The 144,179-nt window shown below is 41.0% G+C and overlaps 2 protein-coding genes and 1 long non-coding RNA gene across 4 annotated transcripts; 2 read left to right on the top strand and 1 right to left on the bottom strand.

Annotated features, from left to right (window-relative positions):
• Positions 1-10,843: 10,843 nt before the first annotated feature.
• LOC132382479 (arrestin domain-containing protein 4-like) lies at positions 10,844-22,051 on the bottom strand. Its single transcript, XM_059952701.1, has 8 exons — positions 21,552-22,051; positions 19,603-19,672; positions 19,368-19,515; positions 17,673-17,775; positions 17,337-17,593; positions 16,963-17,125; positions 13,152-13,306; positions 10,844-13,009 (listed from the first exon to the last, which is right to left on the bottom strand). Exons 1-8 carry the CDS (start codon positions 21,811-21,813, stop codon positions 12,950-12,952), a joined length of 1,218 nt encoding a protein of 405 aa, XP_059808684.1. The 5' UTR covers positions 21,814-22,051; the 3' UTR covers positions 10,844-12,949.
• Positions 22,052-22,402: 351 nt separating this feature from the next.
• On the top strand, positions 22,403-29,873 carry LOC132382480 (uncharacterized). The gene is made up of 2 exons (XM_059952702.1): positions 22,403-22,552; positions 28,121-29,873. The coding sequence occupies exons 1-2, from the start codon at positions 22,502-22,504 to the stop codon at positions 28,679-28,681; spliced, it is 612 nt and encodes a 203-aa protein (XP_059808685.1). The 5' UTR covers positions 22,403-22,501; the 3' UTR covers positions 28,682-29,873.
• A 10,521-nt stretch (positions 29,874-40,394) lies between these two features.
• On the top strand, positions 40,395-106,330 carry LOC132382481 (uncharacterized). Of its 2 annotated transcripts, none has more exons than XR_009508347.1 (3): positions 40,395-40,676; positions 86,337-86,402; positions 105,296-106,330. It is a non-coding gene; the product is annotated as an uncharacterized LOC132382481 (long non-coding RNA). The 2 variants fall into 2 exon arrangements; XR_009508348.1 differs by lacking the exon at positions 40,395-40,676 and adding an exon at positions 66,535-66,577.
• Positions 106,331-144,179: the final 37,849 nt, after the last annotated feature.

Here is a 144,179-nt window from a genome sequence, read left to right as displayed (position 1 = left end):
CCACATCCGATACCGAGAACAACAAGCTGCCCTCACACTCATACTTCCCCCTTTCCTCAAAAAACAGGAAAAACTGAAACCTAAAACTATCTTGCCTCGCCCGCTTCTGCCTAAGCCCGTTGAGTCAAAGCCCTTAAGCCTACACTCTGCTCACTCCACTGCACGCTCTTTAAGGCTGTGTCCTTTTTAAATCTTCCCCGCTTCACTGCCTGATGTCACATGCCTGCGCAGTCCCGACTCTCTTAACTCTGATGAGAATAAGAAAAAATCAAAATGTCTCCCACCGCACTCCCGTTCTGATCCTCCTACTTCCTTCTCATATTTCTAGTGTTTTATACTAGAAAATTTCTAGTATTTTAATCTGTTTATGTTTCTTAATGTAAGTACTCTATATTATTGTATTTTCCAAATAACTAATAAGGAACAAGCTTATTGTACAGATATTTCCAATTATCTCATTAATATTTATTTTAAAAATGAAGCTAATGATTTATCAATATAGCTCCTTTAAAAAAATCAAGTTTTCATATACCAGGAGAAATAGTCAAGCAAATTTCAAATGTTGGAGCTGACAATAATAATTTGGTTTGTTTGGCTAATTGAAATGTTATACCTGATCCATTACTTCTAAAATTTTTATCTTCAAAAGTAAGCACCATTCACTATTTCTGTATCTTCTTCCTGCCAACTCTCTAAAAAAACCTCTTTTCCAGGCCTTTGTGCTTTACCAATTCCCTTTGCTCCCCATTAGAGCAATGTTTTCGCCCATCCTTGGGACTCCCCATCGTAAGTTTTTATTCTCTCCTAATGATTTCCCACTGAGATTAAAAAATTAGTCATTTAATATTATCCCTAGTTTGGCTTGAAGCTAAACATTTTCTTTGACAGATTGTGCTTTTGTAAAATGTCCTGGATTTTTTTTTTTGCCTTACAAGTCTTATATAAATGGAAGCTAGTGATAATCATTTGCAACAATATGAAGAAAACATATATTTTCCTGAAATTGCTCTACATAGAGAGGTAATTAGTTTCTAAATATAATGATGCTAATTAGTTTAGGATATTAAAATAAATATTCTTTCCACTTTCTGTATAGGTGTGTAGAACAGCTTTCTGCATGCTGTCACGACTTATTTATCAAGCACCATTAACTCCACTATAACTGTAAGCCCAGTAAAAGAGAGTATGAAAGGCATTTGAATATGTAGTCACGCACAGGAGTCATTGTGCAGTGCTGAAGGTAATACTAGTTGGGAGCTGACACTTTACCACTGCACCTTAAGTGCTCATCAATTTTACTTCAGTGTTTGCAATAGTTTTTTTTCAGTTAAACGGAGATACTGAATAAATTTATGTTATTCTGCAGTAAACAGAGAAGGTTAAAATAAAAATTATGAGCATTTTTAACAGAGTATATAAAAAGAAAATTTCCACTAATAAACAAACCAGCATTCCAAAGAGATATATTTAAGATAATCGCTAGATAAAATTATATGAGATAACATGAAATTGTTTACACAGCCTGTTGTCCATTGTGGAATGGAATATGCAAAAGAGTGTTGCTAAAGGTATTCACTATAAGAAAATTGGACATATTCTTGAAAAGGGAACAGTTACAGGAAGAAACAAAGGAATCAGACTATATGAGTAGGCTTTAAAAAATCCCTAATCACAAGTACAATGGCTGCTTCATTCTTTCTCGGTAGTAAAATTCTGACCATGGAAAACTGAAGAATACCAGTGACAAAATGAAAATAAATGACGCAAATAAATTATGGTGGCTCTGCAAATGCTAGCTGCATTTCCAAATTGATGTAGAAACATAGTAACATAGAAAACCTACAGCACAATACAGACCCTTCGGCCCACAAAGTTGTGCCGAATATGTCCCTAATTTAGAAATTACTAAGCTTACCTATAACCCTCTATTTTACTAAGCTCCATGTACCTATCTAAAAGTCTTTTAAAAGATCCTATCATATCTGCCTCCACCACCGTTGCTGGCAGCCCATTCCACACACTCACCACTCTCTGAGTAAAAAACTTACTCCTGACATCTCCACGGTACCTACTCCCCAGCAGCTTAAAACTGCGTCCTCTAGTGGCAACCATTTCAGCCCTGAGAAAAAGCCTCTGACTATTGGTACATACCCCGTGGGTATTTTGTGACTGTCTTATGACCATGATATAATTGAGCATCTTGTGAGCATGATGTAATTGTCTTGTGATGGTGGGGTGATGTAATTATCCTGCTAGTGTGAAGTCACATGATGTAATTTTCCCATCGGTGTGAGGTCATGTGATGGAATGTTCCAACAGGTATATAAGCGGAAACCCCTGTTATGACACAGTTAATTCGTGAGTTAGTTTGTTAGTTAGTTTTGCTGCATATTTGTCTCATGACCAAGTTCTGTTTTAAAAAGTGGAGTTTTTACTTTATATTGTAAGGCGCAAAACTGTTGTGCCGGCAGTTTTTTTGAATCTTCGTTCAGGAATAGTGACCTGCATCTGAGATAACTCCTGCAAGATCAGGAAGGTTTGTTCAGTGTTCACCCTCCAGCAGAAAAAAGGCCAGTTCCTTTAAGCCATGTTATTTCCTTCGTCATAAATCCTTTGGACAAGGCGTCTTGGCTGGGATCAGTAGTAACATCACATATTCAAAGAAATCAGTTTTCAGGGAAATATCTCCTTACTGACTGTATAAATCACTTGGACTTTCAATTTTACCACTTTAAGACTATGTTCGAATTTACCACTTTAAGAACTATTCCAGAGTTTAGCTGTTTGTTAAATTGCTGTATAGCAGTTAACTTCCGGTTAAGTTAGTCATTTGTTTACTTTTCACTTTTATTGAACAGAGTGTAATAAATGTTTATGTTTGTTTATAAAACGTGACTCGATTCTATATTCATTTTTGTCGACCACGTAACATTATCCACATGATCAACGCCTCTCATCATCTTGTACACCTCTATCAGGTCACCTCTCATCCTCCATCGCTCCAAGGAGAAAAGGCCAAGTTCACTCAACCTGTTTTCATAAGAGATGCTCCCCAATCCAGGCTACATCCTTGTAAATCTCCTCTGCACCTTTTCTATGGCCTCAGGTCTTCACAATTTCATGTACTCGAAGCATTTTATTGCAAGAATTCAGATATCTGATAATTCTGTGCGGGTTCCACCTTTTAGTTTGCAATGAGGACATTAGACAATGTGGTTCCTTTGCTGTGGGTTCCTGATCTCTGGAACTTCCGAATGTCGGTCAATGTAAAGCTGAACAGGATGATTATTATCTGAAGCACTCTTGAATTAGATAAAAGAATAAGCAATACCTTTTGGATTAGTTCAATAGCATCACTTGGAACACTTTAAGATAAATTACAATGTTAAAGGTGCCTTGTAAATAAAAGGTTTTACAGTTGTGATTTTTTTTTTGATGAAACTGAAGTGGTAAACAGTCTATTATCGTAAACCATACATTTGTTATTTAGTATTATTATTGACACTTGTATTTTCAAGCATCTACAAACTACTGTACTGAAAAGGGGAAGAACTAAGTGTTTTAAATTATTGGAAATTATATATAGAATATATCAATGTCTGTTTGAAGCAAGATGGATAACATCGTTGATATGAAAGCTTTTGAAAACTTTACACCCTAACATACTTGCATTGCACTCCCGTTGTGAAATTAACCCTGACATTATTTTTTAGAATATTTCTTTGGATAAGATTTTCTCACAATGGAAAATGATAGGTGGTGTCTAATAAGTGTTGTTAAATTTATAAATCTTATATAAAATAGTGAGTTTTAATTTTCTTGATGAAGGTACAATACTATGTAAAGAAATTTAGGCACGTATACATAGCTAGGGTGCCTAAGACTTTTGCACAGTACAGTAGTAATTTTATGTATTGCACTGTACTACTGCCTCAAAACAAAATGAATTTCATGACATATGTGAGTGATGATAAACCTGATTCTGATATGGGTCTCTATTGTGGACTGAGAGTGGGAAGGGGGAAGGGAGAGGGGAATCATGGTTGGGAAAAGGAGAAAGGAAAAGAGAGGGAGCAGGAAGCATCAGAGAGACATTCTGTAATGATCAGTAAACCCAATGTTTGGAATTAATGATCTTGCTTAGTGTCTCATGGTTGAGTGTGTCTGCACCCACACCATACCTCCTGCCTAAGATTTTTGCACAGAACTGTACATCAAAATTAGACACTATAGAAACATTAAAAAGTGTTTTGGAAAAGGTTTTTATTGGAAACATTGACTATCAATGTTTTGTTAACCGGTATTAAATGCAAGGTTAATGCTTCTTTGAAAAATTGCACTTTACCTAGTATGAATCAGAATGCATGGGGGCAGCACAGTAAGTATAACAGTTAGTATAATGCTTTACATCATCAGTGATCAGGGTTCAATTCCCACTGTTGTCTGTGAGGAGTTTGTACATTCACTCAACGTCCTCGTGTGTTTGCTCTGGCTGTTTTAGTTTCTCCCCATATTCTGAAGATGTACAGATCAGTAAGGGTTAGTAAACTGTGTACATGCTATGTGACACTTGCACATATTTTGACTGTGTTGGTCGTTGATACAAAAATGGTGCATTTCACTGTTTGTTTCAATATTTCAATGCACATGACAAATAAAAATAAATCTTATTATATTATTTAGCCTCTTGTTTCTCAGTCTATGTAATAACAGAGCAATCATTTCAACAGCGTCTTTGATCCTTAAGCTCCTTCCCTACACCAAGGGGTAATTTACAGTAGCCAATTAACCTCCATCATGCTTTTGGGATGGGGTAGGGAACAGTCAGACTCTGTCTAGACAGCACTCAGGACTAGGATAGAACCTAGACTCCAGGAATTGAGAGATGTTTATGCTGTGTCCACCCTTCCCCAACAACAATGGACATTGGCCCCTGTTTGCATTAGTCTATTATATAGGATGAAAAGTATTTATTTCTCAGTCATTGAGATGCATGCATTCTATTTTTCAATGTACTGATTCGGCCACCTTCAGTCCTATATTTCCTCCTGCAGGGAATACAAAGCCAGAATGACAATACTAATAGAAGTATGATTGTTATTATGAGTCAGTAATTGTGTTTAAACAAGAAAGGTCAAATTACAATGCAAGGCATGACCTTTCAACTACTCCACACTTCTGCCATTTAGAGCTACACATCGTGACCACTTTATTAGATCCATCTGTACATCTGCTCGTAAATGCACGTATCTAATCAGGCAGTCACGTAGCAGCAACACAATGCGAACAAGCATGCAGACATGATCAAAAGGCTTATTTATTGTTCAGACAAAACTGTGAAATGAGGAAAAAATGGGACCTAAGTGACACTGTCTGTGGAATGATTATTGGTGCCAGACAGAGTGGTTTGAGTATCTCAGAAAATGCTGATCTTCTGAGATTTTCATGCGCTATAGAATGGTATGATAAACAAACTAAAAAACATCCAGCGAATGGCAGTTATGTGGGCAAAAATGCTTTGTTAAAGTGAGAGGGGTCAGAGGAGAATGGACAGACTGGTTCGTGCTGACAGGAGGTGATACTAATTGAAGTAACCACACATTACAATAGTGATGTGCAGAAGAGATTCTCTGAATGTACAATATGTTGAACCTTGAAGTGGATGGGCTACAGCAGCAGAAGACCATGAACATACACTCAGTGGCCACTTTATTAGGTACAGGAAATCCATGTATATTCTGAGCCAGAAACGGTCTTTGCAACCAATATTTTTAATAAAAAAATATTTAGAGATAGGCCCTTCCTGCTTTTTGAGCTGTATCACCCAGCAACCCACCAATTTAACCCTAGCCTAATCACGGGCCAATTTACAATGACCAAATAATCTACTAACTGGTATGTCTTTGGACTGTGGGTGAAAGTGAGAGCACCTGGAGAAAACCCATGCACCATGGGAGGAAAAGTACAAATTTGCTTACAGAACAAGCCAGAAATGAACTCCAAACTCAGATGCCCTGAGCTGTAACAGTATTGCACTGGCCACCATGCTACCGTGATGCCTCTGTCTACTGGTTTCTTAATCGTGATGGATTTTGGCAAAAGCTTCTGCCGAAATAATAAACAACTAGAAACATTGTGAAAGGTATCCCAAGTGATTGCAAAGGGGATCTGACTCAGAGTAGTGCCGTCTTATTTGCTACAACATCAGTTCAAAGGACAGGACGTAAAATTACTAGTTCATTGTGATAGCTTGCTTTGGAAACACTGAGTAATGAAAGCTAGTATAAAGTAATTTTCAGGTATTTGATGATACATCTATTGGCCAAATTCTTCCTCAAAAAGAATGAAGAGTACATTAATAACAATGTTGCAGTACAAACAACATAAATTATAACTTTTTTTTACAAAGACTACATCTCACGATGCTCTGAACACATCATCAATGATGTAATATGTAGTGTAGGCTTCCGTTAGTCTCGATAGCCCATGGATTTGCGCCTTGGAAAGTTTCTAGTGTGCAAGCCTGGGCAGGGTTTTTCCTTTATGAAGACCGACAGTTGCCTAAGCTGCAAGTCTCCCCTCTCCATGCCACCGATGTTGTCCAAGGGAAGGACATTAGAACCCATACAGCTTGGCACAGGTGTGATCGCAGAGCAATGTGTGGTTAAGTACCTTGCTCAAGGACACCCACGCAGCCTGAACCAAGGATCGAACTAGCGACCTTCATATCACTAGACAAATGCATTAACCACCTGGCCACGCACCAACATCTATGATGCATCAACGTCAGAAAGACCCGAAACACCCAGCGACCCAGCCATGGTTGATCAGGTAGCATGTGCTGCTGATCCCCATGCACGTGCTGTCTTCATCCAGAGGAATCTCGGGACTTCCTCCGCGATTTTGCTGATGACTCTCTGCGGCCTTGTGCCAGTGGAGCCCAATGCACTGAGGGCTCTTCTGTGAAGAGACTCTCCAGCAAAGCCCCGACAGCCCACTTCAGCAGGCCTGCATTTTGCCTTCCATCCCCGCCTCCGACAGTCGCTGACCAGTCCCTCGTATCGGACAAGCTTCCTCGCGTGGGCTTCTCCAGATGCTCCTCCTACGGCATTGTCAGCTCCGACAGGATGGAGCATTTTGCTGACTTAGACCAGGAGGATGTCTGGTCTCAAGCTGGTCTTGACAATGCGCCGGAGGAATTTTAATTCTTTCTCAAGGTCAGACATGAGCTGTCAGTCATGAGCAGGTGCCAGAAACCCTATGGGTGGCTTTACTCATGCTTCTGATTTCTCTCCAGCTCTCACAAAGGTGATAGTGCATGAAATTACAAATTATAGGAATTGAAATAGTGCAAACTGTATGAACTCAGCATGTGGAGACTTCAAATATTAACTTTAACATACAATTTCATATACATCTCTCCCTGCTTAAACAATTGATCAACGGTGTCCACATTTCCCTTGCAAGCTGTCAAAGTTTGTCCTGCAACAATCACACATGTGAAAATTGATTAGCATAATCTTCCCTTTTGCTTGTATAAATTTGTCCTCTTTGCCTGCCACAGGAATATGAACTGTCCGCTTTAAGAATGATTTCAACCTTCAACACAACAAAGATATTTTGTGGGAATAAAGTTTGAGCTTTTCAGCATTGTGAAAAGTTTGGCGAGTGCTTCTGTTTTCTGATCTTCACTGTCTTCAAAAGCTTGCTGGGGATCAGAACAGGCACCGAATCTGGTTAGCTATGTGACGACTTGTAACTTTCGACATCACCATTTAGCAGAAGTTGAGAAGAAAACCTTGCAGTTTTTAGAAGCAGATACTCAGGACTTAATTTCATCTTAATCTCAGCACTGACACATTGAGTTCAGTACAGCAGGTTGGGAGGTGAACTTTGTTTTGCCATAAGTTAAACATTATTTTTGCTGAATATTTTGCCAACAGTCAGCAGTTCCCTTTGACTATTTCCTCCCAGGCTGTGTTTTGTAGCATTTGCTGTGTTCTACAGCAAATCTGCTCCTTGACTTGGCATGTTGAATGGAAAATAATCACTATTTTAGAGGCTAGACAGTAGTTACAAATAAAGGACACAGTAATATAGAACTAGACTGTTAAAACATCTCTACAAGGTGGAAGCAGCATTGAACTGTCGAGTTTCTTTTATTTTTATTCTACCTGTATGTTGAAAACCTGTTATAACATTTTATTGTTGTCTTTATAAGGTAACTGGTTAGGTCATATAAATGTTAGGAACAGGGCTTAATTCTTTGATGGATTATAAACATTGCAGTTAGACCTGGAAAGTGAGAGGGAAGATAATGCCTCAACTTGAACCAGTTTGTTGTTTATTGGTATAGTGTAATGGTGCATGGAAAAGGAGTGTGGAGAGCTTCATGTGCAGGACAGCAGTGGGATAAGTTTGACATAAAGGTTGGATTCCGTACAGAGATGGGTGATGACAAGATTCTTCCTCTGTAAAGAAATCTCTATTATGGGTAGAGGTTACCTTTCTCTCATGTTGAGCCAGGGAACCCAGAGAAACCAACATGCCAGAGTCGTTCTGCTTGTTCTGTTCAAACTGGTTATCTTATAGACAAAAGTCCTCAGGCTCCTCGTTGGCTTCCTCACACAAGTTGTTTCCACCCATTAGCCAGGTTCCAGATGGCTAAAGAGACAACTATGAAGTCTCCGGCCCATACAGATATGTACATTAGTGCACCTTGGGGCTAACAGAATCTCATATTCAGCATGGCACTGCTGCCGTGGTTACACTATGTATTGACATTGTGGTGACACTCAGCTGGTCTGCCAGGAGTAAACAGCCCGTGTGTGAGGAAGGCCAACAAAGAGAATGAGGACTACTTATGATATATCACCAAGCTAGTACAGGATAAGGAGGATGAGGACAACTGTGGCAGAGAAGTTTCTCTGCAAGCACAAGGCCTGGATATTCTTGCTCAGGCAACCTCTGGCCACATGACTAGCAATTCCCTCCCACAAGTCACCCAAGGGATCATTGAAATCAGGGACCAGTGATAAGAGTCCATACTGGTGTCAGAAACCAGTGAGTAGTTCTCCAGGATTTCCTGTGACAGTGTTTTATGTCTGATGGACTGCCTAAGAATGAGGGAACCATACAAACACCCAGGAAACAGAACATTGATCATGGGAAAATTCTTACCACAATCATTACCAACAAAAATAGAGGGAGGAGAATCCTTTCAAGTATTTATGATTTTGAGCACAAGTACAGTCAATGCCAAGACATCAGATCAGCTAATTCATTATATATTGTATAAACTTCTATTCAATAGGAGCTGCCGGTGTTACGATCACCAAGAACTCTGTTAGATGATTTGCTCAATGTTGAATTCTATTAAATGTTACTTGCCAGCTTGGTTAGATTCCAGGAGCTTTTAGAAGTGCCTGAAAAGACTGCAGTCATTCTTTGAGCTGCCTTGTAACTTGCTCTGTTGTCACTCAACTAGTATCCAACGGAAGAATGCAAGAAAATAAAATGCCAGGCTGTAACAAACAATGTTCTGTCATCTGTTTTTTTTTTAAAATATTCAGCTGTATTGCCATTACCACCTAATGTCAGCTTGGAGGTTGCCACAGAGTGAAGCTTGGTGTGGCTTTTCTGTCAGAGACTGGGAACCAGGGCCAGGGGGTGTAGTACGGTAACTATTAATAGAAGCAAGAACCAGCTTTCATATCACTTGTACATATAACTTACAAAATGGAAATTGACTTTGAAATTACAAGGAAAAGGCTTAATTCAACACTGTAGTTTATAACAAAAACTAGCTATCAGCTTATAGTGGAAGGCCAATTAAACACTTTAGAAACTAATTAAAAAATACTGCTGTATTAAAAAAGTGATCCATTCTTGTATACATTGGTCACTAGCACAGGCAACAGGACTATATTAATTGGACTGTAAAACCCCAGCTTTGATTCTTCTGAAAAGGAAGCATGACATTCATTAGTAAGACTTAAGAAACAGTGGATGAAGTTCAAGACATTTGAAGCGAGATATTCTGAACTGTGCACCACTGGAATTATAATAAAGGGGAGATAATAGATATATGGAGCCCAGCATTTCCAGTTCAGCATTACATCATGGGAACTAACTTGCCACCGAGCAACTCAATCACAGCGATCATCTTTATTCTGATCGTGTACATGCAGAGAGCCACTCCTCTTACTATGGTAACAAGAGGAGGATATTTCAGCTGTTGGTTCTTTCTGTCTTTAGATGCTCTTGGAATACTGACGTGAACCAACTCATTACAATAAAGGTTCTTGGTCTTAACACTTAAGTTGTACTCCCATTGAAAATGCTCAACAGCGTTTCTTTACAAAGTTTCACATCACAGTCAGCAAGATGGGGCTTGACCTATTAAGTGGTAAGGCGGTTCAGCAGTCTCAGCAGTTTTGTTTTTAAACCACTCATTATTAGAGCAGTTTGTACCAACAACCACTGTTTGTCATGTATCAATAGGAACAGTGTAGAGACTTTGAAAGGCATATGTAAAGTAGAATTGTGTATGTACAGGATATCTACAATTTATTTATTTATTTAGAAATAGAGCATGGAATAGGTCCTTCGAGCTGTGCTGCCAACAACCCTACATTTAAAATTAGCCTAATCACAGGACAACTTACAATGACCAATTAACCTACTAACCAGTAGGTTCAGCATTTAAAATCAGCTGAAATGATGAAAGATTAAATAAATGTTATCGATAGCTTTTCACAGAAAATACAGAAGGCGAGGCTTCCATTCCCTGTAATCAGATTTCATAGAATGAAGTTCATAAATTTAATTAGTGGTGACAAGCTCTAGTTTTCCAAAAAAATTTATTAAAGTGTTGCATTTGATTTAAATAGTACAAAATACACTTCTTTGCATCTTGTTGCAAGAAGACAATGGAAAAAGTCACAGTTATAACGGCAAAGGATAAAGCACATTTAGCTTATTGAGTAATTTCACATTCAAAGTAACACCTCTGTGCTTATTTCTCATTCCATTTAAAATGATTCCTTAATGATAAACCAAGACTTAACATAAACAAGGCCACTTCAGGGATACAAATAATTGCCGAACTCCCCACCACAGTTAATGAAAAGGTATGAAAATAAAAAGTTACACAGGGCATGTATAATGCTTAAAATTATAGTGTTTTTACTTTTGTAAGTAGTTTCAAATCAAATTTTGACATTTTCCAAAAGCCAAGTGCATTGTTTATACTGGATTTAAGACATTAGATTCCATACTTATCACAGTCAAAATTCTTGTAGTTTCACTTTAGATCCAGAATTTTCACACAAGGTTCAAAAATTTAAAGATACCTTGCCAAGTGTTAGTTGTCAAACACAATCCATAATGAACTCAAATAAAACTCATTTCGCTAATAAAATACAATTGAAGATAACCAAGTTCTCACTTCTTGATTGGCTAGAATGGTTCATAATTTAACAAAAAGATCCAGTTTTCTTTGCTATTAAATGACAGCACTGAACAACTGAGAAGTAACGCCAGGAATAAGCATCAAGATTCTTCAGCAAGTAGAACAAAAGTCATCCCAAGCTCACAAACACAAGAAATAAAAAAAAAGAGTGCATAAGTCAAAACCCTGAGAAACAATATTGCACCATTAAATTTCCGAATTAGAAATCAAATTGGGAATTCTACATAGTAGTGAACAGTATGCTGGAGAAAAAGGGAGTAATAATTACTAGCATCAAACTCCCACATGAAATACTGTAATGTATTTCATAAATAAATTAAATGCAGGATTGCTACTCAAATAAGTGCTTTTCTTTTTAAAGTAACTTGTGTACATTCCAAAATCTCAACCAAACTTGTGGTCCTTTACTCTGAGAAATGACAGCAAAGCTTTTCAGACATGCAGAAGTCATATCTCTTTGCTCAAGATTCAGCTTGTCTTTCTCTTTTAAAAAAAATGATGGCTTACAAATACATGCAATTAATTTAGGGATCCAGTTTACATGCAAATTCAACATACTGTCTTGGAAAGCAACCAATCCCTATTTAAGTACTTTGTCAACAACTGGCAAGTATCAGTCAAAACAAAACAAATATCCTGCAAATACCTTCACACAAAAAGAAAATCATGGCATTACAGCCAGTATTCCAACATTAATAGTGTTGAACAATTGATCAGCATATACAATTGTCCAAGTATCTCTTTTAATATTATTGACAGCACCACCACTTCGTCCCCATGTTCTCCACGTATTCAGATGGTACTTGGAACTGGGAAATTATTTATTCAGCTGGCCTGCATTTGTGAAGGCAACAAGTGGATTATGCACCCCAAGTATATCAACTGAATGTAAATTTGTAACTGAAACAGTTTAAAAAAATTTCTTTGGTAACTACAAACACAGAAATGGCAATTATTTACTGAAGCTATTCATTTGCTCATCAATTAAAGTAACATTGGCAGTAATCTTAATAATTAAAGAATACGCTCTCAGAAAATACAGTAGGTGCTTTAAGGGCCACAGATATGCAAACGTAAACATTAGTTGTTGATTCTCCCGAGGATAAGCAGACCCCAATTGTTCAGTCTTTTCTCCTTCGAAAAACAAATATAGTAATTGGTTAGTGACTGCATCATCACCAACTGTTAGCCGCTATTGTAATAGCAAGTCTGAAATTGAATGTATTTGGGTGTTTAGAACTCAAAAATTAAGTTTCCATTATTCTGTCGTGTTTAGAGTGTTTAAAATTTCACTTTTCCAGCTCCCAAGTGCAGGATTAATATCTGTCATTCTTCCTCATTCCTCTGCCACCCAATTTTTCTGCACCTTCTCATAACTCAGTTCATAATTCACTTCCTTTCAGATGTTCCTCCTGCAGCTCCACAGTGATCCATTCTTCCACTCATAACTAACCATGTGATCTCATGTTACATCCTTTAAATTTCAAACAATACTTCATACTGTACTTCTTCTGAAAAGGTAGGATTAGGATCAACCTAAAAGTAGAACAAATAATTATTTTGAAATAGTAAACCTCTGCAATGTAATTTGGAAACAATTAAGTGATTATAACTAATTTGTCACAAAAGAATTTAGTCACTGACCCAAAACATGATCAAAAAAAAGTTTTATTCAAACCTCTGAATAAATTGGCGGTGGCTGAAATCTGAACTCTTGAATGTAAGCAAATGTGGAGCTTCCAAATTCATGCTCCAAACCATCAGCTTGTGGAAGAGATGGAAAATGTCTGGCAAGGTCTTCCTCCGATACAACATCAGCATAGTTGGGTGGAGCTTTCGGGTAAAGAAAAGAAAGGGAGAGCTTTATAAATCAGCCTCTGTCAACAATAGACGAAAAGGCTTTTTGCTTACATTCAGCAATTATTAATTTTAATTCAAAAATTAAATCTTGAATGTAGGATTACATAACATCTGGCATCTGCATTTATAGATCAAAACAACTTCCAATCTGGATACATGCAGAGTTAAGTCTAGCAATCCAAAATGGTTGGGTATCAAGCTGTGATTTCACAGCTTTGGCCAATATCAAATTCACAAACCAATGAACTAAAAGGAACCTTTGGTGAAAAGGTGAAAGCAGAAAACGTCCGAAACACTCAGGTCAGGTAACATTGGTGAAAAATGAAACTGGAAATAACGTTTGCAGCAATTCATTTGCAATTCTTCCGATGTCGTACACAGAAACAACCCATGTTATGAACACCGAAATGCTGCACATGTAGAAATCTAACAGATTGGGTCACTCCTTGTAAAGCACCTGCTTAGTTAGCAGATCAAATGAGTTTGCTATTGCTTTTCATTTCAAACTTTCACTCCCATCGGACCCATTATTGGTGGTGTCCCGCGCTTTATAATACGAGGCCCAAATGCGAGATTGAGCATATCTCATCTTCCATCTGGACACAGGACAGCATTCTGGACACTAAATTCTAAATTCAGTAGCTCACTTTCTAGATTAGATCTGGCCTTTTCTGCTGTTAGCTATGTGATAATGGCTCACTGTTTACTCTCTGCAGTCACATCCTACAACCCTGCTGAACAACTTTTCACATTCTTTTGACTGCATTCTCACTAATTGCTTCCCTTAACACAATGGCAATGATCTCTACAACTCACTTGAGCTCAACTTCATACAAAATATGGAAAATAGTAGGTTGTCCTACACAAGAGAAAAGCTGCAGATGCTGGAAATCCAAGCAACATACACAAAATGCTGGAGGAACTCAACAGGCCAGGCAGCATCTAAGGAAAAGAGTACAGTCGACTTTTTTTTAAACCGAGATCTTTCAGCAGGACTGGAGAAAAAAAAAGATGAGTAGATTTAGAAGGTGGGGTGAGAGGAGTTGAAACTAGGAGGGGGAACAGTGAAGTTAAGAGCTGGAAGTTGATTGGTGAGATACAGGGCTGGAGAAGGAGGAATCTAATTCCAGAGGACAGAAGGCCATGGAAAAAAAAAAGGGGGGAGAAGCAGCAGAGGGAGGCAAGGAGTTAAGGTGAAAGGACAAAGGGGATGGGGAATAGCCAAGGGGGCGAGCATTAACAAAGTTTGAGAAATTGATATTCATGTCAGATGGAATACAAGGTGTTATTCCTCTAAGCTGAGTGTGGCCTCGACAGCTGAAACGTCTCCACCCAAGCAAGGCTGTAGGCCCGGATGGTGTCAGCCCCAGGGTGCTCAAAGCCTGTGCCCCCCAGCTATGTGGAATACTTCACCATGTCTTCAATCTGAGCATGAGTCTCCCGAGGGCTCCTGTGCTGTGGAAGACGTCCTGCCTCGTTCCTGTACCAAAGACGCCGTGCCCCAATGGCTCCAATAACTACAGACTGGTGGCATTGACCTCCCACATCATGAATACCCTGCAGAGACTTGTTCTAGAGCAGCTTCACCCTATGGTTAGGCCACACTTAGACCCCCTCTAGTTCACCTATCAGTCCCGACTAGGAGTTGAGGATGCCATTGTCTACCTGCTGAACCGTGTCTACGCCCACCTGGACAAGTCGGTGAGCACTGTGAGGGTCATGTCTTTTTTTTACTTCTCCAGTGCGTTCAACACCCTCTGCCCTGCTCTGCTGGGTGAGAAGTTGACAGTGATGCAGATGGATGCTTCCCTGCTGTCATGGATTATTGATTACCTGACTGGCAGACTACAGTACGTGTGCTTGCAACACTGTGTGTCAGACAGAGTGGTCAGCAGCACTGGGGCTCCACAGGAGACTGTCCTGTCTCCCTTTCTCTTCACCAACCACACCTCGGACTTCAACTACTGCACAGAGTCTTGCCATCTTCAGAAGTTTTCTGATGATTCTGTCATAGTTGGATGCATCAGCAAGGAAGATGAGGCTGAGTACAGGGCTACGGTGGGAAACTTTGTCACATGGTGCGTGCAGAATCATCTGCAGCTTAATGTGAAAAAGACTAAGGAGCTGGTGGTGGACTTGAGGAGGGCCAAGGCACCAGTGACCCCTGTTTCCATCCAACGGGTCAGTGTGGACATGGAGGATTACAAATACCTGGGGATACGAATGGACAATAAACTGGACTGGTCAAAGAACACCGAGGCGGTCTTCAAGAAGGGTCAGAGCCGTCTCTATTTCCTGAGGAGACTGTGGTCCTTTAACATCTGCCGGACGATGCTGAGGATGCTCTACGAGTCTGGGGTGGCCAGTGCTATCATGTTTGCTGTTGTGTGCTGGGGCAGCAGGCTGAGGGTAGCAGACACCAACATAATCAACAAACTCATTTGTAAGGCCTGTGATGTTGTTGGGGTGGAACTGGACTCTCTGACAGTGGTGTCTGAAAAGAGGATGCTGTCCAAGTTGCATGCCATCTTGGACAATGACTCCCATCCACTCCATAATGTATTGGTTAGGCACAGGAGTACATTCAGCCAGAGACTCATTCCACCAAGATGTAACACTGAGCATCATAGGAAGTCATTCCTGCCTGTGGCCATCAAACTTTACAACTCCTCCCTCGGAGTGTCAGACACCCTGAGCCAATAATCTGGTCCTGGATTTGGCAGATTAACTCATCATTATTTAATTATTTATAGTTTTATATTGCTGTATTTCTTCACTATTCTTGGTTGGTGTGGCTGTAACAAAACCCAGTTTCCCTCAGAATCAATAAAGTATGCCTGTCTGGCCTCATCACGCCAGCAGAGGAGGCCACTGATTGACATATCGCAATGGGAAGCGGAATTAAAATGGATGGCCACTTGGAGATCCGGCATCTTCTGGTGGAATTATTCTAATGTTGCTGTATCTTTTCGAAAACTTAAACAGTTTTCTTTTTCTTGAAGTCTTCAACTTGAAATGTTAACGCAGTTTCTCTTTCCACAGATGCCACCTGACCCGATGAACTTAACCCACCTATTTTTATATCAAATGTCCAGCATGTGCAGTTTTTCTGGATTATCAATAATATTAAGTCTTCAAGTTATTTGCTATTGGAAAATAACCTACTTGGTGTTATTCCCAACTTCAAGAGATACAAAATAGTTTTTTTTTTAAAAATGGTGCAAAACCCTTAATTTACAGAACTCAAAGCAAAATTAATTTGATATGTATTCCTTCAAATGATTTATGTTTTTATTAAAGGCAGAGATATTCAACGTGCTACCTTAATTTGCATGCATCTATAAATGCTTAACTAGATAAAAGTCAGTGCAGATTTGTTTTTGTGAGTGTTATCTGTGAGAATTCTTCATTACTGCTCTGCCTCATTGACTACAACACTCTGCAGGATGCCAAAGAATCCTTAATGAACACCCAACAGCAACTTACAGCATATCAGAAAATACAAAACCAATGAGATTTCCAATTCTGTGGGTTGCTTTGTGGTCATCTGAAACTATAATTCTTCACCGTAGTTCAAATAATTAGTTTGTTTCACTGAATGTGCAACAGAATTGAAGAAGAATATTTACCTTCAGGTTGTTCAGGTAGGGCGAGTTGAAGCCAACTCATATCCATACTGAAATAGCCACAAACACTAGGCGTTCTACTTCCAAAGCTATTATATGGAATTGTTCCTATTACTATAGGAAGCTCTAGCATCAACTTTTTAGAACCTGGAATGTGTACATAGACCTATATATATATAAAAAAATATCAAAAAGTGAGGATACATTTGCAAAGTCTATTGTTATAACTTAAAATTCAAGGAGGTTAAATTATTTTCTGTTTTAGTCTTATGTATCAATTACTTGTGTTCATAACTGTCAATAATATTAATAACAAATTTCCCACAAGTCTATCGTCAGAAACAACTGAAGTATTAATATGTAATAAACATACTTACAGCTAAAGAGTATTCCACTCTGATGATGCTGCAGTCTAAGATAGATGGGTTCACTGGTGGAATTTTGAGGGTCTTTCCATTCCACGATTCAGTGCTACCAGATGCAATATGGTTTCCACGGACATTTGCAATCATTTGTCTGAAGGTCTTAGTTTTCTCATTTGCAAGATAAGTTTGGGTTTGAAAAATAGCAGCTTTTGGCATTATAAGGCGTGAAGAGCAATTTTCAAATTCTGCATATATTGGGATTGCTTCACCTGTGGCAAAGTTTCAGAGTTAGCACTGAAAAAGAAACTTAACAAAATCTCCAAGTTCTTCTTTGGAAACTTAACTTACCATTACAAAATCCACTTCGCTCAATTTTGGCACTTAGTGAAATTGGTCCAGAAGTAAAAAACCAACAACCAATTGTCTTCTCTTTACTCTTTGACACTGAAGACTAAAAACATTAGTACAAACTGGTTAGAAATAATCAAATAGTAATTCTGTAAAATCAGACAATTTCTAGGTTACGTCATTCATTTCTGGTGACCTGAAGCATTGCTGTAATACTTAATTGCTAAACTAATGAACCAAGCTCTTAATGGGACAACTCAGGTACATAGAATCAGTTCAAATCACCCGTCATTAACTGCAGTGAATGAAAGAAGTGTGCAAATTGAAGCTTTTTCTTAAACACCAATTCCAAATTTTTCTATAAATGATGCTCAACAGAAGCATTGATTTGAGTGCTTTATCTTTTTGCTTCCTTAACTTCATGGCTTATGATGGCACTGATGAAGATCAGAGACAATTTGCCGATGATAAACAGAACAAAGAAAACTACTAACTACTTTGTTAATCACACTATTTCTGGTAAACAATCACTGCAATCAATAGCCTGTAACTTCCATTTTGGAGTTGATCTTTTGAACTACTTGTACAACCGGCATTATTATAGTGTGAACTGAAATCTTGAAGGTGCAAAATGGTTACTGCGTGGCATGTATGGGACAAATCAAGGTGGCTTGGCCCGGATACAAGAGCGGGGAATGAGCTAATGCTTGGCTATTGCTGGAGAAGACTTGAAGATAATACGATGTGGAACTGAGACGAGGCAGAGCCCAAGCCCGAGAGGAAGGAAGACCTGAGATTTGATTGATTTAAGAACCAGGCCGAATTTGAAAAGGTCGAGCATGTGCCAAATTATGGTGGCAGGGCCTGGGCTAACAGCGTATTGAAGAAGCAGGGCCTGGGTCTGAGAGCATGGCAATACTTCAAGTTTGGACAACTTAAGCGCCAGGCCAGATTGAAAAGTTCAGGGTGTTGGTGCCGGAAGCAAAGAATGGGCTGGTTCAGCTCACTGCTCTGCAGGGTTTACTCATCTCTGTGCTCAACTGAGGCTGCGGCCTGCAACTTAACAGTCTCTTGAATCGGCTGCTGGCTTTGTGTCTGTGGTCTTTCTTAAGTGAACTTCAGTTCTGAATGTTATTTGCTTACTTTTATTATTTGCATGATTTGTTATTTTTTTTCTACATACTGGGTGTTTGACTGCCATTTTCTTTTCAATGGGTTCTATTGGGTTTCTGTGTTTAGTGGCTGCTTGTATAGAGACAAATCACAAGGTTGTATATAGTATACATACTTTGATATTAAATGTACTTTGGATTTTGTACCTAGCAGAATTTCCTGCAAATCTGGCTATTTATAGTCGGAGTTTCTGCAAATTTTTTTTTAACCAATGACACTTATTACGTGCATCAATATTACAATATTTACAATACTTCACAGCCATCTTGTTATACTGTGCACCAAAGAACTGTAACATTTGCTAAATAGTTACATTAAATCTTAACCTGAATACACAACCATTAAGCCAAATATTTAGAATGTGATGAGTAATTAACTGCAAAAAAGTTATTCATTCTGTTGCATTATTTAGAAATTATGGTTAACTAACTTGCAAGATAAATAATGCAGGAGTACCAAGTTCCCTTGACAATTCTTTAAATAATGTTTTCTAAGATACAATAAGAAAACAAATCTACTTACCAAGAAATATGGTGCATTCACATCAATTTGACTTGTCACAGAGAACTCTCTCTTCACAACTTGATCTGAGACACAAGGCCGCTCCAGTATTGCTGTTACCCAATACTGAACGCTGCCATATTTTCCATTGAAGGATGTGACCAATGGCCTGTTTCACAGAATTAAAAAGGCAACTTAGAATCTTTGCCATTTGTTTTTGAAATCATAATATAGTATTTTTAAATGGATCACTTACCCCTGTGGAAGATGAAACGTAAATGGAAATTCATGTTTCCCAGGTTGTAAAATGAAGTATCCCTGATCATCTATAGAGAAAGATCATAGTTATACAACATATCAATAAAAAAAATGCATTTGCAAAAACCCAAAAGAAATGTTATACTAATAGACATGCAAACATGAGGAAATCTGCAGATGCTGGAAATTCAAGCAACACACACAAAATGCCGTTGGAATGCAGCAGGCCAGGCAGCCTGAAATGTCGACTGTACTTCTTCCTATAGATGCTGCATGGCCTGCTGTGTTTCACCAGCATTTTGTGTGTGATACTAATAGATATACTGAGATATTAAGCTGAAATGCCAGATTGATGCATCAAGTAGAACTTGTCTTGACTGAAGCACATGTTACATGTTACATGTGAGATGAAATTCTTTGTGAACATTTAGTAGATGCAATTCCTTGGTCTTATTTATAGTTTTCATTTTTTTTTTGTCACAGTAAAAGGCAAATTGTTGTCATTGGACCTGATTACACCTCCCCATCTTCCAGGAGATAGCAAGATATGAAGCAAATGGTATAAACATTAGAAATGGGCAAAGTAGTAGAATAGAATTCAGTCATGAAGTTCCAATCATGGCGTGGGTTGGCTCAAAGATTTCTTCAATTCACTTGTTTGTAATCTTTCTTTTAAAAGTCAATTGTTTTAAACAATTATTTTATTTACCTTCCCATCAACTAATCCTCTCATTTCTGGATACCCTATTGATTTTGACTATTCCAACTTGGTGTACTGCACTTTGCTGTGATAATGGTGTCCCCTTTACAGTGGAGAAACCAGCCCAATGTAAAGGGGACACCATCAAATTATCATTGCTTTTCAGAGTAACTCAATAGAATGGATGTGAATTTCAAAATACATTCTTCCAGCTTTTCAATGACATTTAGTTGAATTCTTTAAAAATCAAGTTCACATTAGACGACCTATCGAGAAGGTTAATCTCAAATGTCCCCATTTTTATCTGTTCTCTGCCTTGGCTTCTTGAACTTCCACATTCACCGAGAAGTTTGAGGAAAACCCTTCCCAGAGTCTAAAGTGGCATGCTACTACCTTCAAGACTCAATAAATTTAACATCTTCAGATAACTGGCTTTCCAGCTTATTCAGAACTAGTCAATTCTGATGAAAACATCTTGTTTTGAAACATAAACTGTTCCTTTCATTACTGACACTGCCTGACCTGCTGAATATTTCCTGCTTTTATATCAAATTTCAAGTACCTACATTTAGTTTTCCCAATCACGTTTGTCTTTGTAGCAAGTTTTTCTGCTGCTTCTAAAAATTTTACAGGTACCTTAGGAATTGCATTACTGATCTCCTGAACTTGTACATTGAAAGCTAAAGACCAAGTCAAATGACACAATGTGCCATTGGCATTCATAACAACAGATCAACTCACTCCAGTTGAACTTAACAGGAAAATACTGTATCAACGTTAAGACACTTTGAGCACCCTTTGTGCAGAACAAACGACTGCAGTGGTTGCTGGGAAATGGGAAATTTAGTACAATTAGTACTTTAGCGCAGTGATCTCGAAATGAATGCTTCTATTAGTGAAGTTATACAGGTTTATCAGATGCAACAACTGGGGAAGAGAATAGTCACAAAAATCTCGCCAGCTAATCTACGTTCTCCGAAGTATTGATTCACCAGGAATGGTTTAACATAGTAAAGGTTTCACCAGGTGACACAGAGGCTTACAGTGGTGGTTAGGGAAGGAGTTTTAGAATCCCAAGATAATTACTGCCTTGTACTTTTATAGCACCAATGTTACTTGCCAAGTAACTGCCTTCAAGACTCAATAAATCGTCAAGATTCCTAGGCTACACTGGTCCCATGGGAGCGTCAATCTGGAAGGACGGAAAGAGCTACCACCCCCTTCCCCACTAGAGACACCTGCTTTACCTGGGGCCTGGCGCAGGATCTGCTGCTGGTGCAGGTACACCACCTCGTCCCGGTAGCGGGGCACCGCGGGGGCGCTCGGCGCTGCCGGGTTATCGCTCCAGTGGACCCGAGCGCAGCCCTTCGCCTCCAGCCGCAGGGCAGACACGGCGAGCTCCTCGCTCGCCTCTAGCAGCACTTGGCCCGCTACCTGGTCGCCGCTCGAGTAGCTGCTCAGCTCCTCGCTGTCGAAGACGATACCGAAGGTTCTCACCTTCACCCCCATCGCGCTTAGGGGGCTTCCAGCGGCCAGGCGACGTCAAGTTAAAGCCCCTTGTTTATGCAAAGACGGCGCCACAAATTTCCACCAGCTCGCCCTAACATAAATCATCGAAATCGGCTTCTCCTTTTGCGCCGCGGCCCTTCGGAAGAAAGTAAAGCCCCGCAGCTGGAAAATGCCGAGGGAATTCCAGTATGAGCAAGCGTTCAGCACCATGCCACTGCACACCCTACCCTGATACTTCACCGCCCCTTCAACACCATTGGATGCACTGGTCAATCACCCGCCCCTACAGGAGGGGCTGAAGATTATTCTTCTTCCAATTGGATCTAATAGCTGCCAGTCAATTGGTGGACGTCTTACGGGTTAGATTGAACGGAGGGGCCACTCGCTTTTCGGCGCTGTCCAGCTGATCGGAGCATGATCACCAATCAGCGACGGGGACTTGCACGTGTACAGCATTTCTATTGGCCATCAAGAAACACGTCGGTAGAGCTCCCGGCCAATAGGAAAAGAAGATCGGCTGTGCACGGGGCTCTTCTTGTCCTCGGCATAAACAGCGTCAGCGGGCTCATTGTTGCCATGGCAACCGGGATGGGGCGGTGCAGCTATCTCGCTTGTTTCCATATTTGCGAAGCTGCAGCTGCTGCTCCTGCGTGTCTGATCCAACTTGGAGGTACAACCAGATGAGTCAATGAATTTTACCTTGGATTGTGTTTATCTGCATCTGCCGGATCATATTCGGGTGAGCCCATTGTAGAAAGTCCATTCCTCAGAGTTGCAGAGCTTGGAGGGGAATTTTTCCTTAGTGTTTTCGTACTTCCACTTCGCTTAGGATAATTCTGCAGTCAAAGCCAAAACATGTTCCATAGAAAGCATCCTATCCGGATTCATCACGACTTGATTTGTTCAAAGTAATTTGAAATACGTATAATGAAATTATATACGTTACCATATTCGACCTTTAAATTAATTGACATTTCAGAAGATCTCTCCTGGAGGCAGCACACAAGTGTCATTACAAAGAAGGTCCATCAGCAACTCTGTTTTTGTTGGATGTTTGTGTAGATTCGGCATGTCGCTGAAAACTCTTGACAGACTTCTATAGATGCAAAGTGCATCACAGCCTAGAACGGACAAGGCTGCCAAAAGTGTTGGACACAACGCAGTCCATCACAAGCAAAGCTCTCCCTGCGATTTACATGGAGAGTTGCCATGAGAAAGCAGCTTCCGTCATCTCAAATTCAGGCAATACCATCTTCTTGCTAATACCATCAGGCAGGAAGTAAAGAAGCCTTGGTCTCACACCAGTTGAAATTCATTCACCACAACTCTGAATTGATTCTGCAAGCGACAGATTAATTTTCAAGGACTCATTCCAACTCATGTTCTGAGCATTTCAGAATTGGGTTTAATATGGCAGCATGTTGTGAAATTTGTTTTGCAGTGGCCATACATGGCAATATATAATGATATGAAGCTATAAATTAGAATGAGTATATATTTAAAATTGAATAAGTAGTGCAACTTGGGAGAAAATAATAGTGAGGTGGTTCATGGGTTCATTATCCATTCAGAAATCTGATGGCAGATCGGAAGAAGCTGTTGCTGAATCATTGAGTATGTAGCTTCTGATTCCTGTACCTCTTGATGGTAGCAATGAGAAAGTGGCATGACCTGTGTGATGGGGATCCATAATGATGGGTGCTGCCTTTTTGATGCATCACCTTATAGCTGGAGAGGCTAGTGTCCAGAATGGAGGTGGCTGAGTTTACACCTTCCTGCAGCTTTTTCCAATCCTTTGCAGTGGTCCCTCCATTTCAGACAATAAGAATGCTCCATTTCAGACAATAAGACAGTTAGAATGTTCTCCGTGGTACAGCCATAGAAATTTGTGAGTGTGTTTCGTGACATACAAGTTCTCCTGAAACTCCTAAAGAAATGTAGCTGCTTTTGTGCCTTCTTTGTAATTGCATCATTATATTGGACCAAGGATAGACCATCAGAGATGTTAACACCCAGGAACTTGCAACTGCTCATCCTTTTCACTGCTTGCTGAGAACTGGCGTGTATTCTCTGAATTTTCCCTTCCTAAAGTCCACAATCGATTCCATTGTCTTACTGACGTTGTGTGCAAGGTTGTTGTTGTGACACCACTCAAACAGCTGAACTATCTCATGCCTGTATGCTTCCTTGTCACCATCTGAAATTCTGCCAACAATAGTTGTGTCATTGGCAAATTTATAGATGGTGTTTGAGCTGTGCCTAGCCGCACAATCATAGGTATAGAGACAGTAGAGTAGTGGGTTAAGCACACATCTTGAAGGGTGCCAGTGTTGATTATCAGCAAGAAGATGCTATTTTTGTTCCACATAAATTGTAAACTCCCAGTGAGGAAGTCAAAGATCCAGTTGCAGAGGGAGCTACACAGGCCCAGATTTGGGAGCTTCTTGATTAGAACTGAGGGTATGATTGTGTCGAATGCAGAGCTGTAGTCAGTAAACAGCAGCCTGATATAGGTACTACTATTGACCAGACTGAGTGGAGAGCCAGTGAGATTGCATCCACCCTAGACCTATTGTAGTAATAGGCAAAATTGCAGTGGGTGCAGGGTCTTGCTTAGGCGGGAGTTCATTCTGGCCGTGACCATCTCTCAAAGCACTTCATTACAGTAAATGTGAGTGCAAATGGACGATAGACATTGAGATAGCTCACCCTGCTCTTCTTGGGTAATGGTATGATTGTTGCTCTTTTGAAGCAGTGAGGAACCTCTGACTGCAGCACTGAGAGATTGAAGATGTTCTTGAGCACTCCTGGCAGTTGGTTGGCAAAGGTTGATGGTACACCATCAAGGCCTGACATCTTGTGAAGGTTCACCCTCTTCCATAGTTTGTTTTCTGTTGCACATTAGTTGTTCGTCAGTCTTTGTTCACGTATAGATGCAAAGTGAATAGAATTTCACAAATTCTATTTTCTCCTTGTAAATGGCTGCAAGAAAATCAATCTCAGGACAGTATGTGGTAACATATCGGCACTTTGATAATAAATTTTGAACTTTGATAATCAAGAATTCTTCCCACTCCGGTCATTTTCTCTTCCCTCCTGTCAGGCAGAAAGCTAGAAAAGTTTCTAATTATATACAAGTGGTGATTGATAAGTTCATGGCTTAAGATAGAAGGAGATGTATTATACACCTCTCATTACATGCACAAGCAGGACAACTCTGAGTGTTTAAGTAGTAAGTATGAAGTTAATAACTCATCTTCTTCTACCATGGGTCACGAACTTATCAATCACCACAATGCGTTATTAACTTCAAACTTTCTGCATAATCACTCAAAGAGTTGAACTACATGTGCATGTAATGGGAGCTATATAACTCATCTCCTTCTACCTTAGGCCACAAACTTATCAATCACCCCTGCTGTGGACCCTTTCTGGAGGTCCAAGATCTGTATGCTCCATGACTGCTGGACTAAGTGTGTAAATATAGGAGGGGACTATGTTGAAAAATAAATGTGCTAGGTTTTCTAAAATTGACTCCTTCTACCCTAGGTCACAAACTTATCAATTAGCCCTTATAGCACCACGGTCAAGGACAGTTTCTACCCTGCTGTTATCAGATCTTTTAAGGTCCTTCGTACAATAAAGGAAGAACTTTTGAACTCTTGATCTCTTAGTAAACCTCCTCCTGACCTCATGCAATGCCCTTTCTCTGTAACACTATTTTCTATATTCTATTTATTTTTACTACCTTAATGTAATTATGTTTCATGTGATGCCCAGATGGAATGCAAATCCAAAGCTTTTTACTGTATCTTGGTACATGACAACAATAAACCAATACCCTCACCATTTCCCGTGGTTTGGTCCTTTTATACTTAGTGATTGGGGTGACACAGTAGCATAGCAATTAACATAATGTTATTATACCACTAGCAACTCTGGTTCATTTCCACCACTTTCTGAAAGGAGTTTGTACTTTTTCCTTGTGACCACATGGGTTTCCTCTGAATGCTCTGATTTTCCCCCCACATTCCAAAGAGGTGCATGGGCAGAGTGGGCTTGTTGGACTGGAAGGACTCATTTCTCTATTGTATCTTCAATAAATTTTAAAAAATGATAATGCTACAAGCACCTCAAGTCCAAATTTTCACGTTGAGGGATAGAATTGTTTTATGTTACCTTTCATAACACTGGATAGATGTGGCATAATATAATCCACATGGGATTGATGGAGAAAGTCCTATTCCACCGGTGAAAGGCTCCAAAACGACCAGAGGACATGGATGCCCACAGATGAGTGGGCACATGTATTTGCACCGGTTGGTCTGTTTGCACACACTGCATACCCATAAATGTGGATTTAAGCACAGCTTTTCTTAACCACAACCTCATCTTTAACTGCTCTTATCAAATCCCTTAATTCCCCCTGTTCCTGAAAGTCCTTTGGCACTTTTCTGCACGCTACTGACTTATAACTCTTACTCATGCTCTCTCCCTCTTTCACTTTGCCACATGCCCTTCTCCTTACTTCTACCTAACCTCTCTTTTCCCCCTTATCCTCCTCCAATTTTCCTTCCCTTCACCATCTGTCCTTCACTCTTCAGTCCTAATTAAAGCCTTATGAGAAAAAGAAATGCAGTCTACTGTGGATTAAAACCTGAGAAACTTTCATTTGGGTGTTTAATGTTGCTGACTTATTGAAAGCCTTGGGAAAGGTTTCATTTGGCAATTTGCACTCTGAAGAATAATACGGTCCTTCAAAGTACTGGAGAGATCCCACCCACCAATACTTACTCTGTAAATCCTTCAAATTCATTAGCTGGAAAACAATCCAATGTTCCTGACCTCTTCCAGGTCAATATCCTTTGCATCAAGGTTCAAAGGACACTCAATATTGGACAAGCCATGAAATTTACATGCCTGACACAGGAAGCTTGAAATGGACACTTTACTCTCAACCCTGTCATTAGAAAGCAGTACCAAGTTACAGAGGAACTGATTCAAGAATGTATTCGAGGCCTCCTTGAAAAAATGTAACAATTCCAGTGATTTATGGGAATTGAAGAGCCATGACAACTCAAAATGGAGAGAACATATTAGGAATGCTGTTAAGAGCTGTGTCCTTTCATTAGGACTAACCTAAACAGCATAAGGAATACACACCCTTCCAAACTTCCTGTCATGCTCGGTCCACAGAAGACAGGACAAATTGACTCTTGTTATTTGAACTTTCCTCAATCCTTAGCAAATGATGGAAACTGATGTCAAACCAGCACTGTGAAGTACCAAGTACGAATAGATAATGCACATTAAGAGATTGAGTTCCAGCCAGTGTTGATTTCTGCTAAGGAGGCAGTGGGCACAGTTGCAAACGCCCCTCTGGGTCCAACCAAAGGTGTAATTGTTTGCCATCTACATCTCCTGATTGATTGCAAGACTTCTGGATATTATGAACATCAAGTAATACAGGTCTTTCCCATCAGCAGGATGTTTGATTGTGATGGAGCTAGACCTGTTGCGTACCATGTTGTCGTCTGGATTGTTGTGTGGAGGTGGTGATCAGTCCAACAAGTGTTGCAAATTATTGTCTTGGATGTTTTTATTGTGATGGCAAGACCCTTGTTGGACATTGACAATAAAGAATGCTGCAAGTCTGGTCATTGGTGAGACCAATGGCTGGGGGTCTGCTTTGTCTCAATTGCTGCGCCAAACGTGTCTTTGTGATGTGGTGTCACCTGTGCTACTGCCCAAGAGAGGAGATGCCGGAGGTGGTGAGAAAGAACAGGGGCCTCTGTGGCATGCTGGCCCCTTCCATCAGTGCTGCCCTCTGGTGTTCACTTGGTGCTGCTCTCTAGTGTTCGCTCAGTAGAAAATGAACTGGACCAGGACAACATCCTACGTGCCATCAATCTACAGGCCATGCCACTCAGGAAATTAAACTATATATATTTTTTGTGACAGTATGTTTTTCTAATATCATAACTATATGTGCAATGTGCTGTGTACTGTTAGTACTGTGTTTTGCACCTTGACCCCAGAGCAATACTGTTTCCTTTGACTGCATTCATATGTATGGTTGAATCGCAATTGAATTTAAACTTAACTTGAACCTCAATTTATTTAAGCTAGGAATGGTTGTACCTTGCAGATAGCTGTGGTCCTTGATGATGAGTCATCCCAGCCCCAGGCTAACACTGCAAGAGTTCCTCAGGAGAGTGTCATAGACCCATCCATCTTCAATTGCTTCAAATATTTTCATCATAAAGTCAGGAGTGGTGATTGTACTATGTTTAATTCCATTCCACAGAAGGCTGCTGGACCAGACAATATTCCTGGCAGAGTGCTTGGAGGATGTGCAGACCAACTAGCGGATGTTCTCAGTGACATCTTCAACATCTCCCTGCACAGCGCTGTCGTTCCAATGTGTTTCAAGGCTGCCACCATCATCCCCATACTGAAGAAGTCTTCAGTGTCCTGCCTCAATGACTACCATCCCGTTGCACTCACATCCATCATCATGAAGTGTTTCGAGAGGCTCGTCATGAGGCACATCAAGACTCTGCTGCCCCCCTCACTGGACCCCTTGCAGTTGGCATACTGTCCCAATCATTCAACAGACAATGCCATTGCCATCACCCTCCACCTGGCCCTCACCCTCCTGGACAAGAGAGACACGTATGTTCGAGTGTTGTTCATAGACTTCAGTTCAGCATTCAACACAATAATTCCTCAGAAACTGATTGGAAAGCTGAGCCTACTGGGCCTTAACACCTCCCTCTGCAACTGGATACTAGACTTCCTGACTAGGAGACCTCAGTTAGTCCAGATTGGAAGCAGCATCTCCAACACCATCACACTGAGCACGTGAGCCCCCCAGGGCTGTGTGCTCAGTCCACTGCTGTTCACTCTTCTAACCCACGACTGTGCTGCAAAACACAGCTCGAACCACATCATCAAGTTCGCTGATGACACAACCGTGGTGGGTCTCATCAGCAAGAACGACAAATCAGCATACAGAGAGGAGGTGCAGCGGCCTACGAACTGGTGCAGAGCCAACAACCTATCTTTGAATGTGAACAAAACAAAAGAGATGGTTGTTGACTTCAGGAGCGCACTGAGTGACCACTCTCTGCTGAACATCGATGGCTCCTTGGTAGAGAATGTTAAGAGCACCAAATTTCTTGGTGTTCACCTGGTGGAGAATATCACCTGGTCTCTCAACAGCTCCATAGCAAAGAAAGCCCAGCAGCATCTCTACTATTTGCAAAGGCTGAGGAAAGTCTATCTCCCACCCCCCTTTCTCATCACATTCTACAGGGGTTGTATTGAGAGCATCCTGAGCAGCTGCATCACTGCCTGGTTCAGAAATTACACCCTCTAGGATCGCAAGACCCTGCAGCAGATAGTGAGGTCAGCTGAGAAGATCATCGGGGTCTCTCTTCCACCCATTACAGACATTTACACTACACGCTGCATCCGCAAAGCAAACAGCATTATGAAGGACCCCATGTACCCTCATACAATCTCTTCTCCCTCCTGTCATCTGGGAAAAGGCACCGAAGCATTCAGGCTCTCATGATCAGACTGTGTAACAGTTTCTTCCCCCATACCATCAGACTCCTCAATACCCAGAGTCTGGACTGACACCGACTTACCGCCCTCTACTGTGCCTATTGCCTTGTTTATTATTTATTGTAATGCCTGCACTGTTTTGTGCACTTTATGCAGGCCTCGGTAGGTCTGTAGTCTAGTGTAGTTTTTTCTGTGTTGTTTTTACGTAGTTTAGTGTACTTTTTGTACTGTTTTGTATAGCACCTTGGTCCTGAAAAACATTGTCTCGTTTTTACTGTTTGCTGTACCAGCAGTTATGGTCGAGATGACAATAAAAAGTGACTTGACTTGAAATCCTTAGCATTTGAAACCAGCCGTGTCAGAATGCAGAAAAATACAATTAACATTTTGATCTGCGTTTTGATGTGGCAAGTACCATTTATCTGAGAGAAGTGTCAAGCAATAATCATGTCCAGTTGTTGAGTTCTGTTCATTTGGACTATGTAAGTATTTACTATGCATGCAGACTTTCCCTGTTACGGTTGTGCACACCTGGAATAAATGGGTGAGTTGTGGGATGAAAAGGTGGCAGCCCTCATGTATGAACTGAAATGTTGAAACTAAAGTTGTTTAAACAAAATAAAACATGGCTTTGTTGTTTGGGCATTATCAGTGGTAGCAGAGGATGGTTTCCAATGTTCAGATCTGGCTGGCATTTGGCGAGCGTAAGCCTTGCTAAAGCTGGAAAAAATGAAATTGGAATATCGACTTGTGTTATGGAACTGGAGAAGAAGCAAGTCTTACTGTTGACAAGCTGGATGAACTCAGCAGGTCGGGCAGCATCCGTTGAAATGAGCAGTCAATGGATGCTGCCTGACCTGCTGAGTTCATCCAGCTTGTTTGTACGTCTTGATTTGACCACAGTATCTGCAGTATATTTTGCGATTACTGAGTCTTACTGTTGTGTTTTCGCTTTCAGGAAGAGCAAGAGAAACGGTAATGGGAATTTTGGTGGAAGAATTGAACAAAGGTGATAGTATGAATATGCTAATAAATATGTTTTGACTCTTTTTTTCTAAGAAAGTAAAGGATTGGATGTATGAGGTGTATGCAGAATTTGACAACATTTACAGAGATTATTCTAATAATATAGCTGATTATATTATTGATTTTGAACAAAAGTACGGTTGCATGCATAAATACAAATTGGAACTTCCTGACGCTGTATTAGCTTTTAATTTGTTGGATATGGCATGTCAAGACATAAAGGACAACTGTTAGCATTAACTGCATATACAGAACTTACATTTGCATCTATGAAATCAGCACTGAAGAGGATTTTTGGAGAAAAGGCTACTGAGACAGAATTAGCTTGAGTCAGGAAACGGCTTAATTCACTGAGTAGAAACACAGAAACATAGAAATTAGGTGCAGGAGTCGGCCATGCAAAAATATAGCAAGCGTAGATCCCAGAATGACAAGACAATGGTACCATTACCTGTCACAAATCCAATAAACAAGTATGGTAGGAGATCAAAATGTGCTGAATGTCAAAGTATTTAGCATGAGGCAAGAAAATGCACAGAACTGGACAAGTTAGGCTAACTGAAGAAAATAAAAAAATCTGAAGGTGTAGGAGAGTGCCATATCACATTGTTTATGAAGGAATCACTTTCTAATGCAGAGACATCTGAAGCAAATATTTTGATGATAGAATCTCTAGGATCTGCTGTTACTGATACAGCATGCACACACACAGTGTGTGGAGAAAAATAACTTGAAAACTATGTAAGAGATCTAAACCAGAATGAAGTGCAGGAACTGATGAACACAGATACATTTAGTAACAGATCATTCAAATTTGGAGATGGAAAGATTTTATCTTCTACCAAAGCAGTGAAGATCCATGCAAAAGTAAGGCAGACAAAATGTTACATTGAAACGGAGGTGGTATCAGTGAACACTTCATTACTCTTGGGTAAATCTTCCCTAAAGATATGCAGAATGATCGAGCAATGATGTTTCAGCAGCCAGTGTCTCTTGAGCTCACCAGCTCTGGGCATTACTGGTTAAACATTCTCGATAAAGACCTTACCTTAAAGACCTTACTGAGAATCAATGTGAGACTGAAGTACTAAATGTCACACAAAACATGACCATAGATGAGAAATGCAAAGTGTTACTCAAACAGCACAAGCAGCTTGGAAACATTTCAATTGATAGACTTCTGAAACTGCTAGGAGTTCAGGAAACAAAGATGTAGATTATTTTTCCATTCTAAAGCGGACAACTGTAAGATATGCCAAAAGTTTGGAAAGCCCAAGCCCAAATCGGTGATTGGTCTGTGCCATTAGCATCTGAATACAATTAAACAGTAGCCGTAGGCCTACATGAACTGGAGCAAGGAGTGTGGTATCTCCACATCATTGATGAGTTTGTATGTTTCAGTGCTGGTTGCATTGTAAATACAAAGAGAACCTCAGAGCTAGTAAAAAAAAAACTTCTTCCATTCCTGGATAAGTATGCATGTCCCACCTCAGAAAGTATTTAGTGACAATGGTAGTGAATTTAATAGTGATGAATTCAGAGATATGGCCGAGAACTTTAACACTGAAAGAAAGAAAACAGCGGCATACAGTCCTTGGAATAATGGCCTTCTGGAGTGACAAAATCAAATACTTACTGAAATAATGCTGAAGGTAAAGAAAAGCAATGGCTGTGAATGGAACACTGCACTGCACTGGGCCCTTATGCCAAAAAATACCATGCACAATGTTCATGGCTATAGCCCATACCAATTGTCCAGAATCCAAACTTTCCTCTGTACTGATTGACAGACCACCTGCTCTAGAGGGCACTACAAAGGAGCAAATGGGTTGGGAGTCGTATTTCAGCACTGAATGCATCAAGGAAGACTTTCACTGAAGCAGAGTGTTTAGAGAGAATTCAAAGAGCATTGAGGGCACAGATCTGTCCTACAAATGACAAATATGATGCCATGGCCAAAGTGAATTACAAAAGAGCAGACTGTACAAAATGGAAAGGTCCTGGAGTTGTCATTGGTCAGGATGGAGTTGTGGTATTGATGTGACATGGAGGTACATATGTGAGAGTGCAGCATTCCAGACTCTGTAAAGCACAAAATGAAGACTATCAGAACACCATGGAGAATGACGCAAAAAAAGAGCAGCAATTACCTGGTACACTGTCACTTAGCACAGACAGGGATAAGGGGAATGCAGCTAAGGACCCAACAGGGTAGCTCGACAGTGGCACAGACAGTGCAGAAGAGAGTGCTGTTGGGGATTTAACAGGCTTGCCTGAACAGAAATCACAAGTGCAAAGACATCATAGAAGTTTCAGTCTTAAAACAGGAAAAACTGAGAGATTTGTAGACTAAGAGATTGTTATTTCATTCTAAGCTGAAGTCAAATCCACTGGGAGAAACAGAAGTTTGTATAGCTTGAATTATCTAGAACCAGCCATGGTCACTGGCACTGCAGGGTCAGTCAACATGTCACATGTAGGCGGACTTCCTATTGAATCAAGATCAGGCTGGACCGGTTGAGAAATGTCAAGGTGAAGATGTCCTAGTAACTAAAGAGGTGTCATTTGAATCTCCAGAACAGGATGAAATCAGAAGTTGGAGAAATAATAGAGTGTTTGGGGAAGGCAGAGACAGTGTCTGCAAAATGGGTGTGCATCCTGAATGAAACCCAGAGATGAATTATGCACGCTGGGTGGCTAGAGGTTTTGTGGAACTGAACATAAAAGCACTACGAAATAATTCGCCAACATGTGCATCAGAATCTCTCCGAATACTTCTCTCAGCGATGCATCAAAAGGATTAGCAACCCCATTGCATGGATATAAAATCCACATTCTTACAGAGAATGGAGCAGTCATGTGACATTTACATTAAACTCCTGCCTGAAGGCAGAAGTGGAGGAACACTCTGGAAACTCAAAAACTGTGTCTATGGTCTAGCAGATGCATCACTGTACTGATATAAAAAGGTCAAGGAAATAATGTTGAAAACAGGTGGAAAGTTGTCACAAGAGTTTTTTTTACTGACAAGCTTCAGGATATCATGTTATTGGAGTACTTGCCTGTCATGTAAATTACTTTATATGGGGAAACTCACAAAACTTTACCACAAAGGTTATCCCTCTGCTAAAGTCAGCCTTTCAGGTTGGACGCGACGAAAGTGACAGATTCTGCTATGTAGGGATAGGCATCCTTGCTGTTGATGTGATGCACCATCAATAACTCTCGGAGACGTGGGGCGAGATGTATTGACCACCACACTACATCCTGGAGTCTGAGGCCGGGGCTCGGTCTCCAATTGCCTTTATACTGGGGTCCGTGGGAGGAGCCACAGGAGCAGTCAGCAGGGGGGCATGTCCAGACAGGTATATGTAGTTCACCACATTCACCCCCCCCCCCTTTGTTTTAAAAGAGAGTCCCCATGGGGTGAAGTTTCTTACAAGTATATTTACAGTCAAGTCTATCAGGTGGTCGAATCTGTCGCTGTGATCTACGTAGCACCGGCTGTGCTTGCACAGGTGCCGGTGGTGATTGCACCGGAGACAGTGGTTGTTCTGGTTCCTGCCTAACTGGAGGTGTCAGCCCACTAGGCGTCAGTGATCCCTCATGCATGTGCGAGGTGCCTGGTATATGCTTGTGTGAGACGCCCGGTATAGGAGCGTCGTGAGGAGTCTATGTAGGACTTGGTGTGCGCGGTGTCACCTTGGGTACAGGGTTCATAGTTACCGTGGAGTGTTCAGGGTAGTGGTCTGTTGCTCCTGTCAGCCAAACCAGTAGGGTGGTCCCAGTGGCAGACTTCCTGGGAAAAGAAAATAGGCAGTCATGAGGGGTGGTACATAACAGGGAGCAGATACAGTGGAGTGCCTCGGGGAGGACCTCCTGCCATTGAGAGACCGGCAACCCTTTTGACTTAAGGGCTAAAAGTGTCCGGGTTAATAAAACTCTCAGTGCTCCCCGTGTCAAACAGGCAGCTAGTCCTGTGTCCCTCCACCAGGATGTCCATCATTGACCTTGCAAGCTGGTGTGGGGCGCTTTGGTCAAGGGTTACGGAGGCCAGAGTTGAACCGCTGTCTTGGTGCCCGGTAAGCACCGGTGGGTCGGGGGCAGGACGAGGTGGCGCCGACAAAGATGGCCACCTCCATGTCTCGCACGAGGCGGGCAGGCAAGATGGCGGTCCCCATGCCTCACACGCAGCGCTGCCTGACCCCGCTCGTGGTTCCGACTTACAGACCTTGGCGAAATGGCCCTTCTTCCCGCAGCTGGAGCAGGTAGCTGCTCGGGCCGGACAGCGTTTTCGGGGGTGCTTTTTGAGTCCGCAGAAGTAACACTGCACGGACTTGCGACTGGCAGCAGCTGTGGTCGGTTTTGGTAAGATCGGCATTTTCCAGCAGCCGCTGGCACACGTACACTGACCTGATCCCCGTACTGAAGGCGTCTCGTACTAGCAGCTCCGCATGTTGTTCCGTCGTCAGTCCTTTGCAGTCACAAGCCCGCATGAGTGTCTGTAGGGCTCGGAGAAACTGCCCGCTCGACTCGTCGGTTCGCTGTCGCCGCGTCGCTAAGCGATGTCTTGCGTAACGGTGTTCACCGGCCGCTGGTACTGTCTTTTGAGGGCGTCCAGTGCCCCTTGGTAGGTCGGCAGGTCCCTGATAAGGGAGAATACTTTCGGACTTACTCTGGATAGTAGTATTTTGTACATTGTGGCAGGCTCAGTAACTGGAATCGCTTCCAAGTATGATTGGAAGCATGCAAGCCAGAGTTCAAAGGCAAGAGCTGCTTCTGGGGCTTGGGGGTCCATGTCTAATTTTTCCAGACATAAAATACTTTCCATGTTTTAAAACTTCCTGCCAATAAAATTGATGCACCATCAATAACTCTCGGAGACTTGAGGCGAGATATAGGCTTTTATTGGCTGGAAGAAAGAACAATCAGCAATTGTCCACCACACTACATCCTGGAGACTGAGGCCGGGGCCTTGGTCTCCAATCGCCTTCATACCAGGATCTGTGGGAGGAGCCACGGTCAGTGGGAGGAGCCACAGGAGTCAGCGGGGGGGGGGGGGGGGCGTGTCCAGACAGGTATATGTAGTTTACCACATGTTGGAACAGTACAACTGCACCAAAATGACTACATCAGGAACCTGTAGACAATACACATGGAATCCTCACGTGCCACACAGGGGGATGCTCCTCTCAGCGAAGCTGAAGCTTGAGCAGCTTAGGTCAAAGATAGGTCAGAACAGATCTGACATCATATCTGATGCCAACAAATTTGCATCCAGCACAAAAAATTCCCCAATACAAACTTTACATGAGGCAAACAAGATAGTACACCGAGTTCAATCTGGAAAATGTAGTCTTGAGTTTTCAACAGCTTAAAAAGATAGCTCACCAAGGCTCGTTGTCTTCAGTGATGTTTCACTTGGAAGATTTCCAAGTGAAACATCACTGAAGACAACGAGCCTTGGTGAGCTATCTTTTGAGGCACTCAAGGGGGGCTTTTTATTGTACTGATGGGAGATGAGGGAAGATTTTCACCACTCTTGGCAATCAAAAATAATCTGAAGAGTTGTACGGAGTACACTGGCAGAAGAAACCCCTGCAATGTTTGAAAGTATTGAAAATGCTCTTCTTCTGTTCATACTCATTTCTGAGCCTTTCTATGGTGACCCAAAGAAGAACAGTCTACAAATAACTTCTGTCACAGACAACTACTCTTTGGTTGATGCCATCAAACTCACCAAGTCAGATACCGAGAAGAGGCTTCTAGAGATGAGCAGCATCAACAAACTTGTCCAAGCACAGAAAATTCATCACGTGGTCAACTACAAAGGATCAAGTGGCTGACTGCCTCACAAGGAAGGGAGCACCGGTTCTTGTGCTGTTAAAAACACATAGTGAAGACATTTGGTCCCCTAAGAATTGTATTAACATCAAGGGTTAGAACTAATTCTCATATCCTAATGGACATTTGATTGTTCATTTATTTGCTTAGGCTACACCACTAGCACCTCCCAGACTTACATTCTCTACCACCTAGAAAGGAATAGGTAGCAACCACATGTGAATAGGTTCACAGGTTCTGCTGGTTTTTTTCCAAGTCACATATCATCTCAACTTGGAAATTTATTGCTATTACTTTATTGTTTGTCATCTGGTCTGTTCTGGAACTCCCTCCTGAAAGACATTGCGGAAACACACTCTAAAACGACTATAGTACTTAAAATCATTCTTAATGTTCTATAGAAAGAAATATGTTGCAGAGAGGGTAGGGGTGGCAAGAATAGATTAAAGGGATCATTTCTGAACAGCTGAGATCAGGGTTGCTGTGGATTAAACTGTAAAGGTGCCATCCAGTTGATGGGTTAATGAGTGCAGTGAGAGGGAAAGAGAGAGGAGTTGTTGAAAGGAACATAAAGTTTATGCAATGAGGGTAGATAGACAGTGAGAATATGGCTGGCAAATCAGACTCTGCAAATGGAGGGAGATCTATGCCAATATCACAGATCCTCTGGCCAGTTCTAATACCCTCCAGGAAAATGAGATACCTGATGCAGTAGAAGATGATTTTTATTGTTAAAGGCAGCTTGGGCAGATTATGGCCCAGATTTTATGGTTGTAGTGACAGCACATCTTACAGTTAGTAACATTATTATATGACACTGCAGCAAGAGATGGCATCTTTACATGCAAAGTCAGATACGAAAAAATGACATTATCAGTGATAGCTTCGCAGGCTCAGTAGTTAGAACCTTTGCCAAGGCAATTGATGGACCTTTTTATGCACTTTGATCATTGTAAAACAATTAAAAAGTTAGGGCTTGTTAACTAATTTCCTCAGAAAGATTATTTTAAAAATAGATGTTTTTCTAATTCTGTTACACACATGCAAGCGTGTGTCTTGATTGCATTCATTTCAACAAGCCAACAAGCTTATAGGTGCTCTTGCCTGGAAATTAAAAGTTCTTTTCACCAGAATTCCATCCTTTTTTCTGCTCAGTCACTTTCATAATATCAATATTGTTGAATGCTGCAGATCGTGCATGGAAGGTAGCTTTCAGTAATCATCATCAGAAATGGGGAAAAGACCACAAATCCTACAGAAGCGTTGTGACCAAAAGCAAAGAAAGTTCCGTTGCTATTGTTGAAAATTACACACAATAAAATAACTGCATCAAACAAGTATAATAATTGGTAGATTTTATTTTACCATTTCCATGATGACAAAACCTAGTTACCATACAAGTAAATGGATATGGACACTGATAGGTATTATATATTATAGATTGAGGTTATGAATTTTATTATAACCCAGTGTAGAAAGATCACAGGGGTTAATTAAACCTGTTTCACAATCAAGATTCACTAACTTTTTAAATGATTAACCCTAGAGGATCAATATTACTGTTTACTGATTAATTAAGGAAGAGGAATATCTATTTTCTTCTCTGCAATTAAAAACATATTCATAAAATTTTGCAATGTGTGTACTTTAAAATGTTTCCTTTCTGATGGCCAACCTCTCCAAACTCTGACACTGAATATTCCTTGTACAACTGGATCATCAATTTTCTCACCTGCCAACCCTAGTCAGTACAGATTGGCAGTAACATCTTCTCCACAGTCACCATCAGCACAGGTGCATCACAAGGGTGTTGTTTAGCCCCCTGCTATTTTATACTGATGATTGTATTGCTAAGTACAGATCCACTGCCATACTTAAGTTTGCTGACAACACCACTGTTGTTGGTTGAATCAAAGGTGATAACAAATCATCATATAGAAGGGAGATTGAAAATCTGATTAAATGATGCCACAACGATAACCCCTCACTCAATGTCAGCAAAAACAAGGAGCTACAGGAGGAAGAAACCAAAGGTACATCTATGACTGTGTGGCTAAGCATAGCTCAAATACCATCTATAAATTTGCTGATGACAAAGCCATTGTTGGTAGAATCTCAGGTGGTGATGAGAAGGCATTCTGGAGTGAGATATGCCAACTAGTGGAGTGATGTCACAGCAACAACCTGGCACTCAACATCAGTAAGATGAAAGAGCTGATTGTGAACTTCAGCAAGGTTAAGATGAAGGAACACGTACCAATCCTCATAAAGGGATATGAAGTGGAGACAGTGAGCAGCTTCAAGTTCCTGGGTGTCAAGATCTCTGAGGATCTAACCTGGTCCCAATATATTGATGTAGTTCTAAAGAAGGCAAGACAGTGGCTATACTTTATTAGGAGTTTGAAGAGATTTGGCATGTCAAAAAATACACTCAAAAACTTCTAGAGCTGTACCGTGGGGAGCATTCTGACAGGCTGCATCACTGTCTGGTATGGAAGGGCTACTGCACAGGAAACAAAGAGTAGGGGTTAACAGGTCTTTTTCAGAATGGCAGGCAGTGACTAGTGGGGTACCACAAGGCTCGGTGCTGGGACCCCAGCTATTTACAATACACGTTAATGATTTAGATGAAGGGATTAAAAGTAACATTAGCAAATTTGCAGATGACACAAAGCTGGGTGGCAGTGTGAAATATGAGGAGGTTGTTAGGAGAATGCAGGGTGATTTAGACAGGTTGGGTGAGTGGGTAGATGTATGGCAGATGCAGTTTAATGTGGATAAATGTGAGGTTATCCACTTTGGTGGCAAGAACAGGAAGGCAGATTACTATTTGAATGGTGTCAAGTTAGGAAAAGGGGAAGTACAACGAGATCTAGGTGTCCTTGTTCATCAGTCACTGAAAGTAAGCATGCAGGTACAGCAGGCAGTGAAGAAAGCTAATGGCATGTTGGCCTTCATAACAAGGGGAGTTGAGTATAGGAGCAAAGAGGTCCTTCTGCAGTTGTACAGGGCCCTGGTGAGACCACACCTGGAGTATTGTGTGCAGTTTTGGTCTCCAAATTTGAGGAAGGACATTCTTGCTATTGAGGGAGTGCAGCGTAGGTTCACGAGGTTGATTCCCAGGATGGTGGGACTGTCATATGTTGAAAGATTGGAGCAACCGGGCTTGTATACACTGCAATTTAGAATGATGAGAGTGGATCTGATTGAAACATATAAGATTATTAAAGGATTGGACATGCTAGAAGCAGGAAACATGTTCCCGATGTTGGAGGAGTACAGAACCAGAGGCCACAGTTTATGAATAAGGGGTAGGCCATTTAGAATGGAGTTCAGGAAAATCTTTTTCACCCAGAGAGTTGTGGATCTATGGAATGTTCTGCCTCAGAAGGCAGTGGAGGCCAATTCTCTGGACGCTTTCAAGAAAGAGTTAGATAGAGCTCTTAAAGATAGCGGAGTCAAGGGATATGGGGAGAAGGCAGGAATGGGGTACTGATTGTAGATGATCAGCCATGATCAGATTGAATGGCGGTGCTGGCTCAAAGGGCCAAATGGCCTACTCCTGCACCTATTGTCTATTATCCATTGTCTACTAACTGAAAGGAACTGTAGAAGTTTGTAAATTTACTCAGCTCTATCTTAGTACTAGCCTACAAAGTACCCAGGACATCTTTAGGGTGTGGTGTCTCAGAAAGGCAGCATCCATTATTAAGGACCTCCAGCACTCAGGGCATGCCCTTTTCTCACTGTTACCGTCGGAAGGGAGGTACAGAAGCCTGAAGGCACACACTCAGCGATTCAGGGATAGCTTCTTCCCCTCTGTCATCTGATTCTTAAATGGATATTGAAGCTTTTTAAAAAATATACAGTATTCCAGTTTTTGCACATTTTAAAAATCTATTCAATATATGTAATTGATTTACCTTTTTATTTATTATTTTTAAAATTTTATTTATTATTTTTTTTTTCTCTGCTGCATTATGCATTGCATTGTACTGCTGCTGCTAAGTTAACAAATTTCATGTCACATGCCTATGATAATAAATCTGATTCTGATTAGGGGTTCAGAGATGAAGATTAGTAAGTTTAAATTTCTTGGCATTATCATTTCAGAGGATCTTTCCTGAGACCAGCATGTAACTGTCATCACAAAGAAGGCATAACAAAGAAGTTTGCCCAGATTTTGCATGACATTGAAACCTTTGACAAACTTCTACAGATGCAAGTGGAAAGTATTGTGACTTCTTGTATCACGTCCTGATATGGACACATGAATGGAAACGTCTACAAAAACATGGTGGATATAGCCCAGGCCATCACAGGCAAATCCCTTCCCACCACTTACCACGTTTACAAGGAGCAGCATCTATCATTAAAGAGTTCCACTATCCAGGCCTGATCTCTTCTCACTGCAGTCATAGGTAAGAAGGCACAGAAGTGTTATGTCCCACACCAACAGTTCAGGAACAGTTATTACCCTTCAACTATCAGGCTCCTGACCAGTGTGGATAACTTTACCCACCTCATCTCTGAATTGCTTCCAGAACCTATAGACTTGCTTTCAAGGATGCTACCTAATGTTCTCAGTCTTATTTAGTTGTTTTCATTTGCACGTTAGTTATTTGTCATTCTTGTGTGTACGCCCTAGCCTTGTTATATGTGGAGGATACGTTCCTCGCAGTTGACACATAATTTGAATAATCATTTAAATGGAGCATACAGGGATGCATTCTGGAGGGCTTCCTAAATATGTTTTATCTGTAATTTATTCACATTTCATACCAATACGACACAAAAGCAGTACCACAAGGCAACATTCGTATTATATTTCATCAATTGAAGGTAATATTCAACGTAATAAATCGTAGAAAGTTAACATACTAGGGTGAACAGAACTCACCAACAGTGGCAGGTGTGTTCGCTCCGGGAGATGAGTGGTTGTTGTGGCATCAGGCAGCTTTACATGGATGAGGTGGATAGTTGTGTGTCATCAGGATCATCAAGGCCAGAAAGGGGTGAAGGAAGACTCACAGAACACTTACAAACCTGACCTCTTTCCAGGATTCATCAATGTTGTTGATGGCATGACTGATGTTGAAGGACTTCCACCATTCCCTCACCATTGGTAAACTCCTTGCATTTTCAAAATCATCTGTTGCTTGCAGCATCTGAGAGATAGTTCACCATAAAAAATACATCTTGAATGTGGATATCACACCTTGGTTGAGTGGTTGAATCAGCGATGTTGTGTTAGGTGGCAGGAAACGCATTGTTATGTTAGGATGAATGCTGTCCAAATGTTTAGGATGGGCTGGCACATTGTCAAGCAACAAAAGAACTTTAAAGGCAAGATTCTGCTCCCAGCAGTAGCATTCAGCCTTAACAGCAAAATGATTAGCAAACCAATCTTCAAAGTGACCCATGCTTTCTTGTTAGCTGCCCAGTGGACAGGAAGCATATTCTTACTCAAACCCTTAAGAGCATGGGGGTTTAATGAATGGTAAACTAAGAGAGGCTTCATCTTACAGTCTCCTTCGGCATTGGAACACATAAGCAAATTCAATCCATCCTTTGCTGCCTTGAAACCGGATGCAGTTTTTTCATCCTGACTTATGTAAGTGCGTTTCGGTATATGCTTCCAAAAACACACAGTCTCATCTGATGCTGCCCTCTTTATAATCTCCAACTTTTTTTCAAGTGTTAAAGCAATTCTCTGGCGCTTGGCTGATGGCCCAGGACTTGACATTGGATGCTTAGGAGGCATAGTTATATATTTCAAGCACAAAATCACTGCAGCGTAGATAAAAACAACAAAAGTTTAAGAGCGCAAGATCGCACATCCATACATTGCCAAAACCAAGGTGAGAGAGTCCGGAGTGAGACTGTGTGATGTGCGCACGTGACTTGTATTGGCAGGAAAACAGTGCTTATCATCCCAACAATGAGACTGTGAGGCGTGCGCACATGACTTGTATTGACGGGAAAGTGGTGCTCTTCACATAACTGTGAGTTTTGGATGCATTTAAGGAGACATTGGTAGAAATTGTTTCCTCACGTAACTGTGAATCCACATTGTCTGAAGACGCATATAACAAGGATAGGGTGTAGTTTTTCATTGATTCTATAGTATTTCTCTGCTCAGAAAAAAATGGACCTCGAGGAAATATATGGTGACACATATGTACTTTGATAATAAATTTACTTTCAACTTTGGAATGTGAGAGGAAACCTAATGACCCAGAGGAAATCCATGCAGTCACAGTGAGAACATACGAACTTACGGTCAGTGCAGGAATTGAACCCAGGTTGCTGGTGCTATAATAATATTACACTATACACTATGATACCATGCTGCCCTTAGAGTGGCATCCCCAGAGTTACAAGTGGTTGGATGAGAGGGTTAATGGGGTATCTTTCCATCTAACATCATTCCTTAATGTAAGCAAGGCAGAAGAAAATGGAGTTGTGAGTAATACCCATCAAGGTACTGCTCAGTCCATCCTTCTCATCCATTCTGCACAATTCATGTCAATTCCCTTTCTACCAGCATTTCTGTCAGCATAAAGATATACATGTAGCTAGACCTTTTTCCTCATTCAGACTGCAGGGAGTACTTCCTTTTCATCTTGCAAGAGCAGCATTCTGTTCCGGCAGTTGAGCACTTGTGCGACCATCACAGCACTTATTTGCCATCTTCCTCTTTCTCAGAATTGCTAGCGTATCACATTTTTTAATCCTTGGTGAGGGAAGCAATATCAAACTTTTGGCAAAGTAAAGATTTTTCTTTAATTTTTTTTGCTGTAGCTGCTCCTTTGGATGGTTTACATAGGTGTGACTTGACTTTAGCTTATGACCTCCAGTTCTGTTCCATGTTCTGACTGAGTGGGTGAGTCCGAAATTTGTGCATGTCTCTTTCAACGGCTTTATCATTTGTGCTCCCTCAATATCATTGCTCTTGTACTAGTCAACTAAAGTTTTGACTTTTACAGGACTAACATGATCGATTTTACAAACTTGTGTTGGCAAAGTTTTGAAGTGCCAGAGTTATGGTGGTAGGTTGGCAGGAATTTTGACTGATCAAAGTCAGGGCCCATCTGAATATTTAGTACTATACCATCACTCTTTATACTCTAAATATCAATCAACTGCAGCTACTACAGTAATCATAAATAACTGATCAGTGCATCAATCATAACTGCCAAATAAACATTATAGCCTTGACATGTCTATTTTCCAGGTCCTCCTATACAGTGCCTTGTAGAAGTACTCAGCCCCAACCGTTTGTTCGCATGTTACAACCAGGGATATGGATCAATTTAACTGAGAACATTTTCTTTGTAAATCACATGCTGCTTTTTTCTCTGTAGTACCCCAAAAATAGGGAAAATTGTGAAGCATGAAAAACTAAAAATTCAAAAACTGGAATGTCAGCAGTTGAAAAGTATTCATCCCCCTTTGCCAGGCCCATCCATCTGAAGACATTCCAAATGCTCCCTTGGATAGTTGGAGGTAATTTTCATGAACAAAATGGAATTCAATATTTTTTATTTACCAATCAAACTGCATTTTTTTACTTCAAGGATTGTGAAGTGATTTGTATACTCAGAGACACATAATTAAATATTTTTTTCTTGGGGGTGTGAGGGAATAAAACAAACTGTTGGTGTACTTTTGATATTTTAACCCCCTTTTATTCAGTTTTAACATAGTGGCATTGTTTTAGTTTTTGGGTTCACTAATAGCCTTTACAAAAGATGACTGTATGCAGTTAAAAAATGGCTTAATATCAGTCATGGAATTTGGTAATATTGGGATCTATTATTATCAAGTTAGCAGCAGGACATTGGAAACTGATTATATGTTAGAATTGGAGTTAACATTGATTATGAAAAAGAAACTATATTTAACAAATTTATTGCAGTGTTTTGAAAGCGAAATCAATAAGGTTTTTGACAGGGAACATATAGATGCAGCGCATTTTAAATTCCAGAGGCACTTGGTGCTATTTAAAATATAGAATTAACTTCTTTTAGCACAAGTTAAGAACTCAAGGCAATGAGGAAAAATATTGCAGATGGATGATCGGGTAACTAACAATGAGTTGGGTTAAATGGATAATTTTCAGTTTGGCAAGCTGCAACTAATGGGGTGTCACAGGGATCACTGTGCAGCCTCAACTACTCACTGTGGGTATTAATGACTTAGATGAATGGAACAAGTGTATTGTAGTTAAATCGACTGTCAGTACAAAGCCTACAGTAGGTTAGATGTGAGGCCACGAGTTCATAAAAAACAGATAGACTACATCAGTGGGTAAAAGTTTTGTTGATGTGTATATCGTGGGGAAATGGGGGCGTTATACCTTTTGAAGGACAAGTAGAACAATAGAAATTTTCTTATTTGGAAAAAGACTGCATGTCTTGATGCATGAAGTACAGAAAGTCTGTTGGAGGCAGTTCAGTGACAAGTAATAGTGTAGATTTCTGGAATGGATGGTTGAATTACGAGGCAAGGTTGTACAGTTTAGGCCTATCCTGACTACAGCTCAGAAGAATAAGAGGTAATCTATAATAAAACATTTTGAGAGACTTGAGGGACAAGGCAGCTGTAAGAAGGTGTTGTCAGGAAACGTAGAGGAAGCTTGACCCACATGTAGAACAGTGGAGATAATTTAGCTGGTAGTGATTCCTTTAATAATAAATTGCAAAATAACAAACCATGAGGGGCCACGAAACAAGGGAGAACATACAGACCATAAAAATAGGAATAACTAGTTGAGGCTGTCTGGTTTGATGGGTAAGCAAGAACTGTGGATGAGTGCTGGGTTTAAATAGGCTGCAGGTATTGAGTTGGAAATGAGAGGCAAGTGACTGCTGTTAGCTGGGTGGAGACTGGGAAGTGCCCAACAGAACCTCACACCTCTTATCACTAGCACCTACCACCCAGGATGATCTGGATGCATCAGGTGGGACTCCTCAAGTTGACAAACTGTCCACGATGATGTGAATCCATCAACTGCTGAATTATGTACCCTGGACCACTTCCCACCATCCTTAAAACCATATAACCATATAACAATTACAACACGGAAACAGGCCATCTCGGCCCTTCTAGTCCATGCTGACGCTTACACTCACCTAGTCCCACTGGCCCGCACTCAGTCCATAACCCTCCATTCCTTTCCTGTACATATACCCATCCAATTTTACTTTAAATGACAATATCAAACCTGCCTCTACCACTTCTACTGGAAGCTCATTCCACACAGCTACCACTGTCTGAGTAAAGAAATTCCCCCTCGTGTTACCCTTAAAATCTCAAATCATGTCCTCATGTTTGAATCTCCCCTACTCTCAATGGAAAAAGCCTATCCACATCAATTCAATCTATACCCTTCATTATTTTAAATACCTTTATCAAGTCCCCCCTCAACCTTCTACACTCCAAAGAATAAAGACCTAACTTGTTCAGCCTTTCCCTGTAACTTAGGTGCTGAAACCCAGGTAACATTCTAGTGAATCTTCTCTGTACCCTCTCTATTTTGTGATATCTTTCCTATAACTAGGTGACCAGAACTGTACACAATACTCCAAATTCAGCCTTACCAATGCCTTGTACAATTTTAACATTACATCCCAACTCCTATACTCAATGCTCTGATCTATAAAGGCCAGTATACCAAAAGCTTTCTTCACCACCCTATCCACATGAGATTCCACCTTCAGGGAACTATGCACCATTATTCCTAGATCACTCTGTGTTACTGCATTCTTCAAAGTGCTACCATTTACGATGTATGTCCTATTTGGATTATTCCTACCAAAACCTAGCACCTCACACTTATCAGCATTAAATTCCATCTGCTATCGTTCAGCCCACTCTTCTAACTGGCCTAAATCTCTCTGCAAGCTTTGAAAACCTACTTCATTATCCACAACGCCACCTACCTTAGTATTATCTGCATACTTACTAATCCAATTTACCACCCCATCATCCAGATCATTAATGTATATGACAAACAACATTGGACCCAATACAGATCCCTGAGGCACACCACTAGTCACTGGCCTCCAACCTGACAAACAGTTATCCACCACTACTCTGGCATCTCCCATCTAGCCACTGTTGAATCCATTTTACTACTTCAATATTAATACCTAATGATTAAACCTTCCTAACTAACCTTCTGTGTGGAACCTTGTCAAAGGCCTTACTTGATTCCTGAGATGCAGACTCAGGTAGGTTGAGTGGTCCATGGACAAGGGGCTTGAGACAGGACATGTGGACATTAGGTGTGAGGGATGGCGGTAGCTGGAGACTGTAAGTGACTGGATTCATGTGATGGATAATTTTGAAGGAACCAATGAACTGGGTGAGAACTTGCTAGAGATGGTGCACCGGGGTAGATCTTGGGTAGATAGCCAGACACAGTCCCCTGGATAGAATAGTCTGTCTGGGCACTGTTGGCAGTTGGCCTGTTGACAGTAGGTGCAATTGACAGCTAAGCCGGCATTCGGTGCTCTATACCAAAGCATTCCTGCAGCAGTGAAACAGGTCCCTGGTGGACAGGCCTCCACCAATGGCTTCTCCATGGGAAACTAAGGAGGCTGGTAGCCATGAAGCACTTCAAAGGGTGACGTACCTGTGCAGAGGAAATGTGTAGAGTCTGGGAGAGTTTGGCCCAGAGTATATACTTCTTCCATGTGGAAGTGTTAGAGACGGCAAAGCATCGCAGAAATCTCTCCATTTGCTGAATGGCTCTTTCTGATTGACCATTAGCCTGCAGATGATAGCCAGGGGACAGACTCACTGAGTTGTGGAAGAGGGAGCAGAAGGCTCGCCAGAAGCAGGAGATGAATGGTGGACCCCAGTCTGAACACAATATCCTGAGGGAAATCAAGGAGGTGAACTACATATTGGAGAACTAGGTCCACTGCCTCAGTGGCTGTTGGAAGTTTGTGGAGGACAATGGAGAGGGCTACCTTTAAGAATGAATCTACTACTGTCATGATCACCGTGGACCCATCATAAGGTGGCAAACCTGCGATGAAATACATGGAGATATGGCACCACCAGTGTTAAGGGTCACTGGAGCCCAGAGGACCACTGATTGGTGGAATTAGACTGAACACATTGAGAGCAGGCAGTGACAAACTGACTAACATTTGTGATTTTTGTGGGCCACCAAAACTAGCATTGCAGGAAATTTAGGGTCCAAAAATGCACCTGGGTGGCTAGAGAGTGGTGAGTGGTGCCTCAGAGAGCACAGCCATCGGCACAGACATGAGATTGTTACGTGTGTTGGCTGGAGCAAGCTTGTGCTGCAGGGCCTGGTGGACCTGGTTCTCAAGATCCCTGATGATCAGGATGGAGATCCATCAGGATGAAATGATGGGCTGAGAGTCAATCTCCTTTTCAGCTAGGCTGAACTGTTGGGACAGGGCATTTAGTTTAGTGTTCTTGGAGCTGGGTCAGTAGGATGTGACGAAGATGAATTACTCAAAGAAGAGGGCCCAGCGAGCCTGACATGGGTTAATTTGGTGGGTCTGTTCTGTGGATGTTAAATTCTGGTCAGCCCTGAGCAGGAAGGGCTCAATAGATGCCATCAGCCAATATCTCCATTCCTTCAAGGCCCATTTAATGGCAAATAGCTTCCTGTCTCCTGCTCCTTAGCAGTGATGTGTAGAGTTGAAAGAATGCAAGAAGAAGGTGCAAGGATGTGTCTTCCCATCCTGTCCTCACTGGGAGAGGGTGTCCCTGATGCCCATGTCCAATGCGTTCATCTCTACCACTAAAGTTCCGGAGGGGTGGGATGGTGGCGAATGAGAGGGGTGATGAAGTATCTCTTGAACTAAGACATGGTATTCCTATGGGTGTTTGGTGAGGTTGAGGGTTTCCTCCATCACCACAGATTTAAGGGGTGAGGTCAACTGAATTTGCAGGCAGTTGGTCCAGCAGATGGGTCCCCAACACTGTAGAGAATTGGATGACGAGGCGAAGTGAGAGTCATGAGCAGAAAGCTACTGATAACCCAAGATGAGAGGAATGTCGGGTGAGTCGATAAGGGGGAATTGGATGAACTCTCTTTGCTCTCTGATGCTCATGTGCACAGGTTGCGTGTGCGCTTTGACCATTGCAGGCTCCAAGAGATGTTCATCGGTGGCCAATGCAGAACGGGTGAGTGACAGGTTTGGTAGGGTGTCCAAGCTGGACATACAAAGTCTAATCCAGAAAGTTGCCTGTTGTGCCAGAATCCACCAGAGCATCCTGTGCATGCACAGCCACTGCAGTGTGAGTCAGGCTATGTTGCTGGAATGAGGGACTCTGGGGGGAGAGAGCTTGCCAGATAGAAGGCCCTTTGTCTCTACTTGGTGCTGCTGTTTCCATGGATGCAGCAAGCAGCTGATGTATGGGTGATTGGCTGCTCGGCAATAAGTGCACAAGTTGTTTCTCTACTGATGCTCATGCTCTTAGAGGATTAAGGGTTCTGGAGGCATTGCCGAGGAGGGTCCTGTAGCCTGATATGGTTCAGGGAATGGAAATGGGGTCTTGGCTGATTTAGAGGATCATTCCAGGAGACATTTGTCAATACAGAGGGCCAGCGTGATGATGCTTTCAAGGTCTGTGAGCATCTTTCCAGTAGACAGCACTCTGAGAGGCCGTGATGGTAATGGGCCAGTGGCGCTTCCTCACTCCAGCCACACCGTGCGACGAGGGTCCAGAATTTCACAGTGTAATTCCGCACCAAGAGTGCACCTTGATGCAACAAAGTATCCAATCTGCTACGCCCTTTCACTTCCCAGATTGTCAAAAACCCAGCAAATCTCAGCAGTGAATTAATTCCTCATATTTATTGCAAATTGTGGTTTTATTGTTCCATCTGGTGGCAGCCCAGGTCAGAGGTCATCCAGTCAAGAATGAGATGAAGTTCAGATTGGAAATAACATCTCTTGCACATTCTCCATCAGCGCAGATGCATCACAAGGCTTGTGTGCTTAGCCCTCTGCCCTACTCACTTTTTACACTTGTGAGTGAGAGGCTAAGCACAATTCCAAAGCCATGTTTAAGTTTGCTGATGACACCAGTGTCGTAGGCTGAATCAAATGTGGTGACAAATCAGCATATGGGAGGGAGTTTGAAAATCTGACTGAGTTATGCCAGAACAACAACCTTTCACTCAATGTCAGCAAGACCGAGGAGCTGATTATTGACTTCAGGAGGAGGAAACAAGAGGTCTATGGGCCAGTCCTCAACAGAGGATCAGAGTGGAAAGGGTCAGAAACCTTAAATTCCTTGGTGTTATCATTTCAGAGGACCTTGGTCCAGCATGTAAGCACAACTACAAAGAAAGCACGATAGCACCTTTACTTTCTAAGGAGTTTGTGAAGATTTGACATGACATTTAAAGGGCAAAATTTTATGGATGTGTGGTGGAGAGTATATCGACTGGTTGGATCACAGGCTGGTATGGAAACACTAATGCCTTTGACCGAAAATTCCTCAATAAGTAGAGGATTTGGCTCAATCCGTCACGGATAAAGCCCTCACACTAATGAGCACATCTACACAGCGTGCCGTTGCAGGAAAACAGGATCATCAAGGACTCCCACCATCCAGGTCATGCTCTCTTCTCACTGCTGCCATCATGAAGGTGCAGAAATCTCAGGTCTTGCAGCACCAGCTTCAGGAACAGTTATTGACCCTCAACTACCAGGCTCTTGAAACAGTGAGGATAACTTCACTCAACTTCACTTGCCCCCCATCACTGAAATGTTCCCACAAACTATGGACTCACTTACAAGGATTCTTCATCTCACGTTCTTGCTATTTATTGCTTATTTATTTTTTATTATTATTTCTTTCTTTTTGTATTTGTACGGTTTGATGTCTTTCACACACTGGTTGATTGCCCAGTTGGTACTGTGGCGACCCACTTTCTGCGCAGGCGAACCGGCTCACAAATAGCCAGCGCGCGGGGTGAGACTTTGATAATGCACCTCTGACGTCATTTCCGCCCGGAGAGAGCAGGCGCTAGGGATTAAATGCCAGCACTGCAAAGTTTGAATAAACTAGTCTCGAAACGACCTACCAACTGCATGTCATTGTCTCCAGCTCTGTATGTAGTACATCGCTACATTGGTGACCCCGACGGTCCAAACAGGATTTGGACCAAAGATGACCGACTCTTCATCTGTTCACGCAGTTTTGCTAAAACTGCGAACTTTCTGGATGCTGCGACCACGCGTGTGGTTTAGCCAAGAAGAAGCCCAGTTCCAGATTCGGCAGATATCTTCTGATTCCACGCGTTACTATCACGTGGTGAGCGCCCTTGACCAGGAGACGGCCGCCCAGGTTGCGGATTTCATACAGTCACCCCCAAAAGAAGGCAAATATGAAGCATTCATATTTCATAAGCGCTGCTCATTGAGACCTTTGGCCTCTCACGGCGTGAGCAGGGTGCCCACCTGCTTCACCTGGATGGTGTGGGAGACAGGCTGCCGTCAGCATTGATGAACGAGATGCCGGCCCTGGCTGACGGACACAAGCCCTGCCTCATGTTCTGATACCGCAGTTCACGGCAGCCATGCCAAGACACGGGGTACAGCACCACATCCTGACCCAGGGACCACCTCTCCATGCCCGCGCACAAAGGCTCCCCCCGGAAAAGATCCGCCTGGCGAAGGAGGAGTTCAAGAGGATGGAGGAATTGGGGATCGTACGGAGATCCAACAGTCCATGGGCCTCCCCCCTGCACATTTTGCCCAAAGCAGCCGGAGGTTGGAGACCATGCGGTGACTACCGCAGACTGAATGAGGCTACAACTCCAGACCACTACCCCGTGCTGCACATACAGGACTTTCCAGCAAACCTGCATGGGGCAAGAATCTTTTCCAAAGTAGACCTTATCTGGGGATACCATCAAATCCTGGTGCACCCTGAAGACATCTCCAAAACAGCACTCATTACCCCATTCGGCCTGTTCAAGTTCCTCCGAATGCCATTCAGCCTGAAGAATGCTGCACAGACATTCCACGGCTAATGCAAGCGGTGGGACGCGACCTGGACTTTGCGTTCATCTATTTGGACGACATCCTTATAGCCAGCAGTAGTCGTCAGGAGCATCTGTTCCACCTCCGCCAGCTCTACTCCTGCCTGAATGATTTTGGCCTCACGATCAACCGGGGCAAATGCCAGTCCAGTCTCAATACCATCAACTTCCTGGGCCACAGGATTACCAAAGACAGGGCCACACCTCTGCCCGCCAAGGTAGACGCGATCCGCCACTTTGCCCGGCCCAACACGGTCAAAGGCCTGCAGGAGTTCGTTGGTATGGTGAACTTCTACCACCGTTTCCTCCCCTCAGCAGCCCCGTATCATGCGCCCTTTGTACACTCTGATGTTGGGTAAAGGCAAGGACATTACTTGGGACGAGGAGGCCGTGGCTGCTTTCGTTAAAGCCAAGGAAGCCTTGGCAGATGCTGCGATGCTGGTGCACCCCAGAACGGACGTTCCGACCGCCCTCACGGTGGACGCATCCGACACAGCAGTCGGTGGGGTGCTGGAGCAGCTCATTGAGGGGCGCTGGCAACCCCTGGCGTTCTTCAGCAAGCACATACGACCACCCGAACTCAAGTACAGTGCTTTCGACCAGGAGCTGTTGGCACTGTATCTGGCAATCTGGCATTTCAGGTACTTCTTAGAAGGCAGGCCGTTCACCGCATTCACAGACCATAAACTGTTGACCTTTGTGTTCATGAAGGTGTCCAATCCCTGGTTGGCTCGCCAACAGCGACAACTCTCCTACATCTCCGAGTACACGATGGATATCCAGCATGTCTCGGGAAAAGATAATGTCATGGCGAACATACTCTCCAGACCAGCTGTCCAGGCCCTGTCCCTGGGGGTGGACTGTGCAGCACTGGCAGAGGCGCAGCAGGCAGATGATGAGATGCCCAGCTACAGGACTGCAGTCTCGGGTTTGCAGCTGCAAGACTTTCTCGTAGGCCCTGGTGAGAGGACCCTCCTGTGCAACGTGGCTACCGGCCAACCTCGCCCCATTGACCCGGCAGCCTGGAGCCGGCGGGTTTTCGACTCCATACACGGTTTGGTGCACCCATCTATCAGGACAACGGTCTGGCTGGTCTCCAGCAAGGTTGCGTGGCACGGACTTCGCAAGCAGGTCAGTGAATGGGCCAGAACGTGCGCGCAGTGCCAAACAGCCAAGGAGCAGCGGTACACTAAAGCCCTGTCGCAACAGTTCGAACCCACCCACCGGAGGTTCGACCACATTCATGTGGATATCGTGGGCCCCCTACCAGTGTCCCGAGGAGCGTGGTACCTCCTAACTATGGTAGACGGGTTCACGAGGTGGCCAGAGGCGGTCCTGCTCACCGACACATCTGCCGATTCCTGCGCCGGAGCACTGATTGCAACCTGGGTAGCACGCTTCGGGGTACCGGCCCACATTACCTCCGACAGAGGCGCCCAGTTCACCTCCAGCCTTTGGTCGGCTGTGGCCAGCCTGTTGGGAATGCAGCTACACCACACAACTGCCTACCACCCACAGTCGAACGGACTGGTGGAACGCTTCCACCGTCACTTGAAGTCGGCTCTCATGGCCCGCCTGAGAGGACCTAACTGGTTGGACGAGCTTCCCTGGGTCCTACTTGGAATTTGCACAGTGCCCAAAGAGGATCTGCACACCTCGTCGGCCGAGTTGGTGTACGGTGCTCCCCTGGCCATCCCAGGAGAGTTCATACCAGCCCCAAGGGGGCAAGAGGAAGAACCCGCAGCAGTCCTGGACAGACTACGCGAAAGGCTCGGCAACCTGGCCCCTCTACCCACTTCACAGCAGGGACGGACCCCGACCCATGTACCCAAAGACCTGCAGAACTGTGTTTGTTTGTATGAAGGGGTGGACACCAGGCACTGCTACAGCGACTGTACGAGGGGCCATTCAAGGTGATCAACAACAACGGGTTCACATACGTTCTGGACTTTGGGGGGAAAGAGGAGGTTTTCATGGTGGACCGACTCAAATCAGCCCATGTGGACTTGGCGCAGCCGGTCTAGGTTCAGGCACCGCAGCACAGAGGCAGACCTCCCAAACAGAGGCTGATCCAGACTGTTGACATTGGGGGGTGTATCGCTGGTTCTGGGGGTGGGGGGTTATGTGGCGACCCACTTTCTGTGCAGGCGAACCGGCTCACAAATAGCCAGCGCGCGGGGAGAGTCTTTGGTAATGTACCTCTGACGTGATTTCTGCCCGAAGGGGGCGGGCGCTAGGGATTAAATGCCAGCGACACGAAGTTTGAATAAACTAGTCTCGAAACGACTTAACGACTGCATGTCGTTGTCTCTAGCTCTGTATGTAGTACATCGCTACAGTACGATATTTCATTGATTCTGTTACGATTATTATTCTGTTATGGATTTTGAGTATGCCCACAATAAAATGAATCAGAGGGCTTTATGTGGTGAAGTACTTTGAACGAAGGCAGATTTGGCTCAGTCTGTAGAATACAGAGATGGACAGAGCTCAAAGTGTAAGGCATATTAGGACAGGAAGTTGTGGATCCATCAAGAGTTTTTGGACACTGGAATCTGGGTCTCCAAGGGAGGAAGTTGACTGGCACAGGGTTTCTGTATAGAGACAGAGATTTGGTTGAGAGTACCGAGCAGATAGTCAATGGTTTCTCGCTGATTCTGGGTCGCATACTCGTGCTGCGGACGATTTCCCTTAGGCGAGCAAACGCTGTTGGGTCAATCACCGGTTCACCCATTTTGCTCAATAAACTAATTAAAAAGGCTGGCTCTGTTATTGAGGTCAAACTGGACATGCTGGAGGCTGTGGTAGAACAAAGGACACTAGAAAATCCTGGCAATTCTGGTCAATGTTTCTCACCCTCTGCATGCTTCCTTGGCTGAACAGAGGAGCACTTGCTGTAATAGACTAAGACAACTGTGCTGCTCCATAGAGTGCTTTATAACGTCATTCGTACCCTCGGACATTAGGCTCTATAAAGAGTCAGTCAATAGCCGAGGAAGTTATGACCCCCATCTGTTATATTGTTATTAACCTGTTTACCAGACCTCTGTTTAAGTTCTGTTTACCACACCCTGCCATCACGGACTGTGCAATGCCACCATCACTTCTTATCTGTACGGTATAAATATGCACTCATTACTGTATTACAGTATTACAGTAATTCTTGCACCACCATCTTATCTGTGGGAAGTTGGAAATCTTGTAACCTTTGACTTGGAAATCTTGTATATGTTATTTCATGGTAGCTTATTTTTTAAATTCTTTCTTTCTTCAAATATTTGTACATCTGTATACTTGTAATGCTACTGTGACACTGTAATTTCCTTTGGGATCAATAAAGTATCTATCTTCTTTCTTGTCAGGAAATGTTGAGAAGGCTTGACCCAAATATAGAGCAGTGGAGATGATTTAGCAATGAGCAATTGATATAATAATAAACTGGAAAATAAAAGGCCATGAGGGGCCACAGAACCAGAGAGAACAGATATGAACAACAACAAGGCAACTGAAGGCTAAGAGCAACTGTATGAGGCTGACTGGTTTGATGGGCAAACAAGGCCTGTGGCTGAGAGTTGGGTTTAAGTAGACTGCAGGTGCTGAGTTGGAAAAGAAAAGCAGGTGACTCCTGCTAGCTGGGTGGAGACTGATAGGTGCCTGCCCTTAAAGGCCAGACAGGTGTTTCATCTTGTGCTCAAACCCTGAAGTAGGGACCTCATTTCAGAATAAGGGGTTGTCCTTTTAAGGCAGAGATGAAATGGGATAATTTAATCTCTCATTCTATAAATGTATCTCTGGAATTACCTTCAACTGGGAGTGATTGAATTTACTCAAGATCAAGAAGGAAAAGAGGGTTATGAAGAGCGCATGAGAAAATGGAACTGAGTCCAATATCAGATCTGCCATATTTTATTTTGTAGTAGATCATGGTCAAGAGGCCTTTTTATGTTCCCATGTTGATTATTAGTTGAGACATCTGTGTTATCAATAACCTATCAATCATAGCGGCAATCCTGATCTCTGCAATCTCAAAATATGTACCTGCATGTGAAGTAGCAATGGAGCAAACATTAATTTTAGGCCTTACCTCTAGTTATGGAATATAGAACAAGGAAATGTTTCTACAGTGAAAATTGACAAAGGGTCTTCTCACAGATATGGCTTGACTTGCTGAGTATTTCCAGCATCTTCCCTTTTAGATTTAAATTATTTAAGTTGGGAGAAGCAAATTCAGAAATAACTTAAAGGTATTTCTTCACATGGAATGGTCTTGAAGGCAATGTACAGTAGATAATACAAAATCTGTTATTTTTAGACAATGAAGAAATTATATACTGGACTTTTCAAGGCAAGTGAATATTTGTGTACAAATATGTACAAAGGAAGCTTGGAACTTCTGCATAACAGCTGCTGGCCATAAATCCATCACAATGCACAGCCAAAAGATTTTGGCTGATGGGGAATCTGCTCAAACCACCTGAATCTTATTTGTTGATTCAGTGGAGTGAAACAGTTGAGAGGAGTTAAAGTGTTCGTACTTATAGTTTGTTTCATTAATTTGAATATGTTTGAATGTTTTAAGTCTTCCAATTCTTGTAGTGTTCATGATTTTTCCAGTTCTAAATAATGATTACTTATTCATACTTGACATTATTTTACAGACACAGTTTCTGACAGATTTGATATCCGACTAAGGTAGGGTGTGTGATATACGGAGATGCCAGTCAGAGTTATTCCTCTGTTTTACGAACATACTTTGCATTGGTTTCTTAAAATGACAAAGTTATTGTGTTGAGGGGTCTTCCCACAGCACAGAAGCTCAGTGTTGGAGTTTTGCATGTGCTTTCCTGAATGTTCTCTGTTCTTGGTGATTCCTCATGTTGAAGTCCTGTTTCTAAGATAAACTCAACGATACACAACGTGTTTATGTCTAAGTTGATGGTAAAGCATGTTAGAGTAAGTTTACAGGGGCTTTTGGCTTCATTATCTTGCTATGGAAATGTAGCTCAGCTGAATTACACTTCAACTTAGCTGGAAGGAGAAAAGCATGCCGTGAGAGAAGGAGGTAGTGGGGGTGGGGGGGGGGAGTGGCTGGCTGGGAGTTGGTGCATGTGTGAATGTAGCTTGGAACTTGTTGAGGGAAAGAGAGTGGGGAAGGAGTGGGAATTGCTGGGAGGGGGTTGCCCGGGTCTGGTAATGGCAGACAAGTCGAGAGGAGGGGCTGAGGGAAAGAGAGTGGAGAAGGAGCGGGATAGGGATTTGGGATCAGAGGTAGGCAGCTAGGGAGAAATGGATTATTGTGAAGGGAGAAATAAAGGGAATGAGGAGATAGTGAGGGGATGGATGAATGAAAACTGAGACAAAGGGAATAAAAGAATAAGAAATGACAGTGGAGAGAGCTCTGAAAGTGAGAAAGATGAATAAGTTCAGAGAGGAGATGTTGTCATAATTAGGTTTAATGAGAAGGCGCAAGGACACATGAAGAAAATTAACCCGTTTGTGCTAACAACATTGGCAAAAAAGATATGGGAAATAGTATTTGCAAAAGTCCTTAATGATGGCAATCTATTGGTAAGATATGCGAATGAGGAACAGCTTGAGAAAGCACTCAAGCTAAAAGAGATAGGAAAATGCAAGGTGGAGTATACAGGGAGGGCGGGAGCACAAAATGGTGGTTGCAAAGGAGGGATCACAGGTGTACCAATGAGTATAAACATGGAGGAGTTGAAGAGGAATATCAAAGGGGGAAAAGTAATTAATGTTCTAAGACTGAAAACAACAAAGGAGGGAATGAAAAAAGAAAGTGAATCAGTATTGATTGAACTTGAAGAAGAAAGAGTGCCAAGGAAAGTGTTCCTGGAGTTACTCAGTAAGGGTATATGTGCCAAAGCCATTGAGGTGCTATAATTGTCAAAGGTTTGGACACATAGCTAAACACTGTAAAAGGCAGAGGAGATGTGCTAGATGTGGGGGTGGTCATGAATATGGAAAGTGCGGAACAGGAGTGCAACCAAAATGCTGTAATTGTGGAGGAGCTCATAATGTGGCATATAGTGGGTGTGAGGTTATGAGATGGGAGAACAAAATTCAAGAAATAAGAGAGGAAAGAAAGATCACTTATGCAGAAGCTGTAAGAATGTCAAGAGAACAGAATGATGCTCCTAATGAACAGGGAGCAATAGGGATGCGAGAGATGCAGCAAAGAACAAATGACAGGATTCACGTAGAAAAAAAAAGCTCTAGTAACATTCATTGCAGGAGTGATTAATAGTATGGCTGAGGTAAAGTCAAAAAGTGACAAAATTCAGTTGGTGATCAAAGCAGCAGTAAACCATTTAGGGTTAGTAGGACTGACATGGGAAGAAGTGAGGGAGAGCCTCACTAATCAGTCAAGCCAGGAAGTGTCATAGGTTGGTTAGTACTCATTATGGTGATTCTTTTGCAATGGAATGCAAGGAGTTTACTGGCCAATGGACAGGAATTTATTAAGGAAATGGTTGTAAAACCGGACGTAGTGTGTATTCAGGAAACTTGGTTGAAACCAGCATTAGACTTTGTGGTATATGGGTATATAATGATAAGGAAAGATAGAAATCTAGGGGGAGGAGGGGGTTATGCTATGTTAATCAAGCAAGGTATACCATATAGGGTACTGGAAAAAGGAGACGATCAGGAATACATTGTGGTGGAAATGTGGGAGAGAGGGGAGGGAGTGGTTATAATTAACTACTACAATCCATGTAAAAGGTTGGATTTGGACAGCCTATTAAGGATACAAGGACAAAACAGACATAAAGTAGTGGGGTTTTCAATGTGCAGATTTCAATGCTCTCAGCACAATATGGGGGGATCCAATTATAGATTCAAATAGAACAGTAATTGAAAATTTGATGGAAGAAAGGGATTTCATATGTATGAATGATGGTAGAGGAACAAGGATAAACATAACAGGAACTGAGTCGGAATTAGATATTACATTAGTGTCAAATGTCTTGGCTGGCATTAGTAACTGGGGAGTTTCAACTGCTTCAACAGTAGGCAGTGATGACTACCCAGTTTTATGTTCAGTGGGTGAAAGAGTTGAAGTAAGAGCAGGTGGTGGAATCCCAAAGTGGGTGTTTGGAAAAGCAGATTGGGTTAAGTTCCAGAAGTTAAGTGAAGAAGCATTGACAAAGATTGACATTTCTGGAGATATAGATGAATTAAACAGTCAGGTGACTTCAGCAATTATTATGGCAGCAGAAGGATCTATACCCAGGATTAAAATAGGATGAATAGAAAACTAGTGCCATGGTGGACAGAGGAATGTTGTCAGGCTGTTTTTGAAAAAAAAAATAGAGCATTCATTCTAGTTAAAAGAGCCCATAATACGCAGCATTTGATTCAATATAAGAAGGCACAGGCAGTGGCGAGAAGAACTATACGTTAAGCTAAAAGGGCAAGTTGGAGGAGTTTTTGCAACAAAATGGGAAGAACAACATCTGTGGGAGAGGAATGGGGAATGATTAAGAGGATGGGGGGAGATAGAAGGGATTGAGAATATCCAGTAATGATATCTGAGGAGGAAACAGCAGTCTCCAGCAGGGATAAGGTTGAGATCATGGCCAAGTCATTTGTAAAGATACATGGTTCAGAAAATTTGTCTGAAGAAGGGAGAAGGAGAAGGGAAAGAACAATGAGTCAATACCCAAATGTGTTAAACAGGAGGGAAGAAACAGATGATATAATTGATGATCCATTTACTTTGGCAGAAATGGTGAGAGCCATAAAGAGATCGAGACCAACCTCCCCAGGGAAAGATCTAATATGCTATGTTATGCTAAAAAATCTAGGAGAAGGAGCGCTCTTGAAGTTACTGCATTTTTGCAACAGAGTGTGGGAGGAGGGAAGATTACCAAGTGCATGGAAAGAAGCAGTAGTAATTCCAATAAGGAAAACTGGCAAGGATCTGTCAAAACTCACTAGCTACAGGCCAATAGCACTAACATCAAATATATGTAAGGTAATGGAAAGGATGATAACAGAAAGGTTATTGTATGATCTTGAGAAGAGAGGAATGCTGGCAAGTTATCAGAGTGGTTTTAGGAAGGGAAGGAATTCCATGGACTCAGTGATAAGGTTAGAAACTGAAATAAGAAAGGCCTTGGCAAATAAAGAGTCAGTAGTTGCAGTGTTTTTTGACATTGAAAAAGCCTATGATATGATGTGGAAGGAAGGATTATTAATTAAACTGCACACGATGGGGTTTGGGGGGAGAGTTTTTAATTGGATTAAAGATTTTTTGTTTGGTAGAAAAATTCAAGTTTGGATTGGACCAGAATTATCAAAACAGTACATAGTGGGAAATGGCACACCTCAGGGTAGTGTGATTAGCCCGTTACTTTTCATCATTATGATCAATGATGTCTTCACAAAGGTACCAGTGGATATCGGTAGGTCACTGCTTGCGGATGATGGGGCCTTGTGGAAAAGAAGCAGGAACGTGGAGCATATAATCAGGAAACTACAAGGAGCAATTGATGAAGTGGTAGAGTGGGGTTATGATTGGGGATGTAGATTTTCAGTAGAAAAAACTCAAACTGTCTTTTTCACTAGGAAAAGAATTGAGGTAGGGAAGAAGTTAAGGATGTATGGGATTGAATTAGAAAAGGTTGGATCATTAAAATTTCTGGGAGTTATATTTCATTCATGATTAACATGGGCAGATCATATCGGGAAAGTTGAGGAGAAATGTAAAAAAGTAATAAACGTGATGAGATGTTTGACTGGTAGGGAATGAGGAGCAAGTTGTTCAGCATTGAAGAGAATGTATGTGGCTTTAGTAAGATCTGTGTTGGACTATGGAAGTGTAGCATATGGATCAGCAGCCAGGTCTCTTAAGGAAACTGGATGTGATTCAGGCTCAGGTTTTGAGAGTGTGCAGTGGGGCTTTTAAAACATCACCAGTATCAGCCCTGCAGGTAGAAATGGGAACAATGCCTTTGGAATTAAGAAGGATGCAATTGATGGCAAACTACTGGGCTAATTTGCAGGGACACAATGATTCTCACCCTGCTAAAGGAGTGTTGCAGGAGTCCTGGGAAAACGGGAGGTTTCAGAGGGAAAACTTTAGTCGGGTAGGGAATGATATTGCTAGAGAATGTGGAGTGTTTGATCTAAGGATAAGTCCTTCAGTAGTTTATCCGGTTGTAGCTCCATGGAAGCTGGTATGGCCTGACGTAGACTGGCATTTGTTAGAGGTAAAAAGGAAAGGAAAATATAAACCTTTTAATATAAAAGGTAAGTGCATTTAACTGTCATGTGATGGAAAAGTATAGTGATTATACTCAGGTCTATACAGATGGTGCTACGGAACCTGAAATAGGAGTGACAGGGTTTGGGGTGGCTATTACCAGCAAAAGCAATTGCAATCAGCAGAAGAACATCTGATAAGTTAGCGGTGTATACAGTGGAGATACTGGCAGTGTTGGTTGCGTTGCGTTGGGTGGAGAAAACTGGACTAATCAAAGCGTTGATATGCTCAGATTCATCTTCAGTTCTAGCAAATTTAAGGTCTTCTCACTCAAACAAATGGCACGACGTACTTCCTGAAGTCCTTCAGTCAGTCACAAGAGTTGCAAATCAGGGAGGTCAGGTTAAATTTCTATGGGTTCCAGCTTATGTCGGGGTGAAGGGGAATGAAAGGGTGGATGAGTTGGCAAAGAGGGCATTAAAGAAAGAAGATATAGAAATGCACATTAGTATCAGTAAAGCAGAGGTTAAGTGTGTAATCGGGGAAAAAAATCAACCAAATTTGGCAAGAAAGATGGGACAGGGAGGGGAAAGGGAGGCATTTATATCAAATACAAAAAAGTGTTGCAGGTACTAGGGTAGGCAGTAGATACAGAAAAGAGGAAATTGTGTGGACTAGGTTAAGGCTGGGGCACTGTGCACTAAACCAACATTGAAATTGATAGGGAAACACCAGACAGGACTGTGTGCGGAATGTCAGGAAGAGGAGTCAGTAGAACATGAAGTTCTGAGTTGCAGGAAGTATGGGATACAGAGAGAGATGATGAGAATTAATCTAAGGGAATTGGGGATGCAGGAATTCACATTAAAAGGGTTACTGGGTATGGGTGAGAGAGCACAGGTCCTGACGAAGGGTCTTGGCCCGAAACGTTGACAGAGCTTCTCTCCACCGATGCTGCCTGACCTGCTGTGTTCTACCAGCATTTTGTGTGTGTTGTTGTTTGAATTTCCAGCATCTGCAGATTTCCTCGTGTGAGCACAGGTTAGGGTATTTTTAGCTTTCTTAAGGGGTACAGGGTGTTTTTTAATAGGATATGATGGATAAACAGGAATAGGGTACTAAAATGGCCAAAGATGAGAGGATAAATTGTAGGTTTGTGTGTGTGTGTGTGTGTGTGTGTGTGTGTGTGTGATTGGTTGAAGGGATTTAGAATGTGAGTCTATCGCACACTCTGGAGCAGAAGGTGGCGGTAATGCACCATTAAACTGGGTGCCAACTGCTGTAAAACAAGACGGAGAGAGAGAGAGGAGGTGCTGGTGAAATTTACCTACTTTCACTGCAAATTTGCAGCTTAAGTGGGAGGTGGAGTGGTAATATATATGAACACACAATCTTCTGCTATGAAGACCACTCCAATAATGGCAGTACTTTCTTCTTGAGTATTCGGAGATAGCATCTGCATTTCTCCAACACTTATTGCTGGGGCTGGTAATGTATTTTTCCCATTTTCCTGCAAAAAAAAAAGAGGGAAGAGTGGCATTGAATGCAGCCTGATTTGTTTGGGTAATTTGCTCATCAGGTTGAATGTACAATAGCTGAAAACTGAGATGTGGGTATGGCAGATGCAACAGTGCTAAGTGTAGGAGGAAGCGGTAAGATAACTAATTGTTGTGTTTGAGTCCCGTTAAGGCAGAAATTGTATGGAAACAATGTGCTGATAGAGCAGCTGATGGTCAGGTGGTAGGCCTTAATGTTGGAAGCTGTATTTACTGTCCTAAATCATCTGTTTTGGGATGTGCTTCATGGATTAACCTCAACAGCTGGCTCCTCCCATATTAGCCAGTGCTTTGGAGAGCTTCCTGGAGCCCCCATCTCCCTTTGAATGCTGTCAGAAACATCTGCTTTCTCCACTGGTGCCAGCTACAAATCACTTCCTATTTAAGAGGTGTAGGCTGCCTTTAATAAGCCTTAGCCACTGTTCAGCATTCATTAAATTATACCTACTGATGATGTGCTTAGATAACAAACAAGATGGTTGGCACAAGTAAGAAGAATGGAATCACAACAAGCAGGCTTGCATCTGGTAGAAAAGATGCACATTAATGTAGTTCATTTCAAGCCATGTGTTGCAGACATTCTGACTCTGAAGTCATGGATTCAGTATTATTCAATAGTTGAACATTTTTACCCATCTGTAAGAAGACTAACTTGTCGCTTTGTATGAAATGAGAACACTTGGAGGAAATTATAGCTTCTATGATTGTTTGAAATTCCACTGTCATAGCTTGAAGACTGTAGCAAGTGGGACTTAATATTCACTGGCAAATATTGAAAATAAACTTAAGTTATGTATCAGTGCATTGCCAAGAATATTTAATTTATGATTTTAAGTTTTCTACATCTGGCAACAATGTTGGTTACCTAGTCCTAAAGGAAGAGCAACTTGGAGGGAGTGTAAAAAAAGAAGGCAAAGGATTAAGTTGAGAACTGAAATAATTGTTGGGTAGCAGGCTGCAAATGTGTTGGGTTTTTAGCAATTAAGCAGCCTAAATTTTGCAGGGTACATTGACAGTAGCAGAAATGGGTGAACGGTTAGCAGAAAGCATTAGCAAAACCAAGATAAAATCTGTAGATGTGGAAATCCAAGCCACACACACAAAATGCTGGATGAACCCAGCAGGTTTAGCATTTTGTGTGTTGTGCAAAAAACATTAGGTTTAGATGAGTATCCAGAAGATGCATCACCTCTAAAACCCAGGCAACACAATGGCTATATAATTGTAAAACAAGAAAATCTGCAGATGCTAGAAACACAAGCAAAATACACAAAAAATGTTGGAGGAACTCAGCAGACCAGGCAGCATCGATGGAAAAGAATAAACAGTCAATATTTCAGTCTGAGAGCCTTCATCGGGACTAGAGGGAAAAGGATGAGAAGACAGAGCAAGAAGGTGTGGGGGAGGAAGGGAGGAAGAAGTACAAGGAATTGGATGAAAGGTGAACTGGGAGGGGGGAAGGACTGAAGTAAAGAGCTGGGAAGTTGATTGGTGAAAGAGATAAAGGGCTGGAGGAGGGGAAAGCTGATAGGAGAGGGTAGAAGACCATGGAAGAAAGGGCACAGGGAGGAGCACCAGAGAGAGGTGATTGGCAGGTAAGGAGATAAGGCGAAAGAGGGAAATGGGGTTGCAGCTATATAGGACCCTGGTCAGACCCCACTTGGAGTACTGTGCGCAATTCTGGTCGCCTCACTACAGGAAAGATGTGGAAACCATAGAAAGGGTGCAGAGGAGATTTAGAAGGATGTTGCCTGGATTGGGGAGCATGCCTTATGCAAATAGGTTGAGTGAACTCGGCCTTTTCTCCTTGGAGCAACGGAGGATGAGAGGTGACCTGATAGAGGTGGACAAGATAATGAGAGGCATTGATTGTGTGGATAGTCAGAGATAAGGCGAAAGAGGGAAATGGGAAGTGGGGTGGGGAGCAATTGCAGGAAGTTTGAGAAATCAATGTTCATCCCATCAAACGGATTATAAGGTGTTGCTCCTCCAACCTGAGTGTGGCTTCATTGCAGCAGTAGAGGAGGCCATGGACTGGCACGTCAGAATGGGAATGTGAAGTAGAATTGAAATAAGTACTCACCGTGCTTAGAAACATAGAAAATCTACAGCACAATACAGGCTCTTCGACCCATAAGGCTGTGCCAACCATGTCCCTACCTTAGAACTTCCTAGGCTTTACCCATAGCCCTCTATTTTTCTAAGCTCCATGTATCCATCCAGGAGTCTCTTAAAAGACCCTATCGTTTCCAGCTCCACCACTGCTGCTGGCAGCCCATTCCATGCACTCACCATTCTCTGCATTTTAAAAAAAAAACTTGCACCGCCATCTCCTCTGTACCTACTTCCAAGCACCTTAAAACTATGCCCTCTTGTTCTAGACATTGCAGCCCTGGGAAGAAGCCTCTGACTATCCACACAATCAATGCCTCTCATCATCTTGTAAACCTCTATCAGGTCACCTCTCATCCTCCGTCACTCCAAGGAGAAAAGGCCGAGTTCACTCAACCTATTTGCATAGGGCATGCCCCCCAATCCAGGTAACATCCTTCTAAATCTCCTCTGCACCCTTTCTATGGTTTCCACATCTTTCCTGTAGTGAGGCGACCAGAATTGTGCACAGTACTCCAAGTGGGGCTCTGACCAGGGTCCTATATAGCTGCAACCCCATTTCCCTCTTTTGCCTTATCTCCTTACCTGCCAATCACCTCTCTCTGGTGCTCCTCCCTGTGCCCTTTCTTCCATGGTCTTCTACCCTCTCCTATCAGCTTTCCCCTCCTCCAGCCCTTTATCTCTTTCACCAATCAACTTCCCAGCTCTTTACTTCAGTCCTTCCCCCCTCCCAGTTCACCTTTCATCCAATTCCTTGTACTTCTTCCTCCCTTCCTCCCCCACACCTTCTTGCTCTGTCTTCTCATCCTTTTCCCTCTAGTCCCGATGAAGGCTCTCAGACTGAAATATTGACTGTTTATTCTTTTCCATCGATGCTGCCTGGTCTGCTGAGTTCCACCAACATTTTTTGCTTGGCTTTAAACTCAATCCCAATTCTTGTAATTGTAGTATACGGTAACTGCCATGTAAAATGGTCCTCCCTGTAAGCACAAGAGATACTGGAAATCCAGAGTAACAAGCAGAAAATGTTGGAGAAATTTGCCAGGTCAGGCAGTGCCTATGAAGAGGAATGAACAATCAAAATGCTGCAGCAGCCTGGAGGGGAAGGTGGAAGGGGGAAGGGGCAAGCTTTCTTCTTTCCAGCCCTGACAAAGGGTCTCGGCCAAAACGGCGATGGTTTATTCCTCTCCATAGATGCTGTTACACTTGATGAATTCCTCCAGCATTCAATGTTTGATCCTCTCTGTGTTAGCCACCCAGAGGCGACTGTATGATTTACCAAATTCCTTATTTTGGAATTATCACTGTTGCAGTATTGTGCAATATAATTATTAACCATGCAAACCACAGCTTTGGTAGGCTCAGTATGGAAACTTCCACCTATCATCTTCTACTTTCCTACTTCATCTCTACTTCTCCACTCACCTGTCACCTGACCGCTTGTTCTCCTTCCTCTACACCCACCTTCGTATTCTGGTTTCTGCCCCCTTCTTCTCCAATCCTGACAGGCTCATGGCCAAAACATCGACTGCTTATTCCCCTCCATAGATACCACCTGACTTGCTGAGTCCCTCCAGCATTCGTGTGTGTTACTCAAGATTTCCAGCACCTGCAGAATCCCTTGCCTTGGCGTTATACATTGCAACTTTTTTTTAGTGTTTCCTCCCTTAGCCCAGTTAAATTGAATTCATGTGGTGCATGGTTACTAATGGTTTATTGTGTATTACTGACTGTAATTTACATTATTTGCAGGGACAGCTCATTAACCTCAGAGATGATTTAAAGTTGTGTACTTGTATGTGACAGTGCCCTGCCCACTTCTCCCCACAACCTTTATTGTACTGAAGTATATGCTGTAGGAATAATTTAAGCATATACTTTATTCTTAAATTCGAAGCAAACTAACTTCTGTGGACTGCATTAAGGTCTAAGAAGTGTGGATATTCCTGCTGCTGCTCAAATAACTAATTTTGTTTTCATCCCGTTTGTTCTAATGTGCCATCTGGTGGATCTTGAGTGCATAAACTCTGTGAAGCAGCTCACCGCCGCCATCTCATGTTCATATAAAGCACTGAAAGTTCATTTGACTGCTGACAAAGCTTTCCTCAGGCAATCAAATTACAAGCTCATCTTGTAAATATTCTGCTCAGCCAGGCTTTGCTGGAGGAGGAATGATTAAATATTCTATGTGAACTGTAGAAAAGAATTCTATTGCTGTGTTTAGGAACTGGATGTTTTACTGAGCATTCAAAGAACATGGTTTTATATGAGACAAATTGCATTACGCTTTGCCGTGTTTCTGCTTACAATTTATTGCCACTTCTGTTTATTTTCTTTCATAAGATGTATCAGATTTCAGCAGACAACCATTTTACAGTAAGTATTGCTGGTTAATTTTTGTTAACAGCATTCAAATTTAGTTTAAATATTTGAGAAATCTCACATACACTTAACTCCTACAGCAATTAGTCCTGTATTCAATAAAATATTGAGCTTTAATTCTTCATTAATTTTCTTGATACTACAAACATAATATTTATTACATGTTAAGAAGCCATGCAGTTATAGAGTGTAACCCTTCAATATATAACTTCTACTGAAGTTCAGATGGAAATATCTGGCTATCTGTTGAAAAATGTGATACCCAGAAAATAAGTAACAAGTCCCAAATATCAATAGCATTATATTTTGTGATTTCCATTACCTCAAATAATATTTAATAACCTAAGGCAAAATGTTTCCCTTCAGTTTTCATACTAGGCTGAATTGATGGAAAGAATTTTTTTGTATGCTTCAAAACAGAGAGATAAAAGACTGGTTAGTTTACTGATATAGACATTGAGTCGTATCTGCTCATGTCTCAAGGCATTTACGTAGAAAATCTCTTGAATACATTTATTCATTTTTCTATGTTTGTTTCGAATGCCATTAAATGTTGTTTGGTTTCTAGTAAAAGCTTGGAAATCAAAAGTTCAATTGCTGATGCTGGAAATCTGTAATGGAATTAAAAAATGCTAGAAACATTCAGCAGGTGAGTCTGCTTCTGTGGAAAAAGGATCTATCGGCATTTCAGGTCAAGGACAGTTCACTTGATGTGTTCTAGTATGTTAACTTGCTTTTACTAGAATTTGATCTGGAATATGCCAGATCTTTGCATGGCTCAGTCAATTGGATTAACATAGTTAGAACTTGATTAACTGTACTTTAAGTTTTACATGATAGTCCTGATATTTATGAAAGCAGGGGTGGAGGGCGCGATGTGAGCCTATGGAGGTGGGGTGTAGCTAGCTGCGGAACCTACTCTCTCCATGGCATTAAGAAAAGAGCCGTCAGGCCCGTCACAGAGGCTGCTGAGCGAACCTCCAGATGGTTATGGATCAAGAGGTGTAATGCGTGGACCAATACTGATGGGACGCAAGCTGCAGCCCGATCATCCCTGGCTGGGTCACCTGGGTGCGAGCATCTGATGTGGAAAGATGCAAAACACTCAATAATCCCAGGTTACGTCACTGATGATGTGTCGCAGTATATCTTAGGATGTATCTCAGCATCAGGACTGCAAAGTCTTGCTGAGAGTATGTGGGAGAAGATATTTTGGTGGGAAATCCATTTCTTGTTGATCATTGGGGTAATTCTTTTACCTCTGCTGACTCCTAGAAAATTAAGTTTTCTGACAAGAACGACAAAGCTCGAACCTTCCTTCGGTTGACCCAAGTATATGTTAAAATGAACATTGCATTTAAATAATTTCAATGTATTCTATTAACATGCAGAAAATTTAACATACTGTTGAGCAGCAGCAAGGAAAACATACAGGTCAGAAATGGCAGACATTTTGTGGTGGGGAGAGTAATAATAATAATACTTGTCACCAAATAATTGATACTAGAGCGTACAATCATCAAAGCGATATTTGATTCTGCACTTCGTGCTCTCTGAAGTACAAATTGAAGTAAATATAATTAAAATATAAATTATAAATCATAATTAGAAAATAGAAAAGGGAAAGTAAGGTAGTGCAAGTCAGGTCCTGATATTTGGAAGGTACCGCCCAGATCCGGGTCAGGATCCATTCAGCAGTCTTATCACAGTTGGAAAGAAGCTGTTGCTAAATCTGACCATATGAATCTTCAAGCTCCTGAACCTTCTCCCAGTGAGTGGCTGAGTGGGTCGTGTCCCTGATTATCCTGGCAGCACTGCTCCAACAGCGTGAGTGTAAAGTGAGTCCAAGGATGGGAGATTGGTTTGTGTGATGTGCTGGGCTATGTTCATGATCTTCTGCAACTTCTTCCGGTCTTGGACAGGACAACTTCCATACCAGGTTGTGATGCACCCTAGAAGAATGCTTTCTGTGGTGCATCTATAAAAATTAGTGAGGGTTTTAGGGGACAGGCCAAATTTCTTCAGCTTTCTCAGGAAGTAAAGGCGCTGGTGGGCCTTCTTGGCAGTGGACTCTGCTTGGTTAGACCAAGTCAGGTCATTTGTGATATTCACCCCGAGAAACTTAAAGCTTTTGACCTGTTCCACCTGCGCACCACCGATGTAGATGGGGTCATGCAGTTTGCTACTCCTCCTGAAGTCAACAACCAATTCCTTTGTCTTGCCGACATTGAGGGATAAGTTATTGTCTTTGCATCATGCCACCAGGTTCTTAACTTCCTCTCTGTACTCAGACTCATCATTACCCAAGATACAGCCTACAATTGTGGTGTCATCAGCGAACTTATATATGTTAAAATTTATATGTTAAGTTAAACTTAAATGTGGCAATAGGGAAGTAAGCTTCTTTAGATAGCAGGGTAGGGTAACTGGTCACAGGGTGCAGAGAGAGACCGATATCAGGGGGAGGAGATGAGTCCCTGTGAGGAATCACACATACCAGCTGTGATCATTGACTCTCTGGATAGCATGTTTTAGAGGTTTTACTGCTTCTTTAGGCCACTGTCAATGTTGTGATTGCTCTTAAATGTTACCCCTCTTGGCTCCGTCTTTCATCTGTCCCCCCTTCCAAGTCCTGGAAAACCCAAACCCTCCAGCAAAACAAAACATAGTCTAAAATTTATGAGCCCACCCTCCTGAAGAAAGATTTCCTTTTATTGACTAACCACCTCATGAGAAATTATCGCTTGTTTGTAATCCTCCAACAGGATGGGATGGAGTCAGAAGGTTCCACGTATAGGGTTTAAATATTTAGCCCCCAGCCCCTCCCAGGAGTCATTGTGGAATAATTTTCTAACTGTATTCGTCCCATCCTCCCTCTGAAGCAGAAGAAAAGAGTTTGTTTGACAGCAGGATGACATCGTTATGTGCTATATGTGCCCTGCATGCAATGTTACAACATCATTACTTACAGGAAATGTTTTGAAATCGGATTGCTTAAGTTGCAATATTCTTTGGTTAGTAGAGTACGGGAAATGGAAATTAATTCTCCCAAGTCAGTCAGGTTTATATTGTATTGTGCTCCTACACGCTGTGTGATCCAAATTCTATGGGTGCAAATGCAAACAAAAGTTAACGCAGTCCTCCAGATATCTGACATGTAGAGCATGGATGCCGATGGCTGTTCAATTATGTGGGACTTGCGTGTGCAGAATCAAGCTTCTGCATGTGCAGAATGAAGCTTGCTCCTATAAATATTAATGCAGATTTGGGGCACCATTGTCTCCCTCGCTGGAGAAATGATAAAAGCAGGAAACTGGAATTGCCCAGGAAGTCAGACTGCCTCTCTGGAAAGAGAAGCAGAGTTAATGGCTCAGATCTCATCAGAAATGTTGGTTCTGGGGTTTTCTGCTGGACTTCTGCCTTTAAGTGACTATGGAGTTTCTAATCTAGGAACACCTTAGATTACTGTTAATTAATTCCTCTAACTTCTGCTCATTCTCACCAGACTACTCCTTGTTCCTGTTGGAAAAGACTTTTCTCTGGTGTCAGTTACAGTGCTCTTCAGGGCAGCGTATAATCTTTGGACATCCTATGGCAGCAGGGGTAGCCTGGGAATTGGAATGTAGTCTCTGAAGGTTGTCTGAGAAGAGCCAGCTTCGTAAATACTTGGGAGCTGACATTAATCTTTTTCCAGCAATGCTCCTTCCCCTCGCCACTTCTTATTCGGTCTTATTTCTCCCTCCTTTCCAGTCCTGGTGAACGGTCTTGGCCTGAAACGTCATATACAGATCCGCAACTTCTGGAGGTTTGTTTCATTGCAACTGGACCATTGCTGTAGATTTATAGGATCATGAAGTTATACAACAGATAAGCGTGTCTTTGGCTCACTGCATCTGCACTGATTAAAGAGACCGTTTACACTAATCCTGCATCAATCCCGAGTTTTTCCTCTTGCACCTACATCATCTCCACTCCAAAACTTTTGTCATCCACCTATACTTTTGCCGAATAACAGTAGCCAATTAAACTGCCAGCATTTGGGAGGAAATTGATGCAGTTGAATACAAACTCCACACAGACAGTATTGCAGGTCAGAACTAAATCTGTATCTCTGGAACTGGGAGGTAGCAGAACGAACACCACAGCATTATGGTTACTGTCATTTACAGCAGTGACAATATTGAGAACTGACAGTTCATGCACAAGCGTTGCCCAAAAACATTCGGGAGATTTTCGTTTTGTACATGCACTAAGAATCTGCTATCCTTAAAAGCCCAATGGCCAAGCAGCAAGCCACCCATGCTTGGCACTAACCTCTAAAGAAGGTTCTGGCTTGCAGAGATGGTCTAGCACCAACCATTGTGGAGAGACTGCTCTATCCATCACTGTGAGGCACTGAAAGGTATCAAGTCCATTATGCTGATGGGGCAAAAACAAACCCTGTCCTCAAGACAGCTGAAATAAACTTTTAACAGCCAGTTAAACTTCAGCCCCTAGCTTGGCCAGTTGTCAAAAACTATTAATGTTTCTGACAATTAGAAGAATCCAAGAACATTCAATACTATAAGACTACTCATAGCGCACACGGCATAAAAACAAGCCAACGGCTCCCTACGTGATTCTGTTGTCCATTTGTCCCTCCCAACTGATCTCCCTCCTGGCATTTATCCTTGCAAGCGTAACAAATGCTACACCTCCTCCCTCACTACCTTTCAGGGCCTCAAGCAGTCCTTCCAGGTGAGGCAACACTTCACCTGTGAGTCTGTTAGGTTCATCTACCATATCTGGTGCTCCAGGTGTGGCTCCAGGTGTGTTGGGGAGATGTGACACAGATTGGGAAACCACTTTGCCGAGCACCTACGCTTTATCTGCCAGAAAAAAAACAGGGTTTTCCAGTGGCAACCCATTTTAATTCCACTTCCCATTCCCATTCTGACATGTTAATCTAAGGTCTCCTCTACTGTTGTGATGAGGCCACAATCAGGTTGGAGGAGCAACACCTTATATTCCATCTGGGTAGCCTCCAACCTGATGACATGAATATCAATTTTTTGAATTTCTGGTAAAGTCCCCCCCCCCCCAACTGTTCCCCAATGCCATTATCTCCCCAGTGTTTTATCTCCTTACTTGCCCATCACTTCCCTTTGGCGCTCCTCCCCCTTCCTTTCTTCCATGGCCTTCTATCCTCTCCTATCAGATTTCCACTTCTGTAGCCCTGTATCTCTTTCACTACTGAACTTCTCAGCTCTTTACTTCACCCCCCACCCCCCAGTTTCACCTATCACCTTGTGGTTCTTCCTCCCTTTCCCCACTTTCTTGCTCTCATTCCTCATCTTTTTTTCCAGTCCTGATGAAGAGACTTGGTCCGAAACACTGACTGTACTCTTTTCCACAGGTGCTGCCCGGCCTGCTGAGTTCCTCCAGCATTTTGTGTGTGTTGTATAGAGGTAAGCCCTTCGGTTCACGCAGTCCAGTTTGATTATCAAGCACTCATCTATACTCATCCCAACAACAAGTACTTGAGCTACAACCTTCTGCAAATTGGTGATTCAAATATTCATCTAAGGCTGTTCTTAAAAATTATGGGGATTCCTGATTCCAGCACTCACAAAAGCAGTGCATTCCAGATTCCAACTACTATCTGAGTGGAAAAGATGTTCTACAGATCACCTCTAAATCTTTACTACCTACTCTAAAACCTATGCCATTTATTGCTAGATATCTTAGCAATTGTCTACCATCTACCACATGATAATTTTTGCACACGTCTGTCAGATACTCCTCGCCCTCCTCCACTCGAATCCTTTCTCAGTCTTTCCTCATAGATGCAATGTTGCACCTGAGGCAACATGCTGAGAAATCATTCCAACATCTTCAGTGCACTCACAGTCCATGGTGATGACCTGAATTGTGAACGATCCTCAAACTGTGACCTAAATGCTTTATGAACTTATTCCGCTATTCACTAAATTGTGCTGATACTTTGTTTAGTACACTGTGTGTGATATGTTTCGATGGTGAACTGTGGTCCACAGGAACGTTGTTTTGTTTGGTTGTCAATTCAGTCAGATAACAATAAACTCAATCTTGAACTTGATAATCTCCTTCCTCTTATCTCCTATTCCCTGGCTAAGGAAGGTAAGTATCCAAAAGGCCACCTTCATCATTTTAAAGACCTGTACTGCTACTTTCAAGGATCCTTGAACTTGTACATCAAGTTACTTCCTGGAGCCTTACACTTCACCAGTCCTCCTGAAATGCACTTAGCAGGATTAAATTCCATTTGCCATTGGTCTGTCCATCTAACAAACTGATCAATATTATCCTGTAGCCTGCCACTATCCCCCTCTTTGTCATCAACCCTAATGCATTTTTTGTCCTTTAACGTTTTATCTAAATAATCAATGTGAAAATATGTATTGCTATGGTATGAAAGATTCCTTACATTCCTTGTAACATAAGGAATAATTTTCAGAGGACACTGAAGGGATTTTCCATTCAATTAGATGTTTGGATACTGACAAAATACTCTGTTAGCCAAGCAAAGTCTTTATGCAAAATTGCTGGCTGATAAAGGTTCATAATCCATTCCTTTTTCTTGGGATTTTTAGGCTGTACTTCACTCTGTTACAGACTCTTTAAGATATATATATATTTCAGTTTATATCAGAAAACAACATGCTGAAGTTCTGTTTTCAGTTTCATGAATTTTACCTTCTGAAAATGGAGCCCCAAGGTGGACCTCCAAATGTGTATTTGTGTGGAGTGTATGCAAGGGAGACTGGAGCTTTCAAGCAATGAATCTTTAAGAGGAATCAGGGATAGCAACAAACTGGGTACGGATTATTAGAAACTGAGTGTTCAGAAGCAAAATCAGGGCTTGACAGCAAGATTAGAAGTCAGTGGTGTATGTGGGGGTGGGGGATAGGATCATAAATAACAAAGCAAAGAGAAGTAAAGCTTCAGAGATGTGCTCAAAGTTTCTTTGAAGAAGTCCAATATCTCCCATTACTCCCAGGAAGCTCAGGTTCACGAGCACTCAATGTAGAGAAGGAGTGTTTGAGATCGTATTAAGAACCTCTACCCAATTTATTGGAAGGGCGTAGAAACCCCATGTAAGTGAAAGCACAACATCTGCACAAACTTACTCAGCCTGTTGAGCACCTCCTTTCCTCATCTGTGGAACAAGGATATGGTTTCCATGTTGGTTTAATTAGCCACCTTGAACTCATAAAACCACTCTAGGGTTGCCTAATAAGACTGAAAAATAAATATACATTCAAGCCTAATTGTTATAGAATTCATTGCTCTTTAATTTTAATAAATGATGCTCTCCCTAATACAGATTAAGAATTCAGTAACACCTCATTACATATTAACACACTGTTGACAATAATATCATCTCAAACTGAAATTTTTATTTTAACTTTTCTCTGTTTTTCATTTGTATTACACAGACTTTATTACTGGTGCTTAACACTTGTGGATGTGCACATAATTTCTCAAGTTGAATCATACATATGAAGCCTTATTGTTCTGGCAGTAATGCTTATTAGTATTTACTATGCAGTAATCTACTTGCTTGAATTCAATTTGGAAGCTCAGAACTTGATATTGCAATCATAATATGTTTTGGCTTAGTTATGATGATATTTAGTTAGCTAGACATAATTAATGTGGAACATCTCATTCTGAGGTGGTTGGGAAGCAAAGGGATACTTGGAAGTTTCATCATTGCTTATGATGAATGAGATGTTCTATAGGATTTACATCTATGTGCTTTACCAGATGAAGCATGCAATTTTTCTTTTTCTTAGCACATCACTCAGTATTTTCCCAAGTTCTTCACCTACAATGAATTGCTTTGATATTGGTTATAAAGCAAAGTGTCACAAACTCATTGGTGAGGTGAATGGTATTCTTAATAGTACTGATTCAAGGAAGAAAATGGCCTAGAAGATGGTGTGCTTTCTGCTTTGAGTGGTGCCTGAGCTAACAATGACTAATTATTTCTTATCTCACCAAGTTAAGGATTTCACCTCCTGTAAAATATTCCTTTTGCTGAAAACCCCTTATAAATGTAATTTTTTTTAATAACTTATTTTTACATGCAGCTTTAATTTGTGCTCATGGCACACAGTTCATTTGATAGACTGAGACTTCTTATAGTCATTGTCTGCGCTACCCAACTTACTGTCATCCACTAAGATACGTTGGATTGGAAGACAGAAGGCAGTCATTGAGTTTCCTGGAGGAAAAATATTTTCTCATCGTTAATCTGTTGTTGGTCATATTCACACATAGCTTCCCAAAGTAAGTCTATAAGAGAAACATAGATTTCTCTTCAGAGAACTTCTCTGCGAAATGAAAGGCATTGAATGGTTGGACTGAATGTATTTGCACTATGGAGCATGTGAACAACACCACCATGTTGTTGTTCAGCACCATGGGAACAACAGCAAGGGATAAACATTACAGGGTCTAAAATAAATGTAAATAGGTGCATTTGGCTGTCTGCCCGAGATTTGCCCTTGCACACCAACTTACACAAGCTCTTGCCCTGGTTTATCGTTCCCTTTAAGATCACCCTTCACATCAATCTAGTCATTTACCAGTTCCAGCTGACACCATCCCTCAGTCCTCAAGCCTGTTGTTTATGGAACATTCAATCCACCCGATCTTGCACCTCCGGGACCAAGATTAGTGGAAGGTGATCCAGTTTACATTGTACGGCGGTTGATGGATTCACACTGTTGTGGATGGGGTGGGCAATACCTGGTTGACTGGGAAAGCTATGGCTTGGAGAAGAGGTCTTTGGTGCTGTCCAGTTTCATTTTGGATCCACTGGACCCATTCAAATTGCCTTGGGGTGTCAGATTCCAGCTGTAGCCTTGAGGTGCAGATCATCAGGCTCTTATACCTCCTACCTGATGGCATCTGCAAAAAGTAGACAAGACCCAGATGGTGAGGGTCATTATTGTTGAGTCACCTTCCTGAGACATTGCCTCTTGTATTTGTTCTCTGTGATGTACCCTTGCTGGAATGGCTGAGTACAGCCACTCTCTGAGCTCCTAGCATTCTTGTGCATAGGCGTTCCTATACCAGGCAATGATGCAACCGGTCAGAATACTTTCCGCTGTACATCTGTAGAAGTTTGTTGGAGTCTTCAATGATATATTGAATCTCCTTAAACTTCTTCAAGGACCAACGATAAATCCTGTGAGATGTTGAGAGCCAGGAACTTGAATCTGTTCTTACTTTCCATTGTAGACCCTTCAATGAGGACTGTCAGTAGTTCACCTGACCTCCCCTTCCTAAATTCCACACTTAGATCATTGGTTTTGCTGTTGTTGAGTGCAAGTTTCTTATTACACCACTCAACTGACCGACCTATCTCATCCTGTCTGCCTCTCCAACACATCACAGATTGGTTACGGCATGGAACAAAAGTATTCAGCCCATCAAATCCTGTTCAGCCAATCCCAATCTGCCGTTCCCTCCCCAGAGACTACATGATATCCTTTCCCGTCCTGATGAAGGGTCTCGGCCCAAAACGTTGGCAACGCTTCTCCCTATAGATGCTGCATGGCCTGCTGTGTTCCACCAGCATTTTGTGTGTGTTATTTGATTTCCTTTCCTATATTTATCCAGCTCCTTATTGAACATTACAACTGAATCTGCCTCCAGTGATGCAGCCTCCAGATGCAAACTACTCACGGTTTAATGTTTTTTCTAATGTCACCTTTTCCACAATATCTTCATTCTATGCCTCCTACTTGCTGACTTCCCTATCAATGTAAATAAGTTATCTTCCCTGACAATATTCTTTATGATTTTAAATACCACGCCCTAGTTGCTTTTCATAATCTTTCCTGTTTCAAGGAAAGTAACCTCTACACTTCATCTACACAATGGAGGTCTCTTATCCTTGGGGTCATTTTGGAAATCTCACTCTCTCTGAAGTTTAGAACTGGACACAAATCACCAATTGTGGCTGATCAAAAGTTTGTAAAATTTCAGCATGACTTATTGTTCTTGTACTCCATGGTTTTTTTTTAACCTATTTTCACTAGCTTCTCAGCCAACTTCAATGAACTACCCACAAATCTAGTATTCCCTTTAGAGACTGCTTCTTCTCAGATTTCCTATCAAAATGTGAAAAATATTTAAATTTCGCAGCATTAAACTTTATCTTCTTCCTCTTTGCTCATTTCGCCAGCTTCTCTTTATCTCCTTAAAATCTGCTACAATTATCCTGATAATTCATTAGGCCTTCAAATTGGAGATTAAAATGTTTAGTTACCCAGAAGTACATTATATCAATTAGCAAACTATGGTCATTGAAACAGCGGTTAGCAGTTTTGAGATGACGAAGTGCATCTGTGTAAACAGAGCACCACCCTCTAGTGCATAGCAAAGAGCAGCTTGACACAGGCGACTGAGGCTATATCCACACTAGACCGGATAATTTTGAAAATGCCGGTTTCGTGTAAAAACGATAGACATCCACTCCAAGCGTTTTTGAAAATACCTCTGTCCACATTAAAACGGGTATTTTGGCGAATCTCCTCCTACTGGGCATGCGCAGGACACATCTACTGAAAAGAAGCCATGTGTTTGGTGTTGAATCTCACCGTGAAAGACATTGGTGCGCATTTGTCCAGTTATAGACTAGAAAAACAATTGCCAAACGATGGACAGCTGTTGGCTCTCACGCAGTAGGACTTAAAACTTAAAAAAAAACAAATACTGGAGCATATGGAGGTAACCGACAGGGAGTATGACCCGGCTGATGACGAACGTTGAAAAACTCTGTTGCATTAATAAAACACCGTGTTAAATGTATAAAACATGTCTGCATTAGTGTTATCTTGTATTTCCATACAATGTTACATTCGGTTGTTACACATTTATTACCAGAGAAGTACTTGCATAAATAGGTAAACCACCTTCATACAAGCAAGGACAGAAAACAGGGCAAAGTGAGTATACTTATTTAGATAGTAAGTTATGGGTCAAAGTATTTGGTGAGTGCATTTCTAACTCTTCTGGCTTCAGTCTCGTTGTCACCTGTTCTGAAATTGTTAGGTTGTGTTCAAGAAAACAATGATATGGCGCACTGCCATCACCATCTGTTCTGGCATGTCATGACAGTGGTTTTAGATTTCTCTAGTTACCCCATCCACACTGCTCTGCCCAATCCAGCATTTTCAAATTTATACACTCTGGAGGGTGTTTTAGAAAAGCTCTGTTTTCAGGGGAGGAAAATGCTGTTTCAGTGTGGACGGAGGGTCCAAATGAAGAGAAAAAGCTTTGGTTACAGATTTATAAGGTCTAGTGTGGACGTAGCCTGAAAAGTGATCAGGTATTTATACAAACAATGATTGGTCCTTCAATGTGTATGCGTTTGTAAACAATTCGAGATGGGGCTAGGATGTGTTCACAGATCCACAGGGAGCAAAAAAGGATGGAATGAATATGCAAAATTCTGTCACCCAGGCTTTAATTGTGTTCTCCCCCTGCCACAATGAGCTACATTGCCAACAACTCAAATTTAAAATTCCCATCCATCATGGCGAAAACACTGTGATCTTTTGTAGTCTACACAGCAACACTCAAGTTAGGAACAGGCAAAGGCCACTGGGTTCCCATAGCTTCCTCTGCTATTTAATACAGCTATGGTTGATCTGTTTATAACTAACACTCCACTTGCATCTCCCTCAGTAACAGTTCATCCCCATAACTCTTGGGGATATTTTCAGTCTTCCGTTTTTGAATTCTTTATTTGTTCCGAATTCAATTCACTGGTAGCTTTGCTTTCATAATCTAAACATCCTTGCCTCTTTGTCTGTCCTTCGACCTTCAAAAACCACCCTTGCGTATGCAGCCTGATATCAGAGATTCTTTTCTTGCCTTGACAAGGCCTTCATGCACTTTCTACACATGTGAAATTTATCTGTTTATTTCGAGATATAGTGTGAAGCTGGCTTTTCCACCTCAATGAGCTGCACCGCCCAGCATCCCCACCTATATAACATGAGCCTAATCATGGGACAATTTACATTAACCAATTAATCTACTCATCAGTATGTGTTTGGACCATAGGAGGAAACTGGAGCACCTAGAGGAAAAGCACACACATATAGGAAAGAAAGTATAAAATGCCGGAACTGTACTGTAAACCCTGATGGTCCAAGCTGTAATAGCGCGGTGCCTCATGTTGTATCTAGCTGCTATAACAAACATTAGTTTACACAAGTTTCTTTTAGTTCTTATGAAGTGCCAATGTAGCAAGCAAATATTTATTGTTATTTTTATATGCTCTGGGAAACTTAGATTCAGCTGGATGAAAATCAAATTGAGAATTGGTACTAAATTCCCTTCCCCATAGTACCTATATGAATTTTTTTTTATGACATTCCAGCTTGTTTCAAAGCTGTTTTCTAGTCTTGGTTCACAAGTTATTTGATTTAATGTCACAACTTTCTGTGTTGGGATTTGAAGTCACTATTTATTGGTTGGTAGTCCGGTCATGTGCAGTGAACTGTGTTAGGTATATTCTGGATAGACTTAAATAGAACTCCGGTTGTTTTGGAAGTGTTCTGAGAACTTCTGTGGAAAGCATGATTCTATACTGGAGATATCTGCCATTCACCATTGACTCTGTTCTTATAAAGTCCCAAGAAACAAAGACAGATTGGGAGCATCATTTTTATAGTTTATAATACTCCTTTAAAATAACTAATTTTTGTATCAGATTTTCCCAATTTATAACTTTAAACCATTATATAAAATTCATAATAAACTAAACAGTATAGTGATGAATTCAGAATAGCAGATGAAAGCCTTAACAGTTAACTTATGTTGTGATTCACTTCCGTGAACATTGATGCCATGGTTTGGGAGTCATTGTGCCTGCCAATCCTGCTTTTATCATCCAGTAGGTGCTTGACTCTGATGGACAGATTCAAGAAAAATAAATTGATAGGGAAATATTGTTCAAATTTTTGGTTTGCCATGCAGGGTGAGTAATGTTTCCTGAACAGACTTGGAAAAATTACTTATAGTTCTTCTGTCAGTGAAAAAAATTGATGAAGCTCGGCTTAATATATATTTTATTTGTAGTCAGTCTTCTCACCATTTTGTTTACAATCATTTTTGTTAAGGTAATGATGAATGCTTACAAAACTATATACTAAATTCTCTTTGCATGTGCTACTTTTCTTACAGAACAAGCTTACTTTTTGTAATCGTCACATTATTAAATGCTATTAAAGAAAGACTTCTGTACACTTGGATGTTTTCTAAGACGTACATTAATAAAGACTGGCATTTAATTTATGGTACTTCATAATAGCTAATTTTGTGCTGAGCTAGACAGCAGATGTCATTACTATTTTCCTTGAATCAATAAGATTTTCTTCAGTTGCATCAAAAGCATTAAGGGGAAATGCAACATAAATAAATAAATATAATTTCTCTTGGAAATATGTGCAATGTAGATATTTATTTTAAAACTGAACTGTTACTTCAAAACGGTAGATTTATTAAAATTATTTTCTGCTTCAGGTCCTAATAGTCAGAAATGAAGATCAGACAAAAGAACTACTAGTGCTTGGGTTAAGAAATTGATGTTAACTTGGCTAGTTTTTCAATGTTTTAGTTTATTCAGAGTGTGTGCATTAGCGGCACACCACGTTTATTTGCCTTCCCTAATGTATCATGTGCTGTGTGTGTGAAATTGGTTGGGGTACCATTTGAAGAGCTGCTTGTTATAACCAGCTGCTGTCTCTGTCACAACATTGTTTAATTTGAGATGTTCCTGAGTCCATGGCTCTATGAAGGAAAGCCACAGCCAGAATTCTACCTGACGACATTTTTTGAACTTAATAAATAACCATTGCAAGTTTGAATTACAGACTCTATCCCAGTATTTTGTGCAGCACTATGATGTCACAAGGGAGGCACTGGTTAATGAAACCATGAAATCAAAACATGATTTATGAATTAGAACATTGAACACTGGGTGTGATCTTTGTCAGTTAATATGACACACAGTTAAGTACAGAGGGACAGGGTGCTTTGTGATTCTGTTGAGAGAGTAAATGTTGTGTGTGAGAAAATGTGTCCAATTTGGTTTGAAAAATAATTTCTATGCTCAGTACATTAAGAAGAGGCCCATGCAGTAAATTACGTGAGCTGTGCATGGACAGAGATGGGATAAAATTCAGAGTACCAGTTGAACACAACATAGCTCATGCCAAATGAATTCTGTGGAAGGAACAGTTATTCATTGATGATTTGCAAGCTTATTGCAGTTTCCCAGATCCATGGAGTCCTGATCACTGATAAAAGTTCACTGCAGTCAAGTTTGTGAGGACTAACGATATGATCACTGGATGACATCACCTCACTTTCCACAGAGTAATGGAAATGAAAGGGTGCTGCTAATTGAAAGACTAAAATATCTGATTGCCTTTTGAGCACTCTAGCTCAGTCCAAAGGACTACAAGCAATCCTATTCTGGGGCATATGAACAGATAATTGAACTCCCTTTCAACAGCAGAAAGGCTGCTAGAATAAAAAATGCAGTGAAGTGGAAGAAGAAAACAGTGCTAGATAAAAGAAGATAGATACACTGTTATAACAGAGACACCAAGATCCTCCTGCTCCAGGTCCTTGGTGAGGTAATGAGGATGAAGCCTACATCATACTGATGTCTGGTGTGGTAAAGGGCATTGACCTTTCACACATCACCTCCTAGGTCATATGGAGAAGGGCAATATGTAATTGGAGAGAACACCATCTCCGGAAGAACATCAATGAAGCTTATCTCACAGAGGAAACACTGTTCTCTGTACTGCAATGTTAATCTGTGTGGAACACCAGAAAGTCAATCTGCTTCTTCAGAAAGACACCAACTTAGCTTGCCATGTAACTCACTAACCCTAATCCCAATCATACGTCTTTGGAATATGGGAGGAAACCAGAACGCCCAGAGGAAACCCACGCATTTACGGAGAGAACGTACAAACTCCTTACAGACAACAGCAGGAATCAAATCCCAATTGGTGATTGCTGGCAGTGTATTAACTGCTACACTACCATGCCTCCCCACCATACAATAATGACAGACCTCTTAATGGGCCTGATAGGATTTACAATATTGCAGTCATTTTGTGGTTGTCTTTACATCAGCAGATTTTTATACCTGATGAATTGAATTAGCTAAATTTAAATCTCTGTCTGCCTTGCAGAAAGAAGCTATATATGGAGAAGTATCAAGGCAGAGCATGATTTCTTAACAGTAATTAAAGAACCAATGTTGTTATCAATCTTATGATCTGTCTTTGAAGTGTGCTGGCACCTGCCCACAAAAGGAATGGCAAATAAATTTGCATGCTTCTTTTTGAGCCTAGGGGTACCTAAAATAGTGCAATGTAGGAGCTCATTTAGAAACTTCAAAAATATATCTTTTTCTGCTTACTTTCAACTCTAACTCACTGGGCATTCTTCCTTTTCATCTGCATTAAATGATACAACTTAAAAGGAGGCTACTTGCTAGTCTTTGTAGCTGTTTGTAAACCCTAGCCACATAATCTCACATGTTCTTTTTCCTTCTTAAGTACATATCCAGTCCCTTTTAGAAAATTCTGTTTGAATCTGTTTTCATTTCACTTTTTGGTAGTGTATTCAAGAGCTTTGGGACATTTTTTCCCAAATTAATAGTTTTCCTCTATTTCTTTGCGAATTACCAATGATAACAATTAGGGAAGGAGCTCAAATATACAAAATGGGGTTAAACAATGTGCTATGCAGTAGTTTCTGTTGACTTTATTTAGAAAGAAAATAGGATAAGGTAGAAAAATAGATGACTGATTTGCTATGAGCCCTGTGTGTACTTTCCATCTTCAAGAATGATCTTCAATAACTCCTTGAAACCTTCTTTATCTAAGAAATAAAATTCCAGCTTCTCCAGCCTCTTCAAACAATCAAAGGTCACAGATTAGTATCATTTGAGCAAATCTTAACATCCCCTTCATCTTATTCAAAGAACTGGACAAATGATCAAAATTGGTGCTTTATGTAATGATTTATGAAGGTTTGGCATAATTGCATGACTTCTTTTTCTTCATTTAAAAAGTAGAATATTCCAGATATTTTTCATTGCCTTATCAACTTTCTCAATTATTATCAAAAACTTGTGGATATGAGTATCTGTTAACCTCAAAGCAATCCCTCCCCTTCCCTCATATGCATCAATTGTCACCTACAAGGTTTCTTTATTCCTACTCCTGTATTAAAGATTACTGCTTTGAACCACTCTATTTGATTCTCCCCCTCATTTTCCTTTTTATTCATTCCTCCTTTGTATAGCATCATACACTATTATAATTGAGCTGTTTTCATTATTTCCATTTTCTTCTTCTTCTTAAACTTGTCACTCTAGGCTGCTAACAGTAGTTCACTAGAGTTATCATTCCTGGCTCAGTCTTTCAAATCCAGGTGTAAACCACCTATACATCTTCTGGGTGAAGATCCTTCCGCTCCCAGGCATAAGGTCTTTTGAGCTTTTGTTGCACTTGGTTTTTACAAGATGGTGTCACTAGCTCCATACCCAACCCTCCCTACTTTCACAGCCAGGCTTGGGATGGTCCATGGTGGAGTTATTTTCATTTTAATCTTAAGCTAATTTTATTTTTGTCATTTATATTTTCTCAGGAGCTCTCACGTATCTTTTATTTTGCTGACATTTTTCACATTTTCACATTTATCTTTTTTTTACAGTGTGTGACAATATAGAAGGTAAGAGATTGTAAGAAGGATTGCATGAGGTATTCAGGGAAAGAAAGCCTTAAGTACTTGAAGAGACGTGGTGTACTCTGGTAATCTGGGACACTTGCAGATTTGGTAGGGCTGGATAGCAGATTTTCTGGATTATTGGAGACATTTAAAATATTAATATCCAAGCATTTCACTGTGTTTCAATGTACAGGTAATGAGTAAAGCTACTCTTTAAATCTTTAACTGTGCCTTATTTCACTTGTTTTATTGTTACAGTGGTTTAGTAAAGTCTGCTGTGAACACATGAATTTAAAAAGCATGGGAAACATTATAAATATTCCCAACCCTGACACTACCCACAAACACCCTCATTCCAGACCTGCCCTGTGTCCAGCCAAGTTCCTGGGTGCAGATCTGGTCATGCACCCTGACCGCTCTCTGGATCCTAGGCCCACATTTCAGACCAACTACTGAACAGGATGCTGAACTGTTAGAACTTCTAAACAATTGGATGCTGGATGATTGGAGTTTTACTGTGGAAAGTGAATCTGGGAAACGTGATGGTAAGCAACAGAGTGAGATATCAGAGTGTTTAGGTAATAATTGGTAAAATTGCTGCATGATACTGTACAAAGGAGTGGGGGGCAGGGGCTATATATAATGATAATGGTGTTGCTGTTTGGGAGCATTCAGAGCATTCATTTATATATATATAAAGACAAAGACTGACAAACAACCAATGTGCAAAGGAATACAAACTGTGTAATTAAAAAATTAGTACTGAGAACATGAGATGTAAAGAGACTTTGAAAGTGAGACTCTAGGTTGTAGAATCAATTCAGAGTTGTGGTGAGTGAAGTTATCCACACCAGTTCTGGAACCAGATGGCTGTAGGATAATAATTGTTCCTGAACCTGATGATTGGGTTGAAGGCTTCTGTACCTCCTTCCTGATGGTAATAGCCAGAAGAGAGAATGGCCTGGATGGTGCTGGGGGGGGGGGGGGGGGGAGGGGGCGGGAGATCTTTGATGAATGCACCTTTTTTGTAGCTGTATTCTATACAAATGTACTCAGTGGTGGCTCTTTCTACTGTGGTCTTCCATTCCTGGTCATTTGTGTTCCCCGGACTGGCCATGATACAACCAGTTAGGTTGATTACTTAGACTGTTATTTGTGCATGTTAAAAACTTCAAAGAAATAGTATAAAACAAAAAGATACAACACTTCATCAAAGGAGATTTTCAACTGGAGTTCTTCTGGTAAGGGGGTTAATGTGATTATTTCAGCCATTACGTTGCAACAAATATAGCAGATTTGTGATGCTTAGTTTGATGCCTAGCCATCAAAACAAAATTCCTGCTTCACCTGGCAGCTATTCTCATTTAGTGTATAAATTTACTTATAAGTAATAGAACCATTCATCAATGTATTTGCAGGAATTCAATGGTGCAGTTCTTAAGCTACAAACAAGGGGGAATCAATGGGTCAATTGGTCCCTGTGAAGGGCAATGAGCAGTTAATGTTTCTAGTGTGATGGCATTGGGTTCCCTGTTTGCAAAGCCACTACTTGAATGGTAGGTCACCCCTCTCTATCGAGGAGGAGATACTTCCAGCCAATAAAGAAGTTTAAGAACAATTTATCTTATTTTTAATGATACATATTTAGATTTATACAAATAGTTCTTAACATATTTTTAACACTCACAGAGAATTTCTGATTGATGAAAGATTTCCAAATCACTAAAGATTTACAAACTACAACGGATTTCTAAACACAGATAGTTCTTTCGAACTAGAAGAACATATGATCGAGTCATGTTGCAGACTAAGAGGTTGAGGAATTAATTCTAGGTTTTCCTTCCGTCACCTTGTTTCTCTGTCACATCGTATCCTTGTCATTCCAAGCAATCCTTAATGCTACTGTTATGTATTCTATTTTCTACTAGATGACATCATCTGCATGCGATAATTTCCAGATACCTTTGCAGAGACAAAATAACTCACCCAGATGGTCTTAGAAGCTTCTGGTGACAGAAGTCCCCAAACATCCACAATTAATGCTGACCCTCTAAGAACACAAACTTCCCAACTTAGAACCATGTTTGATGTGTGAAGTGATATTACCCCATTGTCTTGCGTTTGGCTCATGCAGACAAGAGGTCTCCTAGTCACTTCACTTTGCAAAGCAGACCTCTTAGCTGCCAGGCCAGAATATTAATTAAAATCTTAACTTTATCACCAGTATCTCTGATCCTTTGGAAAGGTTATGCCACTGTTCTAGAAAACTGATGTTTGCAATAATCTCTTGGGCCCTGGAAAGTGAATGTCCATCAAATCAGCTAAGGTCTGAAAGGTAGAAGGGAAGGAGGGAGGGAGAGGGAGAGGGAGAGAATAAAAAAGTGTATGGAAAGGGAGGAGCAAGTTAATAGAACCTGGATTCAACACTGACCTCCATTATAGCCTGTGCAGAGTTTGCATGTTCAGTGATCACATTGGTTTCCTTTCACAGCGCAAAGGTATATGTATGGGTAGTAGGTTAACTGACCACTGTAAGATTGGTCCTAGTGTGTAGAGCCTGGGTTGTATTAATGGGTCTATGGGCATAGAAGAGCACAGAACATAAAACAGTACAGCACACTACAGGTCCTTTGGCCCATGATGTTGTACCAACCTTTTAATCTACTCCAAGATCATTTGTACTCCCATGTAGCCCTCCAATTTTCGTTCATCCATGTGCTTTCTAAGAGTCTCCTAAATGTCTCCGTTGTATCTGCCTGTATGATTTGCCACTGCAGTGGGTCCCATGTACTTGCAACTCTCTCTGACATCCCCCTGTACTTTCCTCCAACCCACTTAATAGTATGTCATCTCGTATTAGCCATTGCCACTCTGGGAAAAGTGCACTGGCTATCTACTCTCTCTATGCCTCTTATCATCTTATACACCTCTAACAATTTTTGCTCCACAGAAAAAAAGCCTTGGGTTGCTCAACCTTTCTTCATAAGACATGATCGCTAATCCAGATAGCAACCTGGTAAGTCTCTTTTGTACTCTGTCTAAAGCTTTCATATTCGTCCTATAATGAGATGACCAGAAATAAACACAATACTCCAAGGTTGCAGGGAAAATTTCTGGCAGACTGGGATTGTTCTGTAATACTGCACAGACTCCTTGAACCAAACATTCTGCCTTCAATATTTTAAGGAAATATATCTATTTTAGTGATTCATATTTGTATGAACATTGACAGGATTGTCAATGAGATACCTCTTAGCATAACGCACATAATAATTTCAGTTGGACTTCGTGTTGGGTATCATTACATCTGGAATTTATTTGACTTCACCAACCTAACTATTGCCAAAATGACAGAGTTAAAGGTGCTACGTTATACTATACTTGTTCATGTAATGTAAGCCTGAGCAACTATATTCACTGGAAAATGTTTCCTTGTCACTCCCTATAGAAATAAGCATTCTCAAAATGTAGGTTCATGCAGGATAACTTTGAAGTAGATTCGCTGAATACAGCAGAGAAGTAAACTGTACCTGAGACAGTAATATTTTCAATGAAAATCGGGAGAACAAAATATGGAACTTTTTTTAAAGTGCATTTTCAAAGTTGTTTCCCATGGTGGGGGAGGCTAGGACAAGAGGGTACAGCCTCAGGATAGTGGAGCGTCTACTAAAACAGATGCACAGAAATTTCTTTAGCCAGAGGGTGGTGATTTGTGGAATCTATTACCACAGGCAGCTATGGAGGCCAGGCCGTTGGGTGTATTCAAGGCAGAGCTTGATAAGTTCTTGATTTGACAAGGCATCAAAGGTTATGCTCTTATGGAATGTAGATTGACAATTTTTAAAAATGTAAATTCATAAAGATTATAATCAGAAGGCAAAGAAAAGGGTCTGAAACAGGGGTAGTCCTAGTATGGGGATAATGGTGGCCCAAGAAAAATGGGCAAACTGGCCTTGCTTTGAGGTGACTTTGAAGAATTATTCTCTGTGGAAATTCACTGTTGAAAAATAAGGTCTCATACATGTAGTAAAATAGTTTTTTTATTGTTGGGTTTAAAGGTTGCAATGAAATTTCTACTGCAGTGTCAAAGTTTGGAAAAATTGGGACTATAGTGAGCACTATCCTCTTTCCTCTACTGCATCATATTGAGCAAGATCTTAGTAAATGCTTAAATAAGCAGTATGGTACTTTAGAACTACTGGTGAGGATAAAAGAAACCTCTTGCTGTCTCTGACCAGCAGTTAATTTACTGAAAAATTCTCATTGATTAATTCTCATCTGATACCCTGCTGAGAATTTTCAATAGCTGTTCTTGCTTCAGTAGTTGTAAAGTTATTTAGAAATATTCCTTTAGGATTGTTTCATGGAAGATGAGAATGCATTTTCATAGAGTAATCACAGAGGGATATTTTGTGTCATCTGAGTACTGCTGATAGTTCATTGCAATGAGTTCCATGGAAAATGTGGATAGGAAGGCGTTAAATTCTTGCTCAATTTGGATATGGATTTTTTTTATTATACAGTAATTATTTCCTGAGGCAATTAACCCAGATAGCTGTATTAAAGGAAGAATATCCCTTGAAATGGCAGCATGTTTTGTACAAACTTAAAAAATGTTTTACTGTAATTATCTTGGAAAGAGGAGTTTGCATAAATTGACCATTGAAGAATAATTGTAGTTTAGCATTATTTTTTTCCCCTGTATTTAACAGGGTAATGCCAGATGATACATTAATTGCTGTTGAGTGGGATGGGTGGGGATTGAAGAAGCTCATAAAATTGATGTTGAAGTGAATGAAATCCCATTATTGTCAATACATAATGCTTGTGTCATCACTAACGTCTCATTTTCTGATCTTCATTTAAATCAATGAACCTTCCACTGTGAAGAAAGGTTTGTGCTTCCATCTTCAACTAATGTCAAATGAATGTTAATTGAAATTAATCAAAATAAAATTGTGGGTCTTAGGGATCAGCTTGATTACCTAACCAAAATATCTAATGAGAAGTAAAACATTCCCATTCTGACTAGAGAATTTAAATCTATATTGAACTCAAGTTAAACATGCTACATTAAAACCAAACTACATCAGATGAATGCTAATCTCAGACTCTAACAGGACAGCAACATCAATAAACAATGCTTATTGAAGTTAATTGGGCTAATGTTTTTAATAACAGAACAGTTCTAAATACCTTCCTTACCTGAGTTAATTCAGTGGAGTTTCTCAACAAGCCCCTCCGTCTCTCTACCTCCCTTTCTTTAACCGCATCTTTGATTTACATTTCTTTGACCAAGGTTTCAGCCACCTTCATTATTTTCTTAGCATCATAATTGTTTAATTTTTAATATTAAATGCACTATACATATAAATCTGATTTATCATTTTGGTTATGGAAATGAATTTGGAACAATCCCTTTGAGAACTATAATTCAGCTTTAGGGCAAATTTGTGAACATATGCTAATGGCATACAATAAAACAATGGTCCATAAAGATGTCTAGGTTAAGTCTTGATGAAGCAAAGACATCTTGCTTGGAAGAAATTAAATTCCTGCACCTGAATTTCTTAGGGTATCACAATAATTGCAAGGCTTAATTATAAAACAAAACAGCCTGAAACCAAAGAGTCATTAGTAAATTTTCTCTTTACTTCTCTGTGAAATTTCCTTTTGATGTTTTCCATTGTTGAATAATATAAATCACTGTGTGTAGTACAGGAAGTTTATAATGTTGTGAACTGCAGGGCCCAGCAGATCAAGCTTTGCTAATGGAGAGTGAAAATGTAGTGTTAGGTGTTGCCTAGTGCCACAATAGTTAGAAAAGTTGCTAAATAGCTCCTTTAATCTATTTTGATCCTGAACTTGTTTACTGTCTCCATAGAGTTGGCATATTCTTTCTGTGACTCTCAGGGTTCCTCTGGGTGCCCGGGTTTTCTCCCACACCCCATGTGTTGGTAAATATACTGTTCGTTTGTTATAGGCTGTGTCATATGACATGGGTAATCAGGGTTTTTCTATGACCATGATTATTCTAGGTAAATTTTTCTACAGAAGAGGCTTGCCATTTCCTCCTTCTGGGCAGTGTCTTTACAAGACAGGTGACCCCAACCATTATCGATACTCATCAAAGATTGCCTGCTTGATGCCAGTGGTCATATAACCATAACTTGTGACATTCACCATCTGCTCATAAGCCCATCCACCACCAGCTCCTGTGGCTTTATATGAGCCTGATTGGGGGGGGATTAAGCAGGTACTACACCTTGGCCAAGGGTGACCTGCAGTCTAGCAGAGGGAATGAGTGCCTTACACCTCCCTTGTTAGAGCTATATCTCCCCACCGCCACCCAAAGTATATTGGCTCTTATAAATTGCCCCCAGCATAGGTATGTGGTTAAGAAACTGCAGGGATTTGATGGGCACATGAGAGATAATATAAGGAATTGTGGAGGATTCGGAGCTGATGGGAATGCAAAATTTAATGAGCTGATGGCATTTTACTTTGTAGGTAAATGTATTATCATTTACATATAGAGAACCAAGATCAAGTTAGTTTCTAGATGAAGTGACATTAGAGATGAGTTTAATTGTATAAGGACAACATAAGTGATTTAGAATATGTTCAAGGCATACATTCTTATTTTGTTTATATATTTCTATTTTCACATTCCTATTATGTTCCTTTGCTCCCATTTATATTGGGAATTGCCTCTGTAAACTTGTCGTGCTGTAATTACAGGATTTTGCATTGCATTGCCACAGTTGGAAGAAGTGTAATTACAGCGTGATAAATTTATGTGGGCAGTTTTAATTATAAATGTGGACATAGAAAATGATAATGGAAAGGGCTGCTTGCAAGCGCGTGCTGACATAAGATTCTTAATATATTCGTACTCTATCTCCTGTGATATTGCTCATGGGGAGTTAACAGCAAGTGCAATCTTCAGGGACAGCAAGATAATTGTACCTATCTGCCAGTTATAATTCAAACATCATTTTGAATTCTTTCCATTATAATTTTCTAAAGGAAGTTCCTGTACAAACTTAATGTGTTATTGCATCCTCCCTTTTCATCAAAGTAAATTTTGCAGATGAATTCCTCAGTATCTCTGCCTACTACTTCACATATTTGTTATCATTTTACCTGTTCCTTCTAAGCCCAATTGTAAAGAATGGGCTGTTGATGCAGAAGCACAAATGTATGCTTGGGGACTGATGCTTACAGTGCATATGAACACAATGGACATAATAACTGCAGCTTTTTGCAAAAATAATTATCCAGAACTGCCACACAGAACATAGAAAACCTACAGCACAATACAGGCCCTTTGGTCCACGAAGTTGTGCCAAACATGTCCCTAACTTAGAAATGATTAGGCTTACCCATAGATAAAATTTCAGGTCCATTGTGTTTTATGAAGAAATGTTTGGATCATTCTTTGGACTTTAACTTATCATCACTTACCTTTGTAGTTTGCACTTTCTGGCTGCAAGGCTGGGAGAGAATCATGATTTTCACTAATAATCCTTATGACATCCAAGGTGGCGTTTTCTACGACACCAAAATCTGCATTATAAGAGTACAGAAAATTCTGCTTCATAGCCTGTGCAACGTAGCTGTATCCATTTTTTTGTTCTTGGGCAACTGTAGCTCAGTGAGTACAACTTACTCCTCTCAGTTGGAGGGTAATACATTCAATCCTGGGTTTAGGAGACTTGAAAGGATGAAATCCTGTTCAGCACTCTTGGACATGTTACCATTTGGATAGAACATAAAGTAAACCTTCCTTTTATCTTAGTGCAAATGCACTAAGCCTTTGACTGAAAGTTCACACCAAAATAGACCAGGCATTTTTGGATTGGAAATCAAGACTAAAAGGAAAGGTGGTGAATAAAGGGTTAATGTAGGTTGGCTTGGGCGTTAACACAAAACACTTGATTAAGGAGGAGACTAATTTATCATCCGAAAGAAGAAACTGGCATTTTGCATCAGTGATCAGGCTTCCAAAGAAGGACTGCCATTTTGTCATGGGTTGTAATCTGATCTGTTAGGGATGGGGTGACATATCTTTCTTTTCTCTGCATCATTCAACTAGAACAGTTCCCTTTGTGATTCCTAGTATCCATCTCTACCTACCATCACCCTTCCCATTTCATCTTCTGGAAATGCGCACCTGTTCTTTTGCATCGGCCCTTCTCAGGAATCCAACCTACCCTTTTACATAAAGCAACAATCCTCTTTCACTTCTTCCAATCCACTCCACTATATCCATTTCTCATAAACATTGGACTATCAGTGCCAATAGATTTTACGTTTCACAAATTAGACATCATGTTTCCTGTCTTATAACAGTATCTATGTTTCTTCGGAAATAAAAAAAAAATTCTGAGGTATTTTGAGTCATGCAAGATGCCGTATCAATGCAAGTCATCATTTTTCCATGATTAGTACTGGGAGAGGAAGGCAAGCTCTTTGTAAATTGGTATCAAGCTTTTTTTTAACCATCCATGACATTTTATCTGAAAATGTTTCTTAATTGGTTAGGTACTTGCATGTGTATTTCCTGTTTTTTTTCTTTAATAGTTTTGTAATTATTTGGGTGTACAGTGAAACCAGTCAGATTCAAATACATCTTTCACTTCAGTCAATTAGTGCTAGCGGTTAACAAATTCAAAATCAGGCAGATTTTATTTGCTTAGATATCAGACAAGGAGATTTTATTGTAGTTGTGCCATTTTCTCAATCACCATTTACATTATCTCTTATAAATGAGGTTGCCAATCAAAATCCACAAAAGGTTGATTTGCAGGGTCTCATTACATTGGACCCACAGGAAAAGGCTTTCAGTCCTTTGATCTGCTTTGGACTCAACTCTGGAAAAATAATCTAAGTGAGTATTATTTATTTTGCCATTTAGTAAAATCGTAAGAATTATAATGCAAAACTTGCACCCAATTTAAGTCACTCTCACTTCAATAAAAATTACTAATTAGTTTGGAGGCCATTTCCATGTCTGAAAATGTTGTTTCAATTTCCCCATGGCTATTTCTTTCTCAGCCTCGTTGTCCTCCCCCAATTCCTTACTTGACTGTGTTATGTCTGATAAACAGCCAAGTTAGCAAAATAAACCAATGGAAGCTTTTATTTCAGTCTGTCTGGAGCATTTTCTCTTTCTCTAATACATTCAATGTGAGAGTAAGCCCTGGAGTGTAATTGCTGTACGCTTGTTCCCATCAGGGAGACCTCCAGTGTCCCATTTGCACTATCCAAGCACAATACATAGATGATTGCTTGCCTCTAGTTATGCCAGAGCTCTTTCCAGGAAGTCCCATTGCAAGTCTGCTGTTCTGCTAAATTATCTTCTTTTCACCCTAAACATGATCTTTGGCTATTGCTGACAAATCCAGCCATTCCTTTCTACAATCCCTGTTAATTGCTCCCTCAGCTGTTAGAAAACATTACTTTAGCTGCTGTTCCATCCTGCTTGTCTGCTCCTGCGACTATGCTGTAGATTTGTAACCCTTCAAGCTATGTTGAAGATTTAAAGACCCTCAACCCTTCAACTCTTTGCAGCCACCAATTCACTTCTAAGCACCACACACAAAATACAGTAAAATCTTTTTCAAGTATGTAAAAAATAAGAGGGATGAGAGTAGATATATGGCTGTGAGAAAATGAGGCCGGAGAAATAACAGCAGGGGAGAGAGAGACGGCAGATAAACTAAATAAGTATTTTGCGTCAGTCTTCACTGTGGAAGACACTAGCAGTGTGCCAAATGGCGATGGGTGCAACAGAAGAGAAGTGACTGCAGTTACCTTTACAAGGGAGAAGGTGCTCAAAAAGCTGAAAGACCTAAAGGAACATAGGTTCCTTTAGTAGAGATTGTGAACTCATTAGTAATGATCTTTCAAAAATTATTGGACTCTGGCATGGTGCCAGAGGACTGGAAAATTGCAAATGTCACTCCACTCTTTCAGAAAGGAGGAAGGCAACAGAAAGAAAATTATAGACCACTTAGCTTGACCTCAGTGGTTAGGAATATGTTGAAGTTAATTGCTAAGGATAAGGTTATGGAGTACTTGGAGACACAGGTCAAGATAGGACAAGGTCAGCATTGTTTCCTTAAGGCAAAATCTTTCCTGATGAACACAAAGGATCGATAAAAGGGATGCAGTAGATATTGTATATTTGGACTTTCAGAAGGGCTTTGACAAGGTGCCACACATGAGGCCATTTACCAAGTTAAATGGCCATGGTATTACAGGAACATTGCTGGCATGGTTAGAGCATTGATTGATTAGTAGGAGGCTGCGAGTGGGAATAAAAGGATCCTTTTCTGGTTGGCTGCCAGTGACTAGTGGTGTTCCGCAGGGGACTGTTGAGACCACTTCCTTTTTATTACCACCTATCAGTGATTTAGATGATGGAATACGTGGCTTTTTTGCCAAGTTTGCAGATGATATGAAAATTGTTGGAGGGACAGGTAGTGTTGAGGAAACAAGTAGGCTGCAGAAGGACTTAGACAGATTAGGAGAATGGTCAACAGAGTGGCAAACAAAATACAATGTTGGAAATGCATGATCATACACTTTGGTAGCAGAAATAAATGTGCCGACTATTTTCTAAATGGGGAGAAAAGCCAACAATCTGAGATGCAAAGGGACTTGGGAGTCTTAGTGCAGAACCTGCTAAGTGTTAACTTGCAGGTGGAGTTGATGGTAAGGAAGGCAAATACAATGTTAACATTCATTTAAAGAAGGCTAGAATACAAGAGCGGGGATGTGATGCTGAGGCTTATAAGACACTGGTGAGGACTCACCTTGAGTACTGTGAACAGTTTTGGGCTCCTCATCTAAGAAAAGATTTTCTGGCATTGGAGAGAGTTCAGAGGAGGTTCGCAAGGATGATTTCAGGAATGAAAGCGTTGTTATATGAGGAATGTTTGATAGCTCAGTGTCTGTACTCACTGGAATTTAGTAGGATGCTGGGGGGGGGGAGGGTGGAGATGGGGAATCTCATTGAAACCTTTTGGATGTTGAAAGGCCTAGACAGAGTAGATGTGGAAAGGATGTTTCCCATGGCGGGAGAGTCTAGGACAAGAGGACACAAACTCGGGATAGAGGGGCACCCATTTAAAACAGAGATGAAGAGAAATTTCTTTAGCCAGAGGTTGGTGAATTTGTGGAATTTATTACCACAGGCAGTTGTGGAGGCCAGGTAATTGGGTGTATTTAAGGAAGAGCTTGATAGGTTCTTGATTGGACATGGCATCAAAGGTTATGGGGAGAAGGCTGGGGAATGGGGCTGAGGAGGGGAAAAAAGATATGCCATGACTGAATGGTAGACAGACTCAAGGGGCCAAATGGCCAAATTCTGTTCCTATGTCTCATGGTCTTATGGTCCTAAAATTCTGGAGGAACTCAGCAGGCCAGGCAGCATCTATGGAAAAGAGAGCAGTTGACGTTTCAGTCTGAGACCCTTCATCAGGACTGGGTTGTTGGATGTGTTGCCTGGATTTCCAGCATCTACAGATATTCTCTTGTTTGTGATTGAATTCTGTTCTAACTTTATCTATCATTCCACTTTCAGCTTCCAGCCCACTTTGTCTTAAAAATCACGGAAGTCTTAGAATCACTCATCCTTTCAGGAAATACTGAATTTGTGCCAACCATCAAAGACCCATTTACACTAATTCTGCAGTTATTCCATTTCATTCTCCCCAGTTCCCATCACCTTCCCTCTGCATTGTACAATGAATCTGAGGGATATGGGAGGGAACCAGAGCTTCAAAGAGAATTACCCAGTCACAGGAAGAATAAACTGCAGTACAGATATCAGGAGTGAACTCGGAGGTTATTGAAGGCAGCAGGTCTGTTATTTGTGTCACTTCATTCCTCTTTCCCCGCTGTCTATAAAGCCTGTTTCATAGATGAGCAACAGGGTGAAAAAATACCACCTTGTGTTCCTCCATTAAATAATGCTCAGAGGGCACATCAGTATTGTTTGGCAATGGATAAAATGAAAATCATTTGGGACTAAAAAACAAGGAGGGTAAAGAGACAAAGAACAAATTTTGGGGAGGGTTAAAGGAAGGAAGAGAATCTGGAAGGAGGATGAAGAGAGGAGACAGTTGAATCATTTGTTAGAGGTACTGGTGAAAATGCGGGGAAAGGCAAGAAAACATAATTGTCTAGATTATGCTGGCTGGTTGGTGGTTCCAAATAAAACATTTGGCATTTAGTAGTTCTGTTGTTGCAAGCTATGTGGAGTCTAAATGTTGAGTGTATTCTGGCTTGGATCCATTTATGTCACATTGGGGTATTGCCTCTTCCATCCAATGCTAGTCATACCTGGCAAAACATTATAAACCTCATCAGCATGAATAGGAATTGCCAGCCTAGACTTCAGGAGAGATAGATTTATTCTTCCTTCTTCGTGAAATACGGCTTTCCCCTCTACCATACGTGAAGTAGTCCTTGACTATTTCCCACACCTGTACTCACATTCCCTCTCTTCCTCTAGATACAGTAAGAACAGTGTTCCCTAGCCCTTACCTTCCAGGCCACCTTCCTATACATTTCATGGATCATCATTTGCAATTTCTACTGATTTTAGCAAGATTCCACCATTAGATACTTTCCCTTCCAGTACTTTAAAGGGGCTTCTTCCTGATCTGTTCTCTGTCCTCCACCTTTGCATTCCCAATGTTATAGTACTTCCTTATACAACTGTAGGAAATTCAAGAGCTGTTCTTTCACTTCTTACCTTCCTCCCATCCAGGACCCAGAAAGTCTTTCCAGCTGAAGCAATGATTCTCTTACACTTCTTCCAATCCGCTGTGCTCCACCTTGTATTGGCAATATGGCTTCTTCACATTCATTACAATGCAGACAGTCTGATTGCTTGGCAGAACAGTTGTGTTCATTCTGGAAGAGTAACTCTGAGCTTATTGCACATATCAAGCCATACATTCTTCTCCCATTGCTATAAGATATAAAAGGTTTGGAACATGTGCAGCCAGACTCAAAGACATTTTCTATCCTACCGTTAAACGGTAAAGACAAATTCCTGATTTCCTAGTTGACGTCATAGTAGCTCTTGTACTTGGTCTACCCCATTGCAATTTCCCTGTTAGGGTAATCAGCATTCCACTTGACTTTTTACTGCCTCAGTGTAATTATATACGGAATCATCTGTCTGAATTGCACACAAACAGGAGCTTTCACTGTATCTCAGTACATTTGACAAAAATAAACCAATACTTTTATTCACCATTCCACTCTCACTTCTCTGTCTGTGGTGTCCTGGATATTTGCAGTGAGGCTTAACCAAGCTTGAGGAACCATATCTTTCATCTGGGCATTTAAAGCCTTCCAGGTTCAAAATTTTGCCATTTCTAATGCCTTCATTTTGGCTCATGAACATTAGTAAAGTGCGGATACGAGAAACCTGAAATACATGTTTTATTTAAGTACCAATGAGAGGCCTTCACACAATTCTCTTCCCACAGGTGTCACCTGACCTGCTGAGTTGTTCTTGCATTTTATTGTTTTTATGTATTTTGCTTTAATTTAATATATTCGATTGTTTTAATTAACTGTATATTTTCTTCTAATTTTGAATACTACCATTTTGATTTTTAAAAGTCTCTGAACGTTTTAGAGGAGACACGGTCACCACAGTAGCATAGCGTTAGTGCAATATTATTACGCCATGGGGTGCTGAAGTTCAGAGTTCAATCCCAGCATCCTCTGGTGCTTCCTTCTCCCACTACTCTTCTTTCCCCTTTTCCCAACCATGGTTTTCCTCTCCCTGCCCCCTTCTCACTCTCAGATCATAACAGAGACCAATATCAGAATGTAGTTTATCCTCATTCACAAGTCATTATTTTTTTTTGTTTTTCCAGCAGCAGTACAATACAATATATCAAATTCCTACAGTACTGGGTGAAATTCTGAGGCACCTTAGAAACTGTATATAAATGTGCCTAAGAATTTTTGCACAGTACTGTAGAGTATGCTAACTGGTTGCATCACCAATGCTCAGGAATTGTTGGATCCAGCCCAATCCATCACATGCAAAATCCTCCCCACCACTGAATACATTTACACGGAGCACTGTCACAAGAAAGCAGCATCCGTTATCAAGGAACCCCCGCTGTGCAAACATGCTCTTTACTTGCTATTACCATTGGGCAGGAGGTACAGGAGCCTTATATCTCACACCACCTGGTTTGAAAGTAATTATTACCTGTGACCATCAGGCTCCTGAACCAATGTGGTTAACTTCACTCACCACAACACTGAATTGATTCCACAACCTACAGACCCACCCTACAACTCATGTTCTCAGTATTATTCTTTTGTATACAGGTTTTTGTTTATCTTTTTGTTTTTAATAAATTCTATTGTATTTCTTTATTTTCCTGTAAATTCAAAGTTTACATTTATTATCAGAGTACATACATGTCACCACAGACAACCTTAAGACTCTTTTACTGCATGCATACTTAGCAGATCTATAGAACAGTAACTATAACTGTAAACATTAAAAATTGTTAACTGTAAACAAACTGTGCAAATGCAGATATAAATAAATAGCAATAAATAATCAGCATGAAATAACAATATAACAGGGTCCTTAAATGAGTGTAGCTATCCCATTTTGTCCAAGAGCCTGATGGTGGAGGGCAGTAACTGGTCTTGAACCTAGTGGTGTGAGTCCTGAGGCACCTGCACCTTCTACCTGATGGCAGCAGAGAGAAAAGAGCATGGCCTGGGTGGTGAGGATCTTTGATGACAGATGCTGCTTTTCTATGGCAACATTTCACATAGAAGTGTTGAATGGTTGGGGCGGGGTGTGTTTACCCTTGATGTATGGGCCGAATCCATTGTCTTTTGTTGGATTTTCCACTCAAAGGCATTGGTGTTCCCATACCAGGCCGTTATGCAGCCAGTCAGCACACTTCCCACCACACATCTATAGATGTTTTTCAAGGTTTTCAAGGACATGCTGAACATTGGCAGACTCCTGAAGAAGCAGAGGAGCTTTAGGGCTTTCTTTGCAATAATATTTATATGATAGGTCCGGAACAGGTCCTCTGAGATAGTGACACCCAGCGACTGATCCTCTCCACCTCTGATCCTCTGATGTTTACTGGCTCATGGACCTCTGGTTTCCATCTCCTGAAGTCTACAATCAGTTTTTTGTTCTTATTGACTTTGAGTGAGAGGCTGTTGTTATTACACCACTCAGCCAAGTATTCATTCTCAATCCTGTATGTTGATTCATCATCCCCCTTGATACAGCTCACAACAGTGGTGTCATCAGCAAACTTGTATATGGTGTTGGAGCTGTACTTAGCTGTACGCAGTCATAGGTGTAAAGCGAGTAGAGCAGGGGGCTAAGTAAACAGTCCTGTGGTGCTTCAGTGCTATTGGAGATTGTGCAAGAGATATTTTTGCCAATTCAAACTGACTGAGGTCTACAAGTGAGGAAATCCAGGATCAAATTGAACAAGGAATATTGAGACCTTGGTCCTGGAGTTTACTGAGTAGTTTTGAGGGTTTTGAGTTTTGATGGTGTTAAATGCCAAACTGTAATTGATAGAGAGCATCTTGATGTATGCATCTTTGTTGTCCAGATGTTCCAGGGTTGTGTGAAGAGCCAACGAGGTCTGCAAGAAAATGAATTTCTAACTAGCATATGGAAACATATATGGAATTTAATAATAAATTTTATTTTGACTTTGTTGATTGTTGTCATGCTTGCTGGAAGCCATTACCTCTGAGGGAGAGTCTCAGATTACCAGCCAGCCCGAAAGGTATCAACAGTTGTCCAAAGGCCACTCAGATCCTGAAACCATGAAGCCTCAGGAGGGAGCTGGGGCGATTCTTGATGATGTTGAATCTTGTCTTGAATGACTAAATGTTTGCTCTTGGGCACGTAGGACATCTGTACCCTTTCCAATGTGTACACTCTTTATCGTGGCACACACAGCAGTTGGCACCATGTGTGGGTTACATCAGTTTCTAGATGTTCTTATTGATGCCCCCTAGGATGGCACCTTGAAGTTCCTTCATTCACTGATTATGCCAAGAAGGACCAGTAAAATACAGTAGAAAGGACAGATCTCTCACTGTCGGTAAGATGAAGCATTGTGATTTCATGGCTGGGATGTGAAGTGTATGCTTATATTAACATTGATAGTGGTGCTGAGAGCGCAGTTACACAACCTGTAATAGGTTTTATCTTGTGGCATGAATAAGAGCTTTGAGAATTGTGCTTCAAAGTGGAGTCATTGCTGGTAGCAAACTTGGGAATCTGGACAGCACATTAATACTGTGGCCCTATTTGCAAGTCTATTTGTTTTTTTTTGTAATGAAAAATTCATGAATTTTTCTAGGTCTCTTCAACCTGTTCCCAAACCTTTAAGTGGAATCTTGTTCCTGCTGACCTCTCTCCTCTGGAGACTCAGTGATGAATCCTTTTTGCAGGCAGAGTTGAAATGTGCTCTTTCACAAGATGTTTTGCATCACTGGCAAGTCCAGCACTTATCCTTAATTGCCCTTTAACTCGGTGACTTGATAGGCCATTTCAGGAGACAGTTAAGAGCTATCCTCATTGTTGTGTGTCTGGAGGGCATTAGTAAATGATTTATTTATATATAGCTGGTTATATTAGTATTACAGATATTAACTTCATAGAATGTAACTCATTTCCCTATATCTCTAGTATATCTACAACCTCTGATTATTAGACCAGCAATCTGATTACTTTGCTACCTAATGGCTATGGTGTAATTAGCATACATTGCCAATCCTTGAACTACTTATCAGAATTAATGGCAGGGTGAAGCATATTTAGCTGGACATTTAAAGTGTGGATACACAAGCCCTATAGTGTATTGCAAAGTGGAGCATGAACATAATTGTGCAGCTAGTGAGGATAGTAAATCTCCAATAATCTGCTATCTGCTTTGTTTTATGGAAATCCAGATGGTTCATTGTCTGACTCACTAGAACTGCACCCCCCCCCCCTGCCAACCCCCAGTGGTCCAATGTGTTTAAAATGAGCATGAGAATGCAATTCTGGATTATTTATATTTCCAACACATTTAACCTTACATTGGCTTTGTTTGTGTGCTCCTTTTAAATTCACTTTGATTCTGTTTCTAATACTCCCTTTAAAATCACCAGGGTCTTATTTCCACTGGTCTTTTTAAACTTACCAGGGCCCTGTTTTTCACACAATCTTTAAAATTACTGGGGTCTCATTTCTCTTGATCTTTTTATGGAACATAGAACATCACACACAACTGGGGCCCTTCAGCTCATGGGGTGGTGCCGATCTATACAAAACTTATTCCCTGATCAATTTACCTTCCTTCCAGTGTTCTTCCATCCATCTGCCTATTGAAAAGTCTCTTAAAAGCCTCTATCAGCCTTAACCACCACCCCTGGCAGGGCATACCACACACTTTCCTCTCTCTCTGTTAAAAAAGAATCTGACCTCTGACATCTTCCTTAAACCTCCTGTAACTTTCCTCCACTCATCTAATCTCTCTGGAATTGGCCCTTGTCACCCTCAGAAAAAGGAGCTGCCTTTCATAATCTTAAACATAAACACTACTTTGTGTTTATGAACTGAGCTTTGTGAACTGACAGCCAGAATTTCCTATCAGTGGGAAACAAAGGAATGTAATGTTTTGTGCTTCGTGGAGACCTGACTGATGGAGGAGATGCCGGATCATGCAATCAAGCCCACTGGGTACTCCCTGTTCGGGCCGACAGGTCGATAAGCCTCTCTGGGAAGAGTAGAGGAGGGCTCTGCTTCATGATCTACAATGCTTGGTGTGACTCCCAGAATGTGCATGCTCTCAAATCCTTTTGTTCCCCAGACCTGGAATACCTGGTGCTGCTGTGCAGACCCTACTGGCTGGCTAGGGAGTTCACAGCTGTTATCATCACAGCGTGTACGTTCCACCACAGGCTGATACTAGACTGGCTGTCAAGGAACTGAACATCAACATGCTGGAGACTGCACACCCAGAGGCTGCCTTCATCGTCGCTGGTGAATAAAATCGAAGTTTTGTCAGCATATCCAGGTGAGCACTCATGGAGATAAGATACTTGACCACTGTTAAACTCCCTTCTGCAACACTTACAAAGCTCTCCTTCGCCCAGCTTTTGGAAAACCAGATCACTCTTTGATCCTGCTTTTGCTGATGTACAGGCAGAGGCTAAAATGAGGCGACCATAGTTAAAACTGTCCGCTGTTGGTCCAAGCAATCAGCCTCTATGCTATAGGACTGCTTCGACGACATCGACTGGATTGTCTGCCATGATGAGGATGTCTCCGAGTTCACTGATGAAGTCACGTGCTTCATCTGGAAGTACAACAACAATGTTGTCCCCCAGAAGCTGGTCAAGGTCTTCCTGAACCAGAAACCCTGGATCCATAGTTCCGTGGAAGCAGCACTTATCGTGCAACATTGAGCTTACATTGCCGGTGATCAGCAAGAGCTCAGGAAAAGCAGCTACGATCTGCGCAAAGCTATCAAGACTGCGCAACAACTATACAGGGACAAGACTGAGTCAAGATTCACAATGAATAGCACATGTGACTTGTGGCGAGGGCCGCATACCATCGCAGATGTCAAAGCCAAACGTGTGGAGCTGCCGACACCGCAGCCTCTCTCCCAGATGAGCTCAATCACTTTTACGCTCGGTTTGATGTTGCTAACTCTGAGCTCTGAGGAACACCACCGTTACGTCCTGAAACCAGGTCATCTTTGAGGCTGAGGTACACAGATGTTTCCAATGAGTGGACAGTCGCAAGGCTGTGGGACCAGACGGCATCCTAGGGCGAGTACTCAGGATGTGCACAGCATAACCGGCAGGTGTGTTTACAGACATTTTAAGTCTCTCCCTCTCCCAGTGTAGAGTGCCCTCCTGCTTCATTATCCACCATTGTCTCTGTATCAAAAGAGACCAAGGTAACATGGCTACACGTCTGATGTTCTGTCGCATTCACCTAAATAATAAGCAAATGCTTTGAGAGGCTGGTCAAGGATTATTACATCTGCAGCTTGCTGCCACCCAAACTGGAGCCCCTACAATTTACCTATTGACACAACCAATCAACAGACGATGCAATAGCCACTGCTCTACATACCATCCTTACACATCTGGAGAAGAAGGATGCTTATGTGAGAATGCTGTTCTTGGACTACAGTTAAGCATTCAACCCCATAGTTCCATCCAGGCTTGACAAGAAGCTCAGAGACCTGGACCTTGACGCTGCCTTGTGCAGCTGGTGCCTGGACTTCCTGTCAGATCGCCAGCAGGTAGTAAGAGTGGGCCCCCTCTGTCTCTTAATATAGGAGCCCACTCTTGTATCAGGGCTGTGTACTAAGTGGGCTCCCTCACCTGTACCCATGACTGTGTCACTGCAGTCTAATTTGCTAATTAAATTTGCCAATGACACTACATTTATTGACCTTATCTCAAACAATAAAGAGGTGGCCTACAGGGAAGAAGTGATTTCTCTGACACAGTGATGTCAAGAAAACAACCTCTGCCTCAATGTCGCACAAACAAGGAGCTGGTTGTGGATTGCCGGAGGAATGGAGACAGGTTAACTACTATTGACATCAATGTTTCTGGGTTGAGAGGGTAAACAGCTTTAAGTTCTTTGGCATCCACATCACCGAGGACTTTACATGGTCTGTACAGACCAGCAATGTGGTGAAAAAGGCACAACAGCGCCTCTTTCATCTTAGACAGTTGAGGAAGTTTGGTATGGGCCCCCAAATCCTAAGAACTTTCTGCAGGGGCACAATTGAAAGCATCCTGACTGGCTGCATCACTGCCTGGTGTGGGAATTGGACCTCCATTAATCGCAGGACTCTGCAGAAAGTGGAGTGGACAGCCCACACATCTGTAGTTGTGAACTTCCCATGATTCAGGACAATTACAAAGATAAGTGTGTAAACAGAGCCCGTAGAATCATTGGGGACTCAAGTCACCCCAACAACAAACTATTCCAACTGTTCCCATCCGGGAAACGGTACAGCAGCATAAACGCCAGGATCAACAGTCTCCAGGCCAGCTTCTTCCACTAATCCATCAGACTGATTAACACACTGATTTGAATGTATTTCTATGTTACATTGACTGTTCTATTTATTATAAATTATAATAAATTACTATGATTGCACTCTGCACATTTAGACGGAGACGAAACGTAAAGATTTTTACTCCTCATGTATGTGAAGGATATAAGAAATAAAGTCAATTCATTTATTCATACTATCAAGTCACCTCCCATCTTCCTTTGCACCTAAGAGGAAAAAGCCCTAGTTCACTCAACCTTTCCATATAGACACGCTGTCTAATCCAGACAACATCCAGGTAAATCTCCTCTGCCCCTTCTCTAAAACTTTCAAATACTTTCTATAATGAGATTACCAGAACTGAACACAATACTTCAAGTGTGGTCTAACCAGGGCTTTATAGTATTGCAACATTACCTTGTGACTCTTGAACTCAGTCACCCAACTACTGAAAGCCAACACAACTTAACCACCCAATCAACATGTGTGGCAACTTTGTGGGATCTATGAACTAGGATCCCAAGATCCCTCTGTTCCTCCACAGTGCTAAGAATCTTGCCATTAACCTTGTACTCTGCCTTAAAGTTTGACCTTCCTAAGTGTATCACTTCACACTTTCCAGATTGAACTATATCTGCCACTTCTCAGCTCGTTCTGCTTGCTGTCTGTATCCTACAACAATATGCTGGAGGAACTCAGCAAGCCAGGCAGCATCTAGGAAAAAGAGCACAGATGATATTTCAGGCCAAAACCCTTCAGCAGGACTGGAGAAAAAGAACTGAGGAGTAGATTTAAAGGGTGGGGTGAGGGGAGAGAGAAACACAAGGTGATAGGTGAAAACTGAAGGGGGAGGGATGAAGTAAAGAGCTGGGAAAAAGAGACTGAAGGCCGTGGAAGAAAGAGAAGGGGGGGGGGGGGGAGCACCGGAGGGAGGGGATGGGCAGGCAAGGAGATAAGGCGAGAGAGGGAAAAGGGGATGGGAAACATTGACTATGCTCTTTTCCTAAATGCTGCCTGACACGCTGAGTTCCTCTAGCATTTCGCATGTGTTGCTTGGATTCCCAGCTTCTGCTAATTTTCTCTTGCTTTTAAACTTACTTGGTTCACTGAAAAATGCATTATTCTGCTGTGTAGCATGCTGTACATAAAACAATCAAGTGGATTTCAATACTAATAGAGAAAACAGCTAATAGTCCAACAAACCTGCCAGTCACAACAGAAGTCCTGAGGGTACAGGATTATTTGAGCTTTGATGTAATGTCTAGAAGGATTTGGACATATGTGAACAATGACATAATTACATCACAAGAGTCATTTGAATAACTACATTTAGATATGTCACACTGATTTAATCATTGAAAGAACATTTTTTGCCCCATGCACATAATTATTATGAATTGCATCTACCAACGAACTTTCTTAAAACACTTGTACCAGAGCTACAGTGAACTGAAGCAAGCATGGCAGTCTGAGCCAGCTTTCTAATTCTGTAGATCTTAGCTGTATATTCACTTCTGGAACACGTTTGTCATATTTCTCTTTAAATTGTTCTTCTCCGTTTATCTTTGTGATCACTTGGTTGTTTATAACTTTTCCTCTAACTTTCACACTATTGATTGATATTGTAAACCTGCTAAGTTTGCAGCAGTATACTTGCTCTGCCTATTGTGTTTGTTCATCATATTTGGTGCCCTCATTTGTTCCAACTGTTTCAGGTTACCTCTCGTTAAAGTGTGAACTCAAATTCTACATTTGTTTCCATGGCTGACTCTCCATTCTCTCTTGCCAGGTAGAAGGCTGCAAACTCAAACACACTGGCAGTTTATGACAAGTCAACAGCTCAGCTTTAATCAATCCTGTGGTGGAATATAGAATTGCACAGTATTTGACTAGAAAATTACTGAACCAACAGTTTATAATTAGTTTGGAATGATTATTCTTGGGAAATATTTCTTCAAAGCTTTTCTGAGATTGCTTTTGAATAATTTTGCTATGCTGTTATAGGCTGAATGTTATGCTCGATGCTATTTCTCTACATAAATTATCCAAGCGACTATGTTCTCTGTTGGAGTACAAGTATGCCCAGTAAGCTGCAAATATTGCTTTCAGTTTGTTGATTATCTGTTCTGCTATTGTGCCTGATCTGTGTTTATCTTCAATCAATTTTGAGTATGTTTCAGTGGTGATTAGGAAGTTGTCATTGACCTGACAAATATGAAAATGACTTCCATAAACTGGTTATGTCAGTCACCTGCATGTTTATAATGTTAAATATGATTGTCGGCTTGTACTGTTAACAGACTGAATATATTGTCTTCTAGATCTCTGGGTGGTGGTCCTCAGCTAGTCAGAGTTGACCATGGATGTTGTGATATGCAAACCAGTACACAAGCCAGGGCTGTACAATATGGAGAGCAAGATGTTGCCAATGCAGTAGGCTCCCCTTCTCCATGCAGCTAATAAATCCAAAGGAACCATGGAGACAGGATTGTCACCAGTAGCAATGCCGGAGTTGCCAGTCAATGTCAATCAATGTAGGACTGACTGCTCTAGGGACTTCAGCTCTGAATTTTTTTTCTTTGTGTTTACGACTGAAGCCTTCTCCATGAGTAGGTATAGCCACAAGACAATGGAGGTTTGGAATCAGAGCTTTCCTTCTAGATGAGCAACCAACCATATTTGAGTAATATTGTAAATATATTGTTTAATTCAGCATTCTTTGTTGTTTACATTATTCACTACAGGTTATACATAAGAAGTACATGAATGAAATACGTCATTATCCCACCATGTAAGAAGTGCACACCTCATTAAAGTAAAAAAGAAATAGACACATTTATCCTGACTCCTGTGTTTTTTCCTTTGATTAGCTTCTGGAATTACAAAACTAAACCAAGTTGTTGAGTTTAAAACGCAAACACGAGGAAATCTACAGATGCTAGAAGTTCAAACAACATGTACAAAATTCTGGTGGAATGCAGCAGGCCAGGCAGCATCTATAGGAAGAAGTACAGTCAATGTTTCAGGCTGAGACCCTTCATCAGAATGAGTAAGTTTTAAAACTAACCTGAGGCAACTACCTATTGAAGCGGAGTGAGATGTTCAAGTTAACAAAAAACACCTCATTTTTTTGTTTCTCTAGAAGGGAGGAGAGAAAGATAATTGAGTTTAAAAAAAAGGCAGAAAACAAACAAAATTCATGGGTTCATAAATAATGAGAAGTGCGTTATAATAATTATTATAAAAAAAGAGCAGAAATGGCTGGCTATATTGGAAAGAGAGGCATTTGGTTGAACAAAAGATAACTAGATTATGTATACTGAATGAATTTAGCAGTATTTTGAAGCAAATGAAATAGCCAATGAAAAGCAAGTGTCAATGATACTGAGTGTAATAGGTGGAAAAGCATACAGTTTGCTTAGAAGTTTAACTCCTCCAACCAAACCAGCCAAAATGAACTTTGCTTTTATCATGAAAATAACGTAGGAGCTTTTAGAACCAAAACCATTGTTGACTGCAGAATGCTTTATATATCGTAAGTGGAATCTAAAGGAAGCAGACTCTATTTCAGTTCATGTGGCTGAATTGAAGAAGTTGCAGTCAAGTGAGTTGCAGTGAGGAATGAAAGCGAGCGTGATCAAAAATGATGCCTAAACAGAAACCTACCTAGCTGAACAAATTGTGGTGCATGAATAAAATTGTGCAGCTAGAGAGGATAGTAAATCTCCAATAATCTTCTATCTGCTTTTGTTTGGAAATCCAGATGGTTTATCATATGACTCTCAAGAACCCCACATTGGGAGCATTTAATCGGTTGTGAGAGCTCACCCTCCCCCTTTGGCTAGGAGAATCTTGAGGAATCTATAGATCTCTACCGCAGCCTCACACATTGTTTATGTGTTGAGAAGCCTCTTCTCAAGGACCAGTGTCCAGAACACTTAGTCAGTGACAATGGACCATAGTTTGTTGCAAAACAGTTTCAGGCATTCCTGAAAATGAATGGAATAAAACATATCAAACCTCCACTGAACCACCATGTACAAATGGCTTGGGGGGAAGGTTTGTCCAGAGACTAAAGAAGTCACTAAGAGCATTGTCAGTAGAACACATTACACTGATGCTGAATCAGAATGTTGCCAATTTCCTCCTTGCAAAATACAATGCAGCACACTCCACAACCAGAAGCGCATCAGCGATGCAGTTCTTAGGTCATCTCTTGCACACAGGCTTGGGTCTCCTCAAACCTAATCTCAGAAGCAATATGCAGAACAAACAGCTGAGACAAATTGAAGGCCCCTCAAACAAGAAGGTTCAATGTTCCACTTCTAGACAAGCAGTTCCGGCAAGGGATTACAGAGGTGTTCAAAAGTGGGTATTGGTGAGGCCAAATTTGGAGTATTGTGAACAGTTCTAGTCACCAAATTATAGGAAAGATGTCAACAAAGTAGAGAGAGTACAGAGGAGATTTACTACAATGTTACCTTGGTTTCAGCACCTAAATTATAGAGAAAGTTTGAGTAAGTTAGGTCTTTATTCTTTGGAACATAGAAGGTTGAGGGGGGACTTGATAGAGGTATTTAAAATTATGAGGGGAATAGATAGAGTTGATGTGAATAGGCTTTTTCCATTGAGAGAAGGGGAGATTCAAACAAGAGGACATAAGTTGAGAGTTAGGGGGCAAAAGTTTAGGGGTAACACGAGGGAATGGTAGCTGTGTGGAACGAGCTTCCATTAGAAGTGGTAGAGGCAGGTTCGATATTGTCATTTTAAAAAAATGGATAGGTATATGGACAGGAAAGGAATGGAGGGTTATGGGCTGAGTGCAGGTAGGTGGGACTAGGTGAGAGTAAGCATTCGGCACGGACTAGAAAGGCCGAGATGGCCTGTTTCCGTGCTGTAATCGTTGCATGGTTATATGGGGAATTGGAACAATTAAGGACAGAAGTGGACCGTTCTCTCAGTGCAGATTGCATCTGATGGCATCTGGAGATGACTCACCAATAACCTGCAGAGAACAGAGTCATTTGTTGGAGAAGGAAGTTATCCAGAGCTGTCAGAAGTCCAAAGGCAATTCCTACAAACACCTTGGAGGAGGCCCCAGAATCTGAGATTACTTCAGAGTTACAAATTTCACCTGCCAAGCAGAGTGACCTACCTCCACCCCATCAGAAATGATTGCATCCTACAAGAAGAAGAAATTCTCAGCTGTGTTTAAATCTTTAAGCTTGAATGGAACAATTTAAAATTTACTATGCTGTGGATATCTGGATTGTAGTTGTATTATATTATATGCTCTGTATCTATCTATTTATATACAGTATAAAGAATTTATAGCTAAGCAGGAGGAGAGGAGTGTATTTAACATTTTTAGTATTATTTGAGTAATATTGTTTGATTAAGCATACTTTGTTGTTTACGTAATTCATGATGTGTTATATGTAAAGGTACATGAATGGCAAACATCATTTCACCACCATGTCACATGGGTACATCTCACTTAAAGAAAAGGAAAGTAAATGTACATAGATCTTTTTTCTGGCTCCCAAGGTTTTCTTTCAATTAGTTTCTGCAGTTACAAAGCATAACAATATCCTCTGGCTAAACTGATTCGTCCCTGACAACTATAACCATTTCCTTTGTGTGAGGTTTGAATATAACTATTAGTGTGTTTTTCTGGGCTACCTGTTAAATTTTACTTTCACTTGGGTTCCTTGACATCACACTCACTCAGAGATAGACTTGGTGTTAAGAATAGTTACTGACAATTCATTACTCTCATCAGGGTTGTCTCCAGCAATGAGCCCCTAGTTATAGCAGGCTGGCTCCATTGTTCACATGCCTGCACAGTACTTCTGAAACACTACTTTATTCCAAGTTCTGTAATGGGAAGAAATACTCAAGCAGAGAAAGGGGGTGGGGAAGATCAAGGCTTCTGTGAGAACAAGTAGGAGTCAGTATCTCCACTGACTCCTGGGAATCCCCGGCACATGGCCATTCCAAATAAAGAGGGAGCTTTAGGATTATTGAGGTATGCACGAGAAGGAAACAGAAGCTTTGCATCAGTATTGGAAGAAGTGCTTCATCTCACAAGCCAACAACACACCTGCCCCGCCAGGCATCAGCTGCCAACCCAAGGGATGAGTCTACAATTCCCTGTGATGCATTGGCTTCCTCAGTTACATCAGAGCCCACAAAACAGGAGTGCATTAGGGTCTCTCTAAGAAGACTCTGTAATTTTCACTGTTGCTGTATATAGATGCATGTATATATGTACGTAGTGTCTGCTTGTGAATTGGACATGTATCTACAAAGAGCCCTCATGCATCTACTCAGGCTTCCCAGTTTGGACCCACTGAAGATCCCAGGTACCTACATTCAGTTGAGTTCTTCTCTAAATTCTATGCATCACCCTCTACACCATGTGGATGTACACGAGGGGCCCAGATCAGTCTCTGCCACAGCTTCGGGCCTCTCTCTCATTTAGCTGCCATGGACCTGTCTGACATTTCATCCTGTTCCATACCCAAACCTTCAAATGGCAGTTCTTCACCTTCCTTGCTTCCACGAAGGACTAGGAGATTGCCCATCTCAAGACCACGGACCCCACCTTTTCCAACCCCAGCTCTGATGGCCTTGAGCACTTCAAGACCATAGATTCATGGTCACCGACTCTGACTACAAAGATCCTGGACAGTTCCAGACCACAAATCCCACCACTGCTAAATCTGGTTCTAATGACCCTGGACTCCTGCATATTGGGAATTATATGACCCCCTACCTCAAGCTCCAAGTTGGACCTCAGTTGCTAACACCTTCAGGCTAGATCGTCCTTAGTATCAGTGGATCTCCAGGCTCCTGTTCCCCCTACCGTCACTCTCACACCCTGATCCTCTCAGGCTCCACGTCACCTCTTGGATCTTCAGAGCCTTCATCATTCTCAAATACCCCAACCCTCCCGTCTCTTCTGACGCCAACAGCTCTCCTCCTCCCTCTGATCTCAGCTCTAGTTCCTGCCGTGTTTTCACTGTTACTGCCAACCTTCCCCTCTCTGATGCACACCATTCTGTCCTCAACAGTCCCTTCCTTTTGTCCCCCTTTGCTCACACCTAAGTGAGTTCTGTGCCCACCATGTCACCAAGCTCTTCTTTTGTTCTCTCCGTCTCTGAGCCCACTTCTTTGGCAAAAGTTCCACACCCCCCACTGATGACCCCTCTTCCCATCTCCAACTCCCCTCCTCTGCTTCGATATTCCGCTCTGCCTGCTTTGACTTCTGCACTCCTCTCTCTTCCTCAAACCCTACCCCCCCACAAATGCACTGTCCTCCACTCTCTGCATACCAAACCTAACCTTACCTTCAAACTCACAGACAAAGGGTGTGCTGTGGTAGTGTGGCGGACTGACTTCGATCTTGCTGAGGCCAGCCAACAACTCTCCTCTTACTTGCCCCTTGAAAAGGACCCCACTCCAGCTCATCAAGAAGTTGTCTCTGACGCCATCACCAACCTTTTTAACGCTGGAGAGCTCCCAAGTACTGCTCCCAAACAGTTCCCTTAACCCACTCTGCTAATTCCTATCTCCTTTCCGAGATTCACAAACCTGACTCTACTGGTAGGCTCATTGCCTGTGCCATTCTGCCCCATTGAACTGGTGTCCTTGTACCTTGACACCATTCTACACCTCCCCCCCCCCTTTAGTTCAGTCCCTTCCCACCTACATCTGCAACATTTCACATGGTCTTGATTTCCTCAACAGCTTTCAGTTCCCTGGCCCTGACCACTTCATTTTCACCAGGGACGTCCAGTTCCTTTACCCTTCTGACCTGAAGGCCATAAAGCTCTCACCTTTCTGAACAAAAGACCCAACCAGTTCCTTTCCAACAACACCCTCCTGGATCTGGCAGAACTGGTCCTGATACTCAGCAATTTCCCCTTCAGCTCTTTCCACTTTATCGAAATTCAAAGAGTAGCCACGGGCACCCGTGTGGCCCACTGCTGTGCCTGCGTTTTTGTTAGCTTGCCCACGTTTCAAGTCCTTTGTGGTCATGCTCCCTTACTCTTCCTGAGCTACATTGATGACTGCATTGATGCTTTTTCATGCACTCACAGTCAGCTTGTTTATTTCATCAACTTTGCCTCCTACTTCCACCCCACCCTTAAATTCACTTGGTTCATTTCTCCACTTCCTTGATAGCTCTGCAGACAAACTGCCTTCCCACACTTATCATGCCTATACCTCCTTCCATCTTTTCGCTTGTAAAAATACTATTCCCTTTTCTCAGTTCCTTTGTCTCAACTGCATCTGTTCCCAAGATGAGGCTTTTCTTTCCAGGACGTCAGAGATATCCCCCTTCTTCAAAGAACAGGGTTTCCCTTTCTCCAGCATTGATGCTGCCCTCACTTACATCTCTCCATTTCATAGACATTCATACTCTCCCCATCTTCCACTGCCTTATCAGGGATTGTGTTCCTCTTGACCTCACCTACCGCCCCATGAGCATTCGCATCCAACACATTATTCTCTGCAACTTCCATCGTCGGGATTGTAGCATCAACCACATCTTTTTCTCCCCCACTCTCTGGTTTTTACAGAGATTATTCCATCCATGAACCACTGTGTCCAGGAACTGTTATTGTCCTGTAACCATCAGAGTGGATAACTTAACTCATCTCAAATCTGAACTGATCCATACACTTTTACAGACTTTACGACTCAATGTTTATTTACTTGTCTGTGGGTTTGTTTGTTTTTGCTTGTAATTGCACAGGTTGTCTTATTTTGCACATTGGTTATTTGTTGGTCTTTTTTTTTTGTATAGTTTTTCATTGATTCTATTTGCTCTACTGTGAATACCTGCAAAACAAATGGACTCGCAGGGTAGCACAGTACATAGTAACATATAGGTGATGGTGATGGATATTTCAGATGAATACGTGGCTTGAAAAATGGTGCAAGGGGGAGGGATTTAAATTTCTGGGGCATTGGAACCAGTTCTGGAAGTGGGGCCGGTATAAATAGGACGGTCTGCACCTGGGCTGGACTGGAATCAATGTCCTGGGGGGAGTGTTTGCTACTGCTGTTCAGGAGGCTTTAAACTAATGTGGCGGGGGATGGGAACAAGTGCAGAGAGACAGAGGGGTGTAAAATGAGGGTAGAAGCAAAAAGTAGTAAGGTGAAAAGTAAAAGTGGCAGGCAGGCAAATCCAGGGCAAAAAGCAAAAAGAGCCACTTTTCAACATAACTGTGTAAGGGCTAAGAGTGTTGTAAAAACAAGCCTGAAGGCTTTGTGTGTCAATGTGAGGAGCATTCGTAACAAGGTGAATGAATTGAATGTGCAGATAGTTACGAATGAATATGATATAGTTGGGATCACAGAGACATGGCTCCAGGGTGATCAAGCATGGGAGCTCAACATCCAGGGATATTCAATATTCAGGAGGGATAGACAGGAAAGAAAAGGAGATGGGGTAGCATTGCTGGTTAGAGAGGAGATTAACGCAATAGAAAGGAAGGTCATTAGCCTGGAGGATGTGGAATCGATATGGGTAGAGCTGCATAACACTAAGGGGCAGAAAACACTGGTGGGAGTTGTGTACAGGCCACCTAACAGTAGTAGTGAGGTTGGGGATGGCATTAAGCAGGAAATTAGAAATGCGTGCAATAAAAGAACAGTAGTTATAATGGGTGACTTCAATCTACATATAGATTGGGTGAACCAAATTGGTAAGGGTACTGTGGAAGAGGATTTCTTGGAATGTATGCGGGATGGTTTTCTGAACCAACATGTCGAGGAATCAACTAGAGAGCAGGCCATTCTAGATTGGGTATTGAGCAATGAGGAAGGGTTAGTTAGCAATCTTGTCGTGTGAGGCCCCTTGGGTAAGAGTGACCATAATATGCTGGAATTCTTCATTAAGATGGAGAGTGACATAGTTAAATCAGAAACAAAGGTTCTGAACTTAAAGAAGGGTAACTTTGAAGGTATGAGACATGAATTAGCTAAGATAGACTGGCAAATGATACTTAAACGGTTGACGGTGGATATGCAATGGCAAGCATTTAAAGATCGCATAGATAACTACAACAATTGTTCATACCAGTTTGGCAAAAGAATAAACCAGGGAAGGTAGTGCACCCGTGGCTGACAAGGGAAATTAGGGATAGTATCAAGTCCAAAGAAGAAACATATAAATTAGCAAAAAAAAAGTGGCACACCTGAGGACTGGGAGAAATTCAGAGACCAGCAGAGGAGGACAAAGGGCTTAATTAGGAAGAGGAAAAAAGATTATGAGAGAAAGCTGACAGGGAACATAAAAACTGACTGTAAAAGCTTTTATAGATATGTGAAAAGAAAAAGATTGGTCAAGTCAATTGTAGGTCCTTTACAGTCAGAAACTGGTGAATTGATCATAGGGAACAAAGACATGGCAGACCAATTGAATAACTACTTTGGTTCTGTCTTCACCAAGGAGGACATAAATAATCTTCCGGAAATAGTATGGGACCAAGGGTCTAGTGAGATGGAGGAACTGAGGGAAATACATGTTAGTAAGGAAGTGGTGTTAGGTAAATTGAAGGGATTAAAGGCAGTTAAATCCCCAGGGCCAGATGGTCTGCATCCCAGAGTGCTTAAGGAAGTAGCCCAAGAAATAGTGGATTCATTAGTGATAATTTTTCAAAACTCCTTAGACTCTGGATTAGTTCCTGAGGATTGGAGGGTGGCTAATGTAACCCCACTTTTTAAAAACGGAGGGACAGAGAAACCGGGGAATTATAGACCGGTTAGTCTGACATCGGTGGTGGGAAAAATGCTAGAGTTGGTTATCAAAGATGTGATAACAGCACATTTGGAAAGAGGTGAAATTATCAGACAAAGTCAGCATGGATTTGTGAAAGGAAAATCATGTCTGATGAATCTTATAGAATTTTTTGAAGATGTAACTAGTAGAGTGGATAGGGGAAAGCCAGTTGATGTGGTATATTTAGATTTTCAAAAGGCTTTTGACAAGGTCCCACACAGGAGATTAGTGTGCAAACTTAAAGCACATGGTATTGGGGGTATGGTATTGATGTGGATAGAGAATTGGTTGGCAGACAGGAAGCAAAGAGTGGGAGTAAATGGGACCTTTTCAGAATGGCAGGAAGTGACTAGTGGGGTACTGCAACGCTCAGTGCTGGGACCCCAGTTGTTTACAGTATATATTAATGATTTAGACGAGGGAATTAAATGCAGCCTCTCCAAGTTTGCGGATGACATGAAGCTGGGTGGCAGTGTTTGCTGTGAGGAGGGTGCTAAGAGGATGCAGGGTGACTTGGATAGGTTAGGTGAGTGGGCAAATTTATGGCAGTTGCAATTTAATGTGGATAAATGTGAGGTTATCCACTTTGGTTGCAAGAACAGGAAAACAGATTATTATCTGAACGGTGGCCAATTAGGAAAAGGGGAGATGCAATGAGACCTGGGTGTCATTGTACACCAGTCATTGAAGGTGGGCATGCAGGTACAGCAGGCGGTGGAAAAGGCAAATGATATGTTGGCATTCATAGCAAAAGGATTTGAGTACAAGAGCAGGGAGGTTCTACTGCAGTTGTACAAGGCCTTGGTGAGACCGCACCTAGAATATTGTGTGCAGTTTTGGTCCCCCAATCTGTGGAAAGACATTCTTGCCATAGAGGGAGTACAGAGAAGGTTCACCAGATTAATTCCTGGGATGGCAGGACTTTCATATGAAGAAATACTGGATCGACTAGGCTTATACTCAGTGGAATTTAGAAGATTGAGGGGTGATCTTACTGAAATGTATAACATTCTAAAGGGATTGGACAGGCTAGATGCAGGAAGATTGTTTCTGATGTTGGGGCAGTCCAGAATGAGGGGTCACAGTTTAATGATAAAGGAGAAGCCTTTTGGGACCGAGATGAGGAAAAACTTCTTCACACAGAGAGTGGTGAATCTGTGGAATTCTCCGCCAGAGGAAACAGTTGAGGCCGGTTCATTGGCTATATTTAAGAGGAAGTTAGATATGGCCCTTGGGGCTAAAGGGATCACGAGGTTTGGAGAGAAAGCAGGTACAGGGTTCTGAGTTGGATGATCAGCCATGATCATACTGAATGGCGGTGCGGGCTCGAAGGGCTCCTGCACCTATGTTCTATGTTTCTATGGTATCCGTTAGTCTCGTGAGACCATGGATCTGCACTCGAATGGTTTCCAGGGTGTAGGCCTGGGCAAGATTGTATGGAAGACCAGCAGTTGCCCATGCAGGAAGTCTCCCCTCTCCACGACACCAATGTTGTCCGAGGGAAGGGCAAGTGCCGATACAGCTTGGCACCAGTGTCGACGCAGGTGTTGCCAGAACAAGGTTGAAAACAATGTTTGACTGCCTTAGGGAGTCTAGCTCCGGATTTGTCCTCAGGGTTTTACTCCCGAAGTCTTTCCCATGAGTGGGTATGGCCGCAAGGCAGCGGAGGTTTGAAGTCAGAGTTTTCCCTCTCTTAGATGGACTGCCTTCCCAGGCTGATGAGCTCCATCTACCCAAGCATATAACATATAGGTACTTTGATAATAAATTTACTTAGAGCTTTGATGTGCAGACTTCCGAAATTATTTAATTGGAAGAATGTTGGAGAGATATTTTGAGGTAAAATTGCAGGGCAAACTGTAAAACAGCACTTTTGAGGATAAAAGGTATTAATGCAAAGTAATAAAGGTGTGAAATAGTACTGTACAATTCAATTATACTTTGCTGAGCTTTGAAAAAGCACGATGTTAAGAACTGACCCTATTGTGATATTCTTGGGGTGCAGTACCATAGTTGTCCTTCAATGAGGTAAGTGTTTTTGAAACCAAGGTTTCTAGCTGTACTGTGACTGACACAAAAAGTAATTTCACTGTTTCAGGAAACTGGTTCCTGTTTACCGAATCACTGACAAAACATTCTGAAGCTGAATGATTGTGGAGAAACAGCTTGCTCAGACTGTCAATAGCTCTTAGAAATAATAGCAGCTTCTGATGAAGTTGGAAAGCAACAGGAAAATAAGTAAAACCTATTATAAAACAGTTGTCCAAGAAATCAAGCAAGGAAAGAAAAATCAATAAGCTGTGAAGGTTGAACCTATTCTCAAGCTGTTTTCTATTTCACAGTTTAATGGTGTTTTAATGTGTCTGTCACTGAGCTCTGCATGTCACACAGGCAGGTGATTCAGAGACAGAACATCTCGCCAACATAACCTTACTTGAAATGGCTTTATTTTTGTTTAAGAAGGCCTACCTTTTCTGCTTCGGAACCATTCACTCTTCAATTGATAGTTTTAATTCTCAGAATTCACAGATGATTAAACAGTTGTTTGAATAATCATGCATTATATAATAATGCAATTTTGGTGGAAGTGTAACAATAAATTATACATCGCTTCAGTTCAGTGGATACTTTACAACATGTAAAACATGTAATTATGGATAATTTGTTACAAAATGTTATAAATTGAACTATACATTCCTCTTGAAAGTAGAATTGTGCTCTCTGTGCAATTTATGTTATTTAATCTTTTATGAATTCTCAAGCAAACCACATTTAATAATATGGTCACCATTTTAACCTATTAGCAACTGATGAAAAGTACTTTTACGCTTGGGTCCCTGGGAATAATGTAAGTGATAGCTATACTCTTCATCTCTGGAAATGAGGGTAATGAGCTTTACCAGACATTTCAGGTATTACTTAATTAGCATATTAGGAATAGAATGGCTACAAAATAAATGAAAGATTTTAGTTTATTGAAAGACTTAAACTCAATTTCACAATTGGAATCTAGAAGGAAAGATAATACATGATCTTTTAATGCTTTCAGAGTAAATTGAAAAGGTATTTTCCTCACATTAGAAATACCTAATGAATTACGAGTTATCTTCAGTTCACAGATTCTAATATTTTGCTCTCTGTAGCTTGTGGTAAATGCCAGGGTGTTTAATATGTTACATTTCAAGTAGTTGTAAAAATTTTGAGCTGTTCCCTTAGGAGGTCTTAGTGTTCCTCTTCTCTGGAAGTTGCATCCATAACTATAATGATTGTGGAGTTGAATCTCAAAAAATCAGTACCTGCCATACTGCAGTTACAAAATAAATATGTATTATATGTCAAACTCAAAAATTTTGGTTTGATTTTGGAAACAAAAACTATTCATTGAAATATTATCCTTGTAGTTTTCAACATCAGGATACTCTGAGAGTCATATTATATAACCATAAGGCCATAAGACATAGGAGCAGAATTAGAGCACTTGGCCCATCGAGCTGCTCCACCATTCCAACATGGCTGAATTATTATTGCTCTCAACCCATTCTTTTATCTTTTCCCCCATAACTTTTACACCCTGACTAACTATCGACCTCTGCTTTAAATATACCCAATGAGTTGGCCTCCACAGCCATTTATGGCAATGAGTTCCACAGGTTCACTACCATCTGTCTAAAGAAATTTCTCCTCATCTCTGTTCTAAAGGGACATGCTGTGTTCTGAGGTTGTGCCCTCTGGTCCTAGATTCAACCACTATAGGAAACATTCTCTCAACATTTACTCTATTTAGACCTTTCAGTATTTGACGTTCCAATGAGATCTCTCCACATTCATCCAAACTCCAGCAATTACATGCCCAGAGACACCAAATCCAGTTCATACATTAACTCTTTCATTCTTGGGATCCTTCGTGTGAACCCCCACCCAACCCTCTCCAATGCCAATGTATCTTTTCTTAGATATAGGGCCCAAAACTGCTCCAAATATGATCTGACCAACACCTTATAAAGCCTCAACATTACATCCTTGCTTTTATTTTCTAGTCCTCTTGAAATGAATGCTGACTTTGCATTTGCCTTCCCTACCAATAATTCAACCTGCAACTTAGCCTTTAAGGAATATTGCACGAGGATGCTGAATTTTCTCCTTGTTCAGAAAATAGTCTATGCCTTTATTCCTTCTATCAAAATGCATGACCAAAACCTTCCCTACAACAGATTCCATCTGCCACTTCTTTGTCTATTTGTCCAATACGTCTAAATCCTTCTGCAGACCCCCTGGTTCCTTCATACTACCTGCCCCTCCACCTATCTTCATACTTGGCTCCACCTATCTCCATACTGTCCACAGACTTGGCTCAAAGCTATCCATTCCATCATCCAAATTCTTGAAATATTACATGAAAGAAACAGTCCCAACACCAACCCCTGCAGTCATCTGCATCGGAACGGAAATGGCCACCTTTATTCCCAACCTTTGCCTTCTGCCTTTCAGCAAATCTTCTATCCATACAAGTATCTTTCAGGTAATACTATGGGCTCTTATTTTATTAAGATGTATGGCATCTTGTCAAAGGCCTTCTGAAAATCCAAGTAAACAACATCCACTGACTCTCCATTATCTATCCTGCTTGATATTTTCTTAAAAAATTCCAACAGATTTGTCAAGGAAGATTTCTCCTTAAGAAAACCATGCTGACTTTGGCCTATTATATAATATGCTTTCAACTACCCTGAAGCCTCATCCTTAATAATAGACTCCAAAACCTTCCCAAATACTGAAATCAGGTGAACTGCCTATTATTTCCTTTCTTCTGGCTCCCTCCCTTCTTAAAGAGTGGAGTGACATTTGCAATTTTCCAGTCCTCTGGAACTGTTCCAGATTCTAGTGATTCCTGAAAGGTCATTACTAATGCCTGCAAAATCTCTTCAGGTACCTCTTTCAGAACCCTGGGGTGTAATCCATTTTATTCAAGTGATTTATCTAATTTCAGATCTTTCAGCTTTCCAAGCAATTTCTCCATAGTAGTAGTAAGTACACACACTTCAATGCTTTGTGTATTTCTGGAAGACTGACATTGTTAAGGTCGTTACCACCTCTTTATCTCCCATTACTGCCTTTCCAGTGTCATTTTCTAACGGCCTGATATTCACTATTACTTCTCTTTTACTTTTTATGTGTCTGAAGAGATTTTTGGTAACCTTTTTATTTTATTGGCTAGATTATCTTCTTATTTCTTTCCTTTTGTATTTTTTTAGTTGCCTTCTGTAGGTTTTTAAAGGTTCTCAATTCTCCAATTTCCCAATAGGTTTTGCTATATCAAGCACCTTTTCTTTTGCTTTTATGCAGTCTTTTACTTCCCTGGTCAGCCACAGTTTTGTCATTCTCCCTTTAGAAATCTTTTTCATCTTTTAGATGTATCTATCTTGCGGCTTCTGAATTGCTCCCAGAAACTCCAGCCGTTGCTATTCTACCATCATCCCTGCTAGTGTCCTCCTCCTGTCAATTTTGGCCAGCTCCTTTCTCATGTCTGCCTAGTTAATTTCACTCTACTGTAATACTGATACATTCGAATTTAGCTTCTTTCTCCTTCTCAAACTGCGGGTTGAATATCATATTATGATCACAATTCTTCTAAGTGTTCCCTTACCTGAAGCTCTCAAATCAAATCTGGTTCAATACACAAAACCCAATCTAGAATTACTTTTTCCCAGTCACAGGATGCTCTAGAAAGTCATCTTGTATGCATTTTACAAATTTCCTCTTTTGAAATCCTGCACCAACCTCAAAGACAAAAGTATATTACATACCTTTATTCACTGTTGCTATCATCTAATCCTGTGATTTATATTGTTTGATGCTAATATTAGCATTGCCATTATTTTCTTATAGAATATTGTATATTTTCATATAGGTCAGATGAATATGCTTGTATGTTTTATGCATTCATATAGAACATATGATCATTATTGGTGACCTTAACATTGCATATAGTAAATTATTTTGAGACTATCATAAATCAGATTTATATTATCTGGCAAAACCTTTTCTTAAGTTAGTCTTGCTACTGATTACATTCTCTACAAAATAAAAATTCGCACAAAGTTAGACACCATTAAGAGTATACTTTTATACATGCAACATCATGTCATCAGCAATGTTCCACTTAAGAAGATTCACCTGAGAAAATTTAGTTAGACTTTTATGAGAAAATTACTTTTAAGAATGGCTAATGTAAAATCCAAATATAAATTTGTATTCTGGTCACCACACAGTAGGAAGAACATGATTGTACTGGAATGGGACAGAGAAGGCTCATCAGGATGTTGTCTTATATGGAATGTCTCACTTATGAGGAAAGACCGGATATGCATGATTTGGATAGATGGAGGTTGGATGTTTTCCTTGGAGAAGAGGAGACAGCGGGTGGACCTGATTGAGGTAGACAAAACTATGTGGGGCATAGATAGAGTAGATGAAAGGAAATCTATTTCCATAGCAGAAGTACCTCAAACTAAAGGGCATTGGCTTAGTGTAAGAGGTAAGAGGTTTAGAGGGAATCTGAGGAAGAACTTCTCTTTGAGGTAGTTAGAATATACCAAAATGGAGGCAGGTACTCCCAAAATATTTGACAAACACTTGAATTGCCAGAACATAGATTTCTATGGAGCCTGCGCTGATAAATGAAATTCATATAAATAGATTCAGATTCAGATTTAGTTTATTGTCATTTAGAAACCACAAATGCAATGCAGTTAAAAAATGAGAAAACATTCCTCCAGAATGATATCACAAAAGCATATGACAAAACAGACTACACCAGAAAATCCACATAACGTTTGGCAATCCCCAATCCAGAGTCTGGAGAGGCTGCTGCACATTAATATTGCGCTACCTTCTAGCGCGTTCCCCGGAAAGGAGCTCCAAGTCCACCAGACAAAAACAAGACCAGCAAAAAACCACATAATTACAACATATAGTTACAACAGTGCAAACAATAACATAATTGATAAAAAACAGACTATGGGCACAGTAAAAATAGTCCAAGATGTTAAAGGACTGTAAGTTCAAAAGAAATCACCACAGTTTCCACAAGTCCCCAGGGTCCCAACAGACTCGCCATGCTGGCGGCAGAAGGCAGAAGGGAGTACCCCTGCTTTGGACTTCCAAGGCGCCGTCCGACTCAGCCTCGCAGATGCAGCACACACCGAAAGCAACCTGAGTCCGTCGAACCTCCGAGCCAATGACCATCCCCTCCGGCACAGCTTCTCCGAGCACCATCCTCTGCCGAGCATATCAAGATAGCCCCGCCAATGGCCATCGGCAACACGACCCTGAAGACTGGGTGCCTGTTCTACCCTGCAGAGTCCCGGACCTCACAGCAGCAGCAGCAGCCAAGAAGGTCTTCCTGGAATTACCCGATGTTTCTCCGTGCTTCCATGTCCATTTTCAATCGATTATGATTGCGCACGGCACCCCACTACACAAATAACAGATAATCAGTTCTGGAGTGGCTGCTGCAAGCTACCATCTTGGATGCTTGATTGTTGGCATGGACTTGGTGGACTGAAGGGTCTGTCTTTATGCTATTTGGCTCCATCATCATACACTGTCCCTATGTTTCACAAATGGAACCTTCTTATCAATCCTCATATTTTTACTCTGTGCAATAAAATGTTCTCTCTATACATTCCTTCCAATCTTCTTTTGGATTTCAGTACCATTCATCAGAAAGTGTCATACTCTCTTGTTACTAGCCCTTGATCAGTGCAATATTAACTCTATACTGGTCCTCTTACAGTGTGGCAACTTCCTCTGTAGCCTATATGACAACATGATACTGCTTCAATTGTGTAACTTTGATAGAACAACATTAATCATTGGTAGTGTAGATTAACCACAGTAGTATCTCTTTGAAGTGTAGGTGTTCTTCAGTAATGCTCCTCCAATATGCAGGGCTTGTTGTGTAATTCTATTAGTAGAATGTTGCCTGAGTACCTGTTGTCTAAATGAGCAATGCACAATTCCTCCGTTAGCACTATGCTGCTTCAGAATTGCAAGATGTTAACAAATTATGATGTATTCAATTCTTGTATCAATGGTTCTTGAACTGATTTAATGTGAAATGAAAAATGAAGTACTGTATATTATTTATTTTTACATAAGTGCACTTGCTGATTTTCTTTGCATTTGCAATAATTTGATGAATGTTTAGCCAATGTATATTTTTTATAACTTTCAAAAATGGTTGGTATTCATTAATGAAACCCTGTGATGATTCATAAGGGACACAATTATAACCTTGCTGTTAGACAAAGCATTCCCTAAAAGCAGTTAAGAATTTCCTTCAATAAAATTGACAGCAACAGGGCAGTTGTTACATTTAAGATTCTGATGTTCTATTCCATCTATCTTTCTAATTTTATATATGCCAATCAGGTCATTCCTTTTACTCCAGGGAAAACAAGCCCAGCCCATCCAATCTCTCCACGGAACAGAAGTTCTCAAATCCTCGCAATTTCTGAGCGGATCTCTTCTACATTCTCACTAATGTAACCGCATCCTACCTATAGTGTATCAACAAGTACTGTCTGTTGTGCATTTGAGTAATATTATAAATATATTGTTTGATTAAGCATTTTTGGTGTTTACATAATGCTTTACAGGTTATATGTAAAAAGTACATAAATACCATATGCCATTACACTTCAAAGAGATGCATACATGCCTCACTAAAAATTTAAAAAAAAGTTCCGGATGCTCCGTCTCGCCCTTCCAATTAGTCTTATGCTTTTGAGTTACAAAACATTACAGTTGTGGTGCGGTATTTTTAGAATGACCCTGTGACAGCTACTTAATTGTTGAACTGCAGCAAGACCTTCAAGTTAAAAGAAACGTGATGCAGCATGTGAAAACATGATTGATTTAAAACAAATGGACAAATTCATGGGTTTATAAACAGTGAGTACCGGGTGATAAGAACTATAAATTTTAAAAAGCAGAGATGTCTTGCTACATTAGAAAGATACTAGACACATTTGATTGCTCAATAGATAACTGGTTCATATATACTGAGCATATTGAGAATTATTTTAAAGCAAATGAAATAGCAATGAGAAATGAGTGCCCATTTAGTTGAGTGCATTGGTTTTAAAGGCATACGGTTCACTGAGGAGTTTAACTGATCCTACCAAACCAACCAAAATCAGCTTTGCTGATACCATGAAAGTAATGCAAGAACATTTTGAATTAAAACCTTGGTTAATTCCGGAACATTTAAGGTTTCATAAGTGTAATCAAAAACAAGAGGTGTCCATTTCATTGTACGTGGCTGAATTGAAATGATCTTCTGAGCATCATTAATTCAGTGATGGGCTTAATAATGCATAGAAAGATTATTTAGTTTGTGTAATTATACAAGAAAGTGTTCTAAAATGGCTCTGAACTGATTCACAACTTACATTTAAAGGATAAGTTGAAGAAGCTGTATCAAAGGAAACAGCAGATGGAGATGCAGTTGAGTTGCAGTCAGGAATGAAAGTGAGTGTGAACAAAACTGCAACATCTAAATGGAAATCAGCCTGACAAACAAATTGTGTAACCTTTGTAGCAGGGGCTCATATACACTAAACCAATGAAGGTTTAAAGGCAAAACTTGCGGAAGATGCAACAGAGTAGAACGCATGCAAAGAGCATGTCGGGCAGACAAAATAAATGGACTGCATGGGAAAGAGTCCTCAAGTTGCAGATTCAGAAAGAACAGTAAGCTGCATGATGTTGATGAAAAATCCAATAATGCTATGAGTGACATAGGATTGGTTGGCCTTGAGATTTACATTGTAAGAACTAACCAGAGACAAGCAATATGGCTTACACCAGAAGTGAAGGGCAAATTAATTATGGTAAGATGGAATTGGACAATCCCTCAGCTATTTCAGTCATTCCTCAAATTGAGGTTGAGTGGCATTTCAAAGATACTGTATTGAAGTTTACAAATATCCAGCTAAGAACTTGTACTGGAGTAAATATAATTCCTATGGGAATGACATTCATAACAGTGAAATACAATGACCAACATGCCATATTGGGCTTGTATGTGGTAAAAACCAAAGGGATAGTACTGTGAATTTGGGATTGGCTAAGACAACTACAGTTGGTCCTCTGTATCCACGCGTTCTGCATCTGTGGATTCAAGCAACTGTGGATCAAAAATATTCAAAAAAATTTCCAGAAAGTTCCAAAAAGCAGAACTTGAATTTGCTGCATGCCGAGCACTACGCTGAATCCACATGAATGAAGTGATGTGTAGGCATACCCAGCTGTAGCCTCCCGCCATTTCACAGATCCTCAGTCTCTCTCCAGCACTCATTGTTTGAGCATTGTTCGCCTCGCGTCTCTTTCTTTTGCTACTTGTGTTGTGAGCGAGAGGACGGAATTTAAGGCTAGTGAGTGATGGCTGGCTAGCTATGTAAAACACTACAGCCTCAAGAACTTAAAGATCACAGAAGAATCGGCATCAACTGATGCTGAGGCAGCATTAGTTTTCCCAGAAGAGCTACGAATGTTGCTTCTGTACTGAACATGTACAGACTTTTTTTTCTTGTCATTATTCTCTAAACAATACAGTATAACAAGTCAAGTGAAGTCAAGTCACTTTTTATTGTCATTTTGACCATAATTGCTGGTACAGTACACAGTAAAAATGAGACAGTGTTTTTCAGGACCATGGTGCTACATGAAACAATACAAAAACTACACTGAACTACGTAAAACAACACAAAAAGCTACACTAGACTACAGACCTATCCAGGACTGCATAAAGTGCACAAAACAGTGCAGGCATTACAATAAATAATAAACAAGACAATAGTCACAGTAGAGGGCAGTAAGTTGGTGTCAGTCCAGATTCTGGGTATTGAGGAGTCTGATGGCTTGGGGGAAGAAAATCTGGCTGTGAGAGCCTGAATGCTTCAGTGCCTTTTCCCAGATGGCAGGAGGACGAAGAGTTTGTATGAGGTTTGTATGTGGGGTCATTCATAATGCTGTTTGCTTTGCGGATGCAGCGTGTGGTGTAAATGTCTGTAATGGTGGGAAGAGAGTCCCCGATGATCTCAGCTGACCTCACTATCCTCTGCAGAGTCTTGCGATCTGAGATGGTTCAATTTCTGAACCAGGCAGTGATGCAACTGCTCAGGATGCTCTCGATACATCCTCTGTAGAATGTGGTGAGGATGGGTGTGTATGAAATGGACTTTCCTCAACCTTCACAAAAAGTAAGAAACACTGCTGGACTTTCTTTGCTATGGAGCTGGTGTTGAGGGACCAGGTGAGATTCTTCGCCAGGTGAACACCAAGGAATTTGGTGCTCTTAACGATCTCTACCGAGGAGCCCTCGATGTTCAGTGGAGAGTGGTCGCTCCATGCCCTCCTGAAGTCAACAAACATCTCTTTTGTTTTGTTCACATTCAGAGACAGGTTGTTGGCTCTGTACCAGTCCATCAGTCACTGCACCTCCTCTCTGTCAGCTGACTCGTCTTTCTTGCTGATGAGACCCACCACGGTCGTGTCATCGGCGAACAACTATTTACATTGTATTAGATATTATAAATGATCTAGAGATGATTAAAGTACACGGGAGGATGTGTGTCGGTTATATTTGCATATAACCTATCCCATTTTATATAAGGGACTTGAGTATCTGCGGATTTTGGTATTTGCGGGGGGGTCCTGGAACCAATTCCCCGCGGATACCAAGGGATGACTGTACACTTGAATGAAGATCCATCCACCATTTCCATGCCACGTCCCCAGCAACCAAAAGGAAATTAAGAAAGGTACTGGATTATTACCACAACTTTCTCCATACACCATGAATCGTGACCAAACAGAGGACAAGTGGGTGCTGGTGCCAACCTTTGGGCCTCTGGTTGGAAAGCATATTGGACAAAGGAAGGTGTATGCTTCTCAGAGGAACTGTGAGAGTGACAAAATCAGCGGTCTGACTACAACAGATTCTGTAGGCAACATATCTGAGAAAGCTCCTGATATATTTATCAGGCAGCTACTTGCAAAATGTGGTTTGCTTTTATGCTGGAAGAGAATCTGTGGAGCTTAATGAAAGTTGAAGCATTTAGCTTTTGTGATTATAAGGGACTATAATCTACTCTGCAAGTATTAAGGTTTTTGCATGAACTTCAAGTGGAGACAAAAAGCTGCTTGTAAAAGTGGATGCAAAGATCAAAGCCCAGCTGGATGAATGGAAGGCCAAAAAGAGAGGAGTCATTAGAGATATGGAAGCAGAGGATTCATCGGATGATGTGGATGAGAAAACAAAGAGAAGGGATCAGATCATGCTCTGGAAATGGAAGAGGATAAATGAGACCTAATTTCTGGAAAAATTGGCAAATGCAGAGATACAAGAAACTTGAAGCAATAAAAGGAAGGTGAGAAAAAGAAAGATAAGAAGTTGAAAAGGAGAGAGAGAACGAACACGGACGAGAAGAAATGTGTGAAAGAGTGGAGGAATATGAGGAAGAAAAAGGAACATGAGTGAGACTGTGATAGGGATCATGAGAGAAGCAAGAATCAAAGTAAATCTGGAGAGAAAAGCTGAGAAAGGGAGAAGAAAGATGATCAAAGCTGTCAGAATCAGTTACTGCAGTTACGGAGTCAACTTCTACAATCATCATGTAGGAAGCCTCAGAACCTGAGATTGTTTCACAGCCACAGTCTCATTTGTCAAACAGAGTGACAACCCCCCCCCACCCCACCCCTTGTCAGGGTAGACATTATTCCACAAAAGAAAAAAATCCTTCACATTGATTAAACCTTCAGGCCCCAGTGGAAAAAAAAATTACTATGCTGTGGATAACTATATAGTAGTTGCATTATATAGTGTGCTGTCTGTCTATCTATATACAGTATATAGAATCGAATCTATAGCTAAGCAGGGGAGGGAGCAGTGTATTTAATATTTCAGTATTATTTGAGAAATATTGTAATTATATTATTTGATTAAGCATTCTTTATTGTTTGCATAGAGCATTGCGGGTTACATGTAGAAGTATGTAAATACCATACATCATTACATGATAAGTGCATGTCTCACTAAAAGTGAAAAGAAAGTTAAACTTGCATCCTGGACTGTCTATGTTTTCCTTTCAATTAGTTTTATGTTTTGAAGTTACAAAACATGGTCTAACTGGTCTGTATTAGTTTTACAAGTTATAAGTAATTATATTATACTAGGTAGATAATGTAATATAAAATTTCTGAAAACTTGCATCCTGTTTGATGAAAATCTGGGCCATTTTATATTTCAAACAAAGATAGTTATGTTTGCAAATTGAAAACTGTCAGAGAAAAAATAAACTTGTTTATTTTGCCAATAGTTGACGTTGTATCCTTGCATTCAGGTTTCTATTCTCACTCACTTGAGGCATCAATTGAATTGGCTTTGGTCAATATTTCAAAGGCAACCTCCTAGCTTTCTGGTAAGCAGGTCTCAGACTTCCATGGCTTGTTGTAAATCCAAGCCTTGGTGTAGCCGCTTTACAGCAGGAACCCAATGGCAGAGTCCAGACATGCTGGAATATCTGGGCGGTACACAAAATTCTAGCAGGCCATCATCTAAATGAAGATTAAAGTGGTAAATCACAACATTTACTTATATCTTCCTAAAACATTATGAGCTGGTTCTTTCACTATGCTGATGATGATTGGCACCTACACACCATTGTTTGAAGGGACTGGATACTCCAAATCTAACCCTTTGCATTGGATGGACTGTAACTGTAAGGAAGGGCTCCAATCTGTATTAAAATATTAAGTTTAGTAAAGTCTGTATTTATTTTATTTCACGATGTACATATGAATATAATAATTTAAGAGAAACTTAATCTAGTTAAAAATACTTTATTCATAACTTCCCTAAAGTTACTTATTACATTTTTCATTTATTTCCTAAAGTTGCTGTTCATTGGAGACAAATGAAAATCAATGGAAAGTCCTGTGGCCATGAGCTGCCAGCGTGGTTACAGAATAACTGTAGTGGCTAAGTTGTGATTATTCAGAGTTCTGCACTGTCAGAAGGTTAGTATGATAGTGTGATATTTATTATTTGTTTAATTATCAAGATACTGTGCAGAATAGCTCCTTCCAACCCTAAGAACCATGCTGCCCAGATATCCCACAAATTAATCTGAGTCTAACCACAGGAGAATTTACAATGACCAATTAACCTATCAACTGCTACATCTTTGGACTGTGGGAGGAAAGCAGAGCACCCAGAGAAATCCCATGTGATAGTGGCAGAGACTGGAATTGAACCTGGGTTACCTGACCTGTAAAGCATTGTGCTAACCACTACACTACCATGCCCCCGACGGTAATTTCTGGGGTTGTGCTCTGAATATCAGGCTGGGTCCAGTATGATACTGCCCAACACCACTGGTAGTGGTTTTAAGTTTTATTACCTGTTTTCAGTAGACAGTAGGAATTTTTTTCCTATGGCAGAAACGTTGAAGACCAGAGACATTATAGGCAGGAGTAGGTCTCGGAGTAAGAGGGATCTGAAGAAGAATATTCTCCCCCTAAGAAAAGTGTTTGCAGTCTGGAATGCACTATCTGAAAAGGTGGAGGAGGCAGGTGCTCTCAAGTGTTTAAGAAGCATCTGGACAAACACTTGAATTACCAAAGGGCAGTAGACTATGAACCAAATGCTGGTAAAATGGCTTAGTAATACAATGATTGGCATAGATATAATGGACCACAGGGCCCGTTTCTGTGCTGCATGACTCTATATCAAAACTACTTACTACAATTGGTGGTGATTGCAACTTCCTCACCATTTTATTATACATCAAGAGTGACACAAAACCTAAAACAACACCCAAAAAGCTGGAGGAAAGCAGCAGGTCAGGCAGAATCTATGCAGGGAAATAGACAGTCGATATTTTTGGTCAAGAACCTTCATCAGGAATGAAACATAGATTTGGAATAATTGACTTATCTGCTTTTAATAATCAAACCTTATTAGCCAAACCTGATTAGATAATTGATAAATGACAGTCAACAACTTTGATGTGATTTCTTCTTTATTGCATTTTTTGTTGAGGATTGATACTCTAGCACATATGATTCTCAAGGCATGTCCAAGAGTCATTCTTGAATGCTAATTATAAATTGGAAATTATTTTTGGAGGTAATTATTATGAACTGAAAATTGTAGGATATTTTATTACTTAATGTTTGTATATAACATAATTATATGTTCTGATTGAAATATTTCATGAATTACTAAATCACTAAACCATGAAGACTCCTCTAAAACATTGCTTGGATTGTGCTGCAGAAGAAATCTGTGATCAAACAAGAATTATATTATCTCTTGCCATATCTGCAGTTATACTTAGCTTTATTGATGCATTAATTATCAGTCACATTTAATTTTGTTTGGAATTTTGTCATACACCCCCACAACACCCTCTCCACCATTTGTTGTGCATCCTGAAAATAAAGTTCTTTGCTTTCTTTTGACATTTCTACAATCAAAATAAGAATAAAATAATCTATTGCAGAATATGTTCAGGTTTTCCATAAAATGGCTATTTTCAAATTTGCCACATTTTTCTCTTGTTCTCAGTTGCAATGATATTTTTTGTTTCAATGATATAATATTGAACTCTCCTTTTTCTCCATATTAGTTGCTGCTGATCCATTTTGGCAAATGGAAATTAAAGGGATTTAAAAGTGGCCAAAATCCAGTCTCATTACAAAAATGAGATTGACTGAATTATGGTTCTAAAATCAACTTTGCTTGGTGAGTAATGATTTATTTCAAGCTATTAATGGTGTGTGTGTGTGTGTGTGTGTGTGTGTGTGCCATTATAAACCAGCATTCCACCATAACACATCCATCTACATACTGCTAAGCCAGTAACATTCCAACAAGTTCAAATCTTTACCACTTGAACCTTACATTGTGTTCCAGTTGTGCTTGAGGGCACTGAATCATGACTTGCTTTGTAAATACATATATGATAAAGGTACAATATCTATATTGTTGGCATCCTGTGACAAGAAAACTGGCATTGTAGTGTGCAGTCTATCCAAGTGCAATATGGAAATTTCATCTTTGTTTCAGCATGAATTTGATTTAAGGAGGCATTAGTCTTCAGCATAAAATCAAACTTCCACATGTGCTTTAGTAGGTAAAATGAGAACAAGGACACTTCCTCAGAGCTCACTAAAATTTGAGCTTTACATTTTTGAGTGAAATAATCAGTTTTCTTCTGTAAACCGTATGAAATTCTTTTTTCAGCACTATTTATTTTCACAATGATCAACACTATTCAAACACTAAAACTCGAAACAGCAGAATAAATAGCTTCCTTTAATATTTACAAAAATCCTCTTCATGGATTGTCGCCTTGTCGTGGTGGAGAAGCTTGTGTGGTCTTGAAATCCCGAGAGTGATGCCGTCTGGAGTTATGCTCCTGGTAGGGTCACCCATGGCGGTAAGGTCGAGGGTGAGGTCACTGACAAAGAACAATCCAACCAAGACCTCAACAGTGGAACAGGTGGACAAAGTTACTCTGAACTCAACGGCTGCGAAGGCAGATGAAGGCTGCAATAAATCCATCAGCTCCAATCGTCTTGGATTCCATGCCATTGGAATCAGTTGGGTGATTTGTGAAGTATTGTGTGCTTCTTGGAGTGTAACATCTAGTACACGTTAAACAAATACACGCACAGGCAACTACACTCTGTGAAAACAGAACAAAGACCATCATCCTTGACGACGATTTACAGAAATGAAATAGCTACTCTTTGGGAAGCAACCATGAGCTTTACAGACTGAATGCAAAGAAAAAAAAACAAAATTTGTTTTTTCCAAATCATTCATTCGCTACATTCTACTGCAAAATGTATTGGTTGAGATTAAGGTTTACAAGGTACTTTTTTTCTCTTTTGGTCCTCTGTGCTATCTCACAGTAAAAATAGTAATCATGGACAGGTTGGTAAATATAGTGAAAAGGAGAATATAGTACAATGTAGTTATTTGATAATATAGCTGGGAGCACTTTGAAAATATGCTAGGATAAGTCAAATTAAGGTTAAGGCCATAAGTAGTACCTGTGGAAAGTTGAGCTGCTTGGTGACCATCTGTCTCCTATTATCTTCTGAAGCTGTTCCAATTCACTTTGGCAATGTTTTCCAAAGTTAACTAAATGCCATATACTGTAAATGTAGATGTGGTTGTTATAACATGGATTGTGTGCTTTCAAGAGAAAAACTGAGATGTATTTTTTTACTTTATGAAGAAAATTTCTTTGAAGGGGATAAGTTTAATGAATTACAAGGACAATAAATACCTAAGATTTGGTAAGATTTGCAAGACAAAATTATGCTTCCTTTATGAAAATATTATGAATTAAAAAAAACTATTATTTATTGTCAGAAATATTGTGCCAGAAATTCCATTATCTTTTATGCACTTAAAAGATTTACTTTTAGCAAAAGTAAAGTAGAGGTTGATGTTCTGGAGCATGTTGATATTAAGGGAGAGGAGGTGTTGGAGTTGTTAAAATACATTAGGACGAATAAGTCCCAGGGGCCTGATGGAATATTCCCCAGGCTGCTCCACGAGGCAAGGGAAGAGATTGCTGAACCTCTGGCTAGGATCTTTATGTCTTTGTTGTCCATGGGAATGGTACCGGAGGATTGGAGGGAGGTGAATGTTGTCCCCTTGTTCAAAAAAGGTAGTAGGGATAGTCCAGGTAATTATAGACCAGTGAGCCTTACGTCTGTGGTGGGAAAGCTGTTGGAAAAAATTCTTAGAGATTGGATCTATAGGCATTTAGCGAATCATGGACTGATCAGGGACAGTCAGCATGGTTTTGTGAAGGGCAGATCGTGCCTAACAAGCCTGATAGAGTTCTTTGAGGAGGTGACCAGGCATATAGATGAGGGTAGTGCGGTGGATGTGATCTACATGGACTTTAGTAAGGCATTTGACAAGGTTCCACATGGTAGGCTTATTCAGAAAATCAGAAGGCATGGGATCCAGGGATGTTTAGCCAGGTGGATTCAGAATTGGCTTGCCTGCAGAAGGCAGAAGGTCATGGTGGAGGGAATACATTCAGATTGGAGGGTTGTGACTAGTGGTGTCCCACAAGGATCTGTTCTGGGACCTCTACTTTTTGTGATTTTTATTAACAACCTGGATGTGGGGTAGAAGGGTGGGTTGGCAAGTTTGCAGATGACACAAAGGTTGGTGGTGTTGTAGATAATGTAGAGGATTGTCAAAGATTGCAGTGAGACATTGCTAGGATGCAGAAGTGGGCTGAGAAGTGGCAGATGGAGTTCAACCCAGAGAAGTGTGAGGTGGTACACTTTGGAAGGACAAACTCCAAGGCACAGTATAAAGTAAATGGCAGGATACTTGGTAGTGTGGAGGAGCAGAGGGATCTGGGGGTACATGTCCACAGATCACTGAAAGTTGCCTCACAGGTAGATAGGGTAGTTAAGAAAGCTTATGGGGTCTTAGCTTTCATAAGTTGAGAGATAGAGTTTAAGAGACGCGATGTAATGATGCAGCTCTATAAAACTCTAGTTAGGCTACACTTGGAGTACTGTGTCCAGTTCTGGTTGCCTCACTATATGAAGGATGTGGAAGCATTGGAAAGGGTACAGAGGAGATTTACCAGGATGCCGCCTGGTTTAGAGAGTATGGATTATGATCAGAGATTAAGGGAGCTAGGGCTTTACTCTTCGGAGAGAAGGAGGATGAGAGGAGACATGATAGAGGTGTACAAGATATTAAGAGGAATAGACAGAGTGGACAGCCAGCACCTCTTCCCTAGGGCACCACTGCTCAGTACAAGAGGATATGGCTTTAAGGTAAGTGGAGGGAAGTTCAAGGGGGATATTAGAGGAAGTTTTTTCAATCAGAGAGTGGTTGGTGTGTGGAATGCACTGCCTGAGTCAGTGGTGGAGGTAGACACACTAGTGAAGTTTAAGGGACAACTAGACAGGTATATGGAGGAATTTAAGGTGGGGGGTTATATGGGAGGAAGGGTTTGAGGGTCAGCACAACATTTTGGGCCAAAGGGCCTGTAATGTGCTGTACTATTCTATGTTCTACGTTTAAAAGTGACTGAAGATGCTGGGGAATTGGGAGCAAAAGCAAACTTCTGGAAAAAACTCAATGGGTCTGGCAGCATTTGTGAGGCAAAGTGGTGATTGACATCAAGACTACAGGTATGGAACAAAGATGGCCAGTAAGTAGTAGTGAGAGAGAGAGTGAGAGTGAGAGAGAAGAGACAAGACAGGCTGCTGGGTGGTAGGTGGAGAGGGATGATGGGCAGATTGAGGCAGTTATGGTAGGGAGGGGGAAAGACAAATAGTTAAGACAGATGTTGGTAATAATAGTTGGAAACAGATCGAGGGAAGAAGATGGCAGATGGAGCCTGGAGCAGAGGTATTGAGACAGGCCTATAGGGGATAGGTGGAAACACATAGGAACTGAAGGTGGGCAGGTGAGACCAGTTAGAGGAGAGGATAGGAAAGGTGAAGCAAAAGAGTGAAGAAACCCGAATGGATAGGTATGTAGAAGATGAGAGATGAAGCCATATGGAGATGGGAAATCAAGTTAATGAGAAGAGGGAGAGAAAAGATGAACGAAGGGAGAAAGAATTTGGAACAATTTGTGTAAGTGGGGAAGGAACTTAGGGGTATTCTAAAATTGGAAAATACAATGTTCATACCATTAGGTTGCAAGCTACCCAACTGGAATCTGAGGTGGTATTCCTCTAGGTTGTGTTTGGCCCCTGATGCACCATCAATAACTCTCGGAGACGTGAGGCGAGATATAGGCTTTTATTCGCTGGAAGAGAGCAGCAATCCGCATACAACATCCTGGAGACTGAGGGAGGAGCAGTGCCTCCAATCGCCTTTATACAGGGGTTTGTGGGAGGAGCCACAGGAGCAGTCAGCGGGGGGGGAGGGGCGTGTTCAGACAGATATATGTAGTTCGCCACAGACCCACTGTAGCTGTGGAGAAAACCAAGTTCAGATAGGTTAGTGTAGAGTGGGGAGGGGAGTTAAAATTACATGCAACCAGAAGCTCAAAGAAGGCTGTTGCAGATAGAGTGTCTACGCTTTGCAAAACGTTCACCTTGTTTACGCTTGGTCTCTCCGATATAAAGCAGGCCATATTGCGAGCACTGACTAGGCTGGAGAATTTGGCACTGACTTCCCTCTCTTCAATGTCTTTCTCCTTGGTAAATACTGATGTAAAACTCATTTTAAGGACCTCAACCACATCCTCTGCATCCAGGCAAATATTTTGCCCTTCATCCTTGAATGGTCCGACCGTTTCCCTAGTTATCCTTTTGCTTCTGATGTAAGTATAGAATGCCTCAAGATTTTCTCTAATCCTATTTGCCAAGGACTTTTCATGATCATGCAACATACTTCTAAATGTTAGTCATAGCCCTTCATCCATTTGTCATGTCCAACCGTGGAGTTTGTTTTATTTTAATTTTTATATACAGATCCAGAGTGAAATAGGCTCTTTTGGCCCTTCAAAAGAGGGCCACCCAGCATCCCCTGAAAACCCCAAATCAACCCTAATGTAATCACAGTACAATTTACAATGACCAATTAAATTACTCAGTACGTCTTTAGCCTGTGGGAGGAAACTGCAGGATCAGGAGAAAACCCAAAGGGGAGACATATAGAGACTCCTTACAGAGGACGTCAGGATTGAACTCAGAGTTCTAGAGCCCAAAGCTGTAACAACATCACACTGACTGCTACACTGCTGTGGTTTTTGTTGTCTCAGGCCTTTGGAAGAGATCTCTTTTGAAGTATGAGTAGTGGAATGTTAAACACCGTTCCTTTGTCAAATACTCAATGCCTCCTCTCAATTTTCTGTTTTTGAAACTATCTGACAAGGAGCTCATGGCAAATCTGCTCACAGGCACCTTTATTGAAACTGCACATGGTCCCCACTTCATGCAAGAAGCCTACAATATATCAGCTGTTGGGTTGGAGAATGAATGCTGAACACAAAATCAAGGTATTGGTAGTACTGAATAAAAGATAAAACAGTGATAAATGTAAACACTTGACACTGAATTTAGGATACATTTACAAAAGCCTAAAATGTATAATAGTATATCTTTATGACAGGATATGACACTGAGAGTCATAATAAAAATGTAAAACACAAAAGAACTGTCAAAATACTGAAGAGCAAAGGATCTAGACTCAGGAAATATCAATTGAACAAAGGAGTGTTGAAGAGGTTGTTGAGATCCAAAGATGATCAATCTGAAGGAAAATATATCTGCATCCTAGAGTTTTGAAAGATTTAGTAGATATCTTGATTACAATCTTGAAAAATTCTACAGAAACCAGAATGTATCCTGTAGATTTGAACAAATGTGACCACACTGTTAATGAAAGGGGGGAAAATAATAAAAAGAGAATTACAGGTCCTCTCCAGATTATGATAGAGTTATTTTCCTGAAAACTGTTTGTAACACACTCCCCCTCTCATCCCTCCCCTCCACAGGTCATAAATCAGAACATGGCTGCCCTGTAATATATTTAAATATTACAGGGTAATGCCTGGTTAAACTAGGTTATTTAATTAAACCACTTAGATTTCTTGATAAGATGCAATGATATTGCTGTTGCAGGAAAATTATCATCCATACTCAGTAATGTCTGTGATCTGCATGGAATGAAAATCTGTTTGTTTCATTCTTGCTTTATGAAGGTAGATCATATGCTGTCATCCCAGACTTGCACCAGAGTCATGAACTGAATTCCCACATGGAAGAAGATACCTGCAGCTCTGTAGCAACTGACAAAACCAACTACTAGTCTCTCAAAATCTCCTTCATGTGTATCGGCTTTTGGGTGTGTGTCACCTGGAGAGGACTGATTCTGACCTGTAATCTTGACATTGATAGTAAGGAAAGTGCTGGAATATCTTCATGAAGAAACCAACAACAAAGTTAGAAACAAAAACAGCAGGACTAAGTGGAATTGGCACAGATTTATGAAATAAAAACCATATTTTCTAATTTATTTGAGTTCTATAAGGATGTGACCAGTATAATTAATGAGAACAATTAGTGGATATGGTTTGATGAATTTACATTTCCAAATGGCTTTCAGTAAAGTTCCACATTAGAAGTTCATGAAATTGTGGCTCACCTACTGCCACGGGTTGGGACTGAGTAGAGACAGACAGTAAAGAGCAGTGAATAAATATGTCTTTCTCAAGTTCATAGACTGAACTTGAACTTGATTGAACACCAATACCTAATGTGGTAAAATAGGTATTGGTGCTTGTGACCCAGATCTTCAAAAACTATTTTGATGGTTTGAATAAGAGGATCAAATGTCATTTAACACATACAAAATGCTGGTTGAACGCAGCTGGACAGGCAGCATCTATAGGGAGAAGCGCTGTCGACATTTTGGGCCAAGACCCTTTGTCAGGACTAACTGAAAGGAAAGATAGTAAGAGATTTGAAAGCAGGAGGGGGAGGGGAAAATGCGAAATGATAGAAGACCGGAGGGGGTGGGGTGAAGCTGAGAGCCAGAAAGGTGATTGGCAAAAGGGATACAGAGCTGGAGAAGGGAAATATTTCCAAGGAAGGATATATGTCATTTTTCCGAGACTGTTGATGGTATAAACCTTACTTGGGGATTAGAGAAGGTGGGCAAATGGACCTGTTTCTGTGCTGTGCAACTCTAGCATTCTATGAAAACCTACGCAGAGTGTGAGTCGGGAGAGGGTATAGAAAAACCTCAAGGAAATTTGTACAATTTGTAAGAGGATGAGAGCATGGCAGGTGGAATAAATATTATTTTTTAAATGTGATGTCATCCACTTTGGTGAAGAAAACAGAAAAAAAATCAAGATGTTTTATTAATGGAGAAATGTCAATGTTTGGAAGGACGAAGGTGTCCTTGTATACAGCCACTGAAAGCAAGCATGCAGATGCAGTCAGAACTAGAACATAGATAGTACAGCACAGTACAGGCCCTTTGGCCCACAATGTTGTGCCCACCCTTAAACCCTGCCTCCCATATATCACCCCACCTTAAATTCCTAGAGGGCAAGTCTCAAATTTGCAGATGATAATTTGAGGAAAAGTCAATAGATTTGTAGGAAACAAATCTGGCAACTTTTCTCTTGGACAATAGCATTTATTTTCATTATCTTCAGAACATACTTGCATTTTTTGATATTCAGCATGGACCTTTGTTGGGAGACAGATTTTTATCCCTTATAAACTAAAAATTCTTGAGTATTTATTTATTTAGCAATATAGTGGACCAGGCCCTTCCAGTCCATTGAACCACGCTGCCCCAGCAACCCCACAACCCTGCTTAACCCTAACCTAATCATGGGACAATGTACAATGATCAATTAACCTGCCCAGTACATTTTTGGGCTATGAAAGGACACTGGAGCACCTGGGGAAATCCCATGCATTCTACAGGGAGGACATAAACAAGCTCCTTAGAGAACGGAACTTGAATTGAACTGGAATTGAACTCCAAACTTTGGAATGCCTTGAGATGTATTAGTGTCACACTAACTGCTATATTACTGTGACACCCAACATATTTTTGATGAGGTTTGTATGGACCAAGTAATGTGCTAAATAATATCAGATGTATCACCCTGGATACCTTAAGTAACTAGAAACATTATGTTTTATCAATATCTTTTCAAATGCATTGAACCCTGATGTAGTATTTATTGTTTCCTGTTTAGTCTAGCCAGCTATCTATATCCAGAAAATAAAGTATTTAATCCATTGCTATGGCACATTTTTCCCAGCATTAAACTCTATAAACTGAGAAAAACAATTAAGTTGCAGCAAATCTCTTAATGCAGTGAAATTGAGCCTAATAAATGTTAGAACATTAGCAATTACGAATTTGCAGGTCTAAGCACAGTGTGTAACTATAATACTACATGCGTAAGCCATTTTTACTCTTTTAATCATTTCAGAATTCATGTAGGCATATCATATCATGGTTTGTACCTGTTTATATCTAATTACTGAATTCTCTTAATTTGAAGCCTTTAAATTACATTTTTTTTGTGATTTGGTATGTTAGGTATTTTGACCAGCTTTATGGGTTTATGAGGTGAGTTTCCATCTAATGGCAACTTTACTGTGGGATTTATTTCTTGTTGTTCGGGGTTTATTGCATAACTTGAAATAGCAATCAACATAAACAATAAAAACAAAACATACAAACCACAACAAGTAATTAGGAAGGCTAATGGAGTATTAGCCATTATTGCAATGGGTACAGAGTATGAATCCAGGACGTGTTGATACAACTTTGCTGAGCACTTGTGAGATTGCATCCAGAATAATGCATACAATGTTGATCTCTGTATTTAAGAAAATATACTCTGGCTTTGGAGGTTGTGGAGTGAAGTTTCACAAGTTTGAGTCTGGGGAATGGATTTGCTCGTTATAAATTTGAGTAGGTTGGACTTGTATTCTTTGGAACGTAAAAGAATGGGAGATGGTCATTTTGAAACATGTATGAATTTGGGGAAGGTATGTCAGTACAAACAGGTTGAATTGTTCTAGGATTTTTTTTCTTAGCTGGGGCATTTAAAAGTAGTAGGGGGATTGGGGTGACACTTATAGTTTCTGAATAAAGGGTCACCATTTAAAATGAGATGAAGAGGATTTGATTGATGTAGAGTCCTGGAAAAATGTTGTGCTGGTTACATTACTGGGCTTCAATATAGAGATCCAGATTACAAATGTAAAGCTTCATCCTACCACTGCAGGTTATAATTTAGTTTCATTTAATTAAATTATCTGTTTTTCTATAAATATCTCAGTAAAAGTTGCCTTGGAACAATTTGATTATTCCCTAATATCATTCAGGAGGTAAAATCTGCTGTTCTCACACTGTCTGGCTTTAATGTGGCCAACAAAGGATGTTACCTCATAACTGCTCTCTCAATTAAGGGAAGAATCAAAGAAAATGCAGACACTGGAGCTTGATAAAGAATGCATACAGTATGCTTAGCAACACACACAAATTGTTAGAGGAACTCAGCAGGTCAGGCAGCATCTATGGAAAAGAGTAAACAGTCGACATTTCAGGCCGAATCCCTTTAGCAGGACTTTTAAGGAAGGTGGAAGAGGCCAGAATAAAAAGGTGGGGGGAGGGAAAAGAGGATAGCTGGAAGGTGATAGACGAAGCCCGGTGGGTGGGAAAGGTCAAGAACTGGAGAAGAAGGAATCTGTTAGGAGAGGAGAGTGGACCATAGGAGAATGGGAAGGAGGAGGGGACGCAGGGAGTGGTGATAGGTAGGTGGCCGGAGTGGGGAATACAGTATACTTACATTTATCAGTTGGGGCATTCAGTTTCAAAATTGGGAAATCATGTTGCAGCTGTAAAAAAAGAAACTTTAATTAGGTTACATTTGGCGTATTGTGTATTGGTTGTCACATTTGCACTGAGGCTTTGGAGAGAGTGCAAATGAAATTTATCAGGATATTGTTGGGCTAGAGAGTATTAGCTATAAGGATTGGTTGGCTAAACCTTGGTGTATTTTACTGGAACACTGGAGGTGGAAGGACAACCCAAATATACAAATGATGCATAAATAAGTAATGTAGATAAATAAGGTAAATTGCAAGGATGTTTTTGACATAGAGAGGTAGGTGGTTGGAACATGCTGATAGAGAAGGTTGTGCAACTAGATGTAATGGCAATCTTTCAAAAGTATTTAGACTAGCACATAAACAGACAGTAAGTATAGGAACATAGACCACATAAAAGCAGATACGATTAGTTTAAATTGACATTGTGATTAACACAGACATGCTTGTGCTGTATTGTTCTAAGTTCGATACAGAATAAGTACATTTTGTCCCTTGGAGAGACAGTAAATGACAAATTTGTAAGCAACATTTCAGTAAATCAGTAAATCAAAATATGGCATGATCCTTCAATTTTACCACGTGGTCTGCCAGTTTGAGTGCACCTTGTTCAGGAGGGCAGCACGTAATTAGAATTTGTTTCTCAGTTGTGGCATGCTTCAGTTGAAAGCAAGAATTCCCAGATTTCTAGACACTTGAAAACAAGTTCAGCAAGAATGGACAGTCCCAGCAAGTATTTAATTTATATCAGTGATTATGGACTAGGAGAGTTAGAAGACTATTGTCTTCCACAGAACTTGTTCTTTATCCCAATTTCTTACCCCGCTTTCATGATCCAAATCTCTCGTGTCCCAATTAAATCCTGGATGTACTTTATCTCCAAGGACTGTGCCCATTGCCTGCCAAAAGCTGATTGTGATCTGGATAAGTAGTCGTTGACAACCTTGTTGTGAGATCCATGTGTTAATTCCAAACAAAGTTTCAGTATTTGATGTTAGGATCTCACTTCTGAAGGGTGTCAGAAATGTTGACCCTGTTCCTCTTCCCATAGCCTGAACTGCTGAGTATTACTATTTTAGATTTCCAGTCTCTGCAGTTTTTTTTATGTTTGGGTCCCAGTGTTCTGGGGTTTCTGGAGTAGTGACAGACACATGGTCTAACAGAAATCATCTTCTATCAAGAATCATCTTCTCTGCTTCAGCAGGGGTATTGACTGGCTCTCCTTCTACCAATCTGTTGCATTGAAATGACCAAGGGCAGACTGTCTCTAGAACCCAGCCAGTAATCCCTGCTTCGTAATCTTTGTTAGGCTGCTATGGAACCTGGAGTGTCCCTGGATAGGTTTGGTGTTAAGTCCCAAGCAGTACTGCCTGACCTATTTGTGAAAAGCACCAGGTTGTTAATGGCCACTTGTTGCCTCATGTCATACTACTTACTGCCTTTTGGTAGACTCTAAACCTTCTATAAGTTCCTCTTTCTTTCAGCTGAAAGGGAAGTATTTGGGGGTAACTCCGTTGCAATGAACTTACCAAGTTATCTAGTTAAAGTGGTTCTGAATGTGCTTAAGCTTTGGGAGGCTGACATGAAGAATACCATGGATTCACATTATGTATTTAGAGCTTATGAATGACATAGGTTATGTGGTCAAGCAGGTAATTGCAAAGTATGTTAGGGTGTTTCTATGCTACTTAATGGAGAGCTGGCTTAATTGATCTGTCACCATAAAGCCTGAGGTGTGGACACTCTTGCAATACTCTATGCCTTCCTATAATACTTTAACATGCATAAACCCCCTTGCCTTCCAATGGCTTGATCTGATTCTTGAGATTCCACCAAAATTCAGCACCCTCAGCCTTCTCCTATCTCTGATCCTTCATGGAATTACCAACAGAAAACGTTGAATATGCATTAAGTATGCAAGACTGATTCTATTGACCACATGCATTGAAATTCATGTGCAATATAAAACCGCATTGGGAGCAGACCATGTATTGCCAATTTATTGTAAATTTTCAGCACATAAAATTATTTGTATCCATATCTGTTATCTGTATTTTGGTATTAATTATGTGCATATCTGTTTTTTATGCTTTCTACATAGGGGCAAGATTAGGCCTTTCAACTCCTCAAAAATCTTGGCTCTAAGCAGGAGGAACTCAATACAGTCTTGATAATAGCAAAATATTCTGTTCCAGGCACAGATTTTGCATGGATACTAAGCTGAATGGAAAGTTGAAGTAGCTCTAACAATACCAATTAATCATAAAGTCATAAACAGGGTCACAGTCTGAATGGAGGCCATTTGGCCCATTGTTCTTGAACCAGGTCTTTCCAATCAGTCCCTCGCTTTTTCTTTCCAACTGTTAATCTTTTTCGGTTTCAGATATTTCTTTGACTATGCTTCTTCCACCATCACAAACATTTCCTTTCAGATAATTCTGCTCATTTCTCTCTTGTTATCTCTAATTCTTTTGCCAATTTCTCTTTTCTATTGATTACCCCAGATATTAGATCTAGGCGGCCTAATGCTGTTAGACCTAGATATTTGTATAAACTATTTAAACTCAAGATTTTGATCACTTTCATCAACCCCTCCATATTTTTTTCTACTCCAGCTGAAGTCTTGCATCCTTTCTGAGGTCTAATGCCCTTCATCAAGTCACTATTAAATATAGCCAAGCTTGTGAAGGTCTACATGCACAACATTATCCTTGGTAACACTCTCCACTTCTTGTTCAAAGTAGGACATCACACTAATCAAATGTAAAGTTCTTGTGTTATTATTTATCTTATGTTTGTGCATGTACCTTTTAAGAACTCTGTACTGGTGTGATCATTCTGAGAATTTGAATGCAGCAATAAATAATGCAGGCTTTACTTACAGCATGCTGACCTGCGCCTCTATACAATTACAAATGTAAGGGCTAAAACATCTTGATCTTACACTAGCAGTAAGATAAAGCAACCTGAAACTCAGTTGTCAGTTTCAATGGATGTACGAATACTACCCAAAAGGATCTGTGTAGATTTTTATTGATTATGTGATGTGGATTCCTTGCAAGACAATCCTACCCCTTGTGTTTCAAAACTGAGTCAACTTGCTGATCAATCTGTAGATGCTAAGAAGGCAATGAATTCTGACATCAAATCGAATTAAGCTAATTGTGAACAAGCCAACCGACAATTAAAGTATATGTTTAACCAAAAAGAACTCAATACCTTGTAACGTTTGTGCTTACCATCAAGATGCATCTGGCTGAGCCTAACCTATGCCATCTGATGCATATTATAATCCATCTGAGACAATGCCAGGACAGTGTAGTGGTTAGAACAATACTTTACAGTTCTGGCATTCTGGGTTCAATTCTCGCCGCTGTCTGTAAGGAGTTTGTGCATTTCTCCATGACTGTGTGAGTTTCCCTCGAGTGCTCTGGTATCGTCCCTCAGTCCAAAGATTTGCCAAATAGTAGATTAATTGGTCATTGTATGTTATCCCATGATTAGGATTGAGTTAGATTGGGGATTTCTGGGCAGCATCACTCGAAGGGCCAGAAGTGTCTATTCCATGCTATATCTCAATAAATATATAAATAACACTGGGAAGTCTGCAGATGCTGGAAATACGAAGCTGGAGAAACTGAGCAGGTCAGGCAGCATCTATGGAAATGAATAGATAGTTGATGTTTCAGGCTGAGACCCTTCTTTGGGACTGAGAAGGAAGGGGAAAGATACCAGAATAAAAAGTTTGGAGAGTGGAAGGAGATATGTGAAGGCCAGTGGGTGGGAAAGGTCAAGGGCTGGAGAAGAAGGAATCTGATAAGAGAGGACAGTGGACCATAGAAGAAAAGGAAGGAGGAGGAGACCTAGGGGAAGAAATATGCAGATGAGAAGAGGTAAAGAGTTAGAGAGGGGAATGGAGGAAGGAGGGTGGAATTTGTTTACCAAAAGGGAAATGAATATGCATGTCATCAGGTTGGAGGCTACCCAGATGGAATATAAGCTGTTGCTTCTTCACTTTAAGGATAGCCTCATCTTAGCACAAGAGGAGGCAATGGACTGATGTATCACAACAGAAATGGGAATAGGAATTGAAATGTTTGGCTGCTAGGAGGTCCCACTTTTGGCGGATGCTGCTGAGCTGCTTGACGAAGCTGTCCCCCAATTTATGATGGGTCTCAGCAATTATAGAGGAGACCATATGGGAAGCACCGTACACGATAGACGATCCCAGCAGATTAACAGGTGAAGTGTTGTCTCACCTGGAAGGACAGCCTGAAGCTCTGAATGCAGGCAAGGGGGAAGGTGTATGGGCAGTTTTAGCACTTAAGCTGCATGTAGGGATGTGACATGAGGGAGATTAATGGGGAGGGGTGAATGAACAAGGGATTTGCGAAATCCCTGTGGAAAGCAGATGGGGGGGAGGAGAT

Source organism: Hypanus sabinus, chromosome 28 (assembly GCF_030144855.1).
Source record: "Hypanus sabinus isolate sHypSab1 chromosome 28, sHypSab1.hap1, whole genome shotgun sequence".
In the NCBI taxonomy this organism is placed as follows: domain Eukaryota; kingdom Metazoa; phylum Chordata; class Chondrichthyes; order Myliobatiformes; family Dasyatidae; genus Hypanus; species Hypanus sabinus.
Note: the sequence above shows the minus strand (reverse complement) of the source record. Positions and strands in the feature narration are given on the sequence as shown.

What these genes read in the sequence shown, in the direction of transcription:
- LOC132382479 (XM_059952701.1), bottom strand. Translation starts at nt 21,813, where the DNA reads ATGGGGGTGAAGGTGAGAACCTTCGGTATCGTCTTCGACAGCGAGGAG. An exon ending in GATCCTGCGCCAGGCCCCAG is followed by an intron (nt 19,673 to 21,551) that starts GTAAAGCAGGTG and finishes CTTTCTCTATAG; the next exon opens with ATGATCAGGGATACTTCATT. An exon ending in CCTACCTGAACAACCTGAAG is followed by an intron (nt 13,307 to 16,962) that starts GTAAATATTCTT and finishes TTTACCCGAAAG; the next exon opens with CTCCACCCAACTATGCTGAT.
- LOC132382480 (XM_059952702.1), top strand. Translation starts at nt 22,502, where the DNA reads ATGAATTTTACCTTGGATTGTGTTTATCTGCATCTGCCGGATCATATT. An exon ending in ATCTGCCGGATCATATTCGG is followed by an intron (nt 22,553 to 28,120) that starts GTGAGCCCATTG and finishes TCCATTCCACAG; the next exon opens with AAGGCTGCTGGACCAGACAA.